The sequence below is a fragment of the Phyllobates terribilis genome, unplaced genomic scaffold, assembly GCF_046119375.1.
Source record: "Phyllobates terribilis strain yellow unplaced genomic scaffold, ASM4611937v1 Scaffold_14__1_contigs__length_39327217, whole genome shotgun sequence".
Taxonomy (NCBI): Eukaryota; Metazoa; Chordata; class Amphibia; order Anura; family Dendrobatidae; genus Phyllobates; species Phyllobates terribilis.
The window spans coordinates 20,890,895-21,024,783 of record NW_027362774.1 but is presented as its reverse complement, the minus strand read 5'-3'; the positions used below and the strand labels follow the sequence as shown (position 1 = coordinate 21,024,783).

The following is a 133,889-nucleotide window of genomic DNA, read 5'->3' as shown; positions in this document are numbered from 1 at the left end:
GCCAAGAGAGGGGTCTACCCCTGGTTCGGGGACGGCTTCAGCCAGAAAAGCCGACATCTCATCCCAATCCAGATCCCTCTTCCCCAAGAGGTGCGAGTAGAAGGATCTGACGACCTCCAGGATCCCCGATCTGGATCTTTTCAGGGACCCCGCAGTGTCAACCAGTCCTGTAACAACTTTACTATTCACTGACATCTTGCAGTTTCTGTAAGGGTCGGGCGAGCGGTACTTCCCGTAATCCCTCTCAAAAACCAAAGATACGTGTCTATCATACTGACACCTCATTAGCAAAGATTTCACTCTGGAGATCTCCTCGCGGCTACCTCCAGTTGAGACCAGATGCTCGAGTTTCCTCCTCAGGCCCTGATACAGGCGATACCTGTCCAGGCTCCTGAGGCTCGAGAGCTGGCGGAAGAATCTCACCACCCTTTTCTTGAACATCTCCCACCACTCTGACTTACTACTACAAAGATCCAGTAAGGGTACCTGGCTCTGAAGAAAATCCTCAAAGGACTGTCTTATCTCCGCTTCTTCCAAGAGAGACGAATTGAGCCTCCAAAAGCCTCTTCCCATCCGGGGGGTCTCTGTAACATTCAGGGAAAACAAAATCATACAGTGATCGGAGAACTCCACCTCAACAACAGATACTGCTGAAGAGACGGCTTCCTCCTTTAAATAAAACCTGTCTATCCTGGACCTGCAGTTACCTCTATGATAGGTGAACCCCTCGTGGCCTGCGGTGTGCCGGATGTGGACATCCACCAGGCGAGCCTCACTAGCTATACTATTAAGGGCGACGCTATCATAAGTCAGCTTGTCTCTGGAACCTCCTCTATCCCGGGGCCTCGTGACAGTGTTGAAGTCCCCTCCAAAGACGACCTGCCGACTCGTAAAAAGGTAGGGCTTGATCCTCGTAAAGAGACACTTCCGGTCCCACTTAGATTGGGGACCATAAATGTTAATGAGCCGAAGCTCCTGTCCCTTCATGAGGACATCTAATATCAGGCACCTCCCCATTTCTAACTCAATAACCCGTCGGCATTCTACTGGTGCGGTAAAAAGGACCGCCACTCCGCTATACGGCTCGGCCGCAAGAGACCAATAGGAGGGCCCGAGTCTCCACTCCCTCTTAGCTATAAACACCTCTGCCATATTTGGCAGCCTGGTCTCTTGCAAAAAGAAAATGTCAGCTTCAACCCGGCTGAGAAAATCAAAGGCCGCAAATCTAGCCATATTTGACTTAATGCTGGCGACATTAATGGAAGCCAGCGTCAACGGAGTGGGTACCGCCATCATTGGTGATTGAGTTAGATGGCTTTCTTCTTCCCACTCCCCTTACCCTCTGCCTCAGAGGAGGAATCCTTCCCCCTCTTTAATGACACAGAGGTGTCCATTCCCACATTTTTCCTTCTTTTCTCGTCCTCGTCTCCGGACTCTGGGCCAGTCCCTCCCCCCAAGGACCCTGCATCCCCAGGAGAAGGAGACTCGGCACCCCCTGTAAGCTCCGCTGAAGCCGGAACCTCACCCTCGGCCTCCTCCTCAGAGGAAGAGATGTTATCAAGGGCTTGGAACCGGTTAGAAAGACCAACCAGAGGGGAGTCAGTTTTACCTTCTTTAGGTACCTTGGTCAGAGTGGGAGAAGATGTTTTATCTCCCTTCTTTCTCTTCTTTTTGGTGCCGAGCTTACGCTTGTCCTCTAGCCACCGCTTATTATCCTCATCCATACTTTCATAATGGGAGGATTCTGAGGCAGAGGCGGTTTCCTCCCTGTGGATCCTCCTGACCTCCTCATCCAACTCATCATCCCTCGGGGCCTCAGCAGCAAGACTGGCATCCAGGACAGGGGCTGCCCCGGTAGTCTGGGGCTCGCCCCGTTCCCTCTCCTGTCTGCGCTTGTCTAGACGCCTCAGCTGGGCAGGTGTCTTTTTATTGCTTTTCTTCCCTGGCCCCTCGGCTCCCCCACCCCTGCTAGTCCCCTCCCCAGCAGAATCGGCCTCACGGCTTACTCCCACCGGGGTCTCGACTGCATTAGTGAAGGAGCGAGGACAACGGCTGAATGGGTGACCTAACTCACCACACAGGTGGCACCTAATCTCCACACAAGAGGCGGCAAGATGGCCGACACCCCCACACAACGCGCATTTCTGCACGGTGCAGTTTGCACTGAAGTGTGTGGGGTCGCCGCACCTGTGACAGAGCTTCGGTTGCCCCTGGTAGACCAGCATACGATCCCTACCCAGGAAGGCAGACGATGGAATGTGGGCAACCGTACCACCTGAACGCTTAAGTTTTACCATAAACGTCCAGGCCCCTGACCAGATACCAAACTCGTTGCGGTTTTTCTTTGGCATCTCCACCACCTCTCCATACCGACCAAGCCACGTCATGATGTCATAGCAAGAAAGCGACTCGTTACGAGTCATCACGGTCACTTTCTTGATTTGGTTTTGGCGAGACACTGCCTGAACGGCAAAGTCTCGCCAGCCGGGCTCATTTTTTGCCAGATCATAATTCGCCCAGAAGAGCTCAAGCCCCTCCGGCCGAACAAAGCTGATATCAAACTCAGGCGTGGAATAGGGATGTATCAAGGCGTAGATGTCAATCGCCTTGAAGCCCATCCTCAGCAGGAGCTCCACAACTTTAGACCTTGGAGGACATGCATCACTGCCCCTCCACCGAAGACGGACCACATTCCTACGCACACTGCCTGGCCCGGCTGTTGGGAGGGACCACACTGTATCCCCCCCTTTTTGCTCTCGGAAGGCCCCGAGGCCATGCCTCTCTATCCAGAAGGATAGATCAACCTCTCGACCCTCTACCATTAGTGATCTCTCCCCCTTCTTTAGAGCCTCCAGAAGGCGCCGTTGCAACATGCCGTCCCCAAAGCCCGGAGACAAGGAGGATGCCCTATTTGCCCCGGAGGTGACACTGGCATAACTCTGGACAGGTGTTGCCACCCCCGGGGGGGCAACCGGACCAGTGACCACATCAGCCCGAACAACAACACCATTACCCACCTCCATCTCACCCTCCACCAAACCAGCAACCACACCACTAGACAATGAATTAGCCTCATTCACCCCCACCACCACATTCATTCCTGCTGGACCAGTAACAATGGCGGATGACATTTTGACCTCCGCATCAGGCACAAGGGGCTCAGTCACCTCCATAGAACTGGAGGCGACCTCACCCCCGGTCTTATGTGTGCTCTCCACATCATTGGTCGGTAATTTCCGCTGTTTGGCATTCGGAATAATGTGCCGCTGATCTTCAGATGCTGTTAGGCGCCGCTGATCTTTAGCATCAGGATCTTCCGGACCAGCGACGCCAACACAAAATAGCACTTTCGTGGGAGGACCGGAATGCTCAGCCCCGACAGCCCCCTCACACTGCCGTCGCTTCTCAACTAAGTGATCAGCGGCAACAGCATTCAGAGGTGCCGAGGCTACCGGAGCTGCCCCCGACACCGGGCTGCTCCCCCCTCCCACTGAGGAGCGCACCACAGCATCGTGGCCTGATGGAACGCCCGCCGCCGGGCCGCCCTCACTGTCCAGCCTCTCGGCTGATGCACCTCCTGCTGCGTCCCCGCTACTACAAGCAGAGACGGAGCTCTGCGCCTCACTACCGCGCTCTGTAATCTCCCCGCGCCTTTGCACCGGATCCACAGCAGAACCCGGGCTGGGCTGGGCAACGGGGCTTATACAGCGAGCTGAGCCTGCCGCCGACTCAGGGGGTACAGGGAGGGGGGCATATACGTATCTTACCGCCTCCTGCAGCTTTGGCTTGGTCTTCTTTGCCTTTTTGTGGCCCCCAGGTGCCTCTTCTGGTAGATCGTCACCAAGATGGAAGTTTTGGAGGCACACTGGGGACTCTAGGAGCTTAATCTCCGCCATTAGCGCCCCTCCCTGGCCGCTGCTGTCACTGTCCTCCCCAGAGCCGGCAGAACTGCGACCGGATGTCAGTCGCCTGTCCTGCAGGAAGCTCGCTGCACGTGGCCTGCGGGTGACTTTGCAGGCTGCCAGGTGGGGCTTCCTGCTGGTCATCATCACTCTCATCATCCACCTGGCTCTCAGGCTGCAGCCCCATCTGCCTTTGCTCTCTGGTATCAGCCATTTCTCTAAAGCAGTCTTCATTTATTAGTTTTTCTTTGAAATGACCACTCTGCTCCCTGATGTCAGCTTTCCTCAGTTCCAGCAGGTGAATCTCGCTGGTCAGTCGCTTTACCTCGGCCTGGAGTTTAGCCTTGCTCTGTTTGGAGGCCCCCGCAGCTTTGGCGCTTGTGCAGCGCAGCTCCTCCCGGAGCCTCCTGATGAGCTTACTGGCATCTTCATACTCACGGAGGCGGATCATGACCCGGGAGGCATAGGTGGACACAGACTCCCGGGGTCCCTGCAGCGCCCAACCCCCCTCAGGGAGGTCGGCCTCACCTCCGTGAGCACTCCGCTTTCCTCCGGAAGGAGCACCATCATGCACGCCGCTGTCAGGCTTTACCTCCATGCTGGAAGCCTTGCGGCTTCTAGGGGTCTCCACAATCCCGGGAGGAGTAGGAGCCACATTGCTGCGACTCCTGGTGCAGCGTCTCACCCCCGAGTCCTCTGATGTGCAGGCCGGTTGCTGGTTTCTTCTGCCCCCCGCCGGCCTGGTTCGGGAAGCAGAAGCCTGGGACTTGGCTCCTTCACTCATCCCAGAAACCAGCTCTCCCTCCGGGAAAGAGAGAGAGCAGGTCCCCAGGTGGAGAGGTGTTGGTTCTCAGAGATCAGGAGCTCACAGCAGGATCTGCAGCCACCACACCCGTAATCACCACACTGACTAGCAGCTGATCAGAGCTGCACCCAGTATGCTGCTGGTGGAGTCACTGTGTACATACATTACATTACTGATCCTGAGTTATATCCTGTATTATACTCCAGAGCTGCACTCACTATTCTGCTGGTGCAGTCACTGTGTACATACATTACATTACTGATCCTGAGTTACATCCTGTATTATACTCCAGAGCTGCACTCACTATTCTGCTGGTGCAGTCACTATGTACATACATTACATTACTGATCCTGAGTTACATCCTGTATTATACTCCAGAGCTGCACTCACTATTCTGCTGGTGGAGTCACTGTGTACATACATTACATTACTGATCCTGTACTGATCCTGAGTTACATCCTGTATTATACCTCAGAGCTGCACTCACTATTCTGCTGGTGCAGTCACTGTACTGATTCTGAGTTACATCCAGCCTCCTCACTGTCATACACAATTGACGCCGACATGGAGGGAAAAAATCTTACATCAAGATGAAGTTTAATCCGAGCAAAACAACAACATAATAAACAGAACACAATACACTGCACATATCTGCTATAACCTCCATCCTGGGGGTCTCTTACTACTGATGCAACGTCTCAGATAGCAAAAAGAGCCAAAATGAGTGCAGCCTTAAAAAATATATGTATATGAATTCAAAAGAAAAAAAAAAAAAAAAAGTACACCCTCTTTTGAATTCTATTGTTTCACATAGCAGGATGCAAAAAAAAATATCCAGTCATTAGAAAGTCTTAAAATGAGGACATGACAAGTTACACCGTGCCATTATTTGCCAAAAACTAAGCCAAAATGCTGAAGCAGTGTGTGGAAAATTAAGTACACCCTTACTGCTTTCAAGCAAGAGGGTGAAACAACCTCTATAAAGGCAGAATTTGGGGCAATACGCTGGTCTGAAGTATTAACGAGTGTTAACCCTATACCAAAATGAAATACATCTGCAAAAGACCTTAGAGAAGCAAGAGTCGCTGTTTATCAGCCTGGGAAGGGTTATAAGGCCATTACTAAACAATTCGGAGTCCATTATTCTACAGGGAGAGATTATTCACAAATGCAAAACATTCAGGACAGCTGATAATCTTCCCATCAAATTTGCACCATGGTCAGACTGTGCAGTGCTCAGAGAAATTGCAAAAAAAAAACAAAAACCCAAGAGTTACAGCTCAGACCCTAAAGGCCTCAGCAAGTTAAATATTCAAACTCATGACAGATGACAGTACAATTAGAAAAATACTGAACAATTACGGTTTATTTGGAAGGGTTGCTAGGAAAAAAGTATCTTATTGCAAAAAGAAGTATGAACTTAGCAAAGAAGAAAGGCAAAATTTCCCCAGACTGATAAATTCACACAGAAACTGGTGACTTCACGCCATCGCTGCATCTATGAGCTATTGATATATGGGGTGCACTTAATTTTCCACACAATGCTTCTGCATTTTGACGCTGTAGTTATCAAAATTTTAAGATCTTCTAAGGACAATGTCGCTGTTGTAAAACCGTAAAACTCAAATAGTGTCTGTGCGAATTTTCTATGGTTTTACATAAACATATCTTATATCATAAATGAAAAAAATAATTATCTTCCTTCTTTATATTTTTATACTGGTTTCTGAATGTAAAATTAAATGCAATATCAGCCTAAAGGGAACCACATTTTATATTCCCATTTTCTACATTGGAGATACTATACAAACAAACTTCTCCATCACTCGTCATTTCTCCATTAAAATACAAAAACTGGTAGCATCAATTTGAGTAGGGAAAAATATAATCAAAATCTTCTTTTATTCTGTTATACGACTCTGAAAATTAAAAGGTGATACTTTTGGGGATATGTTTTTTTTTACTTAAAGAGGTTTTTTGGCCTTATTCTATTGTAAATCAGCTGCCCGCTGTATACAGTTAGGTTTAGAAATATTTGGACAGTGACCCAAGTTTTCGCATTTTAGCTGTTTAGCAAAAAATATTCCAGATCCAGTTGTATAATCAATATGGGCTTAAAAGTGCCGACTCTCAGTTTTCATTTGAGGGTATTCACATCCTAATTGGAGGGAGGTTTTAGGAATTATAATATGTAGCTGCCTCTTTTTATAGGGGCCAAAAGTAAATCGGACAATTATCCGAAAAGCTCTGTAATGGGCTTTTCCCTCGTTAATCCATCATCAATTAAGCAGATAAAAGGTCTGGCGCTTATTCCAGGTGTGGCATTTGCATTTGGAAGTGGTTGCTGTGAACCCATAATATACGGTCAAAATAGCTCTAAATGGAAGAGAAACAGACCACTGTTGGGCTGAAAAAAAGAAGACGAAATCCATCAGAGAGATGGCAGAAATGTTATGAGCGGCCAAATCAACAGTTTGGTACATTCTGCAAAAAAAAAGAGAGGTGAGCTTGGGAACCAAATAAGGCCTGGAAGTCCCCGGAAGACAGCAATGGTGGATGATCACAGAATCCTTTCTATGGTGAAGAAAAACTCCTTCACAACATCTACCCATTTGAAGAAAACTCTCCAGGAAATCGGTTTCTCAGTATTTAAGTCTACCATAAACAGAAGACTACATGAGAGCAAATACAGAGAGGTCACCACAAGGGGCAAACCATTAATCAGCCTGAAAATAGAAAGGCTGGATTAGACTTTGCCAAAAACACATCTAAAGAAGCCGCCCAGTTCTGGAAAAGCAAAACTAAGATCAACCTGTACAAGAATGATGGGAAGAAGAAAGTCTGGAGAAGGCTTGGAGCAGCTCCTGATTCTCGGCACATGCTCTAGAACACATGGTGGAGGCGGTGTGATGGTTCGGGCATGCATAGCTGCCAATGGCACCGGGTCACTAGTGGTTATTGATGACACTAGACATACTGATAGGGAATCTAGATTGTGAGCCCCGATGGGGACAGCGACGATAATGTATGTAAAGCGCTGCGGAATATGTTAGCGCTATATAAAAATAAAGATTATTATTATTATGTGACAGAAGACAGAAGCAGCCGGATTAGTTTTGTTGTGTACAGGGCGAGACTTTCTGCTCAGATTCACCCAAATGCAGCAAGGTTTATTGGACCGGTGCTTCACAGAACAGACTGTCAATGACCCAAAACATCCTGCAAAAGCAAAGAAGAGGAATATTCTGCAATGGCCAAGTCATCACCAGATCTCAGCCCATCGAGACGCATTTCACAGGCCAAAGACAAAACTTAAGGCAGAAAGACCCAAAAACAAGAAACAACTGAAGTCACTGAGGTAAAGACGGAAAAGCCTCACACAGGGGGACACCAGCGACGGTGACGTCCATGGCCTCCAGACTTCATTGCCTGCAAAGGATTCTCTACAAAAGTATTAAACACGTACATTTTATTTATGGTAAAGTTAATAATTTGTCCAATTACTTTTGAGCCCCTTAAATGAGGAGGCTTTATAGAAAAATGGCTGCAAATCTTAAACGTTTCACAGGATATTTTTGTACAATCCCTTTAATTAAACCTGAAAGTCTCCACTTCAAAGTATCTCAATTGTTTAACTTTAAATAAAAAAAAAGCCGCCTGCAGAGCTGAAATCACAAAGATTCGGTCACTGGCCAAGTATTTCTGGAACTAATGGTATATGTCCTTCCTCCTTAGGATCACGGATGGTCCCAGATTTCTGACTGGATCAGAGCATGACAGCGGGTCTGGTGCGCTGCTCCCGGTCTCGAGTGGTGCTCCCGATATACGCCGGGTCTCGTGTGCTGCTTCCGCTATATGCCGCGTCTCGAGAGGTGTTCCTGGTACAAGTCGGGTCTCGTGTGCTGCTTCTGCTACAAGCCGGGTCTCGAGTGGTAATCCTGGTACACGCCGGGTTTTGTGTGCCGCTCCCGGGACACGCCGTATCTCGTGTGCCGCTCCCGGGACACGCCGTATCTCGTGTGCCGCTCCCGGGACACGCCGTATCTCGTGTGCCGCTCCCGGGACACGCCGTATCTCGTGTGCCGCTCCCGGGACACGCCGTATCTCGTGTGCCGCTCCCGGGACACGCGTAATCTCGTGTGCCGCTCCCGGGACACGCCGTATCTCGTGTGCCGCTCCCGGGACACGCCGTATCTCGTGTGCAGCTCCCGGGACACGCCGTATCTCGAGTGCCGCTCCCGGGACACGCCGTATCTCGTGTGCCGCTCCCGGGACACGCCGTATCTCGTGTGCCGCTCCCGGGACACGCCGTATCTCGTGTGCCGCTCCCGGGACACGCCGTATCTCGTGTGCCGCTCCCGGGACACGCCGTATCTCGTGTGCCGCTCCCGGGACACGCCGTATCTCGTGTGCCGCTCCCGGGACACGCCGTATCTCGTGTGCCGCTCCCGGGACACGCCGTATCTCGTGTGCCGCTCCCGGGACACGCCGTATCTCGTGTGCCGCTCCCGGGACACGCCGTATCTCGTGTGCCGCTCCCGGGACAAGCTGCATCTCGAGCGGTGCTCCCAGTACACGCCGGGTCTCGAGCGGTGCTCCCGCTCCACACGGTCTTGTGCGCTGCTCCCGGTATACAGTGGTTAGTACCTATAGAGCAGCTTCTTTAGCATGACTTACTGAAGATCTAAATATACACGAATCAGAACACACAGAGCATTATTATTCTCCGCAAATTTAATATCCCTGATGCTCTGGGGTCTCCCCAGACCCCAGTGCATAATAAATGTAATATGGGAAAAAAAATCGTTACACTCACCCTCCGCTCCTCACCGCCACCTGTCCGGGCTTCGCCACATCTTCTGTTCCCCGCTGCTCGTGTTTGAATTTTTGGTCCTGCCGTACATTGAGACGTCAAGACGAGGTTGACCTCCCGCGCAGAACCCTCCGTGGACGTCTAGCAAGGCGCGAGAGGACCAAGGATGCCAACGCGAGCAGTGAGGGACAGAAGATTTGGCAAGGACTGGGAGGGTGGCACTGAGTAGCAGAAAACCGGAGGTGAGCAGTGAGGTGACTATAATGACTTTTCTGTACTTTTAACTGTTTAATGGCACATTATATACCGGCCGACATTCTACTGAATCCATGCGGTAACTAATTACAAAAAATGAGCATTTTGGCGAATGCGGATTTTTGTTACATTCAATTACACTCAAATTTATTCGCTCGCCAGAGCGGTTTTGGGGACACAAGGGGAATCTACACAATATCAGGCAGGTGATTTAAGTGCTATGGCTAATCGGTATACAGCGGTGCTGGAAAGTTTGTGAATAATTCAGAATATTCCAAAATTCTGCATAAATTTTACCTAACACTCGGATTTTCACACAAGTCTTCAAAGGACATAAAGAACCAAATAAAAGAAATGAGCCAAAAAAAAATTAGAGAGCTTGTCATTTTTTTTAAGGATTTTTTTTAAGCAAAAGGCCATGCTCACACTTGGCGTAAATGTTTTTTTTCTGCACCAAGCTACGCAATAACAATCTTCCTATTGTGTTTCTTTTTTGTGTGTTTTCCCCCTTATTTGATGCATTTTTGGATGCACATGTGAACCTGCGTTTTTAATGCATTTTTTTTATAGTACAGAAAAGCTTTGATTCAGCACTTAAAAATGCAACTGCATGTTTTTTTTCTCGCTGATTATATACAGTTGAAACCAGACGTTACCATCCACTATACAAAAAGACACATCTGCATGTTTTTCTCAATATCTGACATGAAATCAGAATAAACCTTTCCCGTTTTAGGTCTATTAGGATTACCATAATTTTTAATATTTGCCAAATGCCAGAATAATGACAGAGAGAGAATGTTTTAAGGCATTTTTATTACTTACTGCAAAGTCAAAAGTTTACATACACTAAGATTACTATGCCTTTAAACAATTCTGGACGGCCCATATGATGATGTCATGTGTTGGTTGAAGCTTCTGATAGTTTGTTTGGCAACATCTGAGTTAATGAGAGAGACACCTGTGGATGTATTTTAATGCACACCTGAAACACACTGCTTCTTTGTGTATCATCATGGGAAAGTCTAAAGAAATCAGCCAAGATATCAGGAAGAGAATTGTGGACTTGCACAAGTCTGGCTCATCCTTGGGTACAATTTCAAGATACCTGAAGGTGCCTCGTTCATCTGTGCAAACAATTATATACAAGTACAAACAAGATGGGAATGTCCAGCCATCATACCGCTCAGGAAGGAGACGGGTTCTGTGTCCCAGAGATGAACGTGCTTTGGTCCGATATGTGCATCAACCCAAGGACAAAAGCAAAATACCTTGTAATGATGATGGCGGAGCTGGTAAGATTGTGTCAATATCCACAGTGAAACAAGTACAGTATCAACATGGGATGAAAGGCTACTCCGCCAGGAAGAAACCATTACTCCAAAAGAAACATAAAAAAGCCATATTAATGTTTGCAAATGCACACAGGAACAAAGACCTTAATTTTTGGAGACCTGTCCTGTGGTCTGATGAAACTAAAATGTAACTTTTTGGGCATAATGACCATCATTACGTTTGGAGGAAAAAGGGAGAAGCTAAGAAGCCTAAGAAAACTATCCCAACTGTGAAACACGGGGGTGGCAGCATCATGTTGTAGGGTTGTTTTTCTGCAGGAGGGACTGGTGCACTTCACAAAATAGATGGCATCATGAGAAAAGAAGATTATGTGGCAATACTGAAGCAACATCTCAAGACTTCAGCCAGGAAGGTAAAGCTTGGACAGAAATGGGTCTTCCAAATGGACAATGACCCGAAGCATACTGCCAAAATGGTCACAAAGTGGCTTAAGGATAACAAAGTCAATGTTTTGGAGTGGCCATCACAAAGCCCTGATCTCAATCCTTTTGAAAATTTACGGGTAAAGCTGAAAAGGCTGCGAGCAAGGCGACCTACAAACCTGGATCAGTTACACCAGTTTTGTCAGGAGGAATGGGCATAAATTCCAACCAACTATTGTGAGAAGTTTGTGGAAGGATATCCCAAATGTTTCACCCAAGTCATTCAGTTTAAGGGCAATGGGACCAAATACTAATGAAACATATGGAAGCTTTTGACTTTGCAGTAAGTAATAAAAATGCCTTAAAACATTCTCTCTCTCTCATTATTCTGGCATTTGGCAAATATTAAAAGTTATGGTAATCCTAATTGACCTAAAATGTGAAAGGTTTATTCTGATTTCATGTCAGATATTGAGAAAAACATGCAGATGTGACTTTTTATATAGTGTATGGAAACTTCTGGTTTCAACTGTATGTATATATATATATATATATATATATATATATATATATATGTATATATATATATATATATATATATATATATATATATATATATATATACATATATACACACTGCTCAAAAAAATAAAGGGAACACTTAAACAACAGAATATAACTCCAAGTAAACCAAACTTCTGTGAAATCAAACTGTCCACTTAGGAAGCAACACTGACTGACAATCAATTTCACATTCTGTTGTGCAAATGGAATAGACAATAGATGGAAATTATTGGCAATTATCAAGACCCCCTCAATAAAGGAGTGGTTCTGCAGGTGGGGACCACAGACCACATCTCAGTACCAATGCTTTCTGGCTGATGTTTTGGTCACTTTTGAATGTTGGTTGTGCTTTCACATTCGTTGTAGCATGAGACGGACTCTACAACCCACAGAAGTTGCTCAGGTAGTGCAGCTCATCCAGGATGGCACATCAATGCGAGCTGTGGCAAGAAGGTTTGCTGTATCTGTCTGCGTAGAGTCCAGAGGCTGGAGGCACTACCAGGAAACAGGCCAGTACACCAGGAGACGTGGAGGGGGCCGTAGGAGGGCAACAACCCAGCAGCAGGACCACTACCTCGGCCTTTGTGCAAGGAGGAAAAGGAGGAGCACTGCCAGAGCCTTGCAAAATGACCTCCAGCAGGCCACAAATGTGCATGTGTCTGCACAAACTGTTAGAAACCGACTCCATGAGGGTGGTATGAGGGCCCGACGACCACAGATGGGGGTTGTGCTCACAGCCCAACACCATGCAGGACGCTTGGCATTTGCCACAGAACACCAGGATTGGCAAAGTCGCCACTGGCGCCGTGTGCTCTTCACAGATGAAAGCAGGTTCACACTGAGCACATGTGACAGACGTGACAGAGTCTGGAGACGCCGTGGAGAGCGATCTGCTGTCTGCAACATCCTTCAGCATGACCGGTTTGGTAGTAGGTCAGTAATGGTGTGGGGTGGCATTTCTTTGGAGGGCCGCACAGCCCTCCATGTGCTCACCAGATGTAGCCTGACTGCCATTAGGTACCGAGATGAGATCCTTAGACCCCTTGTAAGACCATATGCTGGTGCGGTTGGCCCTGGGTTCCTCCTAATGCAGGACAATGCCAGACCTCATGTGGCTGGAATGTGTCAGCAGTTCCTGCAAGATGAAGGCATTGAAGCTATGGACTGGCCCGCCCGTTCCCCAGACCTGAATCCGATTGAGCACATCAGGGACATCATGTCTCCCTCCATCCACCAACATCACATTGTACCACAGACTGTCCAGGAGTTGGCGGATGCTTTAGTCCAGGTCTGGGAGGAGATCCCACAGGAGACCATCCGCAACCTCATCAGGAGCATGCCCAGGCGTTGTAGGGAGGTCATACAGGCACGTGGAGGCCACAAACTATACTCAGCCTCATTTTGACTTGTTTTAAGGACATTACATCAAAGTTGGATCAGCCTGTAGTGTGTTTTTCTACTTTAATTTTGGGGGTGACTCCAAATCCAGGCCTCCATTGGTTAATAAATTTGATTTCCATTGATGATTTTTGTGTGATTTTGTTGTCAGCACATTCAGCTTTGTATAGAACAAAGTATTCAATGAGAATATTTCATTCATTCAGATCTAGGATGTGTTATTTGAGTGTTCCTTTTATTTCTTTGAGCAGTGTATATAGTACAGACCAAAAGTTTGGACACACCATCTCATTTAAAGATTTTTCTGTATTTTCATGACTATGAAAATTGTACATTCACACTGAAGGCATCAAAACTATGAATTAACACATGTGGAATTATATACTTAACAAAAAAGTGTGAAACAACTGAAAATATGTCTTATATTCTAGGTTCTTCAAAGTAGCCACCTTTTGCTTTGATGACTGCTTTGCACACTCTTGGCATTCTCTTGATGAGCTTCAAGAGGCAGTCACCAGAAAAGGTCTTCACTTCACAGGTGTGCCCTGTCAGGTTTAATAAGTGGGATTTCTTGCCTTATAAATGGGGTTGGGACCATCAGTTGTGTTGTGCAGAAGTCCGGTGGATACACAGCTGATAGTCCTACTGAATAGACTGTTAGAATTTGTATTATGGCAAGAAAAAAGCAGCTAAGTAAAGAAAAATGAGTGGCCATCATTACTTTAAGAAATGAAGGTCAGTCAGTCTGAAAAATTGGGCAAACTTTGAAAGTGTCCCCAAGTGCAGTTGCAAAAACCATCAAGCGCTACAAAGAAACTGTCTCACATGAGGACCGCCCCAGGAAAGGAAGACCAAGAGTCACTTCTGCTTCTGAGGATAAGTTTATCCGAGTCACCAGCTTCAGAAATCGCAGGTTAACAGCAGCTCAGATTACAGACCAGGTCAATGCCACACAGAGTTCTAGCAGCAGACACATCTCTACAACAACTGTTAAGAGGAGACTTTGTGCAGCAGGCCTTCATGGTAAAATAGCTGGTAGGAAACCACTGCTAAGGACAGGCAACAAGCAGAAGAGACTTGTTTGGGCTAAAGAACACAAGGAATGGACATTAGACCAGTGGAAATCTGTGCTTTGGTCTGATGAGTCCAAATTTGAGATCTTTGGTTCCAACCACCGTGTCTTTGTGCGACGCAGAAAAGGTGAACGGATGGACTCTACATGCCTGGTTCCCACCGTGAAGCATGGAGGAGGAGGTGTGATGGTGTGGGGGGCTTTGCTGGTAACACTGTTGGGGATTTATTCAAAATTGAAGGCATACTGAACCAGCATGGCTACCACAGCATCTTGCAGCAGCATGCTATTCCATCCGGTTTGCATTTAGTTGGACCATCATTTATTTTTCAAAAGGACAATGACCCCAAACACACCTCCAGGCTGTGTAAGGGCTATTTGACCAAGAAGGAGAGTGATGGGGTGCTACGCCAGATGACCTGGCCTCCACAGTCACCAGACCTGAACCCAATCGAGATGGTTTGGGGTGAGCTGGACCGCAGAGTGAAGGCAAAAGGGCCAACAAGTGCTAAGCATCTCTGGGAACTCCTTCAAGATTGTTGGAAGACCATTTCCGGTGACTACCTCTTGAAGCTCATCAAGAGAATGCAAAGAGTGTGCAAAGCAGTCATCAAAGCAAAAGGTGGCTACTTTGAAGAACCTAGAATATAAGACATATTTTCAGTTGTTTCACACTTTTTTGTTAAGTATATAATTCCACATGTGTTAATTCATAGTTTTGATGCCTTCAGTGTGAATGTAAATTTTCATAGTTATGAATATACAGAAAAATATTTAAATGAGAAGGTGTGTCCAAACTTTTGGTCTGTATTATATACTACTGTACTATACACACACACACACGCACACACAGGTGTGTCTCACAAAATTAGAATATCATCAATAAGTTAACTTATTTCGGTTCTTGAATACAAAAAGTGGAATTCATATATTATATAGAGTCATTATAAACAGAGGGATCTATTTCAAGTGTTTATTTCTGTTAATGCTGATGATTATGGATTACATTAGAGGCCACAATCCAAGCTGCTGGAGGTCTAGTGTGAAGTTTCCACAATCAGTGATGGTTTGGGGAGCCATGTCATCTGCTGGTGGAGGTCCACTGTGTTTTATCAAGACCAAAGTCAGATCAGCCATCTACCAGGACATTGTAGAGCCCTTCATGCTTCCCTCTGCCGACAAGCTTTTTGGAGATGGAAATGTCATTCTCCAGCAGGACTTGGCCCCTGTCCACACGGCCAAAAGTACCAATACCTGGTTTACACACAACAGTATCACTGTGCTTGATTGGCAGCAAACTCGCCTGACCTTAACCCCATAGAGAATCTATTATAGAGAATCTATGGGGTATTGTCAAGAGGAAGATGAGAGACCCCAGACCCAACAATGCAGATGAGCTGAAGGCGGCTATCAAAGCCACCTGGGCTTCCATAACCCCTCAGCAGGGCCACAGGCTGATCGCCTCCATGCCACATTGCCGCATTGATGCAGTAATTGATGCACAAGGAGCCCGACCAAGTATTGAGGGCATTTACTGAACAGACATTTCAGTAGGACATTTCGGATATTAAAAACATTTTTAAAGCTGTTGTTATAAAGTATTCTAATTTACTGAGATAATGACTTTTGGGTTTTCATTGGCTGTAAGCCATAATCATCACCATTAACAGAAATAAACACATGAAATAGATCACTCTGTAATGGCTCTATATAATATATGAGTTTCACTTTTTGTATTGAAGAACTGAAATAAATTAACTTTTTGATGATATTCTAATTTAGTGAGAAGCACCGGTATGTATGTGGCCAGATATTTTTACTGAGCCATTGACGAATTTGTTCCGACACTCTGAACAACATCGGATATGTCGCCTTGATTTTGCACATACCACTTGGTCCGAGGACTAAAATAAAACTTAAAAGTGAACAGCCCGATAGACTCACTTAGTTACAAGTGCTATCTGTGAAAAAAAAATGGATAGTACTTATACGTGAAAAACTCACGTGAATGAGCCCTTAGGAGTATTGTCCACAAGGTCACAAAGGGACCCAAGGTCACCTCTAAGCAACTAAAGGCCCCTCTCTCTCTCATTAGTTAATGAGGAAGACATTGAGCAATGGTGTGTGCAACACCACTGCTCTCCAAAAACCTCATACCTCTGTGAAACACAGTGCTGGAAGTATCAGGGCTTTGTCCGGTTTTGCCATCACTGAAGTAACAATGAATTCTGAATTCTATCTGCAAATTCTAAATGGAAAATCTCAGGATGTCTTGTCCACGAGCTGAATCTCATCAAAACGTGGGTCTTGAGGTAAGACAACGTCCTAAAGCCACAAATTGTAGTTTTAAGTTAAATTTATGTAGAAATATGGATAATTCTGAAGGGTTCACAAACTTTCAAGCACCACTTGTATATGACTTGTCACTTAGGTCTCAGAAAGCTAAGTAACAGGAGTCATACTGCTTGTCACCCAGCTTTCCCAGAAGCCGATGTAGCTGGGAATGTGTAACACAGAACAAGGGTTTTATTTTTAGGGGGGAGATACAATGACATGGACATTAAAAAATATAACATCACTTCTTTACATTCTCGCTCCAGCACGGAAACAAGCGCTGGAAGCGTGACACACGCAACGCAAGGTCCAGAGGAAACGTGCGACCGAGGGATTTCCCGCATCCCCGGTACACGGGTCCATTAATCACTTTCAGAGTCACTGTACTCCGAGGAAAAAAGTTCTTCATTGATGACATTATAAGACTTTTTGGCTTTACTGAAACCTAGAAAAGAAGAGAGAGAGAGGGGGGTACAGGTGAGCGTCCAGAGGTAACCCGCCACCCCCAACTCCAGCACACTCTGGGGTAAGCTGGATGCAGGATGGGGCTGAATACAGAGAGGCTGAGATGAGCGATTAACTGCAGGATGGGGCTGCATATAGAGCAGAGAAGTGATGTACTGCAGGATGGGGCTGCATATAGAGCAGAGGAGTGATGTACTGCAGGAAGGGGCTGCGCATAGAGCAGAGGAGTGATGTACTGCAGGATGGGGCTGCGCATAGAGCAGAGGAGTGATGTACTGCAGGATGGGGCTGCGTATAAAGCAGAGGAGTGATGTACTGCAGGATGGGGCTGCGTATAAAGCAGAGGAGTGATGTACTGCAGGATGGGGCTGCGTATAAAGCAGAGGAGTGATGTACTGCAGGATGGGGCTGCATATAGAGCAGAGAAGTGATGTACTGCAGGATGGGGCTGCGTATAAAGCAGAGGAGTGATGTACTGCAGGATGGGGCTGCGCATAGAGCAGAGGAGTGATGTACTGCAGGATGGGGCTGCGCATAGAGCAGAGGAGTGATGTACTGCAGGATGGGGCTGCGCATAGAGCAGAGGAGTGATGTACTGCAGGATGGGGCTGCGCATAGAGCAGAGGAGTGATGTACTGTAGGATGGGGCTGCGCATAGAGCAGAGGAGTGATGTACTGCAGGATGGGACTGCGTACAGAGCAGAGGAGTGATGTACTGCAGGATGGGACTGCGTACAGAGCAGAGGAGTGATGTACTGCAGGATGGGGCTGCGTATAGAGCAGAGAAGTGATGTACTGCAGGATGGGGCTGCGTATAAAGCAGAGGAGTGATGTACTGCAGGATGGGGCTGCGCATAGAGCAGAGGAGTGATGTACTGCAGGATGGGGCTGCGCATAGAGCAGAGGAGTGATGTACTGCAGGATGGGGCTGCGCATAGAGCAGAGGAGTGATGTACTGCAGGATGGGACTGCGTACAGAGCAGAGGAGTGATGTACTGCAGGATGGGGCTGCGTATAGAGCAGAGGAGTGATGTACTGCAGGATGGGGCTGAATATAGAGCAGAGGAGCGATGCACTGCAGGATGGGGCTGCGTATAGAGCAGAGGAGTGATGTACTGCAGGATGGGGCTGCGTATAGAGCAGAGGAGTGATGTACTGCAGGATGGGGCTGCGTATAGAGCAGAGGAGTGATGTACTGCAGGATGGGGCTGCGCATAGAGCAGAGGAGTGATGTACTGTAGGATGGGGCTACGCATAGAGCAGAGGAGTGATGTACTGCAGGATGGGGCTGCGTATAGAGCAGAGGAGTGATGTACTGCAGGATAGGGCTGAATATAGAGCAGAGGAGTGATGTACTGCTGGATGGGGCTGCGTATAGAGCAGAGGAGTGATGTACTGCAGGATGGGGCTGCGTATAGAGCAGAGGAGTGATGTACTGCAGGATGAGATGGTATATAGGGAGCTGAAAAGAGTAATGTACTGGAGCATGAGGCTGAAAGAAGTGATATACTGCTGGATGGGGCAGTAAATATATGAGATAAGTGATGTAATGCAAGAAGGGGCTGCATACAGAGTGGCTGAGAAAAGCAATGTACTGCAGGTTTGTGCTGCGCACAGAGGGGTTGAGAGGAGCAATGTACTGCAAGATGGGGCTGTGTACAGATTGGCTGAGAGAAGTGATATACTGCTGGATGGGGTTGTGTATGGAGAGGCTGAAAGAAGTGATGTACTGCTGGATGGGGCTGTGTATAGAGGGGATGAGAGAAGTGATGTACTGCTGGATGGGGCTGTGTATAGAGGAGCTGAAAGAAGTGAGGTACTGCTGGATGGGGCTGTGTATAAAGGGACTGAGAGAAGTGATATACTGCAGTATGGGGCTGTGTGTAGAGGGGCTGAGAGAAGTCATGTACTGCTGGATGGGGTTGTGTATAGAGGGGCTGAAAGAAGTGATGTACTGCTGGATGGGGCTGTGTATAAAGGGACTGAGAGAAGTGATATACTGCTGGATGGGGCTGCGTATAAAGGAACTGAGAGAAGTGATATACTGCTGCATGGGGCTGTGTATAGAGGGGCTGAGAGAAGTGATGTACTGCTGGATGGGGTTGTGTATAGAGGGGCTGAAAGAAGTGATGTACTGTTGGATGGGGCTGTGTATATAGTGGCTGAGAGAAGTGATGTACTGCTGGATGGGGCTGTGTATAGAGGAGCTGAAAGAAGTGATATACTGCTGCATGGGGCTATGTATAGAGGGGCTGAGATAAGTCATGTACTGCTGGATGGGGCTGTGTATAGAGGGGCTGAGAGAAGTGATGTACTGCTAGATGGGGCTGTGGATAGAGGAGCTTAAAGAAGTGATGTACTGCTGGATGGGGCTGTGTATAAAGGGACTGAGAGAAGTGATATACTGCTGGATGGGGCTGTGCATAGAGGGGCTGAGAGAAGTGATGTACTGCTGGATGGGGCTGTGTATAGAGGGACTGAGAGAAGTGATATACTGCTGGATGGGGCTGTATATAGAGGGGTTGATAGAAGTGATGTACTGCTGTATGGGGCTGTGAATATAGGAAAAAAAGTGATTTAATGCAAGATGGGGCTGTGTGTAGCGCTCCTACCCGGCCTCAGCCCTATGGGGCAGTAGCTGCTCTAAAGTGCTGCTAACCTCCTGCAATAACTGGGGTACTACAAGGACAACCATGTTTATCATAGGAGGTTGTCACCATCATAGAAAATCCAATGCTGGCACAGTCGCCTTAAATTGCAGCATCGGGGGGCACAAACAGTAAAGCTGGAGTGTCTACTCACCCATACACCAACCGGGAAGTCGGCAGACTGGGCAGCTACTGAACAGGGAAGGCTTAATGCATCTAACACTGCATAAATAAGATGATGGGACCGTCATCAGATGAGAATTCGGGACGTACCTGACCAGAAATCCTTGTCGTCTTCAGAGTCTCCCAAGTGATCAAAATCAAAGCTGACGTTTGGATGCTGCAAAGAAAGCAGGATGCAAAATAAGAAGTGGGGACCCCACACCCAGAGCAGAGATGTCCACCTCCAAAAACGCACCTTGTATTTCAGTAACCTGTTCCACATTTCCGCTTTGCTCTTCTGGATAGTGATTACGGCTTCTCCGTTCTTCACTTTGCATGTGGATTTATCCCATACAATATCCTTGTAGAGATCCATATCTGCCAAGTAGTGGTTTCCTCCGGCATTGCAACTACAAGACATACAGCAACATCATCAAACTAGCAAACAAAGTCAACATAAAATGAAGCAAAAGTGTGCAAAGAGACATAATGACATCTCACATTAAAGAAACACTTAGAGGAACACTGATACCTGGTGGAGTGGAAGGTGATGTAAGATGGAGCTGTGTATAGAGGGGCTGAGAGGACCACCACAAGGATTCTCTCTTTGGTGGTTTTTGTTTCACATTATGTCCCTTTTGGACGGAGTGCTCTTATTGTTGCACAGACGAGCTCACTGAGAGTCACTTTTTATTACCTGAACACCAGTCGGTTGCTGTAGAACGTGCACTTGGGATCAGTCACTTGTCGCATCTTTACAGTCAGGATCATAGTATCGTCCTTCTCAAACCATTTCATTACTGGATACAAACTAAAAGCAAGAAAGTATTTATACCTCATCTCATTATGCCACTCAATAGTCAGTGTTAATGAAGGGAGAGGAAACAAGAGATATACTGCAGGATGGGCCTCTGTATAGAGGGGCTGAGGGGAGAGATATTTTGCAAGATGGCGCTGAATATAGAGGGCCAGAAATGAGCAATGCAGGATGGGGCTGAGTATGGAGCAGAGGAGTGATGTACTGCAAGATGAGATGGTATATAGGGAGCTGAAAAGAGTGATGTACTGCAGGATGGAGCTGTGTATAGAGGGGCGGAGAGAAGTGATGTACTGGAGGATGAGGCTGAGAGAAGTGATATAATGGATGGGTCTGTGACTATAGGAGATAAGTGATGTAATGCAAGATGGAGCTATGTACAGAGTGGCTGAGAAAAACAATGTACTGCAAGATTGTGCTGTGCACCGAGGGGTTGAGAGGTGCAATGAACTGTAGGATGGGGCGGATAAAAGTGATGTACTGCAGGATGGGGCTGAGAGGACTTAATTACTTTAGGATAGTTCTATATATAGAGGTTCTGAGAGGAGTAATGTACTGCAAGATAATATTGTACATAGAGGGGCTGAGAGGATGGATATACTGCAGGATTAGGCAGTATATAGAGGGGCTAAGAAAAGTGATATCCTGTAGAATGGGGCTGAGGAGATATTTTGAAGGATGGAGAGAAATATAAAGGGGCTGAGAAGAGCGATGTACTATAGGATGGAGCTGTGTATAGATGAGAGGAGTGATGTAATGCAGGATGGAGCAGTGTATAGAGTGGATGAGAGGAGTGATGCACTGCATGGGGGTGAGAGAAGTCATATACAGCAAGATGGGGCTTTGAACTGAGGAGAGATGGGGCTGTGTACACAGGGGCCGAGAGAAGTGATGACCTGCAGGATTGGGCAGTGCTTAGAGGGGTTGAGAGAGAAGCAATGCACTGCATCATGGAGCAGTGTATAGAGGGACTGAGAGGAGTGATATGCTGCACCATGGGGCTGAGAGAAGTACTGCAAGATGGGGCAGGGAATAGAGGAGACGTGTGATGTACTGCAAGATGGAGCTGAGTATGGAGGCGCTGAGAGAAGTGATGTATTGCAGGATATGGCTGTGTATAGAAGAGGTTGAGAGAAGTGCTTAAAGGGGTTGAGAGAGAAGCAATGCACTGCATCATGGAGCAGTGTATAGAGGGACTGAGAGGAGTGATATGCTGCACCATGGGGCTGAGAGAAGTAAAATACTGCAAGATGGGGCAGGGAATAGAGGAGACGTGTGATGTACTGCAAGATGAGGCTGAGTATAGAGGGGCTGAGAGAAGTACTGTAACGTAGGATGGAGTAGTGTATAGAGTGTTAAAAGAGGTGATATACTCCAGGATGGGGCTGTATATAGAAGGGCTTAGAGGAGTGATATACAAGGAATGGGACAGTAAATAGAGGGGGCGGACGAAAGAGATATACTGCAGGATGGGACAGTGCATAGAGGGCTGAGAGGAGTGGTGTACTGTAGGATGGGGCAATATATAGAGGGTCTGAGAGTAGTGATATACTGCAGGATGATGAGGCGTATAGAGGGGACTGAGAGGAGTGGAGTTGTGTATGTTGCTTGCTGCCTAGAGATTAGTGATGTGAAACTCCAAATGTTGCTCTGTTGATGCATATGTCAGAAGATAATCCTCTACCAAATGCATCAACAAAACAGCATTTGCAGTTTCAGATCACTGATCTGCCAGCAGCAGTGAGTAGAAGCACAAGGTGAATTCTACACTCAGATTAGCTTGATGATAACTCAGATAGCTGCAGGTAGTCAGAAGAACACAGGAGGTGGGAGAGAGGGGTCTGCAGCACTTTAGTGAAGCAAGTGTTGGTGGGAAATGTAGTTTTAGCAGATAAGAATAGGACCACCCATTCAGCTATGTAAGCTGAGTGCACAGAGGTGTTTGGTGAAAAATAATGTGATTCTGGGAATAACCTTTCTAAGACAGCTTTTTGCTGTACACACATAACAACAAACCTTGCTGAGAGGGGAGTCCTCAGAGCCTGTGGGGCCCTCTGACCATCAACTTCTTTAAGCTGTTCTCTTTCTTCTTTGACTTCTTCAGAGTGGGATGATAGATGTGGGACACTGACAACCTTGTGACAATCAGTGTCTGAAAATTAATAAATAAAATTCAACCTGCAACGTAGCTCAATGTCCACCTCATATGGAGGAGAGTGATAAACCTATACACACGCTGACATGTACGATAGGAGCATACCCGCATCTGCTATCCCCAGGCATGAAGCAATAGATGCGATGAGGTCTTCTGAAGACTTCTCAGGGGGTTCGTCATTCTCTACTTCTTCACTATTAAAAAAATGAGGGAGGTAGAACATGCAGTCCTATGTACAAAACCCACACTGCAAATGACTAATGCAGTGCGAGGCATCATGCACATCATTTAGGCTGAGAGTATGTCAAGGGGGTCGCGCTGATCTCACTGCTGTCACTAGCCAGTTTGTCAGGTGAACTCAACTCCACTGCCTCCAATCGTCAGTACAACTACGCAATTGACTGACGAGTGATGGACGAGGCCGCGGCTGCTTCCTCTACTAGGCCGGTTATTGGGGAACTCACAGTGAGTGTATGGTATATACACATCCGATTCCAATACATGGAATATATATAGACCTCTATGCGGTCACTGCCAACTCCGCAATAACAAAAGAACCACTAGCTGCCACCACCAATCGTTTATATAGTCCGATTGGACACCCGTTACAGGTAAGGTATGGCTTCAGGGGTGCAGCTTACAGAGCAAGAGGAACAGAGATATTAAATTTTATTTTATTTATTTAAATCCAGAAAAGTAGGCAGTGTTTATAAAAATATACAAAGATGATACAAAATGGGAACAAAACAATACAATATAAACAATTATATAGAATAAAAAGGAATAACAAAAAAGAATTACTAAACCTGATGTTGCAGGAATGGCTCTTATCTTTATGGAGGGAAGCACTCTGATTAGGAAAGTGTAACACCCTCACAGTGAACTATGTCTTCCAGATTGAACAATGACAGTCCAAAATTCTGATTATTATTAGATCAAGGCTACACCCACATACCTCCCCTTGGTGAGCTCCTATGGGGCTGGCTGTGGGATGTGCTAGGTCTTTTAGAATTTCTATGAGATCCCCAAATTCCGGGATATCTTCGCCCCTGGAGGTCCCAGGCGGTAGATATATTTTCCTATTGCGATTTAACCTTTCTATAGAGATGAAACATGGCATTGATAGCATCATCCATAGGTCCGATATTAAATTGGGAGAGGTTAGAACAGCCTTATGGTGATGTGAGTGAATGCGTTATGTTCGTCCCTTCACGCCGACGACAAAAATATATCTCCCATAAATATTCGATCAATGAAAACCCCAATATTCATCACTGACCACTGGTTCCAAAACATCTCAGAACAGTGCTTTGATCAGAGGAAGCTCTTGCTTTGGAAGGATACTTCTCTGCCTCTCAATAAACAAATACCAAGCTTAGTGTCTAGCTTTCAGAACAGTTCTTCTGTTGTAGTTACATGGTCACTGCGGGAGGTCACTATTTCAATGTCGGTTGAAGTGCCAGCTCTTTCGCATTTTCCAAGTTAAAATTAGTTTCCAACCTCTGCAGTTATAATAAATCCCATATGTTCAAGGTGAGGGTGATATGTCCCCTCTTTGGAGACGTTTTTATGGATTTTATTTTTTCTGTACGACGGCAGGATGGGACAGTGTATAGATGGGGCTAATAGTAGTTATACACTGTAGGATGGTGCTGCATATAGAGGGGCTGAGAGTAGTGATATACTGCAGGATGGTGCTGTGTATAGAGGAGACTGAGAGGAGTGGAATTGTGTATGTTGCTTGCTGCCTAGAGATTAGTGATGTGAAACTCCAAATGCTGCTCTTTTGATGCATATGTCAGAAGATAATCCTCTACCATAGGCATCAACAAAACAGCATTTGCAGTTTCACATCGCTGATGTGTCAGCAGGCAACATATACAACTCTGCACTGCCTAGTAATTACAAGCTCTGCTGTGGAAGAGTGCAGGAGGGTTGAACTCTGCTATAACCAGCTCTAGCTAACAATGATGGAAAACCACACAGGCAGCTATAGCAATGTAGATGACAGAAGATAGAATCAGCCAGGCAGAGAAAGGCCCCGTCACACATAACGAGATCGCTAGCGAGATCGTTATTACGTCGCGGTTTTGGGATCGCTGGAGAGTCGTTTCGTGATCGCTGGGGAGCTGTCAAACATGCAGAACTTCCCAACGATTTCGGCCGCCCCAGCGATCTAACTAACGATCTCGGCGGTCGTTGGGACGCTTTCACACAGCAGCTACAGTGCTGGCGAAAAGTTTTGGCACCCCTGCAATTCTGTCAGATAATACTCAGTTTCTTCCTGAAAATGATTGCAATCACAAATTCTTTGGTATTATTATCTTCATTTAATTCGTCTTCAATGAAAAAACACAAAAAGAATTGTCCTAAAGCCAAATTGGATATAATTCCATACCAAACCTAAAAAAGGGGGTGGACAAAAGTATTGGCACTGTTTGAAAAATCATGTGATGCTTCTCTAATTCGTGTAATTAACAGCACCTGTAACTTACCTGTGGCACCTAACAGGTGTTGGCAATAACTAAATCACACTTGCAGCCAGTTAACATGGATTAAAGTTGACTCAACCTCTGTCCTGTGTCCTTGTGTGTACCACATTGAGCATGGAGAAAAGAAAGAAGACCAAAGAACTGTCTGAGGACTTGAGAAACCAAATTGTGAGGAAGCATGAGCAATCTCAAGGCTACAAGTCCATCTCCAAAGACCTGAATGTTCCTGTGTCTTCCGTGCGCAGTGTCATCAAGAAGTGTAAAGCCCATGGCACTGTGGCTAACCTCCCTAGATGTGGACGGAAAAGAAAAATTGACGAGAGATTTCAACGCAAGATTATGCGGATGGTGGATAAAGAAACTCGACTAACATCCAAATAAGTTCAAGCTGCCCTGCAGTCCGAGGGTACAACAGTGTCAACCCGTACTATCCGCCGGCGTCTGAATGAAAAGGGACTGTATGGTAGGATACCCAGGAAGACCCCACTTCTTACCCCGAGACATAAAAAGCCAGGCTGGAGTTTGCCAAAACTTACCTGAGAAAGCCTAAAACGTTTTGGAAGAATGTTCTCTGGTCAGATGAGACAAAAGTAGAGCTTTTTGGGAAAAAGCATCAACATAGAGTGTACAGGAAAAAAAAAGAGGCATTCAAAGAAAAGAACACGGTCCCTACAGTCAAACATGGCGGAGGTTCCCTGATGTTTTGGGGTTGCTTTGCTGCCTCTGGCACTGGATTGCTTGACCGTGTGCATGGCATTATGAAGTCTGAAGACTACCAACAAATTTTGCAGCATAATGTAGGGCCCAGTGTGAGAAAGCTGGGTCTCCCTCAGAGGTCATGGGTCTTCCAGCAGGACAATGACCCAAAACACACTTCCAAAAGCACTATAAAATGGTTTGAGAGAAAGCACTGGAGACTTCTAAGGTGGCCAGCAATGAGTCCAGACCTGAATCCCATAGAACACCTGTGGAGAGATCTCAAAATGGCAGTTTGGAGAAGGCACCCTTCAAATATCAGGGACCTGGAGCAGTTTGCCAAAGAAGAATGGTCTACAATTCCAGCAGAGCATTGTAAGAAACTCATTGATGGTTACCGGAAGCGGTTGTTCACAGTTATTTTGGCTAAAGGTTGTGCAACCAAGTATTAGGCTGAGGGTGCCAATACTTTTGTCTGGCCCATTTTTGGAGTTTTGTGTGAAATGATCAATGATTTGATTTTTGCTTCATTCACTTTTGTGTTTTTTCCTTGCAAGCAAATTAAATGAAGAGAATAAGACCAAAGAATTTGTGATTGCAATCATTTTCAGGAAGAAACTGAGTATTATTTGACAGAATTGCAGGGGTGCCAATACTTTTGGCCAGCACTGTATTTCAACGATCCACACCTTGATAGGGACTGTACGGTGTCACAAAGGCGTGCATAAAATTACTTTTCCGCGCCCCCTCATCTCCGATTGGTGGACGCTACTGCGTTCTGATTGGGCCGCCTTGGTCGCTACAACGATCCGCAAAATCAGGACTCAGTCGAATGAACGGATATCAACAGCCCGGAGATTTCTGCTAGGATCTGCAATCCAGCACGAGGTCAGAAACAAAGGATGGAATCGCTATTCTGCTGCCTTCTTTATGCACGGCGGAAAATGAGAACGCTGTAGAGACCACCAATCGGGGACGAGGGGCGCGGAAAAGTCCAATTTATGCATGCTTACCTGTCTCAGTTCTGAATCGCTAACGAGGTCGTTGATAAGGTGTCAAATACAGCGATGCACACTGCCCAGTGGGAGCGCAACGACCCAGGAATGGTCCAGGAAGCTTTGTAACGATCAGCGATCTCACAGCAGGGGCCTGATCGTTGCTACCTGTCAGACATAACGAGATCGCTATTGCGTCACAAAAACCGTGACGTATCAACGATCTCGCTATGCATGACGGGGCCTTAATTTAGAGGAACAGAGAGTGCTAGAAGCACAAGGTGAATGCTCACTTAGATTAGCATGATGATAACTCCGATAGCTGCAGGTAGTCAGGAGCACACAGAAGGTGTGAGAGAGGTGTCTGCAGCACTTTGGCGAAGTAAGTGTTGGTGGGAAATGTAGTTTTAGCAGGTAAGAATAGGACCACCCATTCAGATATGAAGCTGAATGCACAGAGGTGCTTTGTGAAAAAGAAGAGTTTCTAAGACAACTTTTTACTGTACACACATTACAAACCTTGCTGAGAGGGGCGTCCTCGTAGCCTCTGCGTCACTCTGACCAACAATTTCTTTAAGCTGTTCTCTTTCTTCATCAGAGTGGGGTGATAAATGAGGGACACTGACAACCTCGTGACAATCATTGTCTGAAAAATAATAAATAAAATCCAACCTGCAACGCAGCTCAATGTCCACCGCATATGGAGGAGACGGATGAACCTATACACACGCTGACATGAACGATAGGAGCATACCCGCATCTGCTATTTCCAGGCATGGGGCAATAGATGTTCTGAGGTCTTCTGTAGACTTCTCCGGGGGTTCATCATTCTCTATTTCTTCACTGTGAAAAAATTAGAGCGGTAGAACGTGCAGCCCTATGTACAAGACCCACACTGCCCATGACTAATGCAATGCGAGGCAACATGCATGTCATTAAGGCTGAGGATACATATGATTTCAGTGTTTTATTTCAGATACAAACCTATTCTCAGATACCGAGGAGGATCCACTGTGTTCCAGCAAAGCCTTCAGTCGTACGATGTGCTGGGGGTTATCTGCGCCCAGTCCTGTAGACAGGATTTCCCGCCGCACATTAAGGTCATATACACATGATGACAGATCGGACAATGGGGTCACCTGCACCTGCAATGAGAGGTGAAGAGTTTTACTGTGGGGTTAATAATAAAGTAAAGGTCCATTTACACAAAATTACAATGGGGAAGGTCGGCACGAGAAAACATGACGTCAATCACCAGACGAATCTCCGGAGAGGTTCCCTTTAATGACACTTGTCTGGAGCTACAAATCTGCTGGTATTTATCCGTACATATCAGAAATGCTTTGATCACGACAGAATAAATACACCCAGATTGGTCGTCCTCACCATGGGATCCAGCCAATATATTCCTCCAAGATGAAGAACGACTTTTGCTCTGTGCTGCTTTCCTCTGATACTCCTGGCGATAATTCTCGTCACCTAAGACAAAGCAGAAGATGTAACGGTTCACACATGGTTTCTGGGATGCAAAGGTAAAGAAGTATAAAGCTGCGGGCACATCCAGCGCTGGCTTCTGATGTGTTTGGACCAATTAATGTAGAATGATATCGTGCACATAGTAAAAAGTTTCACAACTCACTTTCGGGTCCCACTTGTCCTCACCATCAATAGGTTTCACCCTACACACAATAAATTCTCTGAATTGTGGCGGGACAGACTGAAACGCAGGTGGAAGTAGGAACAAGGTGTGAACAGGGATCTCGTCGGTTTTCCCATCATCGATGTACTGCACGTGCGCATAGGAGACGCTGTCCATGGTTTTTGTAGATAGGACTTGAACCCTGTTGTAAGGCCAAAAGTGAAAAATAACAGCACGCCATTAATATGTCCTATTAGATCAATAAAAAGAGGCAGCTCCGGCCCTGGGCTGTATAACACCATGTCACATGCTTCCACACGTTTTTGGCTTTTCTTCCTTTTCTCATCTTTGCATTTTGCAAAATATAACGTTGTATCTCTGCAGGCTTTATAGGGCGAGCATTTGAATCTGTGAAATACCTGTGATAATCTGAGCCGTCATTTATAGCGTACAAGTGACTGCGCTCCACCTTCTGCGCCGGTACTTTATTCACCGGTGACTGATAATAATCATTGAGTCCTGCCGCGAGCTTCGCATACGGGTCGTTCTTGGTTACTACACGGCCGAGGAATCGAGTTGCATCCGCGATACAGAAAGGTACGACCTGTGCAAAAAAATAAATAGGTGTAAGTGTAACAGCTATGTCTTCAAAAGTAATTATATATATATATATATATATATATATATATATATATATATATATATATATATATATATATATATATATATATATATATATATATATATCTCTCAGTTAAATTTAATTTACTTCTGTCCTATAGAAAAGATGTATCTGAATGTCATGATATAGCAGTGATCAGTTGCGACCTACCGTTATATACTGATCACTCTCTGGGATGGCGGCTGCTCCACTACGAAGGTCCAGTAAAGGGTTAATATGATGCCGATGCGGACAAGCGTACTCGTTATGGCTGGGTGAGGAAATAATGAAAAGACGTTAAACGGAAGCAAGGATCGGATCAGGGACATGGAGAAGATCACACTCACTTACTAGCAATATCCCAAGGTTTTCAGATGGGGGCAGAGCTCCTGGTCTCGCTTCTTGCTTTCCTGAGCATGCGACAGTCCTTGAGCGAGGGCTACCAGTTCAGGTGGGACTTTGGCTTGGGCTTGCTGGAAGCTTCGCAGTAAATCGATGGCATAGCTCGCATGTTTCTCCGTCATCAGTAAAACAGATTTGGCCCTTGAATAGTCGTCTTCATCCATCGAAATCTGGATTTGGAAAGAAGTGTCAGGTCACCTGGGGTGTTAGTAGGGTCGGTCGGGATCTTAAGCGTTACATGAAACAGCTGTATTTCAGGTCGGGGCATTAATGTGCTGTTAGGGAATTAGTCCCATATTCCCTTATTGGTTACACAGGCACAATGGAAGCACCTTGTACTACGCTACTGCCTGCAGCCGGGAAGCTGTGCACCTTGTAAACATTTGAGTTTCGCTTTACCTGATCAATTTTGCACTGAATGTAATCCAGCAAAGAGAAAAGGCGAAGACTTAATACTCCAACATTTTCAGGAAAACTGTAATGAATGATGCATGTAGCGTCTGTGATCTCCCGGAGGGGAGCAAAGTCATCTGTGACCACTGCAAGAGAAACAAGACAAGATTCTCTCATTACACTATGAGCAAAGGCAGCCTAAAGTAACCTGCAGGTCACCGCAAAAAACCAAATCTCCCAAAAAATACTGTGGAGCGTGTTGAGACAATTTATATTTTACAATAAGTCCTTGCCCAGTCCTTTATATCTGCCCACATGGGAGATATTTTACTTAGGGAAGCCCATTAGTGTTCCCACACAGTACAAAACCGCTATCATGGCCCCCACAGTGCTCTCTGACAAAGTATGATGCCCCCCACACACAGTATGATGTCCCCACAGTACATTGCACAGCCATTCTGAAACCCCTAGGGCCACTGTGTTTAGTCTCCACGCGTAGCAAGGGCCCGGCTGGATCTGATGACAACAGAATCGGGTCCCTAGGACCGTCCATTAAGGAGTTATGACCCATCTTAGTTTCTGGAGGGGGTGGAGATTTGAGTCCAGCCCAAGGGGAAGAAGGGGGTTGAATCAGAGGTTAAAAAGCTCCTGCAACTCTTGGCCTATTGCTTTTTCTCTGGGAGGCCGCGATGACACATCGTGTGGGAGAAGTCACCCAACAGAGGGAACCACAAGCCTTCCATATGGCAGCCCCTCCCCTGTAAGCCAAGCCTTTCATTGGACTAGTAACTGACTCTTAATATCTGCTTATATCTTTTGTACCACTACTATTGTGTTTGCATCTCTGACCATTATGTATGTATAACCCTTATGTATATAGTGTATTGTCTAGTGCGCCCTTAATGCGATCAAATATATAATGTAACCTGGGGCTGCTCTTTTATCTCGATCCACAAATCCACACATCCATTGTTCGTTTCAACTCACATGCTACCGGGGCTGGTTTCTGTCTCGATATAATTCCCGTTATGGACTGGGGCTTATGTCTAATAGGAACTGGTGGCAGCTCTACCGGGCTGATAAGGTTCTGTTTCACGGGAGGCAGTGAGAGGGGCCTGTCAGCCTGTTCAGGGTATAAGCGAGTGTGGTGCCACGTCAGTGAATGAGTGGGCCACCTCTTCTCACTCCCGATACCTTCCTGAACCCGTGAGGACAGGGGGTGTCTGTGTAGAACTGTACCAATTTGACCTTAAGTGTCCCCAGGGAGTGCGGAACGTCACGTTGCTGCAAAGTGCAGATCCGTATCACGTGATCCGTCTGACGTAATAGCAACGTCAGGCGGGAGGCGCCGTGGGGATCTCTGGTGCGATTCCTCACGTCTGGATTGAGGCTGCAGTCTCTTTGGGGGCATGGAATCGAATCATACTGCTGCCACCACATATGAGGAATGACACCAGAGAGATTACGCAGAATCCCACCGCTGGACTAAAATCTCCACCCCTGGCTTCTAGCAGCTAGAAACTCCAGAAACTAAGATGGGTCAATAAAGCCTTAATGGACGAACCCAGGAAACCGGTTCTGGTGTCATCGGATCCAGCCGTGCCCCTGCTATGCGTGGAGAGTAAACATAGTGGCCCTAGCGGTTTTCGAATGGCAGTGCCGTCTATCTCCCTATCCTTATGTGCTAAACTGGGTCGAGACCTAGGCGGACATTCACCATGTCCTCGGGATTTCAAAAATCTATTCGAGGTATGTCTAGGACGTATAGTATTTCCATAACTCGATATGGAATTCCTATCTGTCTAGCTAAAGGAAAACCACAAGGCAACAGGCCCTTTGTCCTGAGCGAACTGGCAAGAGGTATGAAATTTGTCACTCATAGTCTCTTGACCTCCCCCTCCTGCAGCTGCTGGGTGTCCTGTTACAACTGCACACTGAAGGGGGCTTTATAATCCTCTACCAAATAGGATACAATGACTGACATGGGATTATATCTCCAATATTCTTTACAGTCCCCACAGTACATTCCCCCCACACAGTACGATGCCCTCACGGTACATTCCCCCCACACAGTACGATGCCATCACAGTACATTCCCCCACACAGTACGATGCCCTCACAGTACATTCCCCCACACAGTACGATGCCCTCACAGTACATTCCCCCACACAGTACGATGCCCTCACAGTACATTCCCCCACACAGTATGATGTTCCCACAGTACATTCCCCCCACACACACAGTACAATGTTCACACAGTGCATTCCTGCCACTCAGTATGATGTTCTCATAGTACATTCCCTACATAGTGTGATGTCCCCAAAGTACATTCCCATAACCAGTATGTCTTCACTGTACATTCCCCCCACACAGTATGATGTCCCAACAGTATATTCCTCCCACACAGTATGATGTCCCCACAGTACATTCCCCACACACAGTATGATGCCCTCACTGTACATTCCCCCCACACAGTATGATGTCCCCACAGTACATTCCCCCCACACAGTATGATGTCCCCACAGTACATTCCCCCACACACAGTATGATGTCCCCACAGTACATCCCCCCCCACACACAGTATAATGTCCCCACAGTACACCCCCCCCACACACAGTACGATGTTCACACAGTGCATTCCCCCCACTCAGTATGATGCCCTCATAGTAAATTCCCTACACAGTGTGATGTCCACAAAGTACATTCCCATACACAGTATGTCTTCACTGTACATTCCCCCCACACAGTATGATATCCTCACGATGCATGTCCCACACACAGTACGATGTCCCAACAGTATATTCCCCCCACACAGTATGATGTCCCAACAGTACATTTGTCATGGGTGTGTCAGAAGTGACAGTCGCCCTGCAGTTGGTTGCAGAAGATTTCTTCGTTTGGCATTACAGACACCTTCTTAGCTGTCTCACTCTAGGACCCAGCGGCTACCTACCTGCGGCTAATTGACACCCAGGCTGGGTGTTTAACCCCTTAAGCCCCGGAGCATTTTCCGTTTTTGCTCCCCTTGTTCCCAGAGCCATAGCGTTTTTATTTTTTGGTCAATATGGCCATGTGAGGGCTTATTTTTTGCAGGACGAGTTGTACTTTTCAACGCCATTACTAGTTTTACCATATCCTGTACGGGAAAACGGGAAAAAAATTCTAAGTGCGGTAAAATTGCAAAAAAAGTGCAATACCACAGTTGCTTTTTATTTATTTTTTTACCACGTTCACTGAATGCTAAAACTGACCTGCCCTTCTTATTCTACAGGTCATTACGAGTTCATAGACACCAAACATGTATAGGTTCTTTTATATTTAAGTGGTGAAAAAAAATTCCAAAATTTGGTAAAAAAAAATAATAAAAAAATAGCGCCATTTTCTAAGACCCGTAGCGTCACCATTTTTCGTGATCTGGGGCTGGTTGATGGCTTATTTTTTGCGCACCGGGCTGACATTTTTATTGATAACATTTGGGGTAGATCCGATGTTTTGATCGCCCGTTATTGCATTTTATTGCAATTTTGCGGCGACCAAAAAACGTAATTCTGGCGTTTAGAATTTTTTTCTCGTTACGCCGTTTACCGATCGGATTAATTTTTTTTTTATATTGATAGATCGGGCGATTCTGAACGCGGCGATACCAAATATGTGTATGTGGGGTTTATTTTTTATTATTTTATTTTGAATGGGGCGAAATGGGGGTGATTTAAACTTTTATATTTTTTTTTATATTTTTAAAAACTTTTTTTTTTTACTTTTTGCATGCTTCTATAGTCTCCATAGGAGACTAGAAGCAGCAACTATCCGATCCCCTCTGCTACATACAGGGGACGAGCAGGTCCCCTGCATGCAGCAAAAATGGTCCTGTGCTATGAGCGCCGACCACTAGGTGGCGCTCATAGCGACAAGATCATGACAACCACAGGCGTCTGCTGCAGACCCTGGGTTGTCATGCCCACCCATCGGCGACCCGCGATCACGTGACGGGGTCGCCGGGGCTTATGACGCGCTACCCGGAAGCGCGCGTTAAATGCTGCTGTCAGAGATTGACAGCGGCATTTAACATGTTAACAGCCGCGGGTGGATCGCGATTCCACCCGCGGCTGTTGCGGGCACATATCAGCTGTAAGAATCAGCTGACATGTGCTCCGTTCAGTGAGGGCTCAGCGCAGCAGCCCTCACTGAACGGGCAGTACTCAAATATGCGTACTAATACGTCCCCGGTATTTAAGGGGTTAAATACTGGCTGTTGCTAGAGGGAGGTGCCAGTGATATTCACATGACCCCTCGTGAAGGCTTGGAGCAAGTGCAGCTCTTACTTCCTCTCTGGTGCTAAGAGGACCTGTGGGCCATCTCTCAAGTCGACTCAATCTACGCTACTTCCCCCGTGTCTGTCTCCCCTTGCTGTGTTTAGTTGTCAGTGGGGATAGACTAGCGCTCACCCCCCTTACTTATCCAGGGCCAAGCGACAGGGAAATACAGGGATAGGTTCCTGTGCGGCAATTGGTGAGGAACCAATATAGGGACAGTAGGGGAGACATGGTGATTGCAGATCAGCCTAGGAGGTCTCCACTTCCCCCTTTCCCTAGTGTCTGGGCTCCCTTCCCCTCATCCCTTCGTGTTGCACTTTCTTTCCTACACCGTGTGTGTGACATTATCACCGGCTGTGCACATTTAGACAAAAACAAAAAACTGACACTTGGGTTTAATTGTGTGTTTTTTTCGGGTGTTTATTTTTTCCCCTTTCTCCCTTTGTATGGGTTCAGTTACAGAGCTCGCAGAGCGGCTGCGCTGTCTGTCTCTGGAGGTGAATGACCTCCGCTATGAGGTTCGGCAACAGCATCAGCGGCTACAGGTCACTACAGGTATTCTCCAAGTTGGATTTAAGGGGAGCCTACAACCTGGTTAGAATCAGAGAGGGGGACGAATGGAAGACAGCGTTCATTACCCCGGAAGGGCATTTCGAGAGTCTGGTTATGCCTTTTGGTTTGACCAATGCACATGCGGTATTCCAGCATTTCATAAATGATATATTCCATCATTTGGTAGGGAGGTTTGTAGTGGTCTATCTGGACGATACACTAAATTACTTATCAGTAATGTGATTTTCCTGAGCCCATGACAGCACCACAACGAGAGAGGGGATCCGCCCTTCCAGGACAGGAAACCTACAGAATAAAAGAGCGGCGCCTCTCCACCACCTCAGTTGTTTACAGAGCATGAGAGGACACTACTTAATAGTTATATATCCCATGATTTTTCCTTCTACACATCGCATGAATCAAAGATCACGAAGGAAATGAAGTGATCGACTTCTACCAGTGATGGGAGGGAATATAAGGGTGCTTTCATGGGCTCAGGAAAATCACATTACCGGTAAGTAATTTAGTGTTTTCCTATCACCCATGACAGCACCACAACAAGAGGTTTACAGAGAAAAAACTTTAAAGTTAGGGTGGGACCACAGCCTGTAGAACAGTTTTCCTAAAGGAAAGGACAGCAGAAGATCCCAGATCAAGCCTATAGTGTCTATAGAAGGTGCAAGGTGAAGACTGAATCGATAACCTTACATAATGCTTGATGGGGACATCCGCTTTCTTATTGTTCTGCCATGGATTTCCCGGATTAGCACAGAAAGTAGGGTGCACAATTTCCTGACTTCTATGGAAATTGGAAGCCATCTTTGGCAGATAGGGTACCTCCGGAACCGGTTCATCTTCTAGGATCTGTATAAATAAACCATTAACCGACAAAGCTTGAATGTCACTAACTTACCATGCTGAAGTCAGGACCACCGGGATAATAGTCTTTAATGTGAAGACCCTGAATCCATGGGTTCAAGCGAAGGCTCGTTACAGCCGTAAGCACTAGATTCAGATCACAGGGTGGCATCTTTGGACTGAAAATGGGCATAGATCCAAAACTCACTTTCACATTCCTTGCTTATTCAATGCAGGTTGGACACTGTTCCAGTAGTCTACGGCTAAAAAGGTCCACTTGCAATTCTCTTCCTCATTATATGAGGTGCTGTTAAAGATAAAAGGTGAGACTTCGCCATCTGAACTGATTAGACATAGGTGTCATTAGGGATCTTGGCCGAGTTCCCCCATAATGGTTTATGTAAGATAAAGCTACTCTGTTTGTATGACAAGACCTTTACATGGTGACCATGTATAGATGAATGGAGCTTTCTTATATACTGCCTAAAGCTTCTTTAGGTTAGAGGACCCGGATCTTTAGAGGCAGCCCCGGGTGTGTACCCATGACCATGCTACTACTGGAATGTAGGAGATTAGTTATTAACAGCGATATTGCCTTGTTCAGAGTTGTGGCCAGATGGCTTATTAACTTTGACATATAGCAGGACTCCTTATTCTACCTTGGGAGACCACAACTCTTACTCACTGCCCAGTGAGTTCTGCAGCACTCGATGGATCTGCCCATAATTCCGAAATAGTTGAGGTAAACTATTGTCAATGCCTCTTCCTTCGATATGAGAGTTGTCCTAACTACTATAATTCTCCATAAAGCCTTAAGGCTCATTAACATCTGAATGGAAGGACACAAACTGAAAGCCTAAATCCTCATTTTATGCCAAGAACTATGCTCAGGAAACACCAAGGTTACTTACCGGTAGCCGGTTTTTCCTGAGCCCATGACAGCACACCTTGAGAGAGAGGATCCGCCCCACCAAGGACAGGAAACCGTCTGAAATAAAAGGGCGGTACCTCTCCCTCGCTTCAGTTGTTTACAGAGCATTGAGAGGACCTCCCTAAACAGGTTAGGCACATAACCAACACCACAATATACAAATACACACCACCCCACACAGTGCACACCAGGGTGTGAGAAACATAGAAAAAATAAGGGGGGGAAACTACGGGTGCTGTCATGGGCTCAGGAAAAACCGGCTACCAGTAAGTAACCTTGGTGTTTTCCCCTCCCCCATGACAGCACACCTTGAGAGAATTTTGGAGAATTTATGAGCACCCTAGGGAGGGACCACCGCCTGAAGTACCCTTCTCCCAAAGGTGAGATCAGAAGAGGATAGATCCAACCGATAGTGCTTAAAGAAGGTGGATGGTGTAGACCAAGTAGCAGCCCTACATATCTGCTCGATCGAGACGTCTGCTCTCTCTGCCCAGGAGGTTGCAACGGCTCTGGTGGAATGAGCCCTCACATTGTCCGGGGCTGGAACCCCTGTGGACGTATAGGCTAAGCAAATGGCCTCCCTGAGCCACCTAGAGATGGTACCCTTGGACACCCCATGACCTTTCCTACACCCTTGAAAGGCCAGGAACAGAGAACAGTCTTTCCTCCACAGACTAGTCATGTGAATGTACTGTAGCAGGGACCTCCTAACATCTAGGCTATGGAACCTGACTTCCCCTGGGTTCTTGGGATTGCTGCAGAACGAGGGTAGCACAATCTCCTGACTACGGTGAAATCTAGATACCACCTTGGGAAGGTATGCTGGATCTGGCCGCAAGGTGACCCTATCCTCAAAGATTTGTGTGTAAGGAGGATTAACCGAGAGGGCCTGCAGATCCCCCACCCTACGGGCTGATGTTAAGGCCACTAGAAGGATGGTCTTAAGGGTGAGAATTTTTGGAGAAACCTTGTGTAGGGGTTCGAATGGTTCACTAGTAAGAGCGTTCAAGACTAAATTCAGGTCCCAAGGAGGAACACCCATGGACCTAACCGGTCCAGCTCTGGCACAGGACTTGATAAACCTCGAGATCCACCTATTCCCAGCCAGATTACAGTTGTAGAGTGCTCCCAAAGCTGAAACTTGAACCTTAAGGGTCCCTGTAGCTAGACCCAGGTCCCGCCCCTTTTGCAGAAATTCCAGGATCCCTCTGATCGGAGGTTTGCTCGATAGCGGAATATCTATAACCTCTAGGAATTTACCCCAAACCCTGCTATAAATCTTAGTTGTAATCGGTTTTCTGCTCCCCAATAAAGTAGAAACTAAGCCTGGTGAAAACCCCTTGCTACTCAATAGCGACCTCTCAAATTCCATGCCGAAAGATGGAATCCCCTGGCCTGGGCATGGAATACTGGTCCCTGCATGAGAAGGTCCGGCCTCTCTGGTAGAATCCAGGGATCTGACACCGACATTAGCCGAAGCAGAGAGAACCAAGGCCTCTTGGGCCAAAAAGGGGCTATCAAAATCACCCTGGCGCCTTCCTCCCGGATCTTCCTCACCACTACTGGAATCATCACTAATGGCGGAAAGGCATAGGCCTTCCTGAACCCCCAAGGAATCTGGAGGGCATCTACGGCATGGGGATTTTCTGCCGGATTTAGGGAGCAAAATCTCTGCACCTTTCTGTTTGCCCTTGTGGCGAACAGGTCTATGTCTGGCTGCCCCCATAACTGGACAATCTGATGGAAGACCTCCGGGTTCAACCCCCACTCCCCCTGTCTTAGGGTATGGCGGCTTAGAAAATCTGCCTTCACGTTTTCTATCCCCTTTATGTGAAGGGCGCTGAGGGATAGGAGGTTTCGCTCTGCTAGACCAAGGATCCTGTCTGCCACCACCATCAGAGGGCGTGACCTTGTCCCTCCTTGGTGATTCACATAGGCTACTGCGGTCCGGTTGTCGGACCTGACCTGGACATGGTGATTTTGGATGTGAGGGAGGAAGCCCCTGAGGGATCTTTCTACTGCCCAAAGCTCCTTTAAGTTTGAGGATGATCCCCTCTCGTGGTAAGCCCAGTGACCCTGTATTGAGAGTTCTGCCAGATGACCCCCCCATCCGGAACTGCTTGCGTCGGTCGTAACTACCCGATCTATCGATCTGGACCATTGAACGCCTGTGGTCAGATTTCCCCTGACTGTCCACCACGAAAGAGAATCTACTACTTCTGGGGAGAGAGAGAGCCTGCCTTCTAAACGCCCGTTGCAGGACCTCTGTGCTGACAGGACCTCCCACTGAAGCCGCCTCATATGCCCCTGGGCCCACATTACTGCTGGGAGACAGGCCGTCATAGAACCCAGGAGGGACATTGCCTCTCTCAGAGACATCTCTGGAGCTTGAATGGCCTTCGAGACTAATGCAATTAACCTGCAGATTTTGTCCTCTGGGAGGAAGCAGGTTTGACGACGAGAGTCTAGGATTAGACCCAGAAAGGTCTGAGTCCTGGAGGGGGTTAGTCTTGATTTTTGGAAATTTACTAACCACCCCAGCTGATGCAACACTTCCGTGACCACTAGGGGCTGACTGGAGCAGTGGGCTTCTGTTTTCCCTATTATCAAGAAGTCGTCTAAATATGGCACGATCACTACATTCTTGATCCGTAGGAAGGCTGTCACTTCTGCTATTAGTTTCGTAAATATTCTCGGGGCAATGGAGAGGCCAAAGGGTAGGGCAGCAAACTGAAAATGCCTCAGCTTCCCCTGAATAAACAGGGCTACTCTCAGATACTTCTGATACTCCGGATGGATTGGGACGTGATAATATGCGTCCTTCAAGTCTATTACAGCCATAAAGCAGTTGCGATGTAAGAGCTTCACTGCCGAGCCTACTGACTCCATTTTGAAAGTCTGGTTTTCTACTACTTGGTTCAGACTCCTGAGGTTGATGATGGTCCTTAAGGACCCGTTTGTTTTTTTTATCATGAATAGTGGGGAATAGAACCCCCTCCCTCTCTGTGTTGCTGGTACTTCGAGAAGGACCTGCTTTCCTACTAACTCTAACACTTCTGTTTCCAGGGCTAATTGTTCTTCCTGGACCTTTCGTAGGGGGGTAACCACAAAGGTCCGCCAGGGGGTCTGGCTGAACTGGATCTTCAGGCCCCCACTGATAATTTTCAGAATCCATGGGTTTGTTGTTATCGCGTCCCAAGCTGGAAAAAAGTGGGAAAGCCTTCCACCCACTTCCAGCCTGGCGTCATTGGGAGGATCTCTTCGAACTCGAGGATGGTCCTCCAAACATGTAGCCCGATTCTTTTTTGGACTTGGCTTCCCATTTCTTTTTGTCTCCCGGAGGACGACCCCGGTTAAATTTTCTCCTCCGAAAACTAAATCTTCTTGGTTCCCCCGAAAATCCCGGGAACCCTTTGGTTTTATCGCCTGCTTTTTCTAACAGGTCCTCTAACTTTTGGCCAAACAGGAGTCTACCGTCACACGGGAGGGAGCACAGTTTCTGTTTCAAAGGTAGGTCGCCTGGGCAACCCTTGAGCCACAAGGCCCGCCTGGCTGCGTTGGATAGTCCCGCTGCCCTAGCTGACAGTCTGACCGAGTCAGCTGAAGAGTCGGCCAGGAAGGCCGATGCTGTTTGAATTAAAGGTAGCTCTGCAAGTATTGCCTGTCTGGAGACCTTTTTATCTTTAAGCTGGTCTTCCAGCTGTTGAAGCCACACCATCAAGGACCTCGCCACACAGGTGCTAGCCACCGCTGGTTTTAGGCCACCTGCTGCCGCCTCCCACGTGTGGCGCAGGAAGGAGTCAGCTCTTTTATCCAGGGCATCTTTTAGGACGCCAGAGTCCTCCAAGGGCAGGGAAGATCTCTTTGATGACCTTGCCACAGTCCCGTCCACCTTGGGGATCTTATCCCAAGGTTCCGCATCCTTCTCTTCGAAGGGGTACCTTCTTTTGGAGAAGGAGGGTAAAGCCCCTGATCTCTCAGGTCTCCTCCACTCCCGGTCAATGAGGCCCTGAATCTTACTGTTCACCGGAAATGAGCGTCTCTTCCGCTCTCCTAAGCCCGCAAACATGATGTCCTTCCGGGATTTAGATGCTCTCTCTTCCTCCAGACCCATGGTTGATCTTACTGCCCTAACCAGTCTGTCTGTATTCTCAATGGGGAAGCAGGGTCTACCGCCCCCCGATGAGGAAGAGGACGATGAATCCCACTGCTCCTCGGACTGGGAGGAATCAGAGACGGAGGAAACCTCTCTACGGGGCCTTTTCTTCCCTCTAAGGAACCCCTTCAGGGACCCCTGAACTTCTGCATGTACTATGGACTTTAAATTTGCAGCAAAATCCTGGGAATTCTCAGCTATGGTTTTGGTCACACAGCCCTGGCAAAGTGGTTTCTGCCACTCTACTGAGAGAGAAGCTTGGCAAAGGGCACACATCCTATGCTTTTGCTTGGCACTACTCTTCTTAGGCTCCTAAAAAAAGGAAGCACATAAGAGACTTCCCGTTACTAATCAGTGACATTCACGAAGCTCACTCACCCTCGGAGGTCACAAACGGGTACCGGATTCGGAGGCTGTCGCGGAACTGAAGATTCCATTCTGGATGGTCCCGAGGCGCTCGAAGCCTTACTCCTGCGGCTGCCACTACGATTACTCGAGCGGCTGTCTGTATACGATGCATCCCTCTGCTTCTGTTGCTGAGGTGGGGGGGTAAGCTGCTGCTCCTGGCTATCTGGATCAGCCATGTCTCAGAAGCGCACCACGCTTCCAGGAAAGCTCCCCCCCCTTAAATATAGGGCCATCCAGCCTCCTCCGGTCTGTGGGTCCTCCCCCTTCGCCAGGCCGGAGCTCCGTTGAAAAAAACCGGCCTGGGACGCTCCGATGGGCGCCGCCATCTTGGATCGGCGCCGCCTCCTGACGTCACCCAGCGCGCCGCTCCCAGCGTGCCCTGCGCCATGACGTCAGGCGCGTCACACCCGGAAGCGTTCCACACTGCAGGGGGAGGACGGCGCCGCGGTCTCCGGGAGGACAGAGCCTGCCTCACCGCGTGCGCCCCGCTCGGCGCAGAGACCCCAGGGGAAGCTGCGGACGGCGCTTCTGGGATACTGAACCCGGTGCACAGGCCAGTGCCCGCTCTTCCACACCGGGACAGCCCCAGGTAAGTCTTCTTTCTTCCAGACAGGTTCCCCATCAAGGACAGGAAACCAACTGAAGCGAGGGAGAGGTACCGCCCTTTTATTTCAGACGGTTTCCTGTCCTTGGTGGGGCGGATCCTCTCTCTCAAGGTGTGCTGTCATGGGGGAGGGGAAAATTGGATGTTTCATGTGAATTGGAACCTGATTGCTTACCTCCTTAAACACCTATACTACTATATAGCAATCTGGAACTGCAGATTTACTAGCAGGTCTTATAGAGTCCATTTCCAATGATCTAACTCTCAGGAATCTGTACAGCCCCTTCGGGTTGTAGCAAACCCAGGTAGGACTGGGTTAAATAATAGCTTTACAGGTCTTGATTAGGGCACCTGGAGAGCTAAGCACCAGAGCAGGCTAGGCATTCACCTTAGTCAGACTGCTGGAAAGCAGAGCAGACTGTATGTGTCTTGGAGCTAATCAGAGACACAGGCCAGACTCCACCTGAGCTGAGTCTGCAAGTGTCAGTGGTTGCCCTGGATAAATATTGTTTTGTTGGATCAAGCTGGGTTAGCTGAGCTGTATATGAGTAGTCAGGGTCTGTCCTATTTAGTCAGCGCTTGAACAAGACCAGAAATATTAATGTTTATGACTTCTGTGCAACCTGTAAAAAACAATAAAACTGCATTTGATTGAACCAAACCCACAATGGCTGTATGAGCACTACGTGATGACTCCTACCTTTGAGAGTTAAACCCTACAAGGTTTATTATTAACCTGTAAAACTAAGGAAGCGCTCTTATTGTCACCTGCCTCCAACCGGCCCTCCACCGAGCCAGCTGAGCACCATCCAGGAATACTGCCCAGACAGGGGCGTAGTTCTACAGCAGCTTCTCCACTGATGCACGGAGCTGGAGCTGCTGACCCCAGACAGGGGCGCAGGTCCACAGCTGCTCTCTCACTGACATGCAGAGCTGGAGCTGCTGACCCCAGACAGGGGCGCCGCTCCACAGCAGCTTCTCCACTGATGCACGGAACTGGAGCAGCCGACCCCAGACAGGGGCGCAGTTCTACAGCAGCTTCTCCACTGATGCAGAGCAGGAGCTGCTGACCCCAGACAGGTGCAGTTCCACAGCGGCTCTCTCACTGACGTGCAGAGCTGGAGCAGCTGACTCCAGACAGGGGTGCAGTTAAACATCTGCTCTCTCACTGGCGTGCAGAGCTGGAGCGGCTGACCCCAGACAGGGGCGCCGCTCCACAGCAGCTTCTCCACTGATGCACAGAGCTGGAGCTGCTGACCCCAGACAGGGGCGCAGTTCCACAGCTGGTCTCTCAGTGACGTACAGAGCTGGAGCTGCTGACCCCAGACAGGGGCGCAGTTCCACAGCAACTTCTCCACTGATGCACGGAGCTGGAGCTGCCGACCCCAGACAGGAGCGCAGTTCCACAGCTGCTCTCTCACTGACGTGCAGAGCTGGAGCAGCCGACCCCAGACAGGGGCGCAGTTCCACAGCAACTTCTCCACTGATGCACGGAGCTGGAGCTGCCGACCCCAGACAGGGGCGCAGTTCCACAGCTGCGCTCTCACTGACATGCAGAGCTGGAGCAGCTGACCCCAGACAGGGGCGCAGTTCCACAGCTGCTCTCTCACTGGCGTCCAGAGCTGGAGCTGATGACCCCAGACAGGGGCGCTGCTCCACAGCAGCTTCTCCACTGATGCACGGAGCTAGAGCTGCCGACCCCAGACAGGGGCGCAGTTCCACAGCTGCTCTCTCACTGACGTGCAGAGCTGGAGCAGCTGACCCCAGACAGGGGCGCAGTTCCACAGCTGCTCTCTCACTGGTGTGCAGAGCTGGAGCTGCTGACCCCAGACAGGGGCGCAGTTCCACAGCAACTTCTCCACTGATGCACGGAGCTGCCGACCCCAGACAGGGGCGCAGCTCCACAGCTGCTCTCTCACTGGCGTGCAGAGCTAGAGCTGCTGACCCCAGACAGGGGCGCAGTTCCACAGCAGCTTCTCCACTGAAGCAAGGAGCTGGAGCTGCCGACCCCAGACAGGAGCTCAGTTCCACAGCTGCTCTCTCACTGACGTGCAGAGCTGGAGCAGCCGACCTCAGACAGGGGCGCAGTTCCACAGCAACTTCTCCACTGATGCACGGAGCTGGAGCTGCCGACCCCAGACAGGGGCGCAGTTCCACAGCTGCGCTCTCACTGACATGCAGAGCTGGAGCAGCTGACCCCAGACAGGGGCGCAGTTCCACAGCTGCTCTCTCACTGGTGTCCAGAGCTGGAGCTGATGACCCCAGACAGGGGCGCCGCTCCACAGCAGCTTCTCCACTGATGCACGGAGCTAGAGCTGCCGACCCCAGACAGGGGCGCAGTTCCACAGCTGCTCTCTCACTGACGTGCAGAGCTGGAGCAGCTGACCCCAGACAGGGGCGCAGTTCCACAGCTGCTCTCTCACTGACGTGCAGAGCTGGAGCAGCTGACCCCAGACAGGGGCGCAGTTCCACAGCTGCTCTCTCACTGGTGTGCAGAGCTGGAGCTGCTGACCCCAGACAGGGGCGCAGTTCCACAGCAACTTCTCCACTGATGCACGGAGCTGCCGACCCCAGACAGGGGCGCAGCTCCACAGCTGCTCTCTCACTGGCGTGCAGAGCTAGAGCTGCTGACCCCAGACAGGGGCGCAGTTCCACAGCAGCTTCTCCACTGAAGCAAGGAGCTGCCGACCCCAGACAGGGGCGCAGTTCCACAGCTGCTCTCTCACTGGCGTCCAGAGCTGGAGCTGCTGACCCCAGACAGGGGCGCCGCTCCACAGCAGCTTCTCCACTGATGCACGGAACTGGAGCAGCTGACCCCAGACAGGGGCGCCGCTCAGTTATATCCAGATCTTCAACAGGTAAGCCTGTCTAAGGTTTCCTGGATAGCGTCCTGCACCTGCACAACCGGGATGCGCGGCTGCCAGGCCACCATAAGGTAATTGTGCGGCTGCTGCTCGCGCCCGTCTGACGGAGCAGGCCCCCTTGAACCCACCATGGCGCTTCCAGGTCCCTGGCGCTGGCCGCGGCAGAGACTGTGCCCGGTTGGAAACTGACCGGCCCAGGTCTGGGAATAATCTTCTCTTCTTTCTTCTGCAGCCGTTTTAACAAGGTACCCCCTCAAGGACAGGAAACCAACTGAGGTGGTGAAGAGGCGCCACCCTTTTATTCTGTAGGTTTCCTGTCCTGGAAGGGCAGATCCCCTCTCTCGTTGTGGTGCTGTCATGGGTGATAGGAAAATTTTGGTTTACTGACCTGATTTTGAGACCCATCGGGGGCATGTTAAGCAGGTGCTCCAGATATTAAGGGATAACAAACTTTATGCCAAACTAGAAAAATGTGTTTTCGCTGTTCAGGAGGTGCAGTTTTTGGGATACTTGTCATCTTCGGGTTTTCGGATGGATCCGGAGAAAATCCGTGCAGTCCTTGATTGGAACCGTCTCGAGAACCTGAAAGCTCTACATGGTTTTCTGGGCTTTACTAATTTTTACCGGAAATTCATCCAAAATTACTCAGTAATTGTGAAACCCCTTACTGACATGACTAGGAAGGGGTCTGATTTTTCCAGCTGGTCGGAGGTTCCCTCCAGGCTTTTTCTTCCTTAAAGAATCATTTTGCCACTGCACCTATTCTCACTCAACCTGATGTTTCCCAACCATTTATTGTGGAGGTCGATGCTTCGGTTGTCGGGGTTGGGGCTGTGTTGTCTCAGGGTTCGTCCCCTGGTAAATGGCGTCCATGCGCCTTCTTTTCTAAAAAATTGTCTTCGGCTGAGAGAACTTATGACATGGGTAATAGGGAACTTTTGGCGATCAAATTGACGTTTGAAGAATGGCGACATTGGTTGGAGGGGGCTGTCCATCCTATTACTGTTATTACTGACCATAAGAACCTGTCATATCTCCAGTCAGCTAAACGTCTCATTCCTATGTCAGGTAGATGGTCCCTGTTTTTTACCAGGGTAAATTTTGTTACTTTTCGTCCAGGGGTCAAAAATGTCAAGGCTGATGCTTTGTCATGGAGCTTCCCTGGTGGTGGTGACCATGAGAACCCTGCCCCGATATTACAGAAGGAGGTAGTCATTTCGGCATTATATCCTGAACTGGAGGGTGAGGTGTTGGAGGCTCAGGGGGACGCCCCTGTCTCCTGCCCTTCAGGAAGGTTATTTGTACTATCTAATCTGCGCTGCAAAGTAATTAAGGAACATCATAACTCTGTGCTTGCTGGGCATCCAGGTGGTAAGGCAACCGCGGACCTCCTCTCTCGTCGTTTTTGGTAGCCGGGGTTGCATCGGGATGTGATTGAACACGTAGCTGCTTGTAGTATTTGCGCGCATTCTAAGGTTTCGCATACCCATCCGTTTGGTACTCTTCTTCCGCTACTTAACCCTAGCAGGTCATGGCACACTTGTCCATGGATTTTATTACTGACCTACCAGTTTCTGCAAGCAAAATGGTGGTTGTAGATAGGTTCAGTAAAATAGTTCACTTCTTCGCATTACCTGCACTTCCAAATGCCAAGACACTTGCTCAGGTGTTCATAAATGAGATTGTGAAGCTTCATGGGATTCCCTCCGATGTGGTGTCAGATCGGGGGACCCAGATTTTTTCCAAGTTCTGGAAGGCGTTCTGTTCTTGACTGGGGGTGCAGCTGTCCTTTTCCTCTGCCTTCCACCCTCAGTCGAATGGACAGACCGAGTGCGTCAATCAGAACTTGGAGACATACCTCAGGTGTTTCGTCTCCGAAAATCAGGAGGATTGGGCATCCTACTTACCGCTGGCAGAATTTGCCATCAATAATCATCGACAAGAATCCATTAGCAGGTCACCGTTCTTCGGTGCATATGGTTATCACCCACAGTTTGGTACTTTCAGTGGGGGAGGATCTTCAGGAGTTCCTGAGGAGGAATGGTTTGCTTTGTCGCTCTCCTCGGTATGGCAGGGTTTTCTGTGTAATTTAAAGATCACGGGAGACAGGTATAAAAGTATGGCTGACAGAAAACACTTGCCAGGTCCGGACCTGAATGTGAATGACTTTGTGTGGTTGTCTAACAGGAATTTTAAGTTGAAAGTTCCTTCTTGGAAGCTGGGTCCTAGCTTTCTTGGTCCCTATAAAATAACCGCCGTCATTAACTCAGCAGCGTTTCGTCTTGAGCTTCCTCAGGCCCACAATATTTTCCACAGGTCCTTACTCAAGAAATATGTGGAACCTCTTGAGCCCTCACCTCTACCGCCGCCCCCTATAATGGTTGATCGTAATCTGGAGTTCCAGATTTCGAGGATTGTAGATTCTCGTCTCCAGTGTCGTTCCCTACAATACTTGGTGCACTGGAAAGGATATGGTCCAGAGGAAAGGATGTGGGTTTCAGCATCAGAGGTGAAAGCTCCCAGGTTGGATAGCTCATTCCACACCTCTTATCCTGAGAAACCCGGTCCTGAGTGTCCGGAGGCCCCTCGTAGAGGAGGGGGGTGTACTGTCACGGGTGTGTCACAGTATGATGTCCCAACAGTATATTCCCCCCACACAGTATGATGTCCCAACAGTACATTTGTCACGAGTGTGTCAGAAGTGACAGTCGCCCTGCAGTTGGTTGCAGGAGATCTCTTTGTTTGGCATTACAGACACCTTCTTAGCTGTCTCACTCTAGGACCCAGTGGCAACCTCTCTCCGGCTAATTGATACCTGGTGTTTAAATACTGGCTGTTGCTAGAGGGAGGTGCCGGTGATATTCACATGACAGTACATTCCCACACACAGTATTATGTCCCCACAGTACATTCCCATACACAGTATGATGTCCCCACAGTACATTCCCATACACAGTATGATGTCCCCACAGTACATTCCCATACACAGTATGATGTCCCCACAGTACATTCATCCAATACACAGTATGATGTCCCCACAGTACATTCATCCAATACACAGTATGATGTCCCCACAGTACATTCCCATACACAGTATGATGTCCCCACAGTACATTCCCATATAGAGTATGATGTCCCCACAGTACATTCCCATACACAGTATGATGTCCCCACAGTACATTCCCACACACAGTATGTTGTCCCCACAGTACATTCCCATACAGAGTATGATGTCCCCACAGTACATTCCCATACACAGTATTATGTCCCCACAGTACATTCCCATACACAGTATGATGTCCCCACAGTACATTCCCATACACAGTATGATGTCCCCACAGTACATTCCCATACACAGTATGATGTCCCCACAGTACATTCCCATACACAGTATGATGTCCCCACAGTACATTCCCATACAGAATATGAGGTCCCCACAGTACATTCCCACACACAGTATGTTGTCCCCACAGTACATTCCCATACACAGTATGATGTCCCCACAGTACATTCCCATACAGAGTATGATGTCCCCACAGTACATTCCCATACACAGTATGATGTCCCCACAGTACATTCCCATACAGAATATGATGTCCCCACAGTACATTCCCACACACAGTATGTTGTCCCCACAGTACATTCCCATACACAGTATGATGTCCCCACAGTACATTCCCATACAGAGTATGATGTCCCCACAGTACATTCCCATACAGAGTATGATGTCCCCACAGTACATTCCCACACACAGTATGTTGTCCCCACAGTACATTCCCATACAGAGTATGATGTCCCCACAGTACATTCCCACACACAGTATGATGTCCCCACAGTACATTCCCATACAGAGTATGATGTCCCCACAGTACATTCCCATACAGAGTATGATGTCCCCACAGTACATTCCCACACACAGTATGTTGTCCCCACAGTACATTCCCATACACAGTATGATGTCCCCACAGTACATTCCCACACACAGTATGTTGTCCCCACAGTACATTCCCATACACAGTATGTTGTCCCCACAGTACATTCCCATACACAGTATGTTGTCCCCACAGTACATTCCCATACACAGTATGATGTCCCCACAGTACATTCCCATACAGAGTATGATGTCCCCACAGTACATTCCCACACACAGTATGATGTCCCCACAGTACATTCCCCACACACAGTATGATGTCCCCACAGTACATTCCCATACACAGTATGATGTCCCCACAGTACATTCCCATATAGAGTATGATGTCCCCACAGTACATTCCCATACACAGTATGATGTCCCCACAGTACATTCCCACACACAGTATGTTGTCCCCACAGTACATTCCCATACAGAGTATGATGTCCCCACAGTACATTCCCATACACAGTATGATGTCCCCACAGTACATTCCCATACACAGTATGATGTCCCCACAGTACATTCCCATACACAGTATGATGTCCCCACAGTACATTCCCATACAGAGTATGATGTCCCCACAGTACATTCCCACACACAGTATGTTGTCCCCACAGTACATTCCCATACAGAGTATGATGTCCCCACAGTACATTCCCACACACAGTATGATGTCCCCACAGTACATTCCCATACAGAGTATGATGTCCCCACAGTACATTCCCATACAGAGTATGATGTCCCCACAGTACATTCCCACACACAGTATGTTGTCCCCACAGTACATTCCCATACACAGTATGATGTCCCCACAGTACATTCCCACACACAGTATGTTGTCCCCACAGTACATTCCCATACACAGTATGTTGTCCCCACAGTACATTCCCATACACAGTATGTTGTCCCCACAGTACATTCCCATACACAGTATGATGTCCCCACAGTACATTCCCATACAGAGTATGATGTCCCCACAGTACATTCCCACACACAGTATGATGTCCCCACAGTACATTCCCCACACACAGTATGATGTCCCCACAGTACGTTCCCACACACAGTATGATGTCCCCACAGTACATTCCCACACACAGTATGATGTCCCCACAGTACATTCCCATACACAGTATGATGTCCCCACAGTACATTCCCTCCACACACAGTATGATGTCCCCACAGTACATTCCCATACAGAGTATGATGTCCCCACAGTACATTCCCACACACAGTATGATGTCCCCACAGTACATTCCCCACACACAGTATGATGTCCCCACAGTACATTCCCCACACACAGTATGATGTCCCCACAGTACATTCCCATACACAGTATGATGTCCCCACAGTACATTCCCATACACAGTATGATGTCCCCACAGTACATTCCCATACACAGTATGATGTCCCCACAGTACATTCCCATACACAGTATGATGTCCCCACAGTACATTCCCATACACAGTATGATGTCCCCACAGTACATTCCCCACACACAGTATGATGTCCCCACAGTACATTCCCCACACACAGTATGATGTCCCCACAGTACATTCCCATACAGAATATGATGTCCCCACAGTACATTCCCATACACAGTATGATGTCCCCACAGTACATTCCCCACACACAGTATGATGTCCCCACAGTACATTCCCATACAGAATATGATGTCCCCACAGTACATTCCCATACACAGTATGATGTCCCCACAGTACATTCCCATACAGAGTATGATGTCCCCATAGTACATTCCCATACAGAGTATGATGTCCCCACAGTACATTCCCATACAGAGTATGATGTCCCCACAGTACATTCCCATACAGAATATGATGTCCCCATAGTACATTCCCATACAGAGTATGATGTCCCCACAGTACATTCCCATACACACAGTATGATGTCCCCACAGTACATTCCCATATAGAGTATGATGTCCTCACAGTACATTCCCATACACAGTATGATGTCCCCACAGTACATTCCCACACACAGTATGATGTCCCCACAGTACATTCCCATACAGAATATGATGTCCCCATAGTACATTCCCATACAGAGTATGATGTCCCCACAGTACATTCCCATACAGAGTATGATGTCCCCACAGTACATTCCACCCACACAGTATGATGTCCCCACAGTACATTCCCATATAGAGTATGATGTCCCCACAGTACATTCCCATACACAGTATGATGTCCCGACAGTACATTCCCATATAGAGTATGATGTCCCCACAGTACATTCCCCACACACAGTATGATGTCCCCACAGTACATTCCCATACACAGTATGATGTCCCCACAGTACATTCCCATACACAGTATGATGTCCCGACAGTACATTCCCATATAGAGTATGATGTCCCCACAGTACATTCCCCACACACAGTATGATGTCCCCACAGTACATTCCCATACACAGTATGATGTCCCCACAGTACATTCTCCCCATACACAGTATGATGTCCCCACAGTACATTCCCATATAGAGTATGATGTCCCCACAGTACATTCCCATATAGAGTATGATGTCCCCACAGTACATTCCCCACACACAGTATGATGTCCCCACAGTACATTCCCATATAGAGTATGATGTCCCCACAGTACATTCCCCACACACAGTATGATGTCCCCACAGTACATTCTCATACACAGTATGATGTCCCCACAGTACATTCTCATACACAGTATGATGTCCCCACAGTACATTCTCATACACAGTATGATGTCCCCACAACACATTCCCATACAGAGTATGATGTCCCCACAGTACATTCCCATACACAGTATGATGTCCCCACAGTACATTCCCACACACAGTATGATGTCCCCACAGTACATTCTCATACACAGTATGATGTCCCCACAGTACATTCTCCCCACACACAGTATGATGTCCCCACAGTACATTCCCATATACAGTATGATGTCCCCACAGTACATTCCCATACACAGTATGATGTCCCCACAGTACATTCCCATATAGAGTATGATGTCCCCACAGTACATTCCCCACACACAGTATGATGTCCCCACAGTACATTCCCATACACAGTATGATGTCCCCACAGTACATTCCCATACAGAATATGATGTCCCCACAGTACATTCCCATACAGAGTATGATGTCCCCACAGTACATTCCCATACACAGTATGATGTCCCCACAGTACATTCCCCACACAGTATGATGTCCCCACAGTACATTCTCCCCATACACAGTATGATGTCCCCACAGTACATTCCCATACACAGTATGATGTCCCCACAGTACATTCCCATACACAGTATGATGTCCCCACAGTACATTCTCCCCATACACAGTATGATGTCCCCACAGTACATTCCCATACACAGTATGATGTCCCCACAGTACATTCTCCCCATACACAGTATGATTATAAACTACGGGCAGTATGAATTTGAGCCTGGCTGCGTGACTGCAGCCAGTTATGTTAGTCTCTGAATCGTTGGGAGGTTTCAGAAAAAACATAGTTTGAAGATCCGAGCGGTGACAACAGGGAGAGACAAGATTAGTCCAGCGATGCCACGAGCTGGCGTCTTCCCGCACCGCTCCAGGTGTCTCCCATGTGTTTACATTTATAAATCTATTCGCCAGATGAACAACCGTTTTGCCAGTTCCTTTAGTGATTGGATCATTTAGACACGCCAATAATTGGGAACAAGCAGACCTTCGATTTAGAGCATATGTAAGTCCTTAGTCTGGTGCATTTACCATATTGCGGCTTACCTAAGACCATTACTGTACGGCGACTGCACGACTTCTTCCACTGCTCCAGAACATGGCTGAAATTATGCACCAGTTTGCTGTGCAGCAATAAGCTGTATACCGAAGCAGTTTGAACGGCCTAAATAGAGAAAAATCATGAACGGTTTACAGGATAGATCCGATATTTGGACAGCAAAGTCTTGACATAAACCAGAGACCAGTGGATTAGAACCTACCTTGTGCACCAACTCCGCCTCGGCATCATGTTTGGTGTATATTACAAGCTTTTGGGCATCGACTGGTGTATAATCTAAACATTGCAGCAATACAGACATCTTATCACAGTCCAGGCACAGCTGTATGATCTGACCGAAAAGAGGCATGTTATTGCACTGTAGTTGGGAAGTGTGCATCCTCCAGGCCTGGAAGAAATGATGATACCTGCTGGACATTGGCGAAGACGGCCGCCTGCTCCATCCTGGCGATGACGACGCGTGGTGTCGACGTGTATTGCATTAAAAGATGCATGTCATGGATCCATTTGCTTCCAACGGCCACAATTTGCTGAGGCGTGCCCTCCCTGTTCTCTACGCTCACTATTTTCTTGTAGGTCTGAAGAATTTCTGACATCTGGAAACAGGGATAATCAGCAATTATCATATTGAAGACCTATTCTCATGATCGATCATCAATATCATATCGGTGGGGGTCCGACATCTAGTACTCCCACGATCACAGTGTATGGGCTCACAGCTGATCGGTGAGAGTGCAGGATGCTCGATACCAACTTATACGACACCAATTACCCATCCTAAGGATTTGGAGCTCGTTAGTGGCACGAGTGCCCACACAACTGAAGTTTCTGAAAAAATTTTTGAAAAAGTTTCTGAAAAGTTTTTGAAAAGGTTTTTGAAAAAGATTCTGAAAAGTTTCTAAAAAGTGTTTGAAAAGCTTCTGAAAAAGTTTTTGAAAAGTTTGTGAATGGCTTCTGCAAAAGTTTGTGAATAGCTTCTGAAAAAGTTTTTGAAAAGGAACCATCCCATGTGATAAAAGTTTCAAGAAAGCTGAAATCCAACTTACTTGACCCTTTTTCCCTTTACCCTCCCGTTGGGGTAGAACTGGGAAGCCTCCATACAAATTAGTTGATCCACCATTTCCAAAATCAGTGATCTCTGCTTACCTCGGCTCCGGACTTAAAAAAAAGCACGTCCGCTTCATCAAAGACGATATGACACAGGCGAAGCAGGAGAAGACCATGATGCTCCAAACATCTCAGCAAACTTTGCGGGGTGGTGACAATAACCTCACCTGTCCACGTAAAAAAGGGGTTAACCCAAATCATTGGAGCAGCCCAAATCACAAAAAAAAAAAAAAAAAAAAAAAAGACACTCACAAGGTTTTCTAAAGGGAATGCTCTCGACGTCGTCTTTTTTAAGGCCGACCAACATTAGCATGGGGCTCAGAGGCCGGATACATTTACTGAGCTCCATCAGCAGGTTGTACACAGAGCGAGCTTTGCTCCATCCGGGGCAGACGATCACGGCGTGGGGCTGAAGAGAAAGCAAAAATCCTTTCATCTGGCATCTAATAATCCAGAAAATCTGACCATTTACCAGTCTTCCATCTCACATACACTACCGTTCAAAAGTTTGGGGTCACCCGAACAATTTTGTGTTTTCCATGAAAACTCATACTTTTATTTATCAAATGAGTTGCAAAATGAATAGAAAATAAAGTCCAGACATTGAGAAGGTTAGAAATAATGATTTTTATTTGAAAGAATAATTTTCTCCTTCAGACTTTGCTTTGGTCACAGAATGCTCCTTTGCAGCAATTCCAGCATTGCAGACCTTTGGCTTCTAGCTGTTAATTTGCTGAGGTAATCTTGAGACATTTCCCCCCATGCTTCCTGAAGCCCCTCGCACAAGTTGGATTGGCTTGATGGGCACTTTTTGCAAACCATAAGGTCAAGCTGCTCCCACAACAGCTCAATGGGGTTGAGATCTGGTGACTGCGCTGGCCACTCCATCACAGATAGAATATCAGCTGCCTGCTTCTTCCCTACATAGTTCATGTATAATTTGGAGGTGTGCTTTGGGTCATTGTCTTGTTGTAGGATGAAATTGGCTCCAATCAAGCGCTGTCCACAGGGTATGGCATGGCGTTGCAAAATGGAGTGATAGCCTTCCTTATTCAAAATCCCATTTACCTTGCAAAAAACTCCCACTTTACCAGCACCAAAGCAACCCCAGACCATCACATTACCTCCACCATGCTTGACAGATGGCGTCAGGCACTCTTCCAGCATCTTTTCAGTTGTTCTGCGTCTCACAAATGTTCTTCTGTGTGATCCAAACACCTCAAACATTGATTCGTCTGCCCATAAAACTTTTTTCCAATCTTCCTCTGTCCAATGTCTGTGTTCTTTTGCCCATATTAATCTTTTCCTTTTATTAGCCAGTCTCAGATATGGCTTTTTCTTTGCCACTTTGCCCTGAAGGCCAGCATCCCGGAGTCGCCTCTTCACTGTAGACGTTGACACTGGCGTTTTGCGTGTACTATTTAATGAAGCTGCCAGTTGAGGAGCTGTGAGGTGTCGATTTCTCACACTAGAGACTCTAATGTCCTTGTCTTGTTGCTCAGTTGTGCAGCGGGGCCTCCCACTTCTCTTTCTACTCTGGTTAGAGCCTGTTTGTGCTCTCCTCTAAAGGGAGTAGTACACACCGTTGCAGGAAATCTTCAGTTTCTTGGCAATTTCTCGCATGGAATAGCCTTCATTTCTAAGAACAAGAATAGACTGTCGAGTTTCACATGAAAGTTCTCTTTTTCTGGCCATTTTGTGAGTTTCACAGAACAAACAAATGTAATGCTCCAGATTCTCAACTAGCTCAAAGGAAGGTCAATTGTGTAGCTTCTCAAATCAGCCAAACCGTTTTCAGCCGGGCTAACATACTTGTGCAAGGGTTTTCTAGGGTTTTCTAAACATCCATTAGCCTTCTTACACAGTTAGCAAACACAATGTACCATTGAAACACTGGAGTGGTGGTTGTTGGAAATGGGCCTCTATACACCTATGTAGATATTGCAATAAAAACAAGACGTTTGCAGCAAGAATAGTCATTTACCCCATTAACAATCTATAGAGTGGATTTCTGATTCATTTAATGTTAGCTTCATTGAAAAAAAATGTGATTTTCTTTAAAAAATAGTGACATTTCTAAACTTTTGAACGGTAGTGTATATAGCTCAGATTGGGTGTCAAGACGGGTTTAAATGCTAATGAAAGATAAGAAAACAAAAACCGAAGCACCCCAGACGTACTCACCCCGTGTTTAGCTGGTAGTAATTTGTAGGCCATGGATGCATAGCTTAGATACGTCAAAAGAGGAGGCAAATAATATAGGGGATTGGATGCATCGGGACAGATCACAAGAGTATCGAAGCCCTCGGCTATCGGCGCCCAGCAGTAGGACTCGGTCAGATTCGGTTCATCGTAGCCGCACATAATCAGTCGCTGAAACAGATGCAGAATGAAACCTCTCACCATTGTTCCTTGCTTTATCCCACAGACATTGTTTTCCATTACAAATACCTTTTTCATCTCTGTACAGAGTGACGTGTCGTCCATGGTGGAGCACGGGGCCAGTAACTTGCTCACAAAGATGGCATGCTCGGGATTCGTGATTTTCGGAGGCTGCAAGAAAGTGGAGTTGGTGAAAAGGAGCAGTGTTTGCCATCATAAAGAAATGAGAACTGAAGGAGGTCTTCTCCAACCCCCAAAAGCTGCTTTACCCACTTCAATCGATGGAAATGCGGAATTAAATTATGTGTTATATGTCTTATATGTTATTATGTGTTATATGTGTTATTATGTGTTATATGTATGGAAAGAGGACTAGAGGGGTGCGCAGCGCCAGAGGGAGGGGTGCGCAGAGCCAGAGGGAGGGGTGCGCAGAGCCAGAGGGAGGGGTGCGCAGAGCCAGAGGGAGGGGTGCGCAGCGCCAGAGAGAGGGGTGCGCAGCGCCAGAGAGAGGGGTGCGCAGCGCCAGAGAGAGGGGTGCGCAGCGCCAGAGAGAGGGGTGCGCAAGCGCCAGAGAGAGGGGTGCGCAGCGCCAGAGAGAGGGGTGCGCAGCGCCAGAGAGAGGGGTGAACAGCGCCATAAGAAGGTCAACATTCACTAGTGCACAGACATATGATAGAACAGATAATCCTACCTTTCTGGACTGCTCTTCCGATAATTGCCTCTGTGTAGGGCTTAAGAACTGAAGAAGCCTAGGATGATAAGCGAACCTTGTTTATGCACAACTGCTATAATACAAAATAAGAAGTGATCTGCAACCTGGGGCTCCCCAGTGTACGTCCCCATTGACCCCGGTGTATAACGTCCGGCCCCATTGCACCCCGGTGTATAAAGTCCGGCCCCATTGCACCCCGGTGTATAACGTCCGGCCCCATCACCTGTGAGTGATATTACCGAGAAGTGGAAGGAAACGCAGCAACTCAGCCACAAAGTGGAGACCCCGTAACGTTACAGAGCAGGGGGCCAAGTGCTGAGGTGCAGAGGGCAGCAAAGTCACCATTGCTCTGCTGACCCCATAATTGCGGAGTCCAGATCTCCTCTGGTATTAACATCAGAACAAAAAATGTGCATATGAAAAAAGGGGATGGTTGGACAAGTTTGGTAGGAAAAACATGACACACAACCCCATCCAACACCTATAATGGAACTTGTGAGCCGACTTCTCCCCAACATCAGGGTCTGACCTCACAAATGTTCTTTTGGATGAAGGGGTCAAAAATTCCTACAGACATCTCAAAAATTTTGTAGAAAACCTTCCCAGAAGTCGGGGAGCAGTTATATCTGCAGAGGCCGACTCCATATTAATGTCTATGGAGAGGAGGTGAGAAAAGCTCCAGGAGGGGGATGTGTAGATACTTTTCTTCACTTACTTTGTCATGATTTGTTTCTTGTCGATTTCTGGTTTCTTCTCACCAATCGATCTGAAACAGAATACTTAACACTTTTCCTTCATTGCTTCATTGCATTAAAATATTGCCGAAAACAAAGACGTCTCCTGTGACTCCTGAAGACTCTTCACACAGAAACAGATAATTACGACACGACGAGACATAACTTACCTTAATTTTGCCAGCGATTTCGCTGTGATCTCTAGATGGAAAGGAAAAAGAGAATTTATAACTATTGATGGCATTATATGTTTAGTACAGAAGGTTACAGTTTAGTTCACTTTTTACATTTCCGCAGCATTTCTTTGGGATAAAATATACGGATTGTGGCATGTCTGTGGATTGGGCCTTACGTTTCTCTTTAGGAGTCAAACTGGTGTCGCAGCGTCGTCATGTGAGGATCAGAGTCTTTGAAGAATTAATTGCCGAGGGAATAAAAAAAAACTAATGTCGCTCCATCACTCTCAGTACAGAACAGCAAAAGAGCAAAAAATCCCCCCAATCAGCTAATACTTCCTGACATGAGGAAGGACATGCTGGGCGTACTACTAGTCCCAGCATACCCTTTTTTCCCCACCAGGTAGCCTCACTTATCAGGTAAGCAGCTATTCTAACGGATAAACATCAAATTCAGGGTGGCCTGATGAGTTTATGGCTCCCAAACCTCTCTTGGGTGCTGGTGGGCACCGTTTTGGGACAATTTTTCATTTTTTCCAAGCAATTATGTCCTCTTCAAGGGAAGACCCCCCAGGCAGCCCCCTGTAACAATGGTTACTTTGATCGTACTGTGATAAATGTCTGCCATGTGGTCAACCGGGCTTCCTCTGCACCCAATGACTTAACCGTCTGCCTGCCCAGGACCCCTCGGACACCCTCAAGATCCTCACCCTTGAAGAGGTATGATCTTTGACCCAGGTCATAGGTAACTTGGTGATCCTCTCTAGATCTATGATCTTTTATCCAGAGCACTTGCCAGCCTTTGTTTGCTTGCCCAAGGATCCCACAGCTTCTTCTGACACAGAGTTTGAGGACCCTCACCGGTCCCCACAAAGGCTCTCACAAGACATAGGACCTCTTTGCATATTTCATCTTCGGCTTCCCCGGATCACTCCTGGGACAGAGCCACAGTGGATGACAAAGCTTCTCCCTTTGAGCAGTCCAAATCCCAGTGGGGACACTTCTGACTCAGACTAAGTCCGATCCAGAATTGAAGCTGGCCTCAGCCATGGAGGACCTTGTTTGGGCAGTGAGGGACATCCTCCAGATTAAAGACAAGTCCCTTTCTCCTGTCCATGAAGATGTTTCCTATCGCAACAGGTCGCCTTTCTCAATCATGAAGACTTTGAAGATCTTCTTGCCAAAGAATGGTAACAAAGGAAAGGAGCATGCTTTCCAGAGTTTGAGGCATATTCCCCTTTGCAGAAGAATTGGCTACCAAATGTGCTCCATCAGTTGACCTCAAGTATCTCTAGAGCCCTTACCTTGCCTGTTTCTGATGCAGCGTCCTTCAGCAACCTGCAATGAAAGATTGACTACCTCTCATAAGCAGTCTTTTCGGCAGAAGTATCAGCCTTATGTTCTGGGCCAGCAACTCCACCAGGGGTTATCTTCTGGGGCTCCTCAGCAGGATCTTCTTGTCATCTCTTCTGGACTGCTTCCCACCTCACAAGTCCTACGTATGTGAGGCTTTAATGTGCAGCTCAGCATGCAAACTTCACGGTCGCTAATTTCGTGCTAGTTTGGCACTTCACTTAGCTTAGATCCTGGTCTGCTGCCCTGGCATTAACACGGGCTGTTACTGGGCTTCCCTTCACAGGGGACAATCTCTTCAGAATGAGTCTAGAGGAGATAATCGAGGATATTACTGGGAGCAAGAGTGCTCTGTTACCCCAGAACTGTAGACCCTCACAGCCACTTAGGTTCTCTCCTTTCGAGATCCTCTTTCCCACATAAGTGACAAAAAGTCCTCTTGAGCCTTAGATTCCAGATAGCCCTTGTTCAAGCCTAAAACATCCTGGAATACCCGTCCCATGCCACAAAGCACTCAAGGTCTAGATCCTCCATCACATGAAGGTCTTCCCCTATTAGTATCACCATCTTGAGTGGATTGACATCTCTCTTTTGGTGAGATCTGGATGGCTCACACGGTCAGGCAAATGGTATTTCTGGGCTACAAGATGGAATTCATCTTCAGTTCCCAAATAGGTTCTCTCCTTCTTCCCCTCCGATAGATTGCTTGAGCGCTTGACTTCTCCCAAACCATCTACTATACGAGTGTCCCATCCTTGAATTTCTACCTTCTACCAAACCATGTACGAACTTCAGCTATAAGGAGTCATTGTCCCCACTCCAAATGAGGAAAGTTTTCAGGGATACTACTCCAACCTGTTCAGTTTCTAAGGATGATTTGGTCAGACTGAACAGATTTGTGCTGGGTATGAAGATTTTGTATGGAATCCCTACATGAATTGCGGTGACACGTATCTTCACATACCCATCGCTGAGTCGCACCCGTGATGTCTTCGCTTTGCTGTCGGCACTCCCCTTGGGACCTCAATCTTGTCCAGTCTGTGCTCCAGGAGTCGCCCTTTGAACCTCGTTGCCGTATCTCCCGCAAGGCTACGTTCATGGCAGGTGGCATTTCTAGTGGCCATAACCTTCATTTTCAGGGGGTCTGAACGCTCTGCCATTACTTGCAGGGATACTTACCTTGTTATCCATGAGGACAATGTGGTCTTCTGCCCCGTGTCTTCTTTACGTCCAAAAGTGGTCTCCACATCAAGGAACACATCGTCCTCCCTTCCTTTTGTCAATCGTCTGTACTTACCCGAGAGCCTTCCAACGTTCCACTTCTCTTTTCTTGATCCCTGATGGGCCCACACTGTGTCAGCCTCCAAGCCGACCATGGCCAAATGGATCAGGAAGCCTACAAGGCCATCGTCAAATTTCCACTTATTCCATAAGGGTGGACGGGGCCTCCTGGGTGGTCAGGCATCAAGCCTCTTAAGCTCAGGTCTGTAAGGCTGCCACCTGGGCCTCTGTCCACACCTTTGTCATATTCTAAAAAACCTCTGCCAATGCCGGCTTAGTCCATATGGTACCGGGGACTGCTGTCTACTAGACATACCACACGTCCATCGTGTCTTTTCCCACCCACTGGAAACATCTCATGATCCTGGGTCCCGTAATATCTGTCTTTCCTCTGGATAGAGCAAATGTGCATACTTTTATTTCCCAAGCACGGGGCTTTGGACTCAAGAATCTGGGCTCCCCAGGGCCTGGTCCTGAATGGAGCGGCGGAGCACATGGTCCTCTTCATTTCTGTCTATGGGACTGTCTCAGAAAGCCGAACACAGAGTTCGTCTCCTTCAGATATGGATAGGTGATAAAGGAATATTCACAAGATAGTAAGTTAAGGTGAGGGTCATTCGCTCCCAAAGCTTAATCTGAAATAAAGACAGGAGACACTTACCCGTAGACAGCCTGCGCCTCAGATCTCTGTTGGACCACGCCGGCCACATAAACTGAGCTGGATCGGAGTCCACTTTGGCATCATTTTCTGATGTTTGCGGCTTCTCTTGAACTGTCAGGATTGGCGTCTCATTACCATTTACCCTAAAATATAGAAGTACAGTCAATGCGATGGCACATCCTCCATTTCTGAAGGAGCTTAAATTTTCGGGGGTTGCAAAATCCCAATGTTGGAATCACCGGAGCAGTTGGACCCCCAGCGATCAGCAAGTTATCAACTATACTCTGGATAGGGGGTAGTTCGTTCTTTTGAGAATAAGCGTTGAATTTGGACGTCTATAATACATGGCCTGCAGATAATTTACTTCTATAGCTAACTCTGTGGCCTTACCTTTCAAGAATAGGTTCATGGGAAGGTGTCATTCCTGTATGCGTTGGTGCATATTTCCTGTAAGGCAAGTTGGATGATTAACGCACTCATTTCTTGAAAAGTAAAAAGGCCGTTCGTGGCTTTCGGACCACACATAGCCGATGTGCTAATGCACTTTTTTATGCGGTAATCTGGTCTGTTTTATGGACCAGAATAGTGCATGCAATACAAGACAACAGCTAAGGCGGTGCACATGCAGCCGATCACATCTGCAATTTGCGGACATGACTAGGCCACAAGAATAGGAGATGTCTGCCGCGTGCAATCCCAAGTCAAAAAAAAACATTTGTACAGCACAGTGCAAAATTCCATACCTGGTCTCAGCAATTGTATTTCCTGCAAAAAAATAAAAATAAAATTAGCAAAAAATGTTACAGCACAGAAAATGTAAGAAATTAAGTAAAAAGTCTGGATGGACCTGTTTGCGGCTTTTGCGCCGAATCCGATTTTTTGCACACAGGAGGGAGGAAGGGGTCAGGACCGGTCACTATGTTGAATTTAGGACTGTCCGGTGGAGACGTTGCACCTACACAAGTTTGATGTTCTTTGCTCACAGAGTCTGATGCATTTTCTTTCGGGCTTTGTGTATATTTGTTGGGTTGAATCTCTGCATCCCTGAAAAATAAAGAGACAGACTTACAGACCAGTGAGGGTCACAACCACAAGAAAGAAAACGAGGCAGGACTAGTAGAGCGCAGAAGGTACTTTAGATTTTTGCTGTGTACAGCAACATACTTGATACAAAGTGCTAGGCAGGTACTGCAAATTAAAGGGACAATTATTATTTTTTACTTAAATGCATGTATTTGGGGGCAATAAATCATTTTTGCAACTGGGTTTCAATACAAATTTTGTTCCATTTTGCTTTTCCACTCATTGTTTCCTTGCACATTCAACTTTGATGTAGTCTGTGGTCATAAATCAGCTGGAAAAGGACAAATAAAAGAGATTCAAACTCTCCCATCATTCAATATGAATAAGCTCCCTTATGGATTCTCAGTTTACTCATTCTGCAGCGCAGGAGCTATAGAAGTCAAATTTGTAATGAATCCTAATTGCAAAAATTATTTTTAACCAATAATTGTAGGAGATCCCTTGAAGTTGGGGGACCAATTAAAGGGGCTTTCCCATGAACCTTAGTGTAAAACTAATAAAAGTTTGTGAAAATAAGTTACTTTACATGGAAAATCTTTTATTACTTTCTTTATGGTGGCTCAGTGGTTTTGTTGCTCCTCTCTGTTTGGTGGGCAGGCATACAAGTGGCCACATGACTGCAGCACAACACTAAAGACTACATAACCCCAGTGTAATACAGTAATAGCATCCATACCTAATCCCAGCTGTGGGTGTCTCTACAGCCTCTGTAAAAAATTAAGCAAAAACATTTTGTAAAAAGTTCCAATAATCTGTGAATTTACAGTGCAATGGGACTGACTGGCGTGAGCGTGATTAGTGATCCCACTGTACCATGAACCGAGGAGTGCCTGGAGGGGCGTAATTAAGTATCAACCCGGTCCGACCAAGGTCGCACGGCGGCTCAGTTGACTCCGTGAACCAGGGAGGAACCGAGCAGAGGGACCAGGTGCTACTCCAGGTCAGACCCCGGTCACAGCTGTTGACCCGCACCGGGGAATGCAGGAACAGGCAGGTTAGCTGGTATGCAGACAGGTGGGTACTGGCAGGCACGGCTGGTATGACGGCAGGTGGGTACTGGCAGGCGTGGCTGGTATGCAGACAGGCGGGTGCTGACAGGCACGGCTGGAATGCAGACAGGCAGATACTGGCAGGTATGAACGCAGGCTGGAGAGGGACCAGTACAGACTGGGATACGGGAACAGAGCTGCAGGTGCGGTGGACTAGCAGAGCAAAACCGCAGGAGCGGTGAACAAGCAGAGCGGAGCAAAACCGCAGGTGCGTGAGCAAGCAGAGCAGAGCAAAACCGCAGGTGCGGTGAACAAGCAGAGCGGAGCAAAACCGCAGGTGCGGTGAACCAGCAGAGCGGAGCAAAACCGCAGGTGCGGTGAACAAGCAGAGCGGAGCAAAACCGCAGGTGTGGTAAACAAGAGGAGCAGAGTGGAACTGCCGGAGTGGTGAACAAGCAGAGCAGAACAGAACCGTAGGTGCGGTAAACAAGCGGAACAGAGTGGAACCGCCGGAGCGGTGAACAAGCAGAGCAGAACAGAACGGCAGGTGCGGTAAACAAGTGGAGCAGAGCGGAACTGCAGGAGCGGTGAACAAGCAGAGCAGAACAGAACCGCAGGTGCGGTAAACAAGCGGAGCAGAGCGGAACCGCCGGAGCGGTGAACAAGCAGAGCAGAACAGAACCGCAGGTGCGGTAAACAAGCAGAGCAGAACAGAACCGCAGGTGCGGTAAACAAGCGGAGCAGAGCAGAACCGCAGGTGCGGTAAACAAGCGGAGCAGAGCAGAACCGCCGGAGCGGTGAACAAGCAGAGCAGAACAGAACCGCAGGTGCGGTAAACAAGCGGAGCAGAGCGGAACCGCCGGAGCGGTGAACAAGCAGAGCAGAACAGAACCGCAGGTGCGGTAAACAAGCGGAGCAGAACAGAACCGCAGGTGCGGTAAACAAGCGGAGCAGAGCAGAACCGCAGGTGCGGTAAACAAGCGGAGCAGAGCAGAACCGCCGGAGCGGTGAACAAGCAGAGCAGAACAGAAACGCAGGTGCGGTAAACAAGTGGAGCAGAGCGGAACCGCCGGAGCGGAAAACAAGCAGAGCGGAACAGAACCGCAGGTGCGGTAAACAAGCGGAACAGAGTGGAACCGCCGGAGCGGTGAACAAGCAGAGCAGAACAGAGCAGAAGGTGAAGGCAGACAGGACAGCGCTCTGTTCACATGGAACAGACTGGAAAATACAGGAAGATGGTTAGAACACAGGAGGTAGATACGGAGGCAGGGAAAGGGGACAAGCAGAACCAGATACACACAAGGTACTTACAATGAAGTAGCGAGTGGACACAAAACTCACAAACAGTAGTACAGAGACAACGAGTTGGAGTTAGGTGCAGGTTCAGACACTGCAGGCAAAGGGAAGGTACGGACATAGAGAGAAACAAGTAACGGGCTAGGACACTGTTCAGACAGGAACTGAATCGGGAACAAGATACAGGAACGAGCACGGGAACTCAGCCCTCAGGGTGGCGGAAACAGACTAGAAGTCAGAGGTACAGGTAGCGGCCCTGGGTACTCAGCCCCCAGGGTGGCGGAAACAGACTAGAAGTCACAGGTACAGGAAAAGGCCCTGGGTACTCAGCCCCCAGGGTCGCAGAAACAGACTAGAGTCAGGACAGGACCTGGCACCTCAGTTGCAAAAGACAAACTGAGTGAAAGTGTTGCTCAGGCACCTCGTTACTGGGTGGAGGGGGTTTAAGTATCCAGTGACTCACAGCAATACGCTGGGGACGCATTAGGACTGTGCACACAGTAGCTATAAGAAACAAGCAGAAAGCCGCGCCGACGCCCTAAGCAATCAGACAAGAGACATGGACACAGCAGGTAATGGAGCAAACAGTGCAGCATGGACTGACAAGTAAGATTGCGGTCTTGCATGATGGGAGGTGGTGCACCATGCAAGCAAGCCGCAAGGGATGTTACACAGTGAGTGCCTTACCTGTATGTAAAATTTGCTCTGGATCTGCTTTGCACCATGCAGGATGGAGGAACGGATGAGGACTGCGAGCAGCGTTTTTTGCACTTGAAGAAGACTCAGACTCTTTGGGAAGTGGAAACGTGACCACTATATTCTCCGAGTGCTGGAGTTCTTCACTAAAAGAAACCAGTGGCTTTTCACTCTGGGAATCTGTAGCTCTTTTTTCTTTGATCAACTTCTCATCTTCCTCTCTGCAAAAATTAAAGCAACCAAAAAATAGTGGATCGGTGCAATAATTGATGTGCTGGCTGCCAGAAACTAGCCAAAATAAAAAATGGGATCAATCGTGACGTCTACTTCCCTCTAGCTCCATATGTAAGCACACATTTAAAGGGAACCTACCATGAAGTACATGCAGCCCGATCATTGGACGTATGGTATAGAGAAGAATGATATAAGGGTTTGTTGGAAAAAAATTCTGTTTAACTTGCAATATATTCATTGAAATCCCTGTTTTTTTGTATGTATAATAGTCCAGTGGGTGGTCCTACTCAGTGACTGGTAGCTATCTGCATGCACAGTCATACAGGAAGGACTGTCAATCACTGAATAGCGCCGTGCACTTGACTCATAAAAAGCAACAGGGATTTCAATGATTAAAATGCAAGACTTAAAAGCAGATCAGATACCATTTTCAACCTGACAAGTTCGCTTTAAAAGGTATGTCCACTACTGGACAGCCCCTTTTGCATGCACCCAGTGTGCCCAATAAAATAAGAAAAAAGCATACTTACCTCGGGGAACGACGTTGCGTTCCCCGGTGATCTGCAAGTAACAAACAATGTCACAAGATCACCGGGGAACATCGGAGGTACATATACTTATTTATCATTTTATTGGGACATTCTAAAGGGGTAGTCCAATAATGAACAGCCCCTTTATAGTGAATGCAATTACTGGTATAAGGAGGAAATCAGCCACGGATTCTGGAAATCAATATCACAGGATAAAAAAATCAGTATACAACCCCTGGCAAAAATTATGGAATCACCGGGCTCGGAGGATTCAGTTGTTAAATGTTGTTGAAAAAAAGCAGATCACAGACATGGCACAAATCTAAAGTCATTTCAAATGGCAACTTTAGGGCTTTAAGAAACACTAAAAGAAATCAAGATTAAAAATGTGGTACTCAGTAAGGGTAATTTTTTTCAGACCAAGCAGAGGGAAGAAATTATGGAATCACTCAATTCTGAGGAAGAAATTATGGAATCATAAAAAACAAACACACAAAAGAACACTCCAATACAAATCACTAGTATTTTGTTGCACCACCTCTGGCTTTAATAACAGCTTGCAGTCTCTGAGGCATGGACTTAATGAGTGACAAACAGTACTCTTCATCAATCTGGCTCCAACTTTCTCCGATTGCTGTTGTCAGATCAGCTTTGCAGGTTGGAGCCTTGTCATGGACCATTTTCTTCAACTTCCACTAAAGATTTTCAATTGGATTGAGATCCGGACTATTTGCAGGCCATGACATTGACCTTATGTGTCTTCTTTCAAGGAATGTTTTCTCAGTTTTTGCTCTATGGCAGGAAGCATTATCATCTGGAAAAATGATGTCATCATCCCCAAACATCCTTTCAATTGATGGGATAAGAAAACTGTCCAAAATATCAATGTACACTTGGGCATTTATTGAAGATGTAATGACAGCCATCTCCCCAGTGCCTTTACCTGACATGCAGCCCCATATCATCAATGACTGTGGAAATTTGCATGTTCTCTTCATGCAGTCATCTTTATAAATCTCATTGGAACGGCACCAAAGAAAAGTTCCAGGATCATCACCTTGCCCAATGCAGATTCGCGATTCATCACTGAATATGACTTTCATCCAGTCATCCACAGTACACGATTGCTTTTCCTTAGCCCATTGTAACCCTGTTTTTTCCTGTTTAGGTGTTAATGATGGCTTATGTTTAGTTTTCCTGTATGTAAATTCCATTTCCTTTAGGCGGTTTCTTACAATTCGGTCACAGACATTGACTCCAGTTTCCTACCATTCGTTCGTTTGTTTTGTTGTGCATTTCCTGTTTTGGAGACATATTGCTTTAAGTTTCCGGTCTTGACGCTTTGATGTCTTCCTTGGTCTACCAGTATGTTTGCCTTTAACAACCGTCCCATGTTGTTTGTATTTGGTCCAGATTTTAGACACAGCTGACTGTGAACAACCAACATCTTTTGCAACATAGCGTGATGATTTACCTTCTTTTAAGAGTTTGATAATCCTCTCCTTTGTTTCAATTGACATCTCTCGTGTTGGAGCCATGATTCATGTCAGTCCACTTGGTGCAACAGCTCTCTAAGGTGTGATCACTCCTTTTTAGATGCAGACTAACGAGCAGATCTAATTCGATGCAGGTGTTAGTTTTGGAAATGAAAATTTATAGGGTGATTCCATAATTTTTTCCTCAGAATTTAGTGATTCCATAATTTCTTCCCTCTGCTTGGTCTGAAAAAAATTACCCTTACTGAGTACCACATTTTTAATCTTGATTTCTTTTAGTGTTTCTTAAAACCCTAAAGTTGCCATTTGAAATGACTTTAGCTTTGTGCCATGTCTGTGATCTGCTTTTTTTCCACAACATTAAACTGAATGAACATCCTCCGAGCCCGGTGATTCCATCATTTTTGCCAGGGGTTGTAGCAAGAACAGGATCCATACCTTCTCTGGGCAGGGAACTTCTCAGCCACATCTACAAAACAAAGAAGAAATCCTGTACAATTATGGTCAAAGGTATTTTAAAATGTTTATATACAATTATTGTATAATCAGAAGTGCAGACATTTTAGTTTTCTTTTCTGCTTCAATTTCTCACCACAAGATCTCTACTTGCTGTCAAGGAAATGGGAATACTCTCATAAAATAAGACAAGAAATTAGTGAATGCTCTTTTCTTACCCATTTCCTGATTGACAGAATTGCATTTTTGAGGCAATGTCTGACCAGGGCTGCTCACTACCCTGGGGGGCTCCTGGTATTTTTCTGTAAGAGGAATATATGAGTGTCTGTTTTGCAGCATCTGGGCTGAGGAGCTGACTGCTTTGCAGTTTTCAGTTCTTTGTATGGGCTTTCCATTTTCATAGCAGGCGTACTTTTTGGCCACTAGATCATCATTGGCGCAGATCTAGGAATAAGCAGACAGATAAGACATATGGTGAGTGCTCATGGTTTATAAAGAGAATTTTTCAGTTGCAGGAGTTGGAAAATTTAAAAAATTTACTTAAAGGGGTTGTCCTGGTTTGGGATGAAATTCTATAGTCACTCCATGTGCACACCACACGCTGGTAGGATTCTCAAGAGCAGGCGGTCACGTGGCCGCAACTATGCAATTCAGATGGTCACGTGCAGACTAGACGTGCACGGTGAAGTCTAGTTGGAATGTGGCAGGAAACCTGAGGTAATGTGTCAGAGCGGACAATCCTGACAGCGTTTGGAGTGCACGCTGTCAGGATTCAGAAGTCTGCAGTCACAGAGTGACTGCAGACTTTCATCCTAAACCTGGACAACCCCTTTAAATGCTATGTTTTGGAAATCCCACTCCTTACCTCTTACTGCCACAGGATCGGTCTCATATACAGGCCGGGGTAAGAAATAGAGGTATTTAGAAACGCTAGTTTCAGAACATAGCAGCTTAGGGCATTCTAGAAAGACGAAGACCCCTTTATGTATTTCTTTACAACATATCCTTACCACTGAATCTTTCGTAGTAAGATAGAGGTCTACAGCCATACAGTTGTCCTCCACTGAACAAAGCCGAGCTTCAATCTTCAGGCTCTCTGGAAAGACAAAAACCTGATCAAATTGATAAATTTTGTATTCTGCTGAGACAAGTGTCCATCATGTGCCATCGATATCCAATCACTGGGGATCTGACTGGTGGGAAAGAGCCTGAAGTGGCATTAAACAGGTTGTCCACTATTTTTACATTGATGACCTATCCTTAGGATAGGTCATCAATGTCCGATCGTCCGGAGTCCGACAATTGACACCCTCGCCAGGAGTGCCTGGTTGGTGTCTGACCCCGGCCGATCAGACATTGATGCCATATCCTAATAGCATGTCATCAATGTCGCTAATGTATGGCTAATATAACCTTACCGTTTAGCAGTTGTCGGAAGTAATGGACGGCAGCGATGTCCCAACTTTTTGCTGGTCTAAAACGAAAGACAGAATGGTTAAGTCGGACGACTCGGGGGGTGGAAGACGAACCATCAAGTCAACTTTATTTTCCCGTCTTGCACTTTCGGCTCGCTCACCTCATCTCCGACTTGTTGTGAAGAACATCGATGCACAAAGACACCGGCCGAATCTGGTGAAGCCTAAATTTCCTTGCGCGGAATGGGAGCTTCTGGCATTCCTTCACCGGAAAACGAATGCTGCAATGGTAGAAGGAGAGTGCAGCTGTGAAGGCTGCGTTATACAGGTGTGGCTCATAGCTTTAGGTTAGCAGAGGACTCTCACTTGCTCTTCTTAATGGGACAATACACTGCGAAATCCAGCAGGAAACAGTCCACCAGTTCGCCCTGCGCGCTGCAGGTGGTGGATTCCAGGATGGCTCGGCACCAACTCTTCCTTTTTTCGGAGAAAACTACGCAAAACTGAAAGGAAATGCAATCATCAGAGACTGTCGGCTTAGGACATGTGATCACATCTATGGGATTTATTACCGTCCCGACAGGTAAGGACGCCGGCTTCAGCTCTTCCACGTCTCTGTACACCATGCTGTAGAGGAAGTTCAGCTCCGCAAACAGCTGCTCATACTCCTTGCTGACAGTTTCCTTCAGGATCTCGCAGAAGAAGCAGCTCGGGTTCTGAACCTGAAGAGACGGTGGGTTAGGAATAAACATGCCTCACTGTATACACTGTGTGCAGAATTATTAGGCAATGAGTATTTTGATCACATGATACTTTTTATACATGTTGTCCTACTCCAAGCTGCATATTCTTGAGAGCCAACTACCAATGAAGTAAATCTGGTGATGTGCATCTCTGTAATGAGGAGGGGTGTTGACTAATGACATCAACACCCTATATAAGGTGGGCTTAATTATTAGGCAACTTCCTTTCCTTTGGCAAAATGGGTCAGAAGAGAGATTTGACAGGCTCTGAAAAGTCCAAAATTGTGAGATGTCTTGCAGAGGGAGGCAGCAGTCTTGAAATTTCCAAACTTTTGAAGCGTGATCACCGAACAATCAAGCGTTTCATGGCAAATAGCCAACAGGGTCGCAAGAAGCGTGTTGGCCAAAAGAGGCGCAAAATAACTGTCCATGAATTGAGGAAAATCAAGCGTGAAGCTGCCAAGATGCCATTCGCCACCAGTTTTGCCATATTTCAGAGCTGCAACGTTACTGGAGTATCAAAAAGCACAAGGTGTGCGATACTCAGGGACATGGCCAAGGTAAGGAAGGCTGAAAAACCACCACCTATGAAGAAGAAACATAAGATAAAACGTCAAGAATGGGCCAAGAAATATCTTAAGACTGATTTTTCAAAGGTTTTATGGACTGATGAAATGAGAAAGACTCTTGATGGGCCAGATGGATGGGCCAGAGGCTGGATCAGTAAAGGGCAGAGAGCTCCACTCCGACTCAGACGCCAGCAAGGTGGAGGTGGGGTACTGGTATGGGCTGGTATCATCAAAGATGAACTTGTGGGACCTTTTCGGGTTGAGGATGGAGTGAAGTTCAACTCCCAGACCTACTGCCAGTTTCTGGAAGACAACTTCTTCAAGCAGTGGTACAGGAAGAAGTCGGTATCGTTCAAGAAAAACATGATTTTCATGCAGGACAATGCTCCATCACATGCATCCAACTACTCCACAGCGTGGCTGGCCAGTAAAGGTCTAAAATAAGAAAAAATAATGACATGGCCCCCTTGCTGACCTAGTCTGAACCCCTTAGAGGACCTGTGGTCCATCATAAAATGTGAGGTCTACAGGGAGGGAAAACAGTACACCTCTCGGAAGAGTGTCTGGGAGGCTGTGGTGGCTGCTGCACGCATAACACATCTGCATCTCTGGCTGCTATGGGCATAAAAGGGGACAAATTTATGGTGTGACACCCATGCTCCCCTGACCTCAACCCCATTGAGAACCTCTGGAGCATCATCAAAAGGAGTGTCTATGATGGCGGGAGGCAGTTCACATCTAAGCAACAGCTCTGGGAGGGTATTCTGTCCTCATGCAAAACAATTGAAGCAGAAACTATCCAAAACCTGACAAATTCAATGGACGAGAGAGTTCAGAAGCTCCTTTCGAACAAGGGGTCCTATGTACAAATGTAACATCACCTAGAATAAAGTTTTGAGTTTGTTTGATTTCAGTGTGTAATAACCTGCTAATACTTATAATTTCAAAAATGACCATTTTTTTGTTCTTTATTAAAATGAAAAACTCTGCTGTGCATAATAATTTGGAACATGCATTTTGAGTGCAGTTTGAGTTTTTTATTTTTTTAAAATATCCTGTTATCATAGGCAGTTTGTACAAAAACCTTTCAATTGTACTCTAATAGTTATTTGACTGGAAAATTACAATGACTGCAATTCATATAGGTAATTTGGGAAAATCTGAGAAAATATTATTTGCATAATAATTTGGAACACAGTGTATATATATATATATATATATATATATACACACACACACTGCTCAAAAAAATAAAGGGAACACTTAAACAGCAGAATATAACTTCAAGTAAATCAGACTTCTGTGTAATCGAACTGTCCACTTAGGAAGCAACACTGATTGACCATCAATTTGACATGCTGTTGTGCAAATGGAATAGACAATAGATGGAAATTATTGGCAATTATCAAGACCCCCTCAATAAATTAGTGGTTCTGCAGGTGGGGACCACAGACCACATCTCAGTACCAATGGCTGATGTTTTGGTCACTCTTGAATGTTGGTTGTGCTTTCACACTCTACAACCCACAGAAGTTGCTAAGGTAGTGCAGCTCATCCAGGATGGCACATCAATGAAAGCTGTGGCAAGAAGGTTTGCTGTGTCTGTCAGCGTAGTGTCCAGAGGCGGAAGGCGCAACCAGGAGACAGGCCAGTACACCAGGAGACGTGGAGGGGGCCGTAGGAGGGCAACAACCCAGCAGCAGGACCGCTACCTCCGCCTTTGTGCAAGGAGGAACAGGAGGAGCACTGCCAGAGCCCTGCAAAATGACCTCCAGCAGGCCACAAATGTGCATGTGTCTGCACAAACGGTTAGAAACCGACTCCATGAGGGTGGTATGAGGGCCCGACGTCCACAGATGGGGGTTGTGCTCACAGCCCAACACCGTGCAGGACGCTTTGCATTTGCCACAGAACACCAGGATTGGCAAAGTCGCCACTGGTGCCCTGTGCTCTTCACAGATGAAAGCAGGTTCACACTGAGCACATGTGACAGACGTGACAGAGTCTGGAGATGCCGCGAAGAGCGATCTGCTGCCTGCATCATCCTTCAACATGACCAGTTTGGCAGTGGGTCAGTAATGGTGTGGGGTGGCATTTCTTTGGAGGGCCGCACAGTCCTCCATGTGCTCGCCAGAGGTAGCCTGACTGCCATTAGGTACCGAGATGAGATCCTCAGACCCCATGTGAGACCATATGCTGGTGCGGTTGGTCCTAGGTTCCTCCTAATGCAGGACAATGCCAGACCTCATGTGGCTGGAGTGTGTCAGCAGTTCCTGCAAGATGAAGGTATTGAAGCTATGGACTGGCCCGCCCGTTCCCCAGACCTGAATCCGATTGAGCACATCTGAGACATCATGTCGCGCTCCATCCACCAACGTCACGTTGCACCACAGACTGTGCAGGAGTTGGCGGAAGCTTTAGTCCAGGTCTGGGATGAGATCCCACAGGAGACCATCCGTAGCCTCATCAGGAGCATGCCCAGGCATTGTAGGGAGGTCATACAGGCAGGTGGAGGCCACACACAATACTCAGCCTCATCAGGAGCATGCCCAGGCGTTGTAGGGAGGTCATACAGGCACGTGGAGGCCACACACAATACTCAGCCTCATCAGGAGCATGCCCAGGCGTTGTAGGGAGGTCATACAGGCACGTGGAGGCCACACACAATACTGAGCCTCATTTTGACTTGTTTTAAGGACATTACATCAAAGTTGGATCAGCCTGTAGTGTGTTTTTCCACTTTAATTTTGGGGGTGACTCCAAATCCAGGCCTTCACTGGTTAATAAATGTGATTTCCATTGATGATTTTTGTGTGATTTTGTTGTCAGCACATTCAACTTTGTACAGAACAAAGTATTCAATGAGAATATTTCATTCATTCAGATCTAGGATGTGTTGAGTGTTCCCTTTATTTTTTTGAGCAGTATATATATATGCTGTGCACTGCAGAGGCTCAGCTCCTTTCCTGACAAGCAGGCAGAAAGCGATTTCACGTAGGATCTCTACACGTAGACATATCTGGGGGGAGAGTGACTGAGCATATGCGACCACCAGAACACAGCTCAGTAGGTGGACGTGCACATTGATATACACTGTGAACACCAGGTGGCGCCATACCATGTAAGAAAATATCAGAAACCTTCACTGAAATGAAACATTTTTTTTTTATAAATTGTATGTAAATGGGAAAATTATATTTGATTTTTACGCTCTATACGATGAATATAATATTTAATGATAATATGACACCTTTAAAGGTAAACACCTATTGCACTTTTTACCTGTAGTATTGCCAAACTGTACATGTTCCCATCAACTTCACAGGCAAAGTGGAAAATTCTTTATACAGATCCGTACTAAAAAAAAAGAATACAGGAGAAATAGAGACAATGAGTTAAAACAGGCTGAATGCAGAGTAAACAGAGTTCTGCTCCTTCGGAGGACGGACATAACTGTAGATATTAGGAGCCAGATCACACTTTTCTGTTGGTGGAATCTTCTCCCTCGGGTTCGGATAGAAATAAACCTGTGGGGATAGTTATCTATGTCCCTTTGCAATATCTTAAGGGTTGTTCTAAAGTTTCAACTTAAAAATCACACCAATTACCTTCTTCCTGGTCGTTGAGGAGAGGTGCGCTCCTGAAGACGCACATATTGGCGAAACAATGCAACATTGAAGAAGCGCAGGGATGTTAAAAGCTGTCTGGATCATGAGCTCTAGTGATCCGGCCAACTTTACATCAGTCTGTACTAGCTGTAACAGCCAAGCTACAATACTGTGGAGGAGGTCGGTAACCCAGACAAGGGAAAAAGAAATCCAAACCTACAGGGCCCTGTGTGAAAAAGTTATTGCCCCCCTGTGAAGAATATTGGAGATATAATTCCATGTCAATCATTTGTATCCTGTTTGGCCTGAGATTATAAAAAAAAAACAAAAAAAACTTCTCCATCTCACCAGCACTGACAGGAAACAGAGCTCAGCAGAGAAGACCACCCTCAAAGGCTGCGAGTGACAGATCTCATACCTTGATGAGCTCAAAGCAAAACAAAGGCTTGCTTGCAATATAGAGTCCTGCTGTAGCTGCAGAACATTCCAGAAACATAATTCCACAAGGGCGTTATGGAGATACTATACATCCTAGCCACACATTGTGCATATTTCTGAGATCCCCAGACCGGACCGCACTCCGTCCAGTGTCTCGATCCGTTCTGGCCCCACAGGGTGGGGAGATATGTAGAATAACTAGTAGGAAACAGATAGTACAGCTGTGTTTAGTTTCCACGTGCAGCAGGGGCCCGGCTGGATCCGATAACACCAGAACCACATCCTTAGGACAGTGCAATAAGGAGTTATGACCGATCTGAAGTTTTGGAATTATTATCTGCAAGGGGCACGGGGAGGAGACTCGGGTTCAGCCCCAAGGGCAGAAGGGGAGTTACCCAAGGGAGATATAAGCTACAGTAAGGCCATGTGGCTCTCTCTGATGCACGCGGTCCACTTCGAACAGGAGGGCTCACGTCGAGTAACATGCTGTGAAGAACCTAGGAACCCGCTGGAAGCTCAGGCCCCCATGAGGCCCAGTACACACATGGTCGGACGTCACACTGGTAGTTGACATGATTCATCTGCTTATATTTTTGTCCTACCACTATTATATTTGCATATCTGACCATTATAAATGTATAACCCTTGTCTATATAGTGTGTTTAGTGAGCCCTTAAGGCGATTAAATCTATTAATTAAACTTGGGCTACTCTTATCTCGATCCACATTTCCGTTTCTCGGTTTAATTTGCCATGCTATCGGGGCAGGTTTCTGGCCCGATATAATTACCGTTAACGGACAGGGCTTATATCGAACAGGAACTAACGGAAGTTCTACCGGGCTGATGAGGTTCTGTTTCACTGGGGATAGTGAAAGGAGCCTCTCAGTCTGTCAGGGGTGTGAGCGAGTCAGTGATTACTTGGGCCACATCCTCTCACTCCCAGTGCCTCCCTGGGCTCGTGTGGACAGGGGGCGTCCGTGTAAAAATGTAGCAACTTGACTCTACGTGTCCCCGAGGAGTGCGGAACGTCACACGTTGTTGAAAAAGTGCGGATCCATATAATGTGATCGGCCTGACGTAATAGTACCGTTAGGGAGGTGAAGTGCGGATTCATCAAACCCCAACCCCCTTAAAACATAAGCTAACTGTGGCTTATCACATTTCTGGGAGTTCAATTTCCATACCCACACACAGGCCTGATTACTGCCACACCTGTTCTCAATCAAGAAATCACTTAAATAGGACCAGCCTGACAAAATGAAGTAGACCAAAAGATCTTCAAAAGCTAGACATCATGCTGCGATCCAAAGAAATTCAGGAACAAATGACAAAGTAATTGAGATCTATCAGTCTGGAAAAGGTTAGAAAGCAATTTCTAAAGCTTTGGGACTCCAGCGAACCACAGTCAGAGCCATTATCCACAAATGGCAAAAACATGGAACAGTGGTGAACCTTCCCAGGAGTGGTCGGCCGAACAAAATTACCCCAAGAGTGCAGCGACGACTCATCCAAGAGGTCACAAAACACCTCACATCATCATCCAAAGAACTGCAGGCCTCACTTAGGGTCAGTGTTCACGACTCCATCATAAGAAAGAGACTGGGGAAAAAAGGGCATGAATGGTAGCGTTGCAAGACGAAAACCACTGCTGAGCAACAAGAACATAAAGGCTTGTCTCAATTTTGCCAGAAAACATCTTGATGATCGGCAAGGCTTTTGGGAGAATACTCTGTGGATTGACGAGACAAAAGTTGAACATTTTGGAAGGTGTATGTCCCATTACATCTAGCGTAGAAGTAACACAGCATTTCAGAAAAGGAACATCATGCCAACAGTAAAATATGGTGGTGGTAGTGTGATGGTCTGGGGCTGTCCTGTTGCTTCAGGACCTGGAAGACTTGCTGTGGTAAATGGAACCATGAATTCTGCTGTCTACCAAAAAATCCTGAAGGAGAACATCCGGCCATCTGTTCGTGACCTCAAGCTGAAGCGCTCTTGGGTTATGCAGCAGGATAATGATCCAAAACACTAGCAAGTCCACCTCTGAATGGCTTAAGAAAAACAAAATTAAGACTTTGGAGTGGCCTAGTCAAAGTCTTGACCTTAATCCGATTGAGATGCTGCGGCATGACCTTAAAGGCGGTTCATGCTCGGAAACCCTCCAATGTGGCTGAATTACAACAATTTTGCAAAGATGTGCGGCCAAAATTCCTCCAGAGCGTGGTAAAAGACTCATTGCCAGTTTTCACAAACTTGTTTGCAGTTGCTGCTGCTAAGGGCGGCCCAACCAGTTAAAAGGTTTAGGGGGCAATCACTTTTTCACATAGGGCCCTCTAGTGCCACGGGTTTACAGTGACAGAGAGCCAGAAGACCGCAGCGTCTGATTCCTCTCACTCCTGCACTCATTAGAAGCCGTTCACCTTCATATTAAAAGGTGCAGGCTTCTTTTACCACTGCAGGGGTTAATCTGCTGCTGAGAGCTTTTGGAAGCTTCACAGGGTGATGCTCTCAGCTGTTCACTGTTGGCCACTCCCCTCTCCTATATATTCTGGGCTCTATCAAGCAGTCATTGCCAGAGCTAGCTACATGCTGCATGGCTAGGAGTGTGGTGGAGAGGAGGTGTTTGGTGAATTTAGCAATGTCTGTTGCATGGTTTTGGTTGTGTGTTAATCCTCCCCTTCTCCTACTTTGTTTTTTCCCCATCCTCCACTCACTGGTGTTATCCTCTATTGTTTGTGTTCATATATTTGCATGATTGGTATTTTCCTTTATCCGTTTGTATTACCTTCTTAGTCTGGTTGGTGTGTTGCGATCCACTACTACTCCCCTCTTCCCTGGAGGGGGGAAGGGAATAGACTGAGGGCGGATTGAGGAGCTCAGACAAGGTACGTGGCCCCAGTGTCTGCACCTTCAGAAGTATTCCTGGGAACAGGGCCAGCTAGGGCTCCCCTAGCGTTTGGGACAGGGAAGGAGCCCCTGGCCCCGGGATAACCGACAACAGAGTCGTGACATCTAGGTTTGGATTTCCTTTTCCCTTAATAAAGACCTTCATTCAAAAACTGCATTTTGTGGTTACTTGTGTTCTCTTTGTCTAATATTTACATTTGTTTTATGATCTGAAACATTTAAGTGACAAACATGCAAAAGAATAAGAAATCAGGAAGGGGGCGAAGACTTTTTCACACCACTATACATACAGACAGATATGCAGACAGACATGTTTTCATTTCTCTCTGTTTACGTTTATCAGGTTTCCATTTGTGGACTACGTTGGACTCGGTGGACTAAGTAGGACCTGCGTTTTGTTTTTTTTGCTTTTAATAAATTGCTGAAAGAGGGACAGGGTTGGGGAGTGTTTATTTCAATAAAGTATTTTTGTGTGTGTTTTTACTTACTGAACTAGTAATGGGGTTGTCTGATAGACACCTCTTCATTACTAACACCAGGACTTGATGTCAGCTGTGTTTTGGGACAATTCAACCCCAAGTCCCATTACCCCGATTGCCACTGCACCATAGCCGAGGCTAAGCACCAGAATTGACTCATCCAATGTGATGATCCACTTCTGGAGGGGCTGTGGGCTTGTATTTTTAGGCTGCAAAGGGCCCAATAACCAAGGACCTTCTCTGCCTGATAATATCAGCTCTCGGCTGTCTGCTTTACCTTTGCTGGTTACAAAAAAAAAAAAAAATGGGGGGAACCCAACGTCATTTTTTTTCATTTGTTTAATCATAAAAAGCTGTCCAATAAGCTCCACAGGGTACAAGTTTATAATATGTCGAGGAGGTGGGCAATTATAAATCTATCTATATAGCATTCATTGCAGTCTAAAAACCCATCGAAAACGCTGCGTGCAAAGATTTCTGCATATAAATACTCAACGTGTGCACATACCCTTAGAGCACGATTTTACAGTGAATTTATGCCGTTTTGAAATCCTGCTAAGTTCCACACAACTTTTACAGACCATCGGACCCCCGATCCAGCATTTAACTATCCAGGTAATACATTTCTTCTGGGCAGGATACCCCTTTCTGGGATTTAAGCAGCAGATAACTCCCCTTTCCCCATTATGCATATAGCGAGTATGCATGTGTATGGGGCGGGGGCTGTCTGCTAAGCGAGTCTAAGCCGTACAGCCGTTTCTAGACTTTGTCGCAGTAAGAATTTTTTTTTTTATGTTGAGTGATCCAAACTTTTGTAAATGATTTGCAAGAGATTTGTAAATTACTCTATTGAGGGAAAAAAATAAAATAGCTTCACGTGTACTGACTGGGAAAATAATTATTTCCATAGCGTTTTTTTTTTTAATGGAAAATGGTTGCATGTGAACAGGGTTGCAGACTCATCATGGACGGCAGAGAATTTAGACGTGGGATCCCCAGATTTATGCATTTCAGGCCCTTATTAATCTGGGGGTGTAGGAAGATCATGGGGTGCAAGGAGTGCTTCATACGTGCATGATAAAATAGATAATTAGCGTGCACTCTGTCGGTAAGTTAGAGGTGCTGATGAAGGGGCGCGTGGTGCCCAGTACGTACAGAGAAACTATATCATCGCACACTCATAAGATTAGTTGCAGTGTTCATTTATTTTAGTATAGGCATAACATCAAACCAGTATCATGTAGTGGCGACAATAAATGGAACGTTCCGGCCATACCTGGGACCACAGCACCAAATGGAGACGCAGGAGCACTGTACCACACCATAAGCGAAGTCCCCTATAGGCCGATAAGCACAAGACATACAAACGAGTGTTACTCAGGATTTCCCATAATAATCCCTTCTGGCACATATCTGCATCTCAACCTATACAAGTAGCGCGACTTAATGAATAAGGCCTGGATTAGGCCGAAACGTCTACTACTACTGTCGCCATTTATTGTCGCCACTACATGATACTGGTTTGATGTTATGCCTATACTAAAATAAATGAACACTGCAACTAATCTTACGAGTGTGCGATGATATAGTTTCTCATACGTGCATGATGCCATCTTTGGCAGTAAAGGAAAACATTCGTTATTACATAAGAACCGGGATGAAATTCTTAGAGCTGCTGTCTTCCACATCCTCACCTTTGTAGCAGAGTTTGTCTGTTCCTCACCCAGTTTTAAGCCTCCTACACAGCGTCTCCTGTTAATGACTGTGTTTCAACCTACATATGGAAATGATCATCATCAGCTGTTTGGTAGAATTGGTTACTCACACCCGACTATGATCCTACAAAAACCCTGTGCAAATATACAGGAAAAAAAAAGATCAAGGCGACAGGCGGTCACAACAAATATTCATCTGATTTGGCTATGTTCACATGTTGCATTTTTTTTTCTGCAGCCCAAACCTAACCCTTTTTTCCCTTGGGGCGATTTTCCGTTTTTTCCTTCCCTTCTTCCATGAGCCATAACTTTATTTCTCCGTCCACCTAGACATATGACAGATTGTTTTTTGTGGGACGAGTTCAACTATTCAATGACATCATTCCTTTTATCATTTGATGCACTGGAAAGCAGGGAAAAAATCCAACTGCATTAAAATTGAAAAAAAAAGTGCAATTTCACAATGTTTTTTTTTATTTACCAAGATCACTATATGATAAAACTGACAATATGATTTCCCAGGTCGGTACGATTACGCAGATACCAAACATGTATAGTTTGTTTGTTTTTTTTCAGTGGAGAAAAAAAAAAAAAAGAAAAATCGAAAATTTTTGTCGCCGTTTTTTGAAGACCCGTAACTTTTTCATTTTTCGGGCAATGGAGCTGTGTGACGGCTTATTTTTTGCGGGGCGAAACAACGTTTTTATTGATACCATTTTGGGATGTTTTGATTGCTTGTTACTGTTTTTTTTTCTGAAACTGCTGCGACCCAAAAAAAACAAAACTTAGGTGCTCTTTAATTTTTTCCGCTTATGTCGTTTATCGATTGGGTTATTTATTTTTATATTTTGATATATCGGACTTTTCTAAACGATACCACATGTGTCTTTTTTATTATCTCTATTTCTAATGGGGGGAAAAGTGGGTGATTTGAACTTTTATTTTTTTTTATTTTCTGTTACTGTTAACCCCTTCACGACGAATGACGTATATTTACGTCATTGGCCATGTCCCTCTGCGTGTGAGCCCGCATCTTTCTCTGCACGTAATGGCTGATTTCATAGGGGATTGCGATTTTCATTATGCATAGCACAGGGGATCGGATGATCACAGCTTCTAGTCTACAAAGGGGACTATTAAATATGGTAAAAATAAAAAGTTTAAAAAAAAATAAATTTTCAAATCACCTCCCTCTAGCCCATTAGAAATAAAACAATTAAAAAAAAATTACACATATTTGGTATCGCTGCTTTCAGAAATGTCCGCTCTATCAAAACATAAAATAAATTAATACAATCGGTAAACGGCAAAAAAAAATAAAAAAAACAGAATTACCTTATTTTTATTTCTGCAGCTTTGCAATAAAATGTATTAAGAGACGATCAAAACATCGTATCTACCCAAAAATGTTATAAAAAAATAAGCCCTCACCCAGCCCCAGATCCCGAAAAATGGCGGCAAAAGCGACTTTTTTTTTTTTTACTAATTTCTGAATTTTTTTTCACCACTTATAAAAAAAAAACCCTATACATGTCTGGTATCTGTGTACTCGTACTCACCTTGGGAATCATATTGTCAGGTCAGTTTTACCACATAGTGAACATAGTAAATAAAAAAAATTATTGTGGAATTGCACTTTTTTTTGCAATTTCACCCCACTTGGATTTTCCCCCCTACGCTATGTGACAGAATGAATGGTGTCATTAAAAAGTACAACTCGTCCAGCAAAAAAAACAAGACCCCATATGGCGAAAAAAAAAAAAATGATGGGTCTTTGAAGAAGGGGAGGAGAAAATAAGGGGGTGAAGGCGTTAATAGGGGACTCTGATCGCTTGTGCTGTATACGGTCCGGCCACAGGCTGGGATTCAAAAGGGACTCCATAATGACAAGCACAGACCCCCCTGCTGTCATAGCAACCCACTGGTGCGGGTATAGGTAGCTCTATACACCCATTTTTGACTTGTGCCGTACATGTAAAACTGTAAAAAGCAGCTTGCAATTTGCATTAGCAAAAAAAAAAAAATGCTGCAAAAACGCCAGGTGTGAACAGAGCCTTTTGTGCATTGATAAAATAAATTAATGCAGCACTATCTGCAGCATATATCACATACACTGCAGTATAACGCTATGTATTGCCTTATACAGGGGCATATTGTGACACTTTCACACGTTGCAGGGGATTTTAGCATGTGACGTCTTAGGAATACGTCCAGCATCCGTCATTGAGTACTTAAGTTCTCACAGCGGTCACTCTCGGCCTCACCCCGTCCCCTCAGCTCTCACACAGTCACTCACTAGACGCCCGGGCTCTCTCTCAGGACATCACTGCGGGAAAGAAGACAATTCCGGAACTTTCCTGCACTGGTGACGTCACTTCCGGTTTCCTTTCCCCTGCGGAAACCTGTGCTTGCGTGTTTGGTGACGCTAGAGGACAGAGCATTATGAGCGGCGGCCATCTTGTTGTAGCCTATGCGGCCATAGGCAATCATAGCGGATTTAAACTGAGTTTTGTCTATCATTCGCAGACTTCAGAAAATACATGCTTTTCCCCTAGCAACCAATTTAGTGAACTATTGGTTGCTATGGGAAATACCTTAGCTACAAACAATCTCCCTTATCATATTAACCCCTTAATGATCAGCCATTTTTCATTTTTGCGCTTTTTTCCTCCCCTTTTTCCCCTAGCAATCAATTTAGCGAACTATTGGTTGCTATTGGAAATACCTTGGCTACAACCAACCTCCCTTATCACATTAACCCCTTAATGAAGCAGCCATTTTTAATTTTTGGGCTTGTTTTTTCCTCCCCTTCTTCCGAGTACCATTAAAAAAATGTTATTTGAGTGTGAAGTTGTAGCTTTGATTGATACCATTTATATAAAAGGTATATTGTACCAAAAAAAAAAAAAAATAAAGTCCAATTGCAATAAAATGGTGAAAAAAATCCCCCCCCCCCAAAAAAAAAATATAATTCTGCCTTTTTTTTCCCCTTACGGGAGGAGGCGATGTGATCCCAGTGGACCCCAAAGCGCTTAAAAACTGCTGTCCGACATTGAAGGCAGCAGTCAGAGGGTTAAACAGCAGAGATCGGAGTGGACTCTGATCACTGTTGTTAGGCCACGTTCACACGTTCAGGATTTGGTCGGTTTTTTTGATTAGTATTTGTAAGCCGCCAAAACCAGAAGTGGTTACGAGTTTATATTATACATTTCCTCTGATTGTTCCATTCCTGATTTTGGCCTACAAATACTGATCTAAAAATACTGAACGTGTGAACGTGGCCTAAGACTTCAATCAGAGCATTTCTTTGTAGATTTCTTGTTCACTTTAGAAACATTTTAATTTTTTTTAAATTACATGCATGTATTTGGGGCTAAAAATTATTTTTGCTATTGGGTTTTATTACAATGTTCGCACAGTTTGGCTTTTACAGGCTCTTTGTTACCCGACCCGTTCAACTTTGATGTGGTCTGTGGTCATAAATTAGCTGAGAGGAGCTCAGAAAAAGACAGAATTACAAACTCCTGTGAGAACAAGCTCACTGACGGATTCTCAGTTAGTTCATTCTGCAGCGAGGAACAGACAGTGCAACACAGAGGATGTAGAAAGCAAACAGTGTGATTTTTTTTTTTTTTTTTAAATAAAATCCAATTGCAAAAATTATTTTAGTTCATGCTTTATACAGCACTATTTTTTTTTTCCATGTAGATGCTGACGGACTCCCTTCCGGTAGAGGCTGACGGACCCCCTTTGGTAGAGGCTGACGGACCCCCTTCCGGTAGAGGCTGACGGACTCCCTTCCGGTAGAGGCTCACGGACTCCCTTCCGGTAGAGGCTCACGGACTCCCTTCCGGTAAAGGCTCACGGACTCCCTTCCGGTAGATGCTCACGGACTCCCTTCCGGTAGATGCTCACGGACTCCCTTCCGGTAGATGCTCACGGACTCCCTTCCGGTAGATGCTCACGGACTCCCTTCCGGTAGATGCTCATGGACTCCCTTCCGGTAGAGGCTGACGGACTCCCTTTGGTAGAGGCTGACGGACCCCCCGTCAGTGTCTTCCGTGCAACAGATCGGGCGCAGCATGTGCAGCTCCAGCTCACATGAATGGCGAATAGGAGCGATCAGAGTAACCATACAAGCACATCCATCTGTCTGCTTAAGTAACTCCCATAGACTACACAGGCACAGCGGTGTACATGGAACCACGACGAAACAGTAACCAAAATCTATAATATTTTATTAAAAATATTAAAACTAATCACTTAACATTTTGACAGCAGAAATAGAAACAATCATATTGTAGAAACTATAGAAAATATCCCCCCCCAACTGCAGAAAAAATGGCTGGTGGACAGAGACACCAAAAGCCCATTGTGAGAACGTAGCCTTAGGGTCAATATCATCATTTGCATTCGGGTTTTTTTTTTTCTAAGTCTCTTTTTTTGCCTTGTGATATTCGTTGCCGTCTTTTATGCTGACTTCTTAAAAAAATGGCAGCGCAAATGATGCATTTTGGGCAAAATCCAAAATTCTCTTTGTGTTTGCCTCTAAATTAGTTTGCGACTTTTTAGCACAAAAAGTCACAAGTTTGCAAAAAATTCAGGCATACAGAGTCAATTTTTACCCCCCCCCCCCCCAAAAAAAAATTCTGACTTTTTAAAAAGTTGCATTTGGGCCGAAAAAATCAGAAAACCCAAATCTGCAAGATCTGCTCCATTTAGTGCGGCAAATTTTTGGAAACGGCACATGTGGACTACCTTTCATCTTGTGGACTTTCTGTGTGTTCTTACCAACATGTTGGGTGTTATTGTTCAAGGCAGGTCTGAATTAAGGTGTGTTGGTGGGGGGGTGTCCCCTCCTCTAAATTATGCCGTTTTCTATTCTGGTGTTCACTGGTACTATTGGTAAGATTACGGTTTACCTATTTTTATTGTTTTTGGGGTGCAAGGATATTCTATTTGTCCGGCTGTTTGTTCTTCATAACTGTACCCCCAACTTCCAGCCATATTTGTATTTTTTGCAAAGCCAAATGTCTACTGCCTCACATTTTTGGTGAGTCTGTTTAGTTTTTGGAGCAGAAACTGAGAATGTCCAAGCTTTTGAGAAGTTTTGCATGTTTTGCATTTTTTGTTTTTTTAGGACGATTTAGAGCGTTGCACTTAGTTTCCTCTCCAAAGAAAAAAACTGCATGTGCACATACCCTAAAGAAGGATTTGGAGAATTTCAGTTCAGTTTCTGCTTCAAAAACTCCTCAAAAAACTCTGTGGGCATAAACTTTTAGGTTGGTTTTATAGACAGCATTTTTTTTTTTTTTTTTATTAAACGCCACTGCAGACTTTTGAGACAAAACCAGAAGTGGATTCAGAAGGAATGGGGAATATAGAGGTAGAACTTCTACTTCTCCTTCTGGCAAGATCCACTTTGAGCTTTGGATCAAAAACTGGCAAAAAAAAAAATGAATAAAAATAAGTGCAATATCAATTTTAGGGTACGTCTTTGTCAGGTGGACTCTGCTTAGAATTTCCTGAAAAATGTCAATAAGGATGAACAAATGCAAAGCAATGTCAACACGAATTACTGGACATAGGTTCAGTCTGCTGCTCTGGATGTGAATAGAGTATAAATCATGGTGCAATGATGATCTTGCGATCCATACGCTATGATATAGGTGGAGACATTTTGCTCAATGTCATGGTGGGTATAACACCAGTGACAGGTGTATGCCTCTTTCGGCGGTGCAGGACGTTTTCAGCATTTCGGCGCCTTTGTTGAGCAGCTTGTACTCCGCCTCATATGTGGATCTTTATGGGGTTCATAGTTGGCTCTTGGCCCCCATCTCCACTATGAATGGGGCCACATGTTTATACTTGGGGGGTACATTTACAAAGAGCCGTAGGACCCCGTCCAGCTGTATATTTCTGTGGAGGCGCTCGCCATCGCGGACCACCTCTTCTATCGTTCTGTCCGTGGAATAGATGGCTTGTGTCTGTCCGGTGACGTCGGGATCATCGGGGTAGAGCTCATCTCCTGCAAGATAAAGGGAGAAAGGTGATGAACAAACACAAAAATATGTTAACACGTGGCAGAACTTTTCATTATCCAGTGATTTATGGTTTTTATTCACATACCTGGCAGCGTGTGCACCATACCGTCCTTGGCGTGCACCATAACGGGCATCCACCTCTCACAGCCTTCCAGGGAACGACGCAGAGCGAATCGCTGCAGCTCCTCAAGGTGCAGAAAGTTACACAATCGGCTCAAGTCGTACAACTGAGGAGGAGGGATCCAGGTCTTCTTCAGATATTCCTCTATGACTTCCTGAGGTGTCCACCACTGAAACAGATCACAAGGCAAGGTGTTAAATAGATGAGGATGACCACACGAGCTGCAGACCTCCAGCAATTCTATAATCCTGGGGTAACACTAAAATACACTGCTCAAAAAAATAAAGGGAACACTCAAATAACACATCCTAGATATGAATGAATGAAATATTCTCATTGCATAGTTTATTCTGTATAAAGTTGAATGTGCTGACAACAAAATCACACAAAAATCATCAATGGAAATCACATTTATTAACCAATGGAGGCCTGGATTTGGAGTCACCCCCAAAATTAAAGTGGAAAAACACACTACAGGCTGATCCAATGTTGATGAAATGTCCTTAAAACAAGTAAAAATGAGGCTGAGTATTGTGTGTGGCCTCCACGTGCCTGTATGACCTCCCTACAACGCCTGGGCATGCTCCTGATGAGGCTGAGTATTGTGTGTGGCCTCCACGTGCCTGTATGACCTCCCTACAACGCCTGGGCATGCTCCTGATGAGGCTGAGTATTGTGTGTGGCCTCCACGTGCCTGTATGACCTCCCTACAACGCCTGGGCATGCTCCTGATGAGGCTGAGTATTGTGTGTGGCCTCCACGTGCCTGTATGACCTCCCTACAACGCCTGGGCATGCTCCTGCTGAGGCTGAGTATTGTGTGTGGCCTCCATGTGCCTGTATGACCTCCCTACAACGCCTGGGCATGCTCCTGATGAGGCTGAGTATTGTGTGTGGCCTCCACGTGCCTGTATGACCTCCCTACAACGCCTGGGCATGCTCCTGCTGAGGCTCAGTATTGTGTGTGGCCTCCACGTGCCTGTACGACCTCCCTATAACGCCTGGGCATGCTCCTGATGAGGCTGAATATTGTGTGTGGCCTCCACGTGCCTGAATGACCTCCCTACAACGCCTGGGCATGCTCCTGATGAGGTTGCGGATGGTCTCCTGTGGGATCTCCTCCCAGACCTGGACTAAAGCATCCGCCAACTCCTGCAAGTCCTGCACAGTCAACACAGAGATTTCTACATACTGATTATCTATGTGATATAGTCCAAACTCTAACTCCTATCAGACTGTAAATATTCTGCTGGTGCAGTCACTGTGTACATACATTACATTACTGATCCTGAGTTACATCCTGTATTATACCCCAGAGCTGCCCTCACTATTCTACTGGTGCAGTCATTGTGTACATACATTACATTACTGATCCTGTACTGATCCTGAGTTACATCCTGTATTATACTCCAGAGCTGCACTCACTATTCTGCTGGTGCAGTCACTGTGTACATACATTACATTACTGATCCTGAGTTACATCCTGTATTATACTCCAGAGCTGCACTCACTATTCTGCTGGTGCAGTCACTGTGTACATACATTACATTACTGATCCTGTACTGATCCTGAGTTACATCCAGTAGTATTATACTCCAGAGCTGCACTCACTATACTGCTGGTGCAGTCACTGTGTACATACATTACTGATCCTGAGTTACATCCTGTATTATACTCCAGAGCTGCACTCACTATACTGCTGGTGCAGTCACTGTGTACATACATTACATTACTGATCCTGAGTTACCGTACATCCTGTATTATACCCCAGAGCAGCACTCACCATTCTGCTGGTGTAGAGTGACTGCACCAGCAGAATAGTGAGTGCAGCTCTGGAGTATAAATTAGCTATGCATGCACTATCATGTGAGGCAGGAGAGCCCTTGGCCGCTGTGCGCACTCACTTTGAACGTCGTCACTTCTTTCTGGTCATCCTGGGTGACGGGTTTCCTCGGTAAGCAGCAGATATAGAAGGCGGTGTCGTAGCGCCTGGCCCTTGGGCTTTTGGAGAACACGGGGGTCAGCCAGTTGCCCCATTCATGCAGGGCCCAGATGTTGGGGACACACCGCAGCTCGCGGCACATTTCAATGAAGCGCAGGGGATCACTCTGCACCTTCTCCCGCCACTTGGCTACGGCTTCTCCCTGCTGCTCATAGGCGGCCATGAACTTCTGGTTGTCCTCAATCTCGGAATTCTCAGGAACCACCAGCAAAATGCCGGATTCTTCAAAGGTCTCCCGAATGGCGCAGATCCGGAAGGCCACCTCGCCGGGGATCAGGGAGCCAAACTCGGTCCTGTCAGTGACAAACATGGGCGACCGAGTGTTGGGAGGCTGCTTCACCACGCCGAGCCCGAAGTTCGGCTTATGTAAGTGTCTCTCAAAAACATTCACCCAATCATTGGAGAAGTCGGAGGGCTCCACGAGCCCACCAGGGAACACGAAGGCGCTGGGCATGAAGCCACTTCTCTCGCTGCGCTGCAGTAATAGGACTTCGTAATCGAAGGCGGTTTTCTTCTGGGGACCATGAGTTGTGATTTTCGGGATGGCGCTGAGATGTTGGGATCCGGCAGTTAATATGAGGGTGGCGGCCTCCCTCCAGTGCTTCAACGTGGTGTTCATTTTGGGGTGCGGAATCTGTAAAAAAAAAAAATAAAAATCTTGTACCAGAGGTAGACACTGAATATATTAAAGGGAGTTTCCATTACCATTTCTCTCCCCCGGCTGCAGTTAAAAAAAACCAAACATTGCTGTACTCACCCTCCCCTGGTCCACTGATGAGTCTCCGCCTTTGCTCCTGGTGTCTCTTATTGTTGACAGGGTTGTAGCCAATCAGTTGCATCAACTTTAAAGCCGCTGTACTCACTGACTGGCTGCACCGCTGTCGACAATAAGAGACACCAGAAGTAGAGGCCGAGACTCATCGCTGGACCCGGGGAGGTTTTTTTTTTCTTTTAAACTGCAGCTGGGGGATAGGGAAAACGAAAGTAGGCATTAGACCTACTGGTAATAGGGTTTCCAGGAGTCCCTCATGACAGCACCATCAGGAGAATACCAGAGTATACATTTAGGGGGGGGGGGGGGGGGAACCACTGCCTGGAGGACCTTCCTTCCGAAGGCCATCTTTTGGCCCTGATAGAATGTCCAATTTATAATGTTTACAGAAGGTGTTCAGATTCGTCCAGGTTGCCGCTCTGAAGATCTGGTCCACAGATGCCCCTGTTCTTTCTGCCCATGATGCAGACATAGCTCTGGTAGAATGGGCTCTAATATTTTCTGGAGGGGTCTTCCCCTCGGCTAAATAGGCTAGACTAATTACTGATCTGACCCATCTTGCTAATGTAGATGTTTTTGCTTTTTTTCCCCCCAAACTGTATAAATAGGTTGGAATCTATACGCCAGTCCTTCGTGACCTCTAGGTATTGTAGAACTACTCTTCTGAGATCAAGTGAGTGGAAAGTTAGTTCCTGATCATTCTTATAGTCCTGACAAAAAGAGAGTAGGACCACCTCCCGATTCATATGGAAAGGGGTAACTACTTTTGGCAAAAAAGCTGGGTCTAACCGGAGGATAATACAATCATCTAGGCATTTCAAGTATGGGTCTCTGATTGAGAATGCTTGAATCTCCCCTGTCCTCCTCGCTGTGGTTATTGCGACTAGGAACACTGTCTTAAGCTAGAGGAATTTTATGTTTGATTCTATGAGAGGCTCGAAGGGTTTGTTGCATAGGCTCTTTAGGACCATATTCAAGTCCCATGGTGGGATATGGGTTTTAATTGTTGGTCTTAACCTAGTTGTAGCCTTAACAAATCTTTCTACCCATGGATGGTGAGCTTGTGGGTAATCCATGAAAGCACTCAATGCAGCGATTTGTACTTTTAATGTGCTGGGCCTTAGACCTTTTTCAAACCCTGTCTGCAAGAATTCTAATATTTTGGGGAAGTCTGGAACGGAACTCTCAGATGCTGGTTGGTACTGTAAACAGAATCTCTTCCAGATTTTTGTATAGATGGCCAATGTTACCGGTTTTCTACTACTTTGCATGGTTGAGATTACTGCGTCTGATAGGCCTCTAGATCTCAGGATCTGCCTTTCAGGGTCCATGCCGAAAGCTGGAGAAATTTCACATCGGGATGGAATATCGGGACCTGAAACAGCCAAGTCTTGCCTCTCCGGAAGGATTATTGGATCCTCCAGGGACATTTTCTTCAGTAAGGGGAACCAACTTCTCTTGGGCCAGAAAGGTAGGATTATTATCACCCTGGCTCGGTCTTCCTGAATCTTCTTTAGCACCCACGGTATCAAGGGTATAGGAGGGAATGCATATGCTAGATCCATGTTCCATTTCTGAGATAGCGCATCTATCCCTTCTGGTCTGTCTTCCGGATGAGGGAGAAGAATTTTCCTGCTTTTGTGTTTTTCCGAGTAGCGAAAAGATCCCATTGTGGAATGCCCCATCGATGTGTTACCTGACGAAACACCTCCCAGTTCAATTCCCATTCTGACTGTAGAACAGTTTCTCGACTGAGGACGTCTGCTACTGTATTTTGAGAGCCCTTTAGATGTACTGCAGATATTGAAAGGACCGAACTTTCTGCTCACTGGAAGATTTTGCCCGCCAAGGATTGTAGAAGGTGGTGACGAGGACCTCCCTGATGTTTGAGGAAGGCTACTGATGTCATGTTGTCTGTTAATACTCTGACATGTTGACCTTTTAGATGTTTTTGACCCTTTTTCAACGCCTCCTAGACGGCCTGAAGCTCTCTTAGATTTGATGATCTGGGACGATCCTGCGTTCGCCAGGTACCTTGTAAATATTGACCGTTTACGTGAGCCCCCCAGCCTCTGCTGCTCGCATCGGTAGTGAGAGTCACGAATAGGGTCAACCTCCACATGACTCCTTCCTGTAGGTTGGCTTTGGAGGTCCACCAAGTCAATGATCTCTTGGTTACTGTAACGGGTCTGGGAGGCGGAACCTCTGAGCAACTTATACAAGGGGGCGGTCCTTGTAAGGAAGCGGGTGGCGACCAGGGAAGACAGGCAGGTAGTCACAGCAGGTGACCGGGACAGTCTCTGGGTAAACGGGCAGGAGGTCACGGCAAGTGACCGGGACAGTCTCTGGGTGAACGGGCAGGAGGTCACGGCAAGTGACCGGGACAGTCTCTGGGTAAAGGGTAGGTACGACCTGTGACGGCTGAGCCTCCAGGTAGGCTAGCAGGCAGATGGCAGATGTGTGCTCCCAGGTGAGCAGGCGAGAGTCTCTGGATAAGCAGGTGGTCACAGCATGTGACGGCGGAGCCTCCAGGTAGGCTAACAGGCAGGTAGCAGATGAGCGCTCCCAGGTGAGCGGGCAAGAGTCTCTGGGCTGGCAGGTGGTCACAGCACGTGACGGCGGAGCCTCCAGGTAGGCTAGCAGACAGGTAGCAGGTGAGCGCTCCCAGGTGAGCGGGCAAGTTGGTCCATAGACAGACTGACAGATGTCGGAAGGCAGACCGTCGGACCTCAGGCTAGCAAGCAGGTAAGCGGATAACAGGCAGGAATCAGACAGCAAACTGGCAGGAAACTGGCAGGTAACTGGAAACGGGACCTGAGGGCTGAAGCAGAGTAGTGAACAGTGCAACAACATTGCTCGGGCACCTCCATTTTGGAGGAGGTGCCTTATATATGGTGAAGTCCTCCGGCCATTGGCCGGGGACTCCTTAGGATCGCGCGCGCGGCCCCTTTAAGAGGGGGGGAGCGCGCGCGCCCTAAGCACCGTGGCCGGGAAGGAGCGCGCGCTGCCAGCAGAGCGGGAGGAGGACGCCGGGCTCGGAGGGGAGAGGTGAGGGGAACAGCGTCCCTGTCTAGCAGAGGGCAGGGACGCCGACGCTACAGTACCCCCCCTTTAGGCCCCCCCTTTTTTAGGCCAGACAGAAATTTAGCAAGGATGAGAGGGGCATGGATGTTCTCCCGGGGCTCCCACGTTCTCTCCTCAGGACCAAACCCCTTCCAATCTACTAGAAAAAAGGTCTTTCCTCTTACCCTTTTTGTGGCCAGTATGTTCTCTACCTCAAACTCGTTTTCAGCGGAAACCGGAGCAGGAGGCGTACCTGTAGACTTGGAAAAAGAGTTAAGTACCACGGGTTTGAGGAGAGATACATGGAAGGAGTTAGGGATCCGCAAGTTGGCCGGGAGTTTCAATTTATAGGCCACCGAGTTGATCTGACTGATGACCTCCAGAGGACCGATGAACCGAGGCCCTAACTTATAGGAAGGAATCTTGAGCCGGACATACTTGGACGAGAGCCAGACCTTATCCCCTGGACGGAATTGAGGAGGATCCAGACGTTTTTTGTCAGCATGTCTTTTCATACGCTCGGACGACTGAAGGAGTGCGGACCAGGTACTCTCCCACATGGAGGAAAATTTGTTAACAAGAGATTCCGCAGCCGGATTATCCACCGAGGTGGAGACGGGAAATGGGATCCGAGGATGCTGACCGAAGACTACAAAAAACGGGGATTTGGAGGAAGATTCGCTCTCGTGATTGTTGTAAGAGAATTCGGCCCATGGCAGGAGATCCACCCAGTCAGAATGGTGCAGACGGGAGGCCTGGCAGGGGAATAAAGTGAGCCATCTTGGAAAAGCAGTCAGCGACCACCCAAATGACCGTACAACCGGCAGAGACGGGGAGATCAGTTATGAAGTCCATAGCAATATGCTGCCAGGGGGCAGCAGGCACAGGAAGAGGAAGGAGGCGACCGGCTGGCAGGTGTCTCGGGACTTTGTTGCGGGCGCAGGACACACAGGCAGAAACAAAGTCTATTACGTCCTTGTGCAGGGTAGGCCACCAGTAGTGCCGGGTAATAAGCTGGAGGGTCTTTTTCTGACCGGCGTGGCCAGCTAGTTTAGACGAATGGCCCCAGTGTAGGATCTTCTCCCGATCAGGTACTGAAACGAACGTCTTACCGGGAGGGAGACGATTTAGACTCACGGGAGCCACCTGCATTACTCTGGCGGGATCGATGATATGTTTAGGTTCTTCCTCGAGATCGGACACCAGAAAGGATCGGGACAAGGCGTCTGCTTTGATGTTTTTTGTCAGCCGGGCGAAAATGAAGAACAAAATCAAAGCGAGCAAAAAACAAGGACCACCGGGCTTGGCGCGGGTTAAGTCTCTGGGCATGCTGGAGGTAAGCCAAGTTCTTGTGGTCAGTGTAAATTATTACCGGGTGAAGAGCCCCCTCGAGCAGGTAACGCCACTCCTCCAATGCCAGTTTGATGGCCAATAACTCTCGGTCTCCTATGGAATAGTTGCGCTCAGAAGAGGAGAAGAGTTTGGAGAAGAAGCCACAAGTTACCATTCTCCCGGAAGACGATTTTTGGGTAAGTACCGCTCCGGCTCCAGAGGAGGAGGTGTCAACTTCCAGGAAGAACTGCTTGTTGCCGTCCGGGCGATGCAGCACTGGGGCGGAAGAGAAGGCCTGTTTTAAGGAAAGAAAGGCCTCCTCTGCTTCGGGCGGCCACTCTCTGGGATTAGTGCCCTTACGGGTGAGCGCGGAAATTGGGGCAGTCCGGGAAGAGAAGTGCGGTATGAAGAGGCGGTAGTAGTTGGCGAAGCCCAGGAACCGCTGAATAGCCTTCAACCCCTCCGGTCGAGGCCATTTCTCGATGGCAGACAGTTTCTCTGGATCCATTCGGAGGCCGGTCTGAGAAATAATGTAGCCCAAAAACGGAAGCGAGGTCTGCTCAAAGAGGCACTTCTCATATTTAGCGAAGAGGTGATTCTGCCTGAGCCTGAGCAGAACCTGACGAACATCCCTCCGGTGAGTCTGGAGATCCGGAGAGAAGACCAAGATGTCGTCCAGGTACACCACTACGCAGGAGTAGAGAAGGTCCCGGAAGATGTCATTGACCAACTCTTGAAAGACGGCAGGAGCATTACAGAGACCAAAGGGCATTACCAGATATTCATAGTGGCCGTCCCGGGTGTTGAATGCAGTCTTCCATTCATCCCCCTGACGGATAAGGACCAGGTTGTACGCCCCACGGAGGTCCAGTTTGGTGAAGATTCTAGCCCCCCTCAGACAATCAAATAACTCCGGAATGAGCGGAAGGGGGTACTTATTCTTCACCGTGATCTGGTTAAGGCCTCTATAGTCTATACAGGGACGGAGAGAGCCGTCCTTCTTTTTAACGAAAAAGAAGCCTGCTCCCGCCGGGGAGGTAGATTTCCGGATGAATCCCTGGGCCAGATTCTCCTCAATATATTCGGACATCGACCGGGTCTCAACAGCGGACAATGGGTAAATACGCCCACGGGGAGGCGTAGTACCGGGTAACAGGTCGATAGGACAGTCGTATGGTCTATGAGGGGGTAATGTCTCTGCCTCCTTTTTATTAAAGACATCAGCAAATGACCAATAAGGAATCGGAAGTCCAGGTAGATTAGTTGGGGTACGAGAAGGACGGACGGGATGAACGGGAACCAAACAAGTCTTATGGCAGTCCTGTCCCCAACGAAGGACTTCTCCGGTCTTCCAGTCAAGCACGGGTGCATGTTTCTGGAGCCAAGGTAGGCCTAGTAAGAGGGCGTGAGAGAGTCCAGGCAGAACATGAAAAGAGATGCTCTCAGAATGCAGCATTCCCACCTGCAGAGTAATGGATTCGGTGATGAGTTGGATGGGACGTGGTAAGAGGCCCCCATCCACGGCAGCGACAGATAGGGGTACAGCCAGAGGTTTGGTGGGAATGCGGTGTTTTTCTACCAGGGACTGTGAAATAAGATTCCCGGCTGCTCCAGAGTCAAGTTGGGCTAGTTCGAAAAAACGGTTCTCCCCGCAGATAATTGAGACTGACAGCAGCAGAGATGGAGAGGATTTATTCTTGTCTAGGTCGACCTCTCTGAGCGAACCTAGACACAGGCGTTTCCCGACCTCTCCGGGCAGGTACGGATCCGGTGCTCCTTGCTGCCACAGTAGAAGCAGCTCCCCTCGGCACGGCGTAAGTCCTGACGGGTTTTGACCATCTTGGTCTGGTCGACCTGCATAGGCTCAGGAGAGTGTACCTGGGGAGAAACGGAGGGAGTGACGGGTTTCTGGAAGGTAGGAGCTAGACGTGGAAACCTCCTCTCACGGGTGACCTCTTTGGCACGCTCCTGGAACCGTAGGTCAATCCGGGTGGCAAGAGTTATTAAGTCATCGAGAGTGGTAGGAATGTCCCGACCGGCGAGTTCATCTTTAATACGGCCGGACAGACCCTCCCAGAAGACAGACACCAGAGCGTCGTTATCCCAGGCCAGCTCCGAGGCAAGGGTACGGAACCGTATGGCATATTGGCCCACGGTGAGACTTCCCTGACGGAGGCGTAGCAGAGACGATGCGGATGAGGTCTTCCGTCCGGGTTCGTCGAAGACTTTCCGGAAAGCCGTGAGAAAGCCAGGCAAGTCGGACACCAGGGGGTCTCCTCTCTCCCATAGAGGATTTAGCCAAGCCAGTGCCTCCCCCGTGAGAGGGGACATGATGAAGGCTACTTTGGCCCGGTCGGAGTTAAACTGGTGGGATAGGAGTTCAAAGTGCAGGGTGCACTGGTTTATGAAGCCCCGAGCCAGAGCGGAGTCGCCTCCGAAGCGAGGAGGTGCAGAAAGCCGGGGTCCGGAGCAGGATACCACAGTATTGGTGGGCAGCGGAGCTGCCGGGTTGCGAGTCAAGACACTAGCGGTGGTTGCTGGTGGAGCAGTCAGAGTGTCCAGGCGAGAATTGACATTCCGCAGGTGACTCAGGATGGACTCCTGTTGGGACCTCTGATGGGACAGTTCATGACAAAGGTCCGAGAGCGAGGGAGCTTGGGTGCCACCGGGTTCCATGGCCCGAGCAAACTGTAACGGGTCTGGGAGGCGGAACCTCTGAGCAACTTATACAAGGGGGCGGTCCTTGTAAGGAAGCGGGTGGCGACCAGGGAAGACAGGCAGGTAGTCACAGCAGGTGACCGGGACAGTCTCTGGGTAAACGGGCAGGAGGTCACGGCAAGTGACCGGGACAGTCTCTGGGTAAACGGGCAGGAGGTCACAGCAAGTGACCGGGGCAGTCTCTGGGTGAACGGGCAGGAGGTCACGGCAAGTGACCGGGACAGTCTCTGGGTAAAGGGTAGGTACGACCTGTGACGGCTGAGCCTCCAGGTAGGCTAGCAGGCAGATGGCAGATGTGTGCTCCCAGGTGAGCAGGCGAGAGTCTCTGGATAAGCAGGTGGTCACAGCATGTGACGGCGGAGCCTCCAGGTAGGCTAACAGGCAGGTAGCAGATGAGCGCTCCCAGGTGAGCGGGCAAGAGTCTCTGGACTGGCAGGTGGTCACAGCACGTGACGGCGGAGCCTCCAGGTAGGCTAACAGGCAGGTAGCAGATGAGCGCTCCCAGGTGAGCGGGCAAGAGTCTCTGGACTGGCAGGTGGTCACAGCACGTGACGGCGGGGCCTCCAGGTAGGCTAGCAGACAGGTAGCAGGTGAGCGCTCCCAGGTGAGCGGGCAAGCTGGTCCATAGACAGACTGACAGATGTCGGAAGGCAGACCGTCGGACCTCAGGCTAGCAAGCAGGTAAGCGGATAACAGGCAGGAATCAGACAGCAAACTGGCAGGTAACTGGAAACGGGACCTGAGGGCTGAAGCAGAGTAGTGAACAGTGCAACAACATTGCTCGGGCACCTCCATTTTGGAGGAGGTGCCTTATATATGATGCAGTCCTCCGGCCATTGGCCGGGGACTCCTTAGGACGGCGCGCGCGGCCCCTTTAAGAGGGGGGGAGCGCGCGCGCCCTAATCACCGTGGCCGGGAAGGAGCGCGCGCTGCCAGCAGAGCGGGAGGAGGACGCCGGGCTCGGAGCGGAGAGGTGAGGGGAACAGCGTCCCTGCCTGACAGAGGGCAGGGACGCCGACGCTACAGTTACCTTTGATAAGGAAACCATTTTGTCCAGATCGACCATTTTCCGATTCCAGGTTGATAGAATTTGTTGTTGCAACTGTCTTGAATGGAATTGGCTCCACTTGTCTCCAGGTAGGGAAGCTGTCATGAGACCCAGGATTTTCATACATTCCCGAATGGTAACTTTCGTGTTTCTCATGAATTTCTTGATCCTGACTCTGAGCTCTGTCTGTTTCTTTTCCGGCAGAAAAGACATTTGTTGTTCTGAATCTAGAAGGATTCCCCCAAAAAATATTTCTTCTTTCTGGTACAAGATTTGATTTTTCCCAGTTTATAATCCATCCTAAATTTTTCAGGGTCAGGATGGTTGATGTTAGGTTGGTCTTTAGCTGCTGTGGAGAGTCTGCCAATACCAGGAAGTCATCTAGATACTGAATAATTAATATTCCTTGTTCCCTGAGGAACGCCATAACTTCGGCCATCAGTTTGGTAAAGATACGTGGAGCTGAAGATAGGCCAAACGGAAGACAAGTAAATTGGTAATGTAGAATGGTGTCTCCTTCTTTTAGAGCAAACCGTAGGAATTTTGGACTGTGACGGTGAATTGGGACATGATAATAGGCCTCTTTGAGATCTATTGTACACATCACCATGTTGTGTCCGATTAAGGGAATGGTCCACCTGATTGATTCCATTTTGAATTTTTTCGACTGACTTGTTTAGAGATTTCAGATTTATCATGGTGCGATAATCGCCCCCGGGTTTCTTTATTGAAAAAAGACCCCAGTAAAAGCCCAGGAACTGTTCTGCTTTTGGTACTGGTATTACTGCTCCCGATTTTATTAGCTTCCTCACGTCTGTTAGCAGCCTTTTGGAGACCTGGGCGGAATGGGTTGTTGTCAGGTGAAACCTTCCCTGTGGAATCTGTCCGAATTCTATCTCGTAGCCCTCTGCGATACACTGGAGAATCCATGGGCTGTTGGTAATCTTCATCCAAGCTCCGTGGAAAAGTTGGAGTCTTCCTCCCACTTTCCTGGCGTCATCTTCTACGTGTGTTAGCACTTATAGAGGGAAGGGGATTCCTCGAGATACCTCCCTTCTGGTAGCTCCATCTTCCTGACTTCCCTTTCCCGGAATATTCTGGCTTTTGCTGGTAACGAGGTTTCCGAAAGGAGGACACCTTCTTAGGTTTCTCCTCCGGAAAACCCTTTTTTTCATCTGAGGCCTTCTCCAGTATTTCATCCAATACTGGACCAAACACCCGGAGACCTGAAAAGGGAATGGCACATAATTTACTTTTAGAATGACTGTCACCTGACCAGGTTTTTAGCCATATTGCTCTTCTGGATGCAGTAGAAAGGGCCCCATTCCGAGCAGCAAATCTTATTGATTCTGCCGAGGCATCGGCGACAAACCCTGTTGCCATCTTAAGTAGTGGAATAGCGTTGAGGATCTCCTCTCTGGATGTCTTCCTCCTCAGGTGGTCTTCCAGTTGTTCCAGCCATATACTCATGGATGTTGCAACTGAAGTGGATGCGATATTGGCTTTTATTATTGCTGAAGATGTTTCCCAGGTCTTTTTAAGGAGACTGTCTGCCTTCCTATCCATTGCATCCTTTAGAGATGATGAATCCTCAAACGGGATGGATGTTTTTTTTCGCTACCCTGGCAATCGGGATATCAATTTTTGGGGTTTCTTCCCATAATTTTATATCTTCTGGTTCAAATGGTAGGCGAGTTCTGAAGCTTCTGGGAATTATTAGCTTCTTCTCTGTGTCCTCCCACTCTTCCAGAATCATTGCCTTAATGTGATTATTCACGGGAAAAACCTTATTCCTGCGGGTTCTCAACCCCCCCCAAACATCTCATCCTGCACTGATGATGGTTGGTAAGTGTCTTCTATCTGCATAGTGTTTCTTACTGCAGTTAACAGTGTATCGCTATCTTCCCAGGAGAAGAGATATTTTTTTCTTCTCTTCTGCAGGGTTAATGATAGAGTCTTCCCTGTCCTGATCGCGGGCAGAAAAATCCGACAACTCTTCTTCCCCAAAACTGGACTCCAGCTCCTGACGTGGCCTCTTGAGACGGGACGCACCGTGAGGAGCTTGTGGAACGACTAAGTCTGTGACAGTACTCTGCACTTCCTCTTACTATGGCTCTTAAGTCTGACATGAAGGAAGAATGTTCTTTGACAATTTTTGCAATACAGGTAGAGCATAACTGTTTTCCGTATGTATCCGGTAGTTTCTTGTTACAGATGGCGCATCTCCTTTTCTTAGGAGCTGATGTCATCGAGTCTTTTTTAGGTGTCTCCTTGTCCTAAAAAGACAAGGAGCACAAGACTTTTACTACCGTATATCAATGGGAATGAGGTGAGAAGAGGGGAAGTACCCAGTAAACTTACTTGGACTGGAGGTTCAGTCAGAGTGTCAGAACGACCAGTGGTTTGATCTGCCATTGCTGGTGTGCTGGTTGACTGATGACCTTAGTCCCATCCCCCCTTAAATAGATCTCACCTGTCTTCCATCTAAATCGTCAGAAAAAAGGGCGTTTCTCCTTTAATTTTTAGTTTGGCGCCATTTTGTTCCAAATTTTCCGGAAGTGCGTTCCACCATGGAACGCACGCCGGTTACTAGAGGTTCGTGTATCGCTCCCTCTGTAACCGGAAGTGCCGTCTCCGCCATCTTGCGCACGCCGGAGTATGCAGGGCTGCAGCAGCCGGACTAAGAGCCCCCTTTGCGGGGAAGATGGTTCCACTCCCACCGGAAAAAAAGGCTGAGGGACCCCTGGATTCAGCGGGGTGTCGGCCTCCGGACCCGGGGAGGAGTGCGAGGACCCCGGCCCGATCCTCCTGCGCCCGGCTTCAGGAACTCCTCATGGTGCTGTCAGGAGGGACGTCCTGGAAAATACTTTAAAGGGGTTGTTTCATCTCATACATTTATGGCGTCACCACAAGACAAAGGTGTTATAAATGTGCAGGTCAGTAATGTCAGCCGATAAAGTAGGAAAGCTGCAAGTGCCCCCTTATTAAGCAGCGATGCCCTCAGTGCCCCCTTATTAAGCAGCGATGCCCTCAGTGCCCCCTTATTAAGCAGCGATGCCCTCAGTGCCCCCTTATTAAGCAGCGATGCCCTCAGTGCCCCCTTATTAAGCAGCGATGCCCTCAGTGCCCCCTTATTAAGCAGCGATGCCCTCTGTAGCGCCGGCATCCCTGCCCTCTGCTAGGCAGGGACGCTGTTCCCCTCACCTCTCTGCTCCTAGCCCGGCGTCCTCCTCCCGCTCTGCTGGCAGCGCGCGCTCCTTCCCGGCCACTGTGCTTAGGGCGCGCGCGCGCTCCCTCCCTCCCTCCGTCTTAAAGGGGCCGCGCGCGCCGTCCTAAGGAGTCCCCGGCCAATGGCCGGAGGACTTCACCATATATAAAGCACCTCCTCCAAAATGGAGGTGCCCGAGCAATGTTGTTGCACTGTTCACTACTCTGCTTCAGCCCTCAGGTCCCGTTGCCAGTTACCTGCCAGATTCCTGCCAGTTTGCTGTCTGATTCCTGCCTGATATTCTACTTACCTGCCTGCTAGCCTGAGGTCCGACGGTCTGCCTACCGACTCCTGTCAGTCTGTCTAAGGACCAGCTTGCCCGCTCACCTGGGAGCGCTCCTCTGCTACCTGCCTGCTAGCCTGAGGTCCGACGGTCTGCCCTCCAACTCCTGTCAGTCTGTCTATGGACCAGCTTGCCCGCTCACCTGGGAGCGCACATCAGCTACCTGCCTGCTAGCCTACCTGGAGGCTCCGCCGTCACGTGCTGTGACCACCTGCCATTCCAGAGACTCTCGCTTGCTCACCTGGGAGCACACATCAACCATCTGCCTGCTAGCCTACCTGGAGGCTCTGCCATCACAGGTCGTACCTACCCTTTACCCAGAGACTGCCCCAGTCACTTGCCGTGACCGCCTGCCCGTTCATCCAGAGACTGCCCCGGTCACTTGCCGTGACCTCCTGCCCGTTCACTCAGAGACTGTCCCGGTCAGCTGCTGTGACTGCCTGCCCGTCTTCCCTGGTCGCCACCCGCTCCCTTACAAGGACCGCCCCCTTGTATAGTAGCTCAGAGGTTCCGCCTCCCAGACCCGTTACAGTTTGCTCGGGCCATGGAACCCGGTGGCATCCAAGCTCCCTCGCTCTCGGACCTGTGTCATGAACTGTCCCGTCAGAGGTCCCAACAGGAGTCCATCCTGGGTCACCTGTGGAATGTCAATTCTCGCCTGGACACTCTGACTGCTCCACCAGCAACCTCCGCCAGTGCCATGATTCGCAATCCGGCAGCTCCGCTGCCCACCAATACTATGGTATCCTACCCCGGACCCCGGCTTTCTGCACCTCCTCGCTTCGGAGGCGACTCCGCCCTGGCTCGGGGCTTCATAAATCAGTGCACCCTGCACTTTGAACTCCTGTCCCACCAGTTTAACTCCGACCGGGCCAAAATTGCCTTCATCATGTCCCATCACACCGGGAAGGCCCTGGCCTGGCTAAATCCTCTATGGGAGAGAGGAGACCCCCTGGTGTCCGACTTGCCTGCCTTTCTCACGGCCTTCCGGAAAGTCTTCGACGAACCCGGACGGAAGACCTCATCCGCATCGTCTCTGCTACGCCTCCGTCAGGGAAGTCTCACCGTGGGCCAATATGCCATACGGTTCCGTACCCTTGCCTCGGAGCTGGCCTGGGATAACGACGCTCTGGTATCCGTCTTCTGGGAGGGTCTGTCCGGCCGTATTAAAGATGAACTTGCCGGTCGGGACATTCCTACCACCCTCGATGACCTAATAACTCTTGCCACCCGGATTGACCTACGGTTCCAGGAGCGTGCCAAAGAGGTCACCCGTGAGAGGAGGTTTCCACGTCTAGCTCCTACTTTTCAGAGACCCGTCACTCCCTCCGTCTCTTCCCAGGTACACTCTCCGGAGCCTATGCAGGTCGACCAGACCAAGATGGTCAAAACCCGTCAGGACTTACGCCGTGCCGAGGGGAGCTGCTTCTACTGTGGCAGTAAGGAGCACCGGATCCGTGCCTGCCCGGAGAGGTCGGGAAACGCCTGTGTCTAGGTTCGCTCAGAGAGGTCGACCTAGACAAGAATAAATCCTCTCCATCTCTGCTGTTGTCAGTCTCAATCGTCTGCGGGGAGAACCGTTATTTCGAACTAGCCCAACTTGACTCTGGAGCAGCCGGGAATCTTATTTCACACTCCCTGGTAGAGAAATACCGCATCCCCACCAAACCTCTGGCTGTACCCTTGTCTGTTGCTGCCGTGGATGGGGGTCTCTTACCACGCCCCATCCAACTCATCTCCGAATCCATTACTCTGCAGGTGGGAATGCTGCATTCTGAGAGCATCTCCTTTCATGTTCTGCCTGGACTCTCTCACACCCTCTTGCTAGGCCTACCTTGGCTCCAGAGACATGCCCCCGTGCTTGACTGGCAGACAGGAGAAGTCCTTCGCTGGGGACAGGACTGCCATAAGACCTGTCTGGTTCCCGTCCGTCCTTCTCCTACCCCAGCTAATCTACCTGGACTTCCGATTCCTTATTGGTCTTATGCTGATGTCTTTAATAAAAAGGAGGCAGAGACACTACCCCCTCATAGACCATACGACTGCCCTATCGACCTGTTACCCGGTACTACTCCTCCCCGTGGGCGTATTTATCCATTATCCGCTGCTGAGACCCGGTCGATGTCCGAATATATTGAGGAGAATCTGGCCAGGGGATTCATCCGGAAATCTACCTCCCCGGCGGGAGCAGGCTTCTTTTTCGTCAAAAAGAAGGACGGCTCTCTCCGTCCCTGTATAGACTATAGAGGCCTTAACCAGATCACGGTGAAGAATAAGTACCCCCTTCCGCTCATTCCGGAGTTATTTGATCGTCTGAGGGGGGCTAGAATCTTCACCAAACTGGACCTCCGTGGGGCGTACAACCTGGCTCGTATCCGTCAGGGGGATGACTGGAAGACGGCATTCAACACCCGGGACGGCCACTATGAATATCTGGTAATGCCCTTTGGTCTCTGTAACGCTCCTGCCGTCTTTCAAGAGTTGGTCAATGACATCTTCCGGGACCTTCTCTACTCCTGCGTAGTGGTGTACCTGGACGACATCTTGGTCTTCTCTCCGAATCTCCAGACTCACCGGAGGGACGTTCGTCAGGTCCTGCTCAGGCTCAGGCAGAATCACCTCTTCGCTAAATACGAGAAGTGCCTCTTTGAGCAGACCTCGCTTCCGTTTTTGGGCTACATTATTTCTCAGACCGGCCTACGAATGGATCCAGAGAAACTGTCTGCCATCGAGAAATGGCCTCGACCGGAGGGGTTGAAGGCCATTCAGCGATTCCTGGGCTTCGCCAACTACTACCGCCTCTTCATACCACACTTCTCTTCCCGGACTGCCCCAATTTCCGCGCTCACCCGTAAGGGTACTAATCCCAAAGAGTGGCCGCCCGAAGCAGAGGAGGCCTTTCTTTCCTTAAAACAGGCCTTCTCTTCCGCCCCGATGCTGCATCGCCCGGACGGCAACAAGCAGTTCTTCCTGGAAGTTGACACCTCCTCCTCTGGAGCCGGAGCGGTACTTACTCAAAAATCATCTTCCGGGAGGATGGTAACTTGCGGCTTCTTCTCCAAACTCTTCTCCTCCTCAGAGCGCAATTATTCCATAGGAGACCGAGAGTTATTGGCCATCAAACTGGCATTGGAGGAGTGGCGTTACCTGCTCGAGGGGGCTCTTCACCCGGTAATAATTTACACTGACCACAAGAACTTGGCTTACCTCCAGCATGCCCAGAGACTTAACCCGCGCCAAGCCCGGTGTTCCTTGTTTTTTGCTCGCTTTGATTTTGTTCTTCATTTTCGCCCGGCTGACAAAAACGTCAAGGCGGACGCCTTGTCTCGATCCTTTCTGGTGTCTGATCTCGAGGAAGATCCGAAACACATCATCGATCCCGCCAGAGTAATGCAGGTGGCTCCCGTGAGTCTAAATAGTCTCCCTCCCGGAAAGACGTTCGTATCTGTACCTGATCGGGAGAAGATCCTTCACTGGGGTCACTCGTCTAAACTGGCTGGCCACGCCGGTCAGAAAAAGACCCTCCAGCTTATTATCCGGCACTACTGGTGGCCTACCCTGCACAAGGACGTAATAGACTTTGTTTCTGCCTGCGTGTCCTGCGCCCGCAACAAGGTTCCGAGACATCTGCCAGCCGGTCGCCTCCTTCCGCTTTCTGTACCTGCTGCCCCCTGGCAGCATATAGCAATGGACTTTATAACTGACCTCCCAGTCTCTGCCGGTTGTACGGTCATTTGGGTGGTCGCTGACCGCTTCTCCAAGATGGCTCATTTCGTTCCCCTGCCAGGCCTCCCGTCTGCACCCGAGCTAGCTAAAGACTTTATTCGTCACATCTTTCGTCTTCATGGCCTGCCCCTCCACATCGTGTCGGATCGTGGGGTACAGTTCACCTCACGCTTCTGGAGAGCCACTTGTAAACTGCTAGACGCCACCCTGGACTTCTCTTCCGCTTACCACCCACAGTCCAATGGTCAAGTGGAGCAGATCAATCAGAACCTGACCAGTTACCTCCGGCACTTCGTTAATGCCCATCATTCAGACTGGGTGGATCTCCTACCATGGGCCGAGTTCTCTTACAACAATCACGAGAGCGAATCCTCCTCCAAATCCCCGTTTTTTGTAGTCTTCGGTCAGCATCCTCGGATTCCTTTTCCTGTCTCCACCTCTGTGGACAACCCGGCTGCGGAATCTCTCGTTAGCAAATTTTCCTCCATTTGGGAGAGTACCCGATCCGCACTCCTTCAGTCGTCCGAACGGATGAAAAGACACGCTGACAAAAAACGCCTGGATCCTCCACAATTTCGTCCTGGAGATAAAGTCTGGCTCTCATCTAAATATGTCCGACTCAAGATACCTTCTTACAAGTTAGGGCCTCGGTTCATCGGTCCTCTGGAGGTCATCAGTCAGATCAACCCGGTGGCCTATAAATTGAAACTCCCGGCCAACTTACGGATCCCTAACTCCTTCCATGTATCTCTCCTCAAACCTGTGGTACTTAACTCTTTTTCCAAGTCTACAGGTACGCCTCCTGCTCCGGTTTCTGCTGAGGACGAGTTTGAGGTAGAGAACATTCTTGCCACCAAAAGGGTAAGAGGAAAGTCCTTTTTTCTAGTAGATTGGAAGGGGTTTGGTCCTGAGGAGAGAACGTGGGAGCCCCGTGAGAACATCCATGCCCCTCTCATCCTAGCTAAATTTCTGTCTGGCATAAAAAAGGGGGGCCTAAAGGGGGGGGTACTGTAGCGCCGGCGTCCCTGCCCTCTGCTAGGCAGGGACGCTGTTCCCCTCACCTCTCTGCTCCTAGCCCGGCGTCCTCCTCCCGCTCTGCTGGCAGCGCGCGCTCCTTCTCGGCCACTGTGCCTAGGGAGCACGCGCGCCGTCCTAAGGAGTCCCCGGCCAATGGCCGGAGGACTTCACCATATATAAGGCACCTCCTCCAAAATGGAGGTGCCCGAGCAATGTTGTTGCACTGTTCACTACTCTGCTTCAGCCCTCAGGTCCCATTGCCAGTTACCTGCCAGTTTGCTGTCTGATTCCTGCCTGATATTCTACTTACCTGCCTGCTAGCCTGAGGTCCGACGGTCTGCCTACCGACTCCTGTCAGTCTGTCTAAGGACCAGCTTGCCCGCTCACCTGGGAGCGCTCCTCTGCTACCTGCCTGCTAGCCTGAGGTCCGACGGTCTGCCTACCGACTCCTGTCAGTCTGTCTATGGACCAGCTTGCCTGCTCACCTGGGAGCGCACATCAGCTACCTGCCTGCTAGCCTACCTGGAGGCTCCGCCGTCACGTGCTGTGACCACCTGCCATTCCAGAGACTCTCGCTTGCTCACCTGGGAGCACACATCAACCATCTGCCTGCTAGCCTACCTGGAGGCTCTGCCATCACAGGTCGTACCTACCCTTTACCCAGAGACTGCCCCGGTCACTTGCCGTGACCTCCAGCCCGTTCACTCAGAGACTGTCCCGGTCAGCTGCTGTGACTGCCTGCCCGTCTTCCCTGGTCGCCACCCGCTCCCTTACAAGGACCGCCCCCTTGTATAGTAGCTCAGAGGTTCCGCCTCCCAGACCCGTTACACCCTCAGTGCCCCCTTATTAAGCAGCGATGCCCTCAGTGCCCCCTTATTAAGCAGCGATGCCCTCAGTGCCCCCTTATTAAGCAGCGATGCCCTCAGTGCCCCCTTATAAAGTGACTATGCCCTCAGTGCCCCCTTATTAAGTAGTGATGCCCTCAGTGCCCCCTTATTAAGTAGTGATGTCCTCAGGGCCCCCTTATTAACTAGTGATGCCCTCAGGGCCCCCTTATTAAGTAGTGATGCCCTCAGGGCCCCCTTATAAAGTGACTATGCCCTCAGGGCCCCCTTATTAAGCAGCGATGCCCTCAGGGCCCCCTTATTAAGCAGCGATGCCCTCAGGGCCCCCTTATTAAGCAGCGATGCCCTCAGGGCCCCCTTATTAAGCAGCGATGCCCTCAGGGCCCCCTTATTAAGCAGCGATGCCCTCAGGGCCCCCTTATTAAGCAGCGATGCCCTCAGGGCCCCCTTATTAAGCAGCGATGCCCTCAGGGCCCCCTTATTAAGCAGCGATGCCCTCAGGGCCCCCTTATTAAGCAGCGATGCCCTCAGGGCCCCCTTATTAAGCAGCGATGCCCTCAGGGCCCCCTTATTAAGCAGCGATGCCCTCAGGGCCCCCTTATTAAGCAGCGATGCCCTCAGGGCCCCCTTATTAAGCAGCGATGCCCTCAGGGCCCCCTTATTAAGCAGCGATGCCCTCAGGGCCCCCTTATTAAGCAGCGATGCCCTCAGGGCCCCCTTATTAAGCAGCGATGCCCTCAGGGCCCCCTTATTAAGCAGCGATGCCCTCAGGGCCCCCTTATTAAGCAGCGATGCCCTCAGGGCCCCCTTATTAAGCAGCGATGCCCTCAGGGCCCCCTTATTAAGCAGCGATGCCCTCAGGGCCCCCTTATTAAGCAGCGATGCCCTCAGGGCCCCCTTATTAAGCAGCGATGCCCTCAGGGCCCCCTTATTAAGCAGCGATGCCCTCAGGGCCCCCTTATTAAGCAGCGATGCCCTCAGGGCCCCCTTATTAAGCAGCGATGCCCTCAGGGCCCCCTTATTAAGCAGCGATGCCCTCAGGGCCCCCTTATTAAGCAGCGATGCCCTCAGGGCCCCCTTATTAAGCAGCGATGCCCTCAGGGCCCCCTTATTAAGCAGCGATGCCCTCAGGGCCCCCTTATTAAGCAGCGATGCCCTCAGGGCCCCCTTATTAAGCAGCGATGCCCTCAGGGCCCCCTTATTAAGCAGCGATGCCCTCAGGGCCCCCTTATTAAGCAGCGATGCCCTCAGGGCCCCCTTATTAAGCAGCGATGCCCTCAGGGCCCCCTTATTAAGCAGCGATGCCCTCAGGGCCCCCTTATTAAGCAGCGATGCCCTCAGGGCCCCCTTATTAAGCAGCGATGCCCTCAGGGCCCCCTTATTAAGCAGCGATGCCCTCAGGGCCCCCTTATTAAGCAGCGATGCCCTCAGGGCCCCCTTATTAAGCAGCGATGCCCTCAGGGCCCCCTTATTAAGCAGCGATGCCCTCAGGGCCCCCTTATTAAGCAGCGATGCCCTCAGGGCCCCCTTATTAAGCAGCGATGCCCTCAGGGCCCCCTTATTAAGCAGCGATGCCCTCAGGGCCCCCTTATTAAGCAGCGATGCCCTCAGGGCCCCCTTATTAAGCAGCGATGCCCTCAGGGCCCCCTTATTAAGCAGCGATGCCCTCAGGGCCCCCTTATTAAGCAGCGATGCCCTCAGGGCCCCCTTATTAAGCAGCGATGCCCTCAGGGCCCCCTTATTAAGCAGCGATGCCCTCAGGGCCCCCTTATTAAGCAGCGATGCCCTCAGGGCCCCCTTATTAAGCAGCGATGCCCTCAGGGCCCCCTTATTAAGCAGCGATGCCCTCAGGGCCCCCTTATTAAGCAGCGATGCCCTCAGGGCCCCCTTATTAAGCAGCGATGCCCTCAGGGCCCCCTTATTAAGCAGCGATGCCCTCAGGGCCCCCTTATTAAGCAGCGATGCCCTCAGGGCCCCCTTATTAAGCAGCGATGCCCTCAGGGCCCCCTTATTAAGCAGCGATGCCCTCAGGGCCCCCTTATTAAGCAGCGATGCCCTCAGGGCCCCCTTATTAAGCAGCGATGCCCTCAGGGCCCCCTTATTAAGCAGCGATGCCCTCAGGGCCCCCTTATTAAGCAGCGATGCCCTCAGGGCCCCCTTATTAAGCAGCGATGCCCTCAGGGCCCCCTTATTAAGCAGCGATGCCCTCAGGGCCCCCTTATTAAGCAGCGATGCCCTCAGGGCCCCCTTATTAAGCAGCGATGCCCTCAGGGCCCCCTTATTAAGCAGCGATGCCCTCAGGGCCCCCTTATTAAGCAGCGATGCCCTCAGGGCCCCCTTATTAAGCAGCGATGCCCTCAGGGCCCCCTTATTAAGCAGCGATGCCCTCAGGGCCCCCTTATTAAGCAGCGATGCCCTCAGGGCCCCCTTATTAAGCAGCGATGCCCTCAGGGCCCCCTTATTAAGCAGCGATGCCCTCAGGGCCCCCTTATTAAGCAGCGATGCCCTCAGGGCCCCCTTATTAAGCAGCGATGCCCTCAGGGCCCCCTTATTAAGCAGCGATGCCCTCAGGGCCCCCTTATTAAGCAGCGATGCCCTCAGGGCCCCCTTATTAAGCAGCGATGCCCTCAGGGCCCCCTTATTAAGCAGCGATGCCCTCAGGGCCCCCTTATTAAGCAGCGATGCCCTCAGGGCCCCCTTATTAAGTAGCGATGCCCTCAGGGCCCCCTTATTAAGTAGCGATGCCCTCAGGGCCCCCTTATTAAGTAGCGATGCCCTCAGGGCCCCCTTATTAAGTAGCGATGCCCTCAGGGCCCCCTTATTAAGTAGCGATGCCCTCAGGGCCCCCTTATTAAGTAGCGATGCCCTCAGGGCCCCCTTATTAAGTAGCGATGCCCTCAGGGCCCCCTTATTAAGTAGCGATGCCCTCAGGGCCCCCTTATTAAGTAGCGATGCCCTCAGGGCCCCCTTATTAAGTAGCGATGCCCTCAGGGCCCCCTTATTAAGTAGCGATGCCCTCAGGGCCCCCTTATTAAGTAGCGATGCCCTCAGGGCCCCCTTATTAAGTAGCGATGCCCTCAGGGCCCCCTTATTAAGTAGCGATGCCCTCAGGGCCCCCTTATTAAGTAGCGATGCCCTCAGGGCCCCCTTATTAAGTAGCGATGCCCTCAGGGCCCCCTTATTAAGTAGCGATGCCCTCAGGGCCCCCTTATTAAGTAGCGATGCCCTCAGGGCCCCCTTATTAAGTAGCGATGCCCTCAGGGCCCCCTTATTAAGTAGCGATGCCCTCAGGGCCCCCTTATTAAGTAGCGATGCCCTCAGGGCCCCCTTATTAAGTAGCGATGCCCTCAGGGCCCCCTTATTAAGTAGCGATGCCCTCAGGGCCCCCTTATTAAGTAGCGATGCCCTCAGGGCCCCCTTATTAAGTAGCGATGCCCTCAGGGCCCCCTTATTAAGTAGCGATGCCCTCAGGGCCCCCTTATTAAGTAGCGATGCCCTCAGGGCCCCCTTATTAAGTAGCGATGCCCTCAGGGCCCCCTTATTAAGTAGCGATGCCCTCAGGGCCCCCTTATTAAGTAGCGATGCCCTCAGGGCCCCCTTATTAAGTAGCGATGCCCTCAGGGCCCCCTTATTAAGTAGCGATGCCCTCAGGGCCCCCTTATTAAGTAGCGATGCCCTCAGGGCCCCCTTATTAAGTAGCGATGCCCTCAGGGCCCCCTTATTAAGTAGCGATGCCCTCAGGGCCCCCTTATTAAGTAGCGATGCCCTCAGGGCCCCCTTATTAAGTAGCGATGCCCTCAGGGCCCCCTTATTAAGTAGCGATGCCCTCAGGGCCCCCTTATTAAGTAGCGATGCCCTCAGGGCCCCCTTATTAAGTAGCGATGCCCTCAGGGCCCCCTTATTAAGTAGCGATGCCCTCAGGGCCCCCTTATTAAGTAGCGATGCCCTCAGGGCCCCCTTATTAAGTAGCGATGCCCTCAGGGCCCCCTTATTAAGTAGCGATGCCCTCAGGGCCCCCTTATTAAGTAGCGATGCCCTCAGGGCCCCCTTATTAAGTAGCGATGCCCTCAGGGCCCCCTTATTAAGTAGCGATGCCCTCAGGGCCCCCTTATTAAGTAGCGATGCCCTCAGGGCCCCCTTATTAAGTAGCGATGCCCTCAGGGCCCCCTTATTAAGTAGCGATGCCCTCAGGGCCCCCTTATTAAGTAGCGATGCCCTCAGGGCCCCCTTATTAAGTAGCGATGCCCTCAGGGCCCCCTTATTAAGTAGCGATGCCCTCAGGGCCCCCTTATTAAGTAGCGATGCCCTCAGGGCCCCCTTATTAAGTAGCGATGCCCTCAGGGCCCCCTTATTAAGTAGCGATGCCCTCAGGGCCCCCTTATTAAGTAGCGATGCCCTCAGGGCCCCCTTATTAAGTAGCGATGCCCTCAGGGCCCCCTTATTAAGTAGCGATGCCCTCAGGGCCCCCTTATTAAGTAGCGATGCCCTCAGGGCCCCCTTATTAAGTAGCGATGCCCTCAGGGCCCCCTTATTAAGTAGCGATGCCCTCAGGGCCCCCTTATTAAGTAGCGATGCCCTCAGGGCCCCCTTATTAAGTAGCGATGCCCTCAGGGCCCCCTTATTAAGTAGCGATGCCCTCAGGGCCCCCTTATTAAGTAGCGATGCCCTCAGGGCCCCCTTATTAAGTAGCGATGCCCTCAGGGCCCCCTTATTAAGTAGCGATGCCCTCAGGGCCCCCTTATTAAGTAGCGATGCCCTCAGGGCCCCCTTATTAAGTAGCGATGCCCTCAGGGCCCCCTTATTAAGTAGCGATGCCCTCAGGGCCCCCTTATTAAGTAGCGATGCCCTCAGGGCCCCCTTATTAAGTAGCGATGCCCTCAGGGCCCCCTTATTAAGTAGCGATGCCCTCAGGGCCCCCTTATTAAGTAGCGATGCCCTCAGGGCCCCCTTATTAAGTAGCGATGCCCTCAGGGCCCCCTTATTAAGTAGCGATGCCCTCAGGGCCCCCTTATTAAGTAGCGATGCCCTCAGGGCCCCCTTATTAAGTAGCGATGCCCTCAGGGCCCCCTTATTAAGTAGCGATGCCCTCAGGGCCCCCTTATTAAGTAGCGATGCCCTCAGGGCCCCCTTATTAAGTAGCGATGCCCTCAGGGCCCCCTTATTAAGTAGCGATGCCCTCAGGGCCCCCTTATTAAGTAGCGATGCCCTCAGGGCCCCCTTATTAAGTAGCGATGCCCTCAGGGCCCCCTTATTAAGTAGCGATGCCCTCAGGGCCCCCTTATTAAGTAGCGATGCCCTCAGGGCCCCCTTATTAAGTAGCGATGCCCTCAGGCCCCCTTATTAAGTAGCGATGCCCTCAGGGCCCCCTATTAAGTAGCCTAAGTACTCAGGGAACCCCTGGGCCCTTTTAAGTGGATGCCTCGCCTACGCCCTCAGGGCACCTTATTAATAGCGATGCCCTCAGGGCCTCCGGGCCCCTTATTAAGTAGCGATGCCCTCTAGGGCCCCCTATTATGTAGCGATGCCCTCAGGGCCCCTCAGGGCCCCCTTATTAAGTAGCGATGCCCTCAGGGCCCCCTTATTAAGTAGCGATGCCCTCAGGGCCCCCTTATTAAGTAGCGATGCCCTCAGGGCCCCCTTATTAAGTAGCGATGCCCTCAGGGCCCCCTTATTAAGTAGCGATGCCCTCAGGGCCCCCTTATTAAGTAGCGATGCCCTCAGGGCCCCCTTATTAAGTAGCGATGCCCTCAGGGCCCCCTTATTAAGTAGCGATGCCCTCAGGGCCCCCTTATTAAGTAGCGATGCCCTCAGGGCCCCCTTATTAAGTAGCGATGCCCTCAGGGCCCCCTTATTAAGTAGCGATGCCCTCAGGGCCCCCTTATTAAGTAGCGATGCCCTCAGGGCCCCCTTATTAAGTAGCGATGCCCTCAGGGCCCCCTTATTAAGTAGCGATGCCCTCAGGGCCCCCTTATTAAGTAGCGATGCCCTCAGGGCCCCCTTATTAAGTAGCGATGCCCTCAGGGCCCCCTTATTAAGTAGCGATGCCCTCAGGGCCCCCTTATTAAGTAGCGATGCCCTCAGGGCCCCCTTATTAAGTAGCGATGCCCTCAGGGCCCCCTTATTAAGTAGCGATGCCCTCAGGGCCCCCTTATTAAGTAGCGATGCCCTCAGGGCCCCCTTATTAAGTAGCGATGCCCTCAGGGCCCCCTTATTAAGTAGCGATGCCCTCAGGGCCCCCTTATTAAGTAGCGATGCCCTCAGGGCCCCCTTATTAAGTAGCGATGCCCTCAGGGCCCCCTTATTAAGTAGCGATGCCCTCAGGGCCCCCTTATTAAGTAGCGATGCCCTCAGGGCCCCCTTATTAAGTAGCGATGCCCTCAGGGCCCCCTTATTAAGTAGCGATGCCCTCAGGGCCCCCTTATTAAGTAGCGATGCCCTCAGGGCCCCCTTATTAAGTAGCGATGCCCTCAGGGCCCCCTTATTAAGTAGCGATGCCCTCAGGGCCCCCTTATTAAGTAGCGATGCCCTCAGGGCCCCCTTATTAAGTAGCGATGCCCTCAGGGCCCCCTTATTAAGTAGCGATGCCCTCAGGGCCCCCTTATTAAGTAGCGATGCCCTCAGGGCCCCCTTATTAAGTAGCGATGCCCTCAGGGCCCCCTTATTAAGTAGCGATGCCCTCAGGGCCCCCTTATTAAGTAGCGATGCCCTCAGGGCCCCCTTATTAAGTAGCGATGCCCTCAGGGCCCCCTTATTAAGTAGCGATGCCCTCAGGGCCCCCTTATTAAGTAGCGATGCCCTCAGGGCCCCCTTATTAAGTAGCGATGCCCTCAGGGCCCCCTTATTAAGTAGCGATGCCCTCAGGGCCCCCTTATTAAGTAGCGATGCCCTCAGGGCCCCCTTATTAAGTAGCGATGCCCTCAGGGCCCCCTTATTAAGTAGCGATGCCCTCAGGGCCCCCTTATTAAGTAGCGATGCCCTCAGGGCCCCCTTATTAAGTAGCGATGCCCTCAGGGCCCCCTTATTAAGTAGCGATGCCCTCAGGGCCCCCTTATTAAGTAGCGATGCCCTCAGGGCCCCCTTATTAAGTAGCGATGCCCTCAGGGCCCCCTTATTAAGTAGCGATGCCCTCAGGGCCCCCTTATTAAGTAGCGATGCCCTCAGGGCCCCCTTATTAAGTAGCGATGCCCTCAGGGCCCCCTTATTAAGTAGCGATGCCCTCAGGGCCCCCTTATTAAGTAGCGATGCCCTCAGGGCCCCCTTATTAAGTAGCGATGCCCTCAGGGCCCCCTTATTAAGTAGCGATGCCCTCAGGGCCCCCTTATTAAGTAGCGATGCCCTCAGGGCCCCCTTATTAAGTAGCGATGCCCTCAGGGCCCCCTTATTAAGTAGCGATGCCCTCAGGGCCCCCTTATTAAGTAGCGATGCCCTCAGGGCCCCCTTATTAAGTAGCGATGCCCTCAGGGCCCCCTTATTAAGTAGCGATGCCCTCAGGGCCCCCTTATTAAGTAGCGATGCCCTCAGGGCCCCCTTATTAAGTAGCGATGCCCTCAGTGCCCCCTTATTAAGTAGCGATGCCCTCAGGGCCCCCTTATTAAGTAGCGATGCCCTCAGTGCCCCCTTATTAAGTAGCGATGCCCTCAGTGCCCCCTTATTAAGTAGCGATGCCCTCAGTGCCCCCTTATTAAGTAGCGATGTCCTCAGTGCCCCCTTATTAAGTAGCGATGTCCTCAGTGCCCCCTTATTAAGTAGCGATGTCCTCAGTGCCCCCTTATTAAGTAGCGATGTCCTCAGTGCCCCCTTATTAAGTAGCGATGTCCTCAGTGCCCACTTATTAAGTAGCGATGTCCTCAGTGCCCCCTTATTAAGTAGCGATGTCCTCAGTGCCCCCTTATTAAGTAGCGATGTCCTCAGTGCCCCCTTATTAAGTAGCGATGTCCTCAGTGCCCCCTTATTAAGTAGCGATGTCCTCAGTGCCCCCTTATTAAGTAGCGATGTCCTCAGTGCCCCCTTATTAAGTAGTGAAGTCCTCAGTGCCCCCTTATTAAGTAGTGAAGTCCTCAGTGCCCCCTTATTAAGTAGCGATGTCCTCAGTGCCCCCTTATTAAGTAGTGATGTCCTCAGTGATGCCTCCTGATGTATAAAGTAATAATTTTGTGAGTAACCCCTTAAAATGCAATAATTTGCCCTGTTGCCCCCTCATAAAAGTAGCAATGTCCCAAGTGCCCCCTTAGGAAGTAATTGTGCCCCAGGCCCCCCTATGGATGCTGATACTTGCCCGAGGAGACGTTTGCGAGCCACTGGTGGCCCCCAGTATAATCAGTGGTAGCAAAAAAATAGCAATTGACTATAACCCCGAAGGCGTCATCTCTGCATCAGGTGTGAGGTCGGGGATCTACGGGGTCAGAGTCCACCGATCTGTGTCAGCAGCGATAGAGCAACGCGGGACAGTGGCCGGACGATATATATATATATATATACACACCAGGCAGAGGTATATACAGGGGGGAATATATACAACACCTGCTATGCAAGTGTGTAACTATATATTAAATATCCATACACACATCACAAGCCATCTGCCTGTCACCTCCCGTGACTCCATCTCAGGGGCAGGACGCTGATCTGGCTGCACCTCCCCCAGCACAGCGCACTGCATGAGACTGCCCACCCTGCACCGCCGGCCCCCCAAACCTCACAGCTCTGCCCCCCTTCTCCAGCCCGAGCCCTCCTTACCCCAGCCCGAGCCCTCCTGCCGCAGAGGACAGCGCACAGCCGGCCACAACCTGTCACCGCCCGGAGACTACTACTCCCACAATGCACCGGCTCTTGAGTTAGAATCCAGATGGTGCCTGACAGCGCCCCCCTGTGGTCAGGATGAATGATGAGGTGTACAGGGAAAGAATGCTATCGTGTGTGATACTGTCTGTATGTATCTAATCTTATCCTGTGTGATACTGTCTGCTGAGCTGTGTATCTAATCCTACCCTGTGTAATACTGTCTCCTGAGCTGTGTATCTAATAATATCCTGTGTGATACTGTCTGCTGAGACGTGTATCTAATCCTATCCTGTGTGATACTGTCTGTATGTATCTAATCCTATCCTGTGTGATACTGTCTCCTGAGCTGTGTATCCAATCCTATCCTGTGTGATACTGGCTGCTGAGCTGTGTATCTAATCCTATCCTGTGTGATACTGTCTGCTGAGCCGTGTATCTAATCCTATCCTGTGTGATACTGTCTGCTGAGCTCTGTATCTAATCCTATCCTGTGTGATACTGTCTGCTGAGCCGTGTATCTAATCCTATCCTGTGTGATACTGGCTGCTGAGCTGTGTATCTAATCCTATCCTGTGTGATAATGTCTGCTGAGCTGTGTATCTAATCCTATCCTGTGTGATACTGGCTGCTGAGCTGTGTATCTAATCCTATCCTGTGTGATACAGTCTGCTGAGCCGTGTATCTAATCCTATCATGTGATACTGTCTGCTGAGCTGTGTATCTAATCCTATCCTGTGTGATACTGACTGCTGAGCTGTGTATCTAATCCTATCCTGTGTGATACTGTCTGCTGAGCTGTGTATCTAATCCTATCCTGTGTGATACTGTCTGCTGAGCTGTGTATCTAATCCTATCCTGTGTGATACTGTCTACTGAGCCGTGTATCTAATCCTATCCTGTGTGATACTGTCTGCTGAGCTGTGTATCTAATCCTATCCTGTGTGATACTGACTGCTGAGCCGTGTATCTAATCCTATCCTGTGTGATACTGTCTGCTGAGCTGTGTATCTAATCCTATCCTGTGTGATACTGTCTGCTGAGCTGTGTATCTAATCCTGTCCTGTGTGATACTGTCTGCTGAGCTGTGTATCTAATCCTATCCTGTGTGATACTTTCTGCTGAGCCGTGAATCTAATCCTATCCTGTGTGATACTGTCTGCTGAGCCATGTATCTAATCCTATCCTGTGTGATACTGTCTGCTGAGCTGTGTATCTAATTCTATCCTGTGTGATACTGTGCTGAGCCGTGTATCTAATCCTGTCCTGTGTGATACTGTCTGCTGAGCCGTGTATCTAATCCTCTCCTGTGTGTTACTGTCTGCTGAGCCGTGTATCTAATCCTCTCCTGTGTGATACTGGCTGCTGAGCCGTGTATCTAATCCTATCCTGTGTGATACTGTCTGCTGAGCTGTGTATCTAATCCTATCCTGTGTGATACTGTCTGCTGAGCCATGTATCTAATCCTATCCTATGTGATACTGCCTGCCATGCCTCGGTATCTAAGCCTCTCATGTGTGATCCTGTCCTGTGTGATACTGGCTGCTGAGCTGTGTATCTAATCCTATCATGTGTGATACTGTCTGCTGAGCTGTGTATCTAATCTTATCCTGTGTGATACTGTGTGCTGAGCTGTGTATATAATCCTATCCTGTGTGATACTGTGTGCTGAGCTGTGTATCTAATCCTATCCTGTGTGATACTGGCTGCTGAGCTGTGTATCTAATCCTGCCCTGTGTGATACTGTCTGCTGAGCTGTGTATCTAATCCTATCCTGTGTGATACTGTCTGCTGAGCTGTGTATCTAATTCTATCCTGTGTGATACTGGCTGCTGAGCCGTGTATCTAATCCTGTCCTGTGTGATACTGGCTGCTGAGCTGTGTATCTAATCCTATCCTGTGTGATACTGTCTGCTGAGCTGTGTATCTAATCCTATCCTGTGTGATACTGGCTGCTGAGCTGTGTATTTAATCCTATCCTGTGTGTTACTGTCTGCTGAGCCGTGTATCTAATCCTCTCCTGTGTGATACTGGCTGCTGAGCCGTGTATCTAATCCTATCCTGTGTGATACTGTCTGCTGAGCTGTGTATTTAATCCTATCCTGTGTGATACTGCCTGCTGAGCCATGTATCTAATCCTATCCTATGTGATACTGCCTGCCATGCCTCGGTATCTAAGCCTCTCATGTGTGATCCTGTCCTGTGTGATACTGTCTGCTGAGCTGTGTATCTAATCCTATCATGTGTGATACTGTCTGCTGAGCTGTGTATCTAATCTTATCCTGTGTGATACTGTGTGCTGAGCTGTGTATATAATCCTATCCTGTGTGATACTGTGTGCTGAGCTGTGTATCTAATCCTATCCTGTGTGATACTGGCTGCTGAGCTGTGTATCTAATCCTGCCCTGTGTGATACTGTCTGCTGAGCTGTGTATCTAATCCTATCCTGTGTGATACTGTCTGCTGAGCCGTGTGTATCTAATCCTATCCTGTGTGATACTGTCTGCTGAGCCGTGTGTATCTAATCCTATCCTGTGTGATACTGGCTGCTGAGCTGTGTATCTAATCCTATCCTGTGTGATACTGGCTGCTGAGCTGTGTATCTAATCCTATCCTGTGTGATACTGTCTGCTGAGCCGTGTGTATCTAATCCTATCCTGTGTGATACTGGCTGCTGAGCTGTGTATCTAATTCTATCCTGTGTGATACTGGCTGCTGAGCTGTGTATCTAATCCTATCCTGTGTGATACTATCTGCTGAGCTGTGTATCTAATCCTATCCTGTGTGATACTGTCTGCTGAGCCGTGTGTATCTAATCCTATCCTGTGTGATACTGGCTGCTGAGCTGTGTATCTAATTCTATCCTGTGTGATACTGGCTGCTGAGCTGTGTATCTAATCCTATCCCGTGTGATACGGTCTCCTGAGCTGTGTATCCAATCCTATCCTGTGTGATACTGGCTGCTGAGCTGTGTATCTAATCCTATCCTGTATGATACTGTCTGCTGAGCCGTGTATCTAATCCTATCCTGTGTGATACTGTCTGCTGAGCCGTGTATCTAATCCTATCCTATGTGATACTGTCTGCTGAGCCATGTATCTAATCTTATCCTATGTGATACTGCCTGCCATGCCTCGGTATCTAAGCCTCTCATGTGTGATCCTGTCCTGTGTGATACTGTGTGCTGAGCTGTGTATCTAATCCTATCCTGTGTGATACTGGCTGCTGAGCTGTGTATCTAATCCTATCCTGTGTGATACTGGCTGCTGAGCTGTGTATCTAATCTTATCCTGTGTGATACTGGCTGCTGAGCTGTGTATCTAATCCTATCCTGTGTGATACTGTCTCCTGAGCTGTGTATCTAATCCTGCCCTGTGTGATACTGTCTGTTGAGCTGTGTATCTAATCTTCTCCTGTGTGATACCGTCTGCTGAGCCGTGTATCTAATCCTCTCCTGTGTGATACTGTCTGCTGAGCTGTGTATCTAATCCTATCCTGTGTGATACTGTCTGCTGAGCTGTGTATCTAATCCTATCCTGTGTGATACTGTCTGCTGAGCCGTGTATCTAATCCTATCCTGTGTGATACTGTCTGCTGAGCTGTGTATCTAATCCTATCCTGTGTGATACTGTTTACTGAGCTGTGTATCTAATCCTATCCTGTGTGATACTGTCTGCTGAGCCATGTGTATCTAATCCTATCCTGTGTGATACTGTCTGCTGAGCCATGTGTATCTAATCCTATCCTGTGTGATACTGTCTGCTGAGCCGTGTGTATCTAATCCTATCCTGTGTGATACTGGCTGCTGAGCTGTGTATCTAATTCTATCCTGTGTGATACTGTCTGCTGAGCTGTGTATCTAATCCTATCCTGTGTGATACTGTCTGCTGAGCTGTGTATCTAATCCTATCCTGTGTGATACTGGCTGCTGAGCTGTGTATCGAATCCTATCCTGTGTGATACTGTCTGCTGAGCTGTGTATCTAATCCTATCCTGTGTGATACTGGCTGCTGAGCTGTGTATCTAATTCTATCCTGTGTGATACTGGCTGCTGAGCTGTGTATCTAATTCTATCCTGTGTGATACTGGCTGCTGAGCTGTGTATCTAATCCTGTCCTGTGTGATACTGTCTGCTAAGCCGTGTATCTAATCCTGTCCTGTGTGATACTGTCTGCTAAGCCGTGTATCTAATCCTATCCCGTGTGATACTGTCTGCTGAGCTGTGTATCTAATCATATCCTGTGTGATACTGTCTGCTGAGCCATGTATCTAATCCTATCCTATGTGATACTGCCTGCCATGCCTCGGTATCTAAGCCTCTCATGTGTGATCCTATCCTGTGTGATACTGTCTGCTGAGCTGTGTATCTAATCTTATCCTGTGTGATACTGGCTGCTGAGCTGTGTATCTAATCCTATCCTGTGTGATACTGTCTGCTGAACTGTGTATCTAATCCTATCCTGTGTGATACTGTGCTGAGCCGTGTGTATCTAATCCTATCCTGTGTGATACTGGCTGCTGAGCTGTGTATCTAATTCTATCCTGTGTGATACTGGCTGCTGAGCTGTGTATCTAATCCTATCCTGTGTGATACTGTCTGCTGAGCCATGTATCTAATCCTATCCTGTGTGATACTGTCTGCTTAGCCATGTATCTAATCCTATCCTGTGTGATACTGTCTGCTGAGCCATGTATCTAATCCTATCCTGTGTGATACTGTCTGCTGAGCTGTGTATCTAATCCTATCCTGTGTGATACTGTCTGCTGAGCCATGTATCTAATCCTATCGTGTGTGATACTGTCTGCTGAGCTGTGTATCTAATCCTATCCTGTGTGATACTGGCTGCTGAGCTGTGTATCTAATCCTATCCTGTGTGATACTGTGTGCTGAGCCGTGTATCTAATCCTCTCCTGTGTGATACTATCTGCTGAGCTGTGTATCTAATCCTATCCTGTGTGATACTGTCTGCTGAGCCGTGTGTATCTAATCCTATCCTGTGTGATACTGGCTGCTGAGCTGTGTATCTAATTCTATCCTGTGTGATACTGGCTGCTGAGCTGTGTATCTAATCCTATCCCGTGTGATACGGTCTCCTGAGCTGTGTATCCAATCCTATCCTGTGTGATACTGGCTGCTGAGCTGTGTATCTAATCCTATCCTGTATGATACTGTCTGCTGAGCCGTGTATCTAATCCTATCCTGTGTGATACTGTCTGCTGAGCCGTGTATCTAATCCTATCCTATGTGATACTGTCTGCTGAGCCATGTATCTAATCTTATCCTATGTGATACTGCCTGCCATGCCTCGGTATCTAAGCCTCTCATGTGTGATCCTGTCCTGTGTGATACTGTGTGCTGAGCTGTGTATCTAATCCTATCCTGTGTGATACTGGCTGCTGAGCCATGTATCTAATCTTATCCTATGTGATACTGCCTGCCATGCCTCGGTATCTAAGCCTCTCATGTGTGATCCTGTCCTGTGTGATACTGTGTGCTGAGCAGTGTATCTAATCCTATCCTGTGTGATACTGTCTGCTGAGCTGTGTATCTAATCCTATCCTGTGTGATACTGGCTGCTGAGCTGTGTATCTAATCTTATCCTGTGTGATACTGGCTGCTGAGCTGTGTATCTAATCCTATCCTGTGTGATACTGTCTCCTGAGCTGTGTATCTAATCCTGCCCTGTGTGATACTGTCTGCTGAGCTGTGTATCTAATCTTCTCCTGTGTGATACCGTCTGCTGAGCCGTGTATCTAATCCTCTCCTGTGTGATACTGTCTGCTGAGCTGTGTATCTAATCCTATCCTGTGTGATACTGTCTGCTGAGCTGTGTATCTAATCCTATCCTGTGTGATACTGTCTGCTGAGCTGTGTATCTAATCCTATCCTGTGTGATACTGTCTGCTGAGCTGTGTATCTAATCCTATCCTGTGTGATACTGTTTACTGAGCTGTGTATCTAATACTATCCTGTGTGATACTGTCTGCTGAGCCATGTGTATCTAATCCTATCCTGTGTGATACTGTCTGCTGAGCCATGTGTATCTAATCCTATCCTGTGTGATACTGTCTGCTGAGCCGTGTGTATCTAATTCTATCCTGTGTGATACTGGCTGCTGAGCTGTGTATCTAATTCTATCCTGTGTGATACTGGCTGCTGAGCTGTGTATCGAATCCTATCCTGTGTGATACTGGCTGCTGAGCTGTGTATCTAATTCTATCCTGTGTGATACTGGCTGCTGAGCTGTGTATCGAATCCTATCCTGTGTGATACTGGCTGCTGAGCCGTGTATCTAATCCTCTCCTGTGTGATACTGTCTGCTGAGCTGTGTATCTAATCCTATCCTGTGTGATACTGGCTGATGAGCTGTGTATCTAATTCTATCCTGTGTGATACTGGCTGCTGAGCTGTGTATCTAATTCTATCCTGTGTGATACTGGCTGCTGAGCTGTGTATCTAATCCTGTCCTGTGTGATACTGTCTGCTAAGCCGTGTATCTAATCCTGTCCTGTGTGATACTGTCTGCTAAGCCGTGTATCTAATCCTATCCCGTGTGACACTGTCTGCTGAGCTGTGTATCGAATCCTATCCTGTGTGATACTGTCTGCTGAGCCATGTATCTAATCCTATCCTATGTGATACTGCCTGCCATGCCTCGGTATCTAAGCCTCTCATGTGTGATCCTGTCCTGTGTGATACTGTCTGCTGAACTGTGTATCTAATCCTATCCTGTGTGATACTGTGCTGAGCCGTGTGTATCTAATCCTATCCTGTGTGATACTGGCTGCTGAGCTGTGTATCTAATTCTATCCTGTGTGATACTGGCTGCTGAGCTGTGTATCGAATCCTATCCTGTGTGATACTGTCTGCTGAGCCATGTATCTAATCCTATCCTGTGTGATACTGTCTGCTTAGCCATGTATCTAATCCTATCCTGTGTGATACTGTCTGCTGAGCCATGTATCTAATCCTATCCTGTGTGATACTGTCTGCTGAGCTGTGTATCTAATCCTATCCTGTGTGATACTGTCTGCTGAGCCATGTATCTAATCCTATCCTGTGTGATACTGTCTGCTGAGCTGTGTATCTAATCCTATCCTGTGTGATACTGGCTGCTGAGCTGTGTATCTAATCCTATCCTGTGTGATACTGTCTGCTGATCTGGGTATCTAATCCTATCCTGTGTGATACTGTCTGCTGAGCTGTGTATCTAATCCTATCCTGTGTGATACTGACTGCTGAGCTGTGTATCTAATCCTATCCTATGTGATACTGTCTGCTGAGCTGTGTATCTAATCCTATCCTGTGTGATACTGTCTGCTGAGCTGTGTATCTAATCCTATCCTGTGTGATACTGTCTGCTGAGCTGTGTATCTAATCTTATCCTATGTGATACTGCCTGCTGAGCCGTGTATCTAATCCTATCCTGTGTGATACTGTCTGCTGAGCTGTGTATCTAATCCTATCCTGTGTGATACTGGCTGCTGAGCTGTGTATCTAATCCTATCCTGTGTGATACTGTCTGCTGATCTGGGTATCTAATCCTATCCTGTGTGATACTGTCTGCTGAGCTGTGTATCTAATCCTATCCTGTGTGATACTGACTGCTGAGCTGTGTATCTAATCCTATCCTATGTGATACTGTCTGCTGAGCTGTGTATCTAATCCTATCCTGTGTGATACTGTCTGCTGAGCCATGTATCTAATCTTATCCTATGTGATACTGCCTGCTGAGCCGTGTATCTAATCCTATCCTGTGTGATACTGTCTGCTGAGCTGTGTATCTAATCCTATCCTGTGTGATACTGTCTGCTGAGCTGTGTATCTAATCCTATCCTGTGTGATACTGTCTGCTGAGCTGTGTATCTAATCCTATCCTGTGTGATACTGTCTGCTGAGCTGTGTATCTAATCCTACCCTGTGTAATACTGTCTCCTGAGCTGGGTATCTAATCCTGCCCTGTGTGATACTGTCTGCTGAGCTGTGTATCTAATCCTATCCTGTGTGATACTGACTGCTGAGCCGTGTATCTAATCCTATCCTGTGTGATACTGACTGCTGAGCCGTGTATCTAATCCTATCCTGTGTGATACTGTCTGCTGAGCTGTGTATCTAATCCTATCCTGTGTGATACTGACTGCTGAGCCGTGTATCTAATCCTCTCCTGTGTGATACTGGCTGCTGAGCTGTGTATCTAATTCTATCCTGTGTGATACTGTCTGCTGAGTTGTGTATCTAATCCTATCCTGTGTGATACTTAATGCTGAGCTGTGTATCTAATCCTATCCTGTGTGATACTGTCTGCTGAGCCGTGTATCTAATCCTATCCTGTGTGATACTGACTGCTGAGCCGTGTATCTAATCCTATCCTGTGTGATACTGTCTGCTGAGCTGTGTATCTAATCCTATCCTGTGTGATACTGGCTGCTGAGCTGGGTATCTAATCCTGCCCTGTGTGATACTGTCTGCTGAGCTGTGTATCTAATCCTATCCTGTGTGATACTGACTGCTGAGCCGTGTATCTAATCCTATCCTGTGTGATACTGTCTGCTGAGCTGTGTATCTAATCCTATCCTGTGTGATACTGGCTGCTGAGCTGTGTATCTAATCCTATCCTGTGTGATACTGTCTGCTGATCCGTGTATCTAATCCTATCCTGTGTGATACTTAATGCTGAGCCGTGTATCTAATCCTACCCTGTGTGATACTGTCTGCTGAGCTGTGTATCTAATCCTATCCTGTGTGATAATATCTGCTGAGCCGTGTATCTAATCCTATCCTGTGTGATTCTGGCTGCTGAGCTGTATATCTAATCTTATCCTGTGTGATACTGGCTGCTGAGCTGTGTATCTAATCCTATCCTGTGTGATTCTGACTGCTGAGCTGTGTATCTAATCTTATCCTGTGTGATACTGGCTGCTGAGCTGTGTATCTAATCCTATCCTGTGTGATACTGTCTGCTGAGCCGTGTATCTAATCCTATCCTGTGTGATACTGGCTGCTGAGCTGTGTATCTAATCCTTTCCTGTGTGATACTGTCTGCTGAGCTGTGTATCTAATCCTATCCTGTGTGATACTGTCTGCTGAGCCGTGTATCTAATCCTATCCTGTGTGATACTGTCTGCTGAGCCATGTATCTAATCCTATCCTATGTGATACTGCCTGCCATGCCTCGGTATCTAAGCCTCTCATGTGTGATCTTGTCCTGTGTGATACTGTCTGCTGAGCTGTGTATCTAATCTTATCCTGTGTGATTCTGGCTGCTGAGCTGTGTATCTAATCCTATCCTGTGTGATACTGTCTGCTGAGCTGTGTATCTAATCCTACCCTGTGTAATACTGTCTCCTGAGCTGTGTAACTAATCCTGCCCTGTGTGATACTGTCTGCTGAGCCGTGTATCTAATCCTATCCTGTGTGATACTGTCTGCTGAGCCATGTATCTAATCCTATCCTGTGTGATACTGTTTACTGAGCTGTGTATCTAATCCTATCCTGTGTGATACTGTCTGCTGAACTGTGTATCTAATCCTATCCTGTGTGATACTGTCTGCTGAGCCGTGTGTATCTAATCCTATCCTGTGTGATACTGGCTGCCGAGCTGTGTATCTAATCCTATCCTGTGTGATACTGTCTGCTGAGCTGTGTATCCAATCCTATCCTGTGTGATACTGGCTGCTGAGCTGTGTATCTAATTCTATCCTGTGTGATACTGTCTGCTGAGCTGTGTATCTAATCCTATCCTGTGTGATACTGTCTGCTGATCTGGGTATCTAATCCTATCCTGTGTGATACTGTCTGCTGAGCAGTGTATCTAATCCTATCCTGTGTGATACTGTCTGCTGAGCTGGGTATCTAATCCTATCCTGTGTGATACTGTCTGCTGAGCTGTGTATCTAATCCTATCCTGTGTGATACTGTCTGCTGAGCTGTGTATCTAATTCTAACCTGTGTGATACTGGCTGCTGAGCCGTGTATCTAATCCTGTCCTGTGTGATACTGGCTGCTGAGCCGTGTATCTAATCCTCTCCTGTGTGATACTGTCTGCTGAGCCGTGTATCTAATCCTCTCCTGTGTGATACTGGCTGCTGAGCTGTGTATCTAATCCTATCCTGTGTGATACTGTCTGCTGAGCCGTGTATCTAATCCTCTCCTGTGTGATACTGGCTGCTGAGCCGTGTATCTAATCCTATCCTGTGTGATACTGTCTGCTGAGCTGTGTATTTAATCCTATCCTGTGTGATACTGTCTGCTGAGCCATGTATCTAATCCTATCCTATGTGATACTGCCTGCCATGCCTCGGTATCTAAGCCTCTCATGTGTGATCCTGTCCTGTGTGATACTGGCTGCTGAGCTGTGTATCTAATCCTATCCTGTGTGATACTGTGTGCTGAGCTGTGTATCTAATCCTATCCTGTGTGATACTGTGTGCTGAGCTGTGTATATAATCCTATCCTGTGTGATACTGTGTGCTGAGCTGTGTATCTAATCCTATCCTGTGTGATACTGGCTGCTGAGCTGTGTATCTAATCCTGCCCTGTGTGATACTGTCTGCTGAGCTGTGTATCTAATCCTATCCTGTGTGATACTGTCTGCTGAGCTGTGTATCTAATTCTATCCTGTGTGATACTGGCTGCTGAGCCGTGTATCTAATCCTGTCCTGTGTGATACTGGCTGCTGAGCTGTGTATCTAATCCTATCCTGTGTGATACTGGCTGCTGAGCTGTGTATTTAATCCTATCCTGTGTGTTACTGTCTGCTGAGCCGTGTATCTAATCCTCTCCTGTGTGATACTGGCTGCTGAGCCGTGTATCTAATCCTATCCTGTGTGATACTGTCTGCTGAGCTGTGTATTTAATCCTATCCTGTGTGATACTGCCTGCCATGCCTCGGTATCTAAGCCTCTCATGTGTGATCCTGTCCTGTGTGATACTGTCTGCTGAGCTGTGTATCTAATCCTATCATGTGTGATACTGTCTGCTGAGCTGTGTATCTAATCTTATCCTGTGTGATACTGTGTGCTGAGCTGTGTATATAATCCTATCCTGTGTGATACTGTGTGCTGAGCTGTGTATCTAATCCTATCCTGTGTGATACTGTGTGCTGAGCTGTGTATCTAATCCTGCCCTGTGTGATACTGTCTGCTGAGCTGTGTATCTAATCCTATCCTGTGTGATACTGTCTGCTGAGCCGTGTGTATCTAATCCTATCCTGTGTGATACTGTCTGCTGAGCCGTGTGTATCTAATCCTATCCTATGTGATACTGCCTGCCATGCCTCGGTATCTAAGCCTCTCATGTGTGATCCTGTCCTGTGTGATACTGTCTGCTGAGCTGTGTATCTAATCTTATCCTGTGTGATACTGTGTGCTGAGCTGTGTATCTAATCCTCTCCTGTGTGATACTGGCTGCTGAGCTGTGTATCTAATCCTATCCTGTGTGATACTGTCTGCTGAACTGTGTATCTAATCCTATCCTGTGTGATACTGTGCTGAGCCGTGTGTATCTAATCCTATCCTGTGTGATACTGGCTGCTGAGCTGTGTATCTAATTCTATCCTGTGTGATACTGTCTGCTGAACTGTGTATCTAATCCTATCCTGTGTGATACTGTGCTGAGCCGTGTGTATCTAATCCTATCCTGTGTGATACTGGCTGCTGAGCTGTGTATCGAATCCTATCCTGTGTGATACTGTCTGCTGAGCCATGTATCTAATCCTATCCTGTGTGATACTGTCTGCTTAGCCATGTATCTAATCCTATCCTGTGTGATACTGTCTGCTGAGCCATGTATCTAATCCTATCCTGTGTGATACTGTCTGCTAAGCTGTGTATCTAATCCTATCCTGTGTGATACTGTCTGCTGAGCCTTGTATCTAATCCTATCCTGTGTGATACTGTCTGCTGAGCCATGTATCTAATCCTATCCTGTGTGATACTGTCTGCTGAGCTGTGTATCTAATCCTATCCTGTGTGATACTGGCTGCTGAGCTGTGTATCTAATCCTATCCTGTGTGATACTGTGTGCTGAGCCGTGTATCTAATCCTCTCCTGTGTGATACTATCTGCTGAGCTGTGTATCTAATCCTATCCTGTGTGATACTGTCTGCTGAGCCGTGTGTATCTAATCCTATCCTGTGTGATACTGGCTGCTGAGCTGTGTATCTAATTCTATCCTGTGTGATACTGGCTGCTGAGCTGTGTATCTAATCCTATCCCGTGTGATACGGTCTCCTGAGCTGTGTATCCAATTCTATCCTGTGTGATACTGGCCGATGAGCTGTGTATCTAATCCTATCCTGTATGATACTGTCTGCTGAGCCGTGTATCTAATCCTATCCTGTGTGATACTGTCTGCTGAGCCGTGTATCTAATCCTATCCTATGTGATACTGTCTGCTGAGCCATGTATCTAATCTTATCCTATGTGATTCTGCCTGCCATGCCTCGGTATCTAAGCCTCTCATGTGTGATCCTGTCCTGTGTGATACTGTGTGCTGAGCTGTGTATCTAATCCTATCCTGTGTGATACTGGCTGCTGAGCTGTGTATCTAATCCTATCCTGTGTGATACTGGCTGCTGAGCTGTGTATCTAATCTTATCCTGTGTGATACTGGCTGCTGAGCTGTGTATCTAATCCTATCCTGTGTGATACTGTCTCCTGAGCTGTGTATCTAATCCTGCCCTGTGTGATACTGTCTGCTGAGCTGTGTATCTAATCTTCTCCTGTGTGATACCGTCTGCTGAGCCGTGTATCTAATCCTCTCCTGTGTGATACTGTCTGCTGAGCTGTGTATCTAATCCTATCCTGTGTGATACTGTCTGCTGAGCTGTGTATCTAATCCTATCCTGTGTGATACTGTCTGCTGAGCCGTGTATCTAATCCTATCCTGTGTGATACTGTCTGCTGAGCTGTGTATCTAATCCTATCCTGTGTGATACTGTCTGCTGAGCCATGTGTATCTAATCCTATCCTGTGTGATACTGTCTGCTGAGCCATGTGTATCTAATCCTATCCTGTGTGATACTCTCTGCTGAGCTGTGTATCTAATCCTATCCTGTGTGATACTGGCTGCTGAGCTGTGTATCTAATTCTATCCTGTGTGATACTGGCTGCTGAGCCGTGTATCTAATCCTATCGTGTGTGATACTGTCTGCTGAGCTGTGTATCTAATCCTGTCCTGTGTGATACTATCTGCTAAGCCGTGTATCTAATCCTGTCCTGTGTGATACTGTCTGCTGAGCTGTGTATCTAATCCTATCCCGTGTGATACTGTCTGCTGAGCTGTGTATCTAATCCTGCCCTGTGTGATACTGTCTGCTGAGCCATGTATCTAATCCTATCCTATGTGATACTGCCTGCCATGCCTCGGTATCTAAGCCTCTCATGTGTGATCCTGTCCTGTGTGATACTGTCTGCTGAGCTGTGTATCTAATCTTATCCTGTGTGATACTGTGTGCTGAGCTGTGTATCTAATCCTCTCCTGTGTGATACTGGCTGCTGAGCTGTGTATCTAATCCTATCCTGTGTGATACTGTCTGCTGAACTGTGTATCTAATCCTATCCTGTGTGATACTGTGCTGAGCCGTGTGTATCTAATCCTATCCTGTGTGATACTGGCTGCTGAGCTGTGTATCTAATTCTATCCTGTGTGATACTGGCTGCTGAGCTGTGTATCGAATCCTATCCTGTGTGATACTGTCTGCTGAGCCATGTATCTAATCCTATCCTGTGTGATACTGTCTGCTTAGCCATGTATCTAATCCTATCCTGTGTGATACTGTCTGCTGAGCCATGTATCTAATCCTATCCTGTGTGATACTGTCTGCTGAGCTGTGTATCTAATCCTATCCTGTGTGATACTGTCTGCTGAGCCATGTATCTAATCCTATCCTGTGTGATACTGTCTGCTGAGCTGTGTATCTAATCCTATCCTGTGTGATACTGGCTGCTGAGCTGTGTATCTAATCCTATCCTGTGTGATACTGTCTGCTGATCTGGGTATCTAATCCTATCCTGTGTGATACTGTCTGCTGAGCCATGTATCTAATCCTATCCTATGTGATACTGTCTGCTGAGCTGTGTATCTAATCCTATCCTGTGTGATACTGTCTGCTGAGCCATGTATCTAATCTTATCCTATGTGATACTGCCTGCTGAGCCGTGTATCTAATCCTATCCTGTGTGATACTGTCTGCTGAGCTGTGTATCTAATCCTATCCTGTGTGATACTGTCTGCTGAGCTGTGTATCTAATCCTATCCTGTGTGATACTGTCTGCTGAGCTGTGTATCTAATCCTATCCTGTGTGATACTGACTGCTGAGCCGTGTATCTAATCCTATCCTGTGTGATACTGTCTGCTGAGCTGTGTATCTAATCCTATCCTGTGTGATACTGGCTGCTGAGCTGGGTATCTAATCCTGCCCTGTGTGATACTGTCTGCTGAGCTGTGTATCTAATCCTATCCTGTGTGATACTGACTGCTGAGCCGTGTATCTAATCCTATCCTGTGTGATACTGTCTGCTGAGCTGTGTATCTAATCCTATCCTGTGTGATACTGGCTGCTGAGCTGTGTATCTAATCCTATCCTGTGTGATACTGTCTGCTGATCCGTGTATCTAATCCTATCCTGTGTGATACTTAATGCTGAGCCGTGTATCTAATCCTACCCTGTGTGATACTGTCTGCTGAGCTGTGTATCTAATCCTATCCTGTGTGATAATATCTGCTGAGCCGTGTATCTAATCCTATCCTGTGTGATTCTGGCTGCTGAGCTGTGTATCTAATCTTATCCTGTGTGATACTGGCTGCTGAGCTGTGTATCTAATCCTATCCTGTGTGATTCTGACTGCTGAGCTGTGTATCTAATCTTATCCTGTGTGATACTGGCTGCTGAGCTGTGTATCTAATCCTATCCTGTGTGATACTGTCTGCTGAGCCGTGTATCTAATCCTATCCTGTGTGATACTGGCTGCTGAGCTGTGTATCTAATCCTTTCCTGTGTGATACTGTCTGCTGAGCTGTGTATCTAATCCTATCCTGTGTGATACTGTCTGCTGAGCCGTGTATCTAATCCTATCCTGTGTGATACTGTCTGCTGAGCCATGTATCTAATCCTATCCTATGTGATACTGCCTGCCATGCCTCGGTATCTAAGCCTCTCATGTGTGATCTTGTCCTGTGTGATACTGTCTGCTGAGCTGTGTATCTAATCTTATCCTGTGTGATTCTGGCTGCTGAGCTGTGTATCTAATCCTATCCTGTGTGATACTGTCTGCTGAGCTGTGTATCTAATCCTACCCTGTGTAATACTGTCTCCTGAGCTGTGTAACTAATCCTGCCCTGTGTGATACTGTCTGCTGAGCCGTGTATCTAATCCTATCCTGTGTGATACTGTCTGCTGAGCCATGTATCTAATCCTATCCTGTGTGATACTGTTTACTGAGCTGTGTATCTAATCCTATCCTGTGTGATACTGTCTGCTGAACTGTGTATCTAATCCTATCCTGTGTGATACTGTCTGCTGAGCCGTGTGTATCTAATCCTATCCTGTGTGATACTGGCTGCCGAGCTGTGTATCTAATCCTATCCTGTGTGATACTGTCTGCTGAGCTGTGTATCCAATCCTATCCTGTGTGATACTGGCTGCTGAGCTGTGTATCTAATTCTATCCTGTGTGATACTGTCTGCTGAGCTGTGTATCTAATCCTATCCTGTGTGATACTGTCTGCTGATCTGGGTATCTAATCCTATCCTGTGTGATACTGTCTGCTGAGCAGTGTATCTAATCCTATCCTGTGTGATACTGTCTGCTGAGCTGGGTATCTAATCCTATCCTGTGTGATACTGTCTGCTGAGCTGTGTATCTAATCCTATCCTGTGTGATACTGTCTGCTGAGCTGTGTATCTAATTCTAACCTGTGTGATACTGGCTGCTGAGCCGTGTATCTAATCCTGTCCTGTGTGATACTGGCTGCTGAGCCGTGTATCTAATCCTCTCCTGTGTGATACTGTCTGCTGAGCCGTGTATCTAATCCTCTCCTGTGTGATACTGGCTGCTGAGCTGTGTATCTAATCCTATCCTGTGTGATACTGTCTGCTGAGCCGTGTATCTAATCCTCTCCTGTGTGATACTGGCTGCTGAGCCGTGTATCTAATCCTATCCTGTGTGATACTGTCTGCTGAGCTGTGTATTTAATCCTATCCTGTGTGATACTGTCTGCTGAGCCATGTATCTAATCCTATCCTATGTGATACTGCCTGCCATGCCTCGGTATCTAAGCCTCTCATGTGTGATCCTGTCCTGTGTGATACTGGCTGCTGAGCTGTGTATCTAATCCTATCCTGTGTGATACTGTGTGCTGAGCTGTGTATCTAATCCTATCCTGTGTGATACTGTGTGCTGAGCTGTGTATATAATCCTATCCTGTGTGATACTGTGTGCTGAGCTGTGTATCTAATCCTATCCTGTGTGATACTGGCTGCTGAGCTGTGTATCTAATCCTGCCCTGTGTGATACTGTCTGCTGAGCTGTGTATCTAATCCTATCCTGTGTGATACTGTCTGCTGAGCTGTGTATCTAATTCTATCCTGTGTGATACTGGCTGCTGAGCCGTGTATCTAATCCTGTCCTGTGTGATACTGGCTGCTGAGCTGTGTATCTAATCCTATCCTGTGTGATACTGGCTGCTGAGCTGTGTATTTAATCCTATCCTGTGTGTTACTGTCTGCTGAGCCGTGTATCTAATCCTCTCCTGTGTGATACTGGCTGCTGAGCCGTGTATCTAATCCTATCCTGTGTGATACTGTCTGCTGAGCTGTGTATTTAATCCTATCCTGTGTGATACTGCCTGCCATGCCTCGGTATCTAAGCCTCTCATGTGTGATCCTGTCCTGTGTGATACTGTCTGCTGAGCTGTGTATCTAATCCTATCATGTGTGATACTGTCTGCTGAGCTGTGTATCTAATCTTATCCTGTGTGATACTGTGTGCTGAGCTGTGTATCTAATCCTATCCTGTGTGATACTGTGTGCTGAGCTGTGTATCTAATCCTGCCCTGTGTGATACTGTCTGCTGAGCTGTGTATCTAATCCTATCCTGTGTGATACTGTCTGCTGAGCCGTGTGTATCTAATCCTATCCTGTGTGATACTGTCTGCTGAGCCGTGTGTATCTAATCCTATCCTATGTGATACTGCCTGCCATGCCTCGGTATCTAAGCCTCTCATGTGTGATCCTGTCCTGTGTGATACTGTCTGCTGAGCTGTGTATCTAATCTTATCCTGTGTGATACTGTGTGCTGAGCTGTGTATCTAATCCTCTCCTGTGTGATACTGGCTGCTGAGCTGTGTATCTAATCCTATCCTGTGTGATACTGTCTGCTGAACTGTGTATCTAATCCTATCCTGTGTGATACTGTGCTGAGCCGTGTGTATCTAATCCTATCCTGTGTGATACTGGCTGCTGAGCTGTGTATCTAATTCTATCCTGTGTGATACTGTCTGCTGAACTGTGTATCTAATCCTATCCTGTGTGATACTGTGCTGAGCCGTGTGTATCTAATCCTATCCTGTGTGATACTGGCTGCTGAGCTGTGTATCGAATCCTATCCTGTGTGATACTGTCTGCTGAGCCATGTATCTAATCCTATCCTGTGTGATACTGTCTGCTTAGCCATGTATCTAATCCTATCCTGTGTGATACTGTCTGCTGAGCCATGTATCTAATCCTATCCTGTGTGATACTGTCTGCTAAGCTGTGTATCTAATCCTATCCTGTGTGATACTGTCTGCTGAGCCTTGTATCTAATCCTATCCTGTGTGATACTGTCTGCTGAGCCATGTATCTAATCCTATCCTGTGTGATACTGTCTGCTGAGCTGTGTATCTAATCCTATCCTGTGTGATACTGGCTGCTGAGCTGTGTATCTAATCCTATCCTGTGTGATACTGTGTGCTGAGCCGTGTATCTAATCCTCTCCTGTGTGATACTATCTGCTGAGCTGTGTATCTAATCCTATCCTGTGTGATACTGTCTGCTGAGCCGTGTGTATCTAATCCTATCCTGTGTGATACTGGCTGCTGAGCTGTGTATCTAATTCTATCCTGTGTGATACTGGCTGCTGAGCTGTGTATCTAATCCTATCCCGTGTGATACGGTCTCCTGAGCTGTGTATCCAATTCTATCCTGTGTGATACTGGCCGCTGAGCTGTGTATCTAATCCTATCCTGTATGATACTGTCTGCTGAGCCGTGTATCTAATCCTATCCTGTGTGATACTGTCTGCTGAGCCGTGTATCTAATCCTATCCTATGTGATACTGTTTGCTGAGCCATGTATCTAATCTTATCCTATGTGATTCTGCCTGCCATGCCTCGGTATCTAAGCCTCTCATGTGTGATCCTGTCCTGTGTGATACTGTGTGCTGAGCTGTGTATCTAATCCTATCCTGTGTGATACTGGCTGCTGAGCTGTGTATCTAATCCTATCCTGTGTGATACTGGCTGCTGAGCTGTGTATCTAATCTTATCCTGTGTGATACTGGCTGCTGAGCTGTGTATCTAATCCTATCCTGTGTGATACTGTCTCCTGAGCTGTGTATCTAATCCTGCCCTGTGTGATACTGTCTGCTGAGCTGTGTATCTAATCTTCTCCTGTGTGATACCGTCTGCTGAGCCGTGTATCTAATCCTCTCCTGTGTGATACTGTCTGCTGAGCTGTGTATCTAATCCTATCCTGTGTGATACTGTCTGCTGAGCTGTGTATCTAATCCTATCCTGTGTGATACTGTCTGCTGAGCCGTGTATCTAATCCTATCCTGTGTGATACTGTCTGCTGAGCTGTGTATCTAATCCTATCCTGTGTGATACTGGCTGCTGAGCTGTGTATCTAATTCTATCCTGTGTGATACTGGCTGCTGAGCCGTGTATCTAATCCTATCGTGTGTGATACTGTCTGCTGAGCTGTGTATCTAATCCTATCCTGTGTGATACTGTCTGCTGAGCCATGTGTATCTAATCCTATCCTGTGTGATACTGTCTGCTGAGCCATGTGTAT

At 47.9% G+C, this 133,889-nt stretch overlaps 2 protein-coding genes across 4 annotated transcripts; both read right to left on the bottom strand.

The window, feature by feature from the left end:
• Positions 1 to 17,223: 17,223 nt before the first annotated feature.
• TDRD12 (tudor domain containing 12) lies at positions 17,224 to 82,200 on the bottom strand. The gene is made up of 35 exons (XM_073659626.1): positions 82,118 to 82,200; positions 79,801 to 79,880; positions 73,956 to 74,030; positions 69,934 to 70,083; positions 69,728 to 69,864; positions 69,523 to 69,642; positions 69,365 to 69,420; positions 68,957 to 69,042; positions 68,165 to 68,390; positions 67,929 to 67,959; positions 65,222 to 65,451; positions 61,167 to 61,277; positions 60,404 to 60,620; positions 57,866 to 57,896; positions 56,052 to 56,420; positions 54,120 to 54,276; positions 53,907 to 54,034; positions 53,168 to 53,356; positions 52,963 to 53,091; positions 52,748 to 52,865; positions 30,393 to 30,532; positions 29,943 to 30,163; positions 29,763 to 29,862; positions 29,350 to 29,534; positions 28,931 to 29,132; positions 28,678 to 28,770; positions 28,276 to 28,436; positions 28,046 to 28,134; positions 27,811 to 27,937; positions 23,214 to 23,302; positions 22,970 to 23,105; positions 20,834 to 20,947; positions 20,393 to 20,546; positions 20,248 to 20,314; positions 17,224 to 17,306 (listed from the first exon to the last, which is right to left on the bottom strand). Exons 3-35 carry the CDS (start codon positions 73,977 to 73,979, stop codon positions 17,224 to 17,226), a joined length of 4,470 nt encoding a protein of 1,489 aa, XP_073515727.1. The 5' UTR covers positions 73,980 to 74,030; positions 79,801 to 79,880; positions 82,118 to 82,200.
• Positions 82,201 to 84,881: 2,681 nt separating this feature from the next.
• Positions 84,882 to 114,905, bottom strand: NUDT19 (nudix hydrolase 19). Of its 3 annotated transcripts, none has more exons than XM_073659749.1 (4): positions 114,793 to 114,905; positions 87,890 to 88,621; positions 85,951 to 86,155; positions 84,882 to 85,849 (listed from the first exon to the last, which is right to left on the bottom strand). In XM_073659749.1, the coding sequence occupies exons 2-4, from the start codon at positions 88,604 to 88,606 to the stop codon at positions 85,635 to 85,637; spliced, it is 1,137 nt and encodes a 378-aa protein (XP_073515850.1). In that variant the 5' UTR covers positions 88,607 to 88,621; positions 114,793 to 114,905; the 3' UTR covers positions 84,882 to 85,634. The 3 variants fall into 3 exon arrangements, with proteins under 3 accessions (XP_073515850.1, XP_073515849.1, XP_073515851.1); XM_073659748.1 differs by lacking the exon at positions 114,793 to 114,905 and adding an exon at positions 114,624 to 114,729; XM_073659750.1 differs by lacking the exon at positions 114,793 to 114,905 and adding an exon at positions 114,335 to 114,481.
• Positions 114,906 to 133,889: the final 18,984 nt, after the last annotated feature.

Bases quoted from the DNA above. Each gene is read 5' to 3' on its own strand.
- TDRD12 (XM_073659626.1), bottom strand. From the start codon at position 73,979: ATGTACAGTTTGGCAATACTACAG. The intron at 57,897-60,403 runs GTAAGTATCCCT...CTTTCCATCTAG, and splicing joins TTGTCCTCATGGATAACAAG to AGATCACAGCGAAATCGCTG. The intron at 20,547-20,833 runs GTAATAAAAAGT...TATGTCTTGTAG, and splicing joins AGCAACCGACTGGTGTTCAG to TTGCAATGCCGGAGGAAACC.
- NUDT19 (XM_073659748.1), bottom strand. The intron at 86,156-87,889 runs GTGAGTGCGCAC...GATCTGTTTCAG, and splicing joins AAGAAGTGACGACGTTCAAA to TGGTGGACACCTCAGGAAGT. The intron at 85,850-85,950 runs GTATGTGAATAA...TTTATCTTGCAG, and splicing joins TATGGTGCACACGCTGCCAG to GAGATGAGCTCTACCCCGAT.